Source organism: Thermobia domestica, chromosome 16 (assembly GCF_964235325.1).
Source record: "Thermobia domestica chromosome 16, izTheDome1.hap1.1, whole genome shotgun sequence".
Taxonomy (NCBI): domain Eukaryota; kingdom Metazoa; phylum Arthropoda; class Insecta; order Zygentoma; family Lepismatidae; genus Thermobia; species Thermobia domestica.
Genome location: NC_137469.1, coordinates 37,523,945 through 37,668,123, shown reverse-complemented (window position 1 = coordinate 37,668,123; position 144,179 = coordinate 37,523,945). Strand labels below are relative to the sequence as shown.

General features: G+C 37.4%; 35 non-coding genes across 35 annotated transcripts; all 35 read left to right on the top strand.

Annotated features, from left to right (window-relative positions):
• The first annotated feature begins 49,158 nt into the window (after positions 1–49,158).
• Positions 49,159–49,232, top strand: TRNAI-AAU (transfer RNA isoleucine (anticodon AAU)). Its single transcript has one exon. It is a non-coding gene; the product is annotated as a tRNA-Ile (tRNA).
• Positions 49,233–52,264: 3,032 nt separating this feature from the next.
• TRNAK-UUU (transfer RNA lysine (anticodon UUU)) lies at positions 52,265–52,337 on the top strand. Its single transcript has one exon. It is a non-coding gene; the product is annotated as a tRNA-Lys (tRNA).
• A 207-nt stretch (positions 52,338–52,544) lies between these two features.
• On the top strand, positions 52,545–52,618 carry TRNAI-AAU (transfer RNA isoleucine (anticodon AAU)). The gene has a single exon. It is a non-coding gene; the product is annotated as a tRNA-Ile (tRNA).
• Positions 52,619–55,661: 3,043 nt separating this feature from the next.
• Positions 55,662–55,734, top strand: TRNAK-UUU (transfer RNA lysine (anticodon UUU)). Its single transcript has one exon. It is a non-coding gene; the product is annotated as a tRNA-Lys (tRNA).
• Positions 55,735–55,941: 207 nt separating this feature from the next.
• On the top strand, positions 55,942–56,015 carry TRNAI-AAU (transfer RNA isoleucine (anticodon AAU)). The gene has a single exon. It is a non-coding gene; the product is annotated as a tRNA-Ile (tRNA).
• A 3,044-nt stretch (positions 56,016–59,059) lies between these two features.
• On the top strand, positions 59,060–59,132 carry TRNAK-UUU (transfer RNA lysine (anticodon UUU)). Its single transcript has one exon. It is a non-coding gene; the product is annotated as a tRNA-Lys (tRNA).
• Positions 59,133–59,339: 207 nt separating this feature from the next.
• TRNAI-AAU (transfer RNA isoleucine (anticodon AAU)) lies at positions 59,340–59,413 on the top strand. Its single transcript has one exon. It is a non-coding gene; the product is annotated as a tRNA-Ile (tRNA).
• Positions 59,414–62,456: 3,043 nt separating this feature from the next.
• Positions 62,457–62,529, top strand: TRNAK-UUU (transfer RNA lysine (anticodon UUU)). The gene has a single exon. It is a non-coding gene; the product is annotated as a tRNA-Lys (tRNA).
• A 207-nt stretch (positions 62,530–62,736) lies between these two features.
• On the top strand, positions 62,737–62,810 carry TRNAI-AAU (transfer RNA isoleucine (anticodon AAU)). Its single transcript has one exon. It is a non-coding gene; the product is annotated as a tRNA-Ile (tRNA).
• A 3,043-nt stretch (positions 62,811–65,853) lies between these two features.
• TRNAK-UUU (transfer RNA lysine (anticodon UUU)) lies at positions 65,854–65,926 on the top strand. The gene has a single exon. It is a non-coding gene; the product is annotated as a tRNA-Lys (tRNA).
• Positions 65,927–66,133: 207 nt separating this feature from the next.
• On the top strand, positions 66,134–66,207 carry TRNAI-AAU (transfer RNA isoleucine (anticodon AAU)). The gene has a single exon. It is a non-coding gene; the product is annotated as a tRNA-Ile (tRNA).
• A 4,169-nt stretch (positions 66,208–70,376) lies between these two features.
• Positions 70,377–70,449, top strand: TRNAK-UUU (transfer RNA lysine (anticodon UUU)). Its single transcript has one exon. It is a non-coding gene; the product is annotated as a tRNA-Lys (tRNA).
• A 207-nt stretch (positions 70,450–70,656) lies between these two features.
• Positions 70,657–70,730, top strand: TRNAI-AAU (transfer RNA isoleucine (anticodon AAU)). Its single transcript has one exon. It is a non-coding gene; the product is annotated as a tRNA-Ile (tRNA).
• Positions 70,731–79,171: 8,441 nt separating this feature from the next.
• TRNAK-UUU (transfer RNA lysine (anticodon UUU)) lies at positions 79,172–79,244 on the top strand. The gene has a single exon. It is a non-coding gene; the product is annotated as a tRNA-Lys (tRNA).
• Positions 79,245–79,451: 207 nt separating this feature from the next.
• TRNAI-AAU (transfer RNA isoleucine (anticodon AAU)) lies at positions 79,452–79,525 on the top strand. The gene has a single exon. It is a non-coding gene; the product is annotated as a tRNA-Ile (tRNA).
• A 3,042-nt stretch (positions 79,526–82,567) lies between these two features.
• TRNAK-UUU (transfer RNA lysine (anticodon UUU)) lies at positions 82,568–82,640 on the top strand. The gene has a single exon. It is a non-coding gene; the product is annotated as a tRNA-Lys (tRNA).
• Positions 82,641–82,847: 207 nt separating this feature from the next.
• On the top strand, positions 82,848–82,921 carry TRNAI-AAU (transfer RNA isoleucine (anticodon AAU)). Its single transcript has one exon. It is a non-coding gene; the product is annotated as a tRNA-Ile (tRNA).
• A 3,042-nt stretch (positions 82,922–85,963) lies between these two features.
• TRNAK-UUU (transfer RNA lysine (anticodon UUU)) lies at positions 85,964–86,036 on the top strand. Its single transcript has one exon. It is a non-coding gene; the product is annotated as a tRNA-Lys (tRNA).
• A 207-nt stretch (positions 86,037–86,243) lies between these two features.
• Positions 86,244–86,317, top strand: TRNAI-AAU (transfer RNA isoleucine (anticodon AAU)). Its single transcript has one exon. It is a non-coding gene; the product is annotated as a tRNA-Ile (tRNA).
• Positions 86,318–89,359: 3,042 nt separating this feature from the next.
• Positions 89,360–89,432, top strand: TRNAK-UUU (transfer RNA lysine (anticodon UUU)). Its single transcript has one exon. It is a non-coding gene; the product is annotated as a tRNA-Lys (tRNA).
• Positions 89,433–89,639: 207 nt separating this feature from the next.
• Positions 89,640–89,713, top strand: TRNAI-AAU (transfer RNA isoleucine (anticodon AAU)). The gene has a single exon. It is a non-coding gene; the product is annotated as a tRNA-Ile (tRNA).
• A 3,042-nt stretch (positions 89,714–92,755) lies between these two features.
• On the top strand, positions 92,756–92,828 carry TRNAK-UUU (transfer RNA lysine (anticodon UUU)). Its single transcript has one exon. It is a non-coding gene; the product is annotated as a tRNA-Lys (tRNA).
• A 206-nt stretch (positions 92,829–93,034) lies between these two features.
• TRNAI-AAU (transfer RNA isoleucine (anticodon AAU)) lies at positions 93,035–93,108 on the top strand. The gene has a single exon. It is a non-coding gene; the product is annotated as a tRNA-Ile (tRNA).
• Positions 93,109–106,370: 13,262 nt separating this feature from the next.
• TRNAI-AAU (transfer RNA isoleucine (anticodon AAU)) lies at positions 106,371–106,444 on the top strand. Its single transcript has one exon. It is a non-coding gene; the product is annotated as a tRNA-Ile (tRNA).
• A 3,323-nt stretch (positions 106,445–109,767) lies between these two features.
• On the top strand, positions 109,768–109,841 carry TRNAI-AAU (transfer RNA isoleucine (anticodon AAU)). Its single transcript has one exon. It is a non-coding gene; the product is annotated as a tRNA-Ile (tRNA).
• Positions 109,842–114,128: 4,287 nt separating this feature from the next.
• TRNAK-UUU (transfer RNA lysine (anticodon UUU)) lies at positions 114,129–114,201 on the top strand. The gene has a single exon. It is a non-coding gene; the product is annotated as a tRNA-Lys (tRNA).
• Positions 114,202–114,408: 207 nt separating this feature from the next.
• TRNAI-AAU (transfer RNA isoleucine (anticodon AAU)) lies at positions 114,409–114,482 on the top strand. Its single transcript has one exon. It is a non-coding gene; the product is annotated as a tRNA-Ile (tRNA).
• Positions 114,483–118,640: 4,158 nt separating this feature from the next.
• On the top strand, positions 118,641–118,713 carry TRNAK-UUU (transfer RNA lysine (anticodon UUU)). The gene has a single exon. It is a non-coding gene; the product is annotated as a tRNA-Lys (tRNA).
• Positions 118,714–118,920: 207 nt separating this feature from the next.
• On the top strand, positions 118,921–118,994 carry TRNAI-AAU (transfer RNA isoleucine (anticodon AAU)). The gene has a single exon. It is a non-coding gene; the product is annotated as a tRNA-Ile (tRNA).
• A 4,146-nt stretch (positions 118,995–123,140) lies between these two features.
• On the top strand, positions 123,141–123,213 carry TRNAK-UUU (transfer RNA lysine (anticodon UUU)). Its single transcript has one exon. It is a non-coding gene; the product is annotated as a tRNA-Lys (tRNA).
• Positions 123,214–123,420: 207 nt separating this feature from the next.
• Positions 123,421–123,494, top strand: TRNAI-AAU (transfer RNA isoleucine (anticodon AAU)). The gene has a single exon. It is a non-coding gene; the product is annotated as a tRNA-Ile (tRNA).
• Positions 123,495–127,748: 4,254 nt separating this feature from the next.
• TRNAK-UUU (transfer RNA lysine (anticodon UUU)) lies at positions 127,749–127,821 on the top strand. Its single transcript has one exon. It is a non-coding gene; the product is annotated as a tRNA-Lys (tRNA).
• Positions 127,822–128,027: 206 nt separating this feature from the next.
• TRNAI-AAU (transfer RNA isoleucine (anticodon AAU)) lies at positions 128,028–128,101 on the top strand. Its single transcript has one exon. It is a non-coding gene; the product is annotated as a tRNA-Ile (tRNA).
• A 10,264-nt stretch (positions 128,102–138,365) lies between these two features.
• TRNAK-UUU (transfer RNA lysine (anticodon UUU)) lies at positions 138,366–138,438 on the top strand. Its single transcript has one exon. It is a non-coding gene; the product is annotated as a tRNA-Lys (tRNA).
• A 206-nt stretch (positions 138,439–138,644) lies between these two features.
• TRNAI-AAU (transfer RNA isoleucine (anticodon AAU)) lies at positions 138,645–138,718 on the top strand. The gene has a single exon. It is a non-coding gene; the product is annotated as a tRNA-Ile (tRNA).
• The last annotated feature ends 5,461 nt before the right edge of the window (positions 138,719–144,179 follow it).

Sequence of the window (144,179 nt, the reverse complement as noted above, 5' to 3'; positions counted from 1 at the left end):
TTTTTCGTTTACTATTGATCAAGTGTTGAGTATAGAAATGGATATGTATCGTAAGTGTGTTTTCGTCAAACTGGTCTCTTTACAGTTATGTGAGATAATTCTTCGTGATACAAATGGTGTTGCAAAGTTTAGTGATTCCCAGAGTTCATACGATATAAAAGTGACTTGGGCTGATGTTAGTATTTTAACCGTGAAACTGCATGTCACTCCCTTGGAGTTGACACATACTGATATCCAAAATGTTCTTGAAAAATACGGCAAGATCTATAGTATACAGGACGAACTTTATTCCGCTGAACATGTCTACCCTGTTCGAACTGGCACGAAATTAATTAAAATGGAACTGAAACATGCCATCCCTTCGTTTATAAGTATTCAAAATAGTCGCTATTGTGTTACCTATCCTGGTCAACAAAAGACATGCTTGCGATGCAATTCCCTTCAACATCTTCACTCTGCGTGTCCTCTCCGTCCTCAGCCCCAGACTATTTCTGCTTCTTCGAGTTATGCTGGACGAGTATCTGTTCCCAAGCCTTCCCATTTGCTATCACCGCCGGATTTTGTTCCTAAACTTTCCACCCTCGCCCAAACTGTTCCGCAGCGAGGAGGTGAAGTCAGTTTATCCACAGTGTCTCCTTCGGTATCCGCACTAGACGGTGGTAATTATGATATGAATGTGAACGAAAACACCATACCTGTTATGAACAATATCAGTGAGTTTCCTCCCCTCTCGCCTGACAGTGCTACTGTCCACGACAAGACCACATCGTGTGATAATGATACTGACGGTCGCCAGCCTCTGAATGTATTATCTGTCAGGAAAGTAAATGTACACCTATTTTTCGAGTCTGGCATTCCTGCGCTCCATCCGTGGAGAGTATGAGAATTAAATCAATCAAATATTTACTGAGGGGCGAAAAGAAAAGTTTAATCTGAATAAGACATTGCAGAGGGGCACAAGCTCTGAATACGAATAGTGCATAGTGTAAATAAAGGACGACACCGAAGAGAAAGAATTATTATTATTATTATTATTATGATTATTTGTAGTAACAGTAGTATAATTGATGATAGAATAATTATTGTCTATGTATTGTCTAGGTAGGACTACACACAGGATTTGGCTCGTTTTGGTTCGACTTGACTCTAATCCGAGTCGAGTTGGAAGATATTTTTCGCGCCGAGTCCAAGAGTAGACCTCAAAGATGTCTGTTTCGAGTCGAGTCGAGTTTCAAAGAAAAGTCGTTCGTGCCCATCCCTACTAATGAGAGCTTAATCGGAGTTAAGCGAAATTGAAAGTCTCACTATTTATCTAAGCGACCCCGAAAACTATGAATCTAATATCGATCATTTTCTAGCAATCTTTTATATGTATCCCCCTCCCATTCACCATAGGTAACCCGACAGCACTCTTTTTGAAACTATAAGAAATGTGGTTAAAATTACTCTAGGCCAGTGGTTCTCAATCTAATTCCTATCACGATCCCCTTTTATCACACGCTCTTGCCAGCGACCTTTTTATAATTTGTTTTATAATAAGCTTGTGTGGGATTTTTAACATACCTATTTCTATAATAGTAGAATCCATTTTTTTGTTTATAGTGAACATGCCATGGAAAATCATTGCCCGGGGCGAGAGTATAGTACGATGTCACCGTATATATGAGTGACGTCGACAGACTAGCTACGAAGCGCCACCATGGTTGGCACGAAGCTCAATAACATTTTCAAAATAAACCCTACCTTTCCTTAATTTTGAGCACATTTTATTACGTTTTTCCTTCTATTTTACACATGTGCACATGCACTTTCCTAACTTGAGTAACACACTTCCTCCGAAATGTGTGGCCCCTCTTTTCGGCGCCCGGCACTGACAGTGGATACAGTAACTGTAATATCTATATTCCCAACGACGAAGGTGCTGGTTCAAGATGGATGTTAAACTCCTTCATTGAAGAGGCCATTAACGTGTCCAATCTAAGCCCACAACTTCTTGACCAAATAATAGAATGATCATGCGACAAGTCTTTGCAACTGGTTTTCTGTAACAAAGACTTGGACAAGTTCTGCCTGATGAGGAGAGAAGAATATCCTGGTCTGGTGATTGCTGCTTTAAAAGTAATAATTCCATTTGCTATATCGTACTTGTGCGAAAGTGTTTTTTTTATTTATTTATTTATTTGTGGTAAACATTAAAACAAAGATAAGAAATCGCTTATCAGTTGAAAATGGCTTGATAATATTCGTCATGAAGATTGAACCGGGCATTGCTGCACTAGTGAAATTACACCATGCTTAGGTATCTCATTAGGTTTTAATTTTAATTGTATTTCAATGTGCAGGTTTTGTTTCATGTGTATTTTTCTAGTATTTCTATATACAGTTCTCATTAGTTTTATATCATACCTCTTTGATTTAAATTCATTTTTAAACAACTCTACTAACTAACTAACTCTATGGCCTATGGAACCCGGAGGTTCAATGCCGCGTTCACAAAAGCTCTACACTGACTTCTATCCTTAGCCAATTGGATCCAGTTTCTACTTTGTATTCTTATCTCAGCGAGATCCATCTTAATATTGTCCTCCCATCTGCCCCTAGGTCTTCCTAATAGTTGTTTTCCGTTTGGTCTTCCAGTCAAGACTTTCAAAGCGTTTCTACTATCTTCCATTCTAGCTACCTGACCTGCCCACCTAAGCCTCCTAGACTTGACGACCCTAACAATGTTGGGTAACCGTATAAATTATGTAGTTCCTCGTTATGAAGTTTCCGCCAATCCCCATTCCCGTTCCTCTTGGGTCCGAATATTCGTCTAAGGATCTTGTTCTCAAATACTTTCAGTCTATGTTCTTCCCTCAGAGTAAGCGACCATGTTTCGCAACCATACAGAACAACAGGCATGATTATCGTTTTGGATATTTTAAGCTTCAAATTTCTCGACAGAATTCGCGACGACAAGAGACTTTGAACCGAATAGTAACACGAATTCTATACCCTTTGAAAATGTTCAGTAGACTTATTTTTTATTGTTCTTTACAGTGTGTATAAAAAATAAAAGTATGCCTATCAGAACAAAATTAAAAATAATATTTAAAAATAATTTCTGGTATTAGATTCTAACTATATTTATCTCTTCCGCCTATCTTCGCGATCCCCTAGGGGCCGCGACTCCCAGGTTGAGAAACCCTGCTCTAGGCATACATGAGTTATGATGGAACATACATACATACACTTTTATATGTATAAATGCAGATAAGAGAGAGTTGAGAGAGAGCGATTAAGGAATTACCGCTCTCAATCTCTTCACTTTACTTTTGCGATTCGTGAATTTCTTACGTGACAGTTTGGGGCTAGCTAGTTTTTTGTCTTGAACCACGATCCGATTTTCGATATGCTCTACCTAAATGCTGTAATGCGAATATTGAGAAGTTATCTGCGATGAAAGTAGCTGCAAATAAATATATTACATAACCCACTATTACAGTATTAGGGTTCGAATCCTGGTACGTTCCCGCGAGAGAAAACCATATATTACAGTCCTGGGTTCGATTCTCGTCTGTCCCTGTCTGTTTTCCGTATATAACAGTACTGGGTTCGATCCAGGTACGTCTCACATAGGGATTAACCATATACTAGAGTATTGAGTTCAATTCTACTCACTCCCTTTCGGGATAAACCCTTTTATTACTGTATGTGGTTCGTGTCCTACGGTCCCAAAGTGGGCTTACTCTTTTACTACGGTCTGGGGTTCGATTCTCCACCGCTCGAATGTCTTCTTTAGCATTAACTAGTGGGTTTGATCGACCATTGCAACTGACCATATAGCCGCTGGACAACAGGTTCAGAGTTCGGTCGGAACATTACGGGAAACCGGCACAAAGTCAACTCCAACTGTATTCTATAGCGCTAATGCAATTTATTAATGTATAAATTACTACGTTGCATAGGCGCTATTCACTCGTGCTGTAAAGAAAAATGAATTAAATTGTTCCTTAAAATTAACACATGTAAATTTAAATTATTATTATTATTTTGAAAGGATACTCAACTTTTGGATTTTTGCTTTTAATTCACAACACTAAAACTTTACGAACATATAATACATCACTTTATGACACTTCAAATGAATAACTGATCACTGTGATATATATATATATATATATATATATATTGATTTAATTTTAATTTGGGCCCGTTGATTATCGAAGACGCGGTTGACGCGGTCGCCACGAATTATTGGTTATGTTTCGTTACATTGCTGATTATACACCTTCACTAGTACTGTTCACTTACTTTGACACTGGAAGGGGAACTGTATTGGATATTCAGGGGTGATGTCCTGCAGGTTGCGGGTTGCTCTCATCTCATCTTCCTTGCGGTGAATTGAATTGTAAGCCGTTCTCCAGCTCCATGTCGCTGTAATGACCTTTACTTTTACTTGTAAACAAATACTTTAAAATTGGTGACCGTCTTCATTTTCACGACATTGGTTTTAGAGTTACATTTCATACTAACAAGAATTAAATGTTATTTCAACTTGTGTTTTCATTTCAGTCGCGCGCACTAAATTCAACGTGGTTGCTTCCCCGTGTGTGTAAGTCAGACTAAAGCACCTTTTCTCCCCGTCTCGTCGTGTTGCTAAGCAAAAGAATCAGTTTGCTACGCAGTTTGGTGATGTCAGAAGCTAAAAATAGCTATGACAATCCATGCATTGGAATTTTTAGAGACGACGTTTGTCCATTGTGCTGGATTTTAGTTCCTTATTTGGGAAGGAGAGGGGAATTCTGCGATTTCCGTCGCAGTCAAAACCCACATACATATATGCACATTCGTTTGTTGGCTGAGAGAAAAATTCTTGAGAGTGCTTTTATGCAAGGTTCATTCAAAAAGTTAAAAATTTCTTCTTAGAAATTGCCTGAGCTGAACCGTATGGTTACATTGGCGCTCGGCAGGACATTTGTTTTGAGGGAGAGAGAAAAACAAATAGAACCCTGCAACACTGATCACTTCACTAGTGTTACCAAATTTCATCCATTGGTCTTCAAAGGGTTAACATCACTTAACTCTTCTCGTGACGATATAACGAAAAATTTTCAAAGTCCTTTCAGAAATACGGTAACGAACACGTGGGCCATACGAAACGAATTTCGGATTACGGTTGGGCCATAATTTCAGTAAAGTTTATCAATGTCTTTCATTATATTATTATTTGTTATTTCAAAATATTTAAGTGCCATAATTTTAAACACAACAAAACATAAACAAAGTTGTTATTATTTTCTTTCAAAATATCACATTTAATAATTAAACAAATAATTACTGGCATTGTTTACCATTGAACACAAAAATATTACAAGTATATTAAGTAATCATTGTAACCTAAAATATTTATTAATGTAGTGCCTTGTACTTTAATTGTAACATGAATTAAATTTCTTACTGTTATCGAAAACATTCATTTTCAATATTTACTTTCATTGAAAACCACTTCTAATATTCTTGAAAACTAACACAATAACTGTATATCTGTTTTCATTTATTGTTATTATTATTAGTAGTAGTAGTATTTCAATTATCATCACTACTACGAATCAAATATATAAGACACACATTAATTTCAAGTATGAACACACGTAAATATTTTCAAAATATTGGTTACGATATAGAAATTATGATTTAATTCTACGACAACACTCAATATCATGATATTTACAATTATTACATTCCGGTTAGAAATTAACCAAGAATGGACTGAGCAGTGGATGGTTTGTCAAACCATTACACTTTTCAAAGTGTCTGCCCTCCGAAATTTCGAAGATACCTACCCACATTAAAATATCATTTATTTCCATCCCCGAAGCAAAGTGAAAAGATAGGATATTTGAGTAAAATTCAAAAATAATATAGAGGGGACTAATAAGAAAATTGCCTACTCCGGGCATTACATAATATGAATAACCCATAGTTGGAGGGACCTTTGCTTCAATGTCTTCAAGTATTTGGTCTAGGAATTAATTCGTGCGGGTGGACAAGAGATGGCGCAACGAACGGAGCATCCCACAGTTCCGTGTATCCACACATGTGTTGCAAACCCCTGTCATCGCGTATCGTTCGTAGTATAGGGCAGTGGATTAAAGCGTCAACAACACCAGTTTGTAGTTAAGTGAACATGGCGCAATTTGTGCCTGATAAAGTGTTTTTGCGGGGTGTTCTGCTGCATTACTTTAACATGCAGAAAAGTGCGACTGAAAGTCATCGTATTTTGGTGGAAGTGTATGGTGACCATGCTCTAGCTGAGCGAACGTGTCAGAAGTGGTTTGCACGGTTTAGAAGTGGTGATTTCGGCTTGGCAGACGAAGAGCGAGCTGGACAGCCAAAAAAATTTCAAGACGAAGAATTGACAGCATTGCTCGAGCAGGATTCGTGTCAAACGCAGGAACAACTTGCAGCAGCATTAGGCGTTGATCAAACAACAGTCACCAAACGCTTGAAAGCCATGGGAATGATTCAAAAGATGTCACATTGGGTTCCACATGAATTGAAAGACAGAGACGTTGAAAGACAAAAAAACATTTGCGAATTGCTGCTTCAACGACAGAGCAGAAAGGGGTTTCTGCATCGAATTATTACGGGTGATGAGAAGTGGATCCATTACGAGAACCCTAAACGAAAAAAGGCCTGGGTGAAACCAGGTGAACAAGGTCCATCACAACCAAAACGAGATATTCACTGTGTAAAGGTTATGCTGTGCATATGGTGGGATATGAAAGGTGTGGTGTACTATGAGCTGCTGCAACCGGGTGAAACTATGAATGGAGAACGTTATCGACGACAATTAATGCGTTTGAAGCAAGCTCTGGCCAGAACAAGACCAGGATGGGAGAACAGACATGATAAACTTATTGTTCAACATGATAACGCTCGCCCACATGTCGCAAAACCGGTCAAAACCTATTTAGAAAATGTCGGATGGGAGGTTTTACCCCACCCGCCGTATTCACCAGACGTTGCTCCTTCGGACTACTACTTGTTCGATTGCATGAACAACGATTTGATTGGACAGCGGTTTACTTCTTCAGAAGATATCGAAACATGGGTCTCTGACTGGATCGCTTCCAAGGATGAGGACTTCTTTCGCCACGGAATCCGTACATTGCCTGACAGATGGGCGAAAGTGGTGGCTAGCGATGGACAATATTTTTCTTAAGGTATTTATGTATTTTGTGTTTGTACTACAGCTTCAATGTGTGCGTACCAACCGCACGAATTAATTCCTAGACCAAATACTACTTGAACTATTTTCGTACTCAACGAAAAGATCAATGCAAAGTAAATGCAACAATGGTTGCTAACAATTGGCATGTACACCACTTACTTGATACTTATTTATAGTAAGATATCTCATTGTATATTCGTTTCATCTGAACGACGCGTCATGAAGGTGGGTACAAGTGTAAAATACTACTACAATAACTTACTACACCAAAATTCAAGTATCCTCAGCTGATTAGTAATCCCAGAGGCATACTGATTGGTTAAAACAAATAAATTGAGATAACACGTCGTAAGTATACATTACTATTAATTAACGCATGGATGTTGTTTAAAAGTTGAAATTTTTAATTCATTAATTTGAAATATGATCATTCAGGTTTATTACCGAATGGTTTCTCACCAAAATATTTAAATTTGTGATTCGAAACATTTTTATTTTGAAAAATTGCAACACTGTGATGGAATACTCACTAGAGATTTTCCACATCTTGACAATTTAAATTTATTTCCTTTTCACTATGTTTGAAAATTTTTATTGCGCAAATTCACTCTTGCACTTCGAAAAGAAACACTATATTTCTATAATTCGAAAACTAAGATTTTGTTGTGGATGCGTTTACAAGTGATTTCATATTATGTATATCTCAAATATCAAAATTTTAAAAATGGTATCTCTAATCCAACCTTTTTTTTTTTTTTGTTAAAATATCAAAGCCATTGCAAGTGTCGGTTTCATGCAGTACAAGCAGTCCGGCTTAACGAAGTTTTTGTTTATCCTACACCTACCCTAGGTTTTTTCAACACAAAAACAATTTTCGAAGATTTCATTTGCCAATAAACAAGTAGCAAGAATGGTTTCTCAAGTATGACTGCTGCATAGCACAAGAAATTGACTAACTTATCACTACTTGAGTAGCAATCACTTTTCTTTCGTGATAATTTTCGATGTGCACCAATTTCACTATATTTAGGTTGAACACTAGATTGCTTTTTTCTTTTCACTAGGTTTTTCCATTTACCTGTATGCTTAGCTTTTGTTATGACGTCACGATCAGCTGATAATACATCACTGACAACAGTTGGCGATTGACATTTAATTTTCCTATTACGTTCACTTTCAAATCGCTTGTGCGTAAAAGATTTATTCACCCGATTACCACATTCTTCCTGAAAAGGTTCGTGATATTTGATTGTAGGTGATAAGTGGTCAGCACCTGACCTATTTACTACGCCATGGATCGCTAAGTTACTAGTGTGATTCAATTTTAAACTTCGGTCACTTGTCTGAGCATTGATGCGACTGTTACATTTATTCCTCAAAGAACATTTACGAACATACTTGGAAAATTTTGAAAAACAATACAGCATACGTTTAATTCTTTTTAGTTTTCGTCTGACTTTATGTACTTTCTTTTTATTTTGCCGGTGCTTTTTGCCACATTGAACCTGTGAACTATATTTTCTTGCCCTTTGACAAACAACATTTCGTAATTTACTAAAATATTCTTGACAGGTTTTTAATTTCTTTTCCCACGTTACTGAGTTACGTTCATTACCATTAGGCCTACCTGGCATAAAGCCGTTTGTACTATGTTCTAAATACACAATTAGAGTGCAAGTAACTATGCAAAGGGTGACATAATTCATTTGTCCTATCTGTATGCTTTTAACTTTCAACTCACACCTTAAAGAACTACTCTTCTCTTGACAGATCTCTACAACCCTAACATACACAAAAAATAAACAAGTTTTGTGAAACGGAACGCATTCTAATTTACTGGTTAGCAAGGTGCCATAGAGGCAATTTTCCTCTAATAAATATGCACTACAAGGCTGCGTATATGGGCTACTCTCATTCCCCCTTTCAACGCAATTTATTACCACTCTAGTAAACCTTTCTGTAGTGACGCACGCATTGCATTCCTGAATGCCTTTTGTCCCCTTACAAAACAAACAAATGACAGCTGGAACAGCTGACCGCTCGCTCACACACGGAGCTACGCTAGACGTGATCAACTTGATGGTTGGTAGGGTTTGCAAAGAAGCAGCTGGGTTGAGCTTATTATTCTTTTTTCTTCCTACAAAACTATTCGACAGAGACAAAACAAACTCTTTGGCTTGGCCTAGTTCAACGTTAACGTGACTGACAACAGAAATGCTTTCATTTTTTACCTTTAATTCACTCTCAGATATTTCTTCAACCTGTTCAAATTCATTGTCAAGAAATTCAATATTAGCTTGATTTACTACAATAGGCGGTGACTGAGACCTAACACATGGCAAAACAGTACAACTTTCAACACATTCATTTTTCACTGTTCGTGCGTATGCTTTCTGAGCTACGGGGGCAATGTCCCACAAAATACCTTCAAACTCACGTTTAACAAATTCTAAATTACTTTCAGCAAATTTTGTTTTTAATGGTACTGTTTTTCCTTGACGATTTTCGTAATTTTGAATATTTTCTAGCTCATTAACTTTTACAAAAGGATGCGCAAAAGTTACAGTTTCAAAAGGATCAGCAAACCTAACCCGTTTCGGTGGTACAACTTGACAATTTATTTTCTGATTATCACTAGAATCCCTGTTACGACTAACATTGTGTTGCTTTGAATATCTTTTATATATTCTTTCAGCTAACCTTTCTTTTGCAGTACGTACAATGTCTGAATTTTCATAGTGAACTTTCAATTTATGTTTAATGTCTGACAAGGAAATAAATTCTGATTCAAGAACACATTCATCTTTGACCTTTCGATAAAAATCAGATTTGCGTATTTCATGCATTTTAGCAACAATTTTATCTTCAATTTCGACCCTATATTCTATGTTCCTTTCCAAAAGAGATTTTGCAATTTCCTGTTTAGCTCTTTTACGAATTTCACAAACTTCCTGTTCTACCTTTAAAGCATTTTCAACTTCTAACAATGTAAAAGGTTCTTTTCTATATCTGAACTGACTTTCTACTATTAAGTACTCTGTTTCTTTCCATATTTTTTGCATTTCATGCAAGACAGGAATTATTTCTCTATTTACAGACATGATGATTAATTTACTAATGCCAGAACAACAAAATTAAATAGCACTAATAAGGCACTACAATTTACCTTAATTGAGAAAATACAATTAGCATTGCTTTTATGTGGTTTTACCGAACGTTCCTGTGCTATCGGGCGCCATTTATTACAGTATTAGGGTTCGAATCCTGGTACGTTCCCGCGAGAGAAAACCATATATTACAGTCCTGGGTTCGATTCTCGTCTGTCCCTGTCTGTTTTCCGTATATAACAGTACTGGGTTCGATCCAGGTACGTCTCACATAGGGATTAACCATATACTAGAGTATTGAGTTCAATTCTACTCACTCCCTTTCGGGATAAACCCTTTTATTACTGTATGTGGTTCGTGTCCTACGGTCCCAAAGTGGGCTTACTCTTTTACTACGGTCTGGGGTTCGATTCTCCACCGCTCGAATGTCTTCTTTAGCATTAACTAGTGGGTTTGATCGACCATTGCAACTGACCATATAGCCGCTGGACAACAGGTTCAGAGTTCGGTCGGAACATTACGGGAAACCGGCACAAAGTCAACTCCAACTGTATTCTATAGCGCTAATGCAATTTATTAATGTATAAATTACTAAGTTGCATAGGCGCTATTCACTCGTGCTGTAAAGAAAAATGAATTAAATTGTTCCTTAAAATTAACACATGTAAATTTAAATTATTATTATTATTTTGAAAGGATACTCAACTTTTGGATTTTTGCTTTTAATTCACAACACTAAAACTTTACGAACATATAATACATCACTTTATGACACTTCAAATGAATAACTGATCACTGTGATATATATATATATATTGATTTAATTTTAATTTGGGCCCGTTGATTATCGAAGACGCGGTTGACGCGGTCGCCACGAATTATTGGTTATGTTTCGTTACATTGCTGATTATACACCTTCACTAGCACTGTTCACTTACTTTGACACTGGAAGGGGAACTGTATTGGATATTCAGGGGTGATGTCCTGCAGGTTGCGGGTTGCTCTCATCTCATCTTCCTTGCGGTGAATTGAATTGTAAGCCGTTCTCCAGCTCCATGTCGCTGTAATGACCTTTACTTTTACTTGTAAACAAATACTTTAAAATTGGTGACCGTCTTCATTTTCACGACATTGGTTTTAGAGTTACATTTCATACTAACAAGAATTAAATGTTATTTCAACTTGTGTTTTCATTTCAGTCGCGCGCACTAAATTCAACGTGGTTGCTTCCCCGTGTGTGTAAGTCAGACTAAAGCACCTTTTCTCCCCGTCTCGTCGTGTTGCTAAGCAAAAGAATCAGTTTGCTACGCAGTTTGGTGATGTCAGAAGCTAAAAATAGCTATGACAATCCATGCATTGGAATTTTTAGAGACGACGTTTGTCCATTGTGCTGGATTTTAGTTCCTTATTTGGGAAGGAGAGGGGAATTCTGCGATTTCCGTCGCAGTCAAAACCCACATACATATATGCACATTCGTTTGTTGGCTGAGAGAAAAATTCTTGAGAGTGCTTTTATGCGAGGTTCATTCAAAAAGTTAAAAATTTCTTCTTAGAAATTGCCTGAGCTGAACCGTATGGTTACACCACCCAACACAAGTACATACTGATCATGTGTAAAGAATGTTCCTCGAGGTACATTGGAATGTACATGATAGGTACGTGAATAGAGCAATCATGTGAAATACACATGTAAGGAATAAGGTTACTTCCGCCCAAAAGTACGTGCATGACACATACCGAGGAATGTATCTATTATGTGTATATCACGTACCGTGTATGTACTTGACACATTTACTTGGCATTGGCATGTGCCAGGAATGTACTAGGCATGTCAGTAATGTTCCTTAGGGCAGTGCTATGCAACTGGGGGTGCGAGTACTTAAATACTAAAACCTTAACGCTTCATTTTTACGTTCGAATTTAGAAGCTTGTACTTTTAAAAGAAGCCAAGCAACTAACTCTGAAAATATATGCCCTCCTCCGGCATCTGTGTGGCAATTTAACTATCTATTAAAATACTACAGTAACATTTACGAGCGATTTTTTTTTTTTTTTTTTTTTTAGGAGTATGGGAATAAGGTAATAAGTGAACTGGATAAACCTTTATTCATCAATTATGTGCTGCTTTGGTAAAGATGGTACTCTTACTCCCAGCCATTAGAGGGTTACGCCCTCTCTTTGGCATAGGTGTCAGTAGATATACATTGATTGTTAAACATTGTGAGATGGTCAAAGTGCAATTATATAAACATGAAGAAAAGTAAGCATATAAAACTAGGGATACTGATAAATAATAATAATAAGAAGAAGAACAATAATAACAATAAATCAAAAGTAGAATAAATATGTGCAAAAATATATATGTATACGAGGTGCTAAGATATTAAGATGATGGAAAGCAAAAATGTATCACTAAAGTAATAGAATTTAGAGCGATGATGATGAGGTATGAGATGAAGTGCAGAGACAACACAAACATAGTTGTATTAGCAAGACAGATGCAGTGTTAAATCTTCTGTCCCGGGGCGACTCGGGACTGATGAGGACAGGGGGAAGCCCTTGTTAATAATGAGGATTACGTGCTAATATGGAAAAATATGAGGAAGATGATCATTAATGAGGTAAATATCATATATTTCCCGTTCATCAGCAGTCAGATGTGCATTTCGAACAAACAGTGATACTAAGATGTTTAAAGGCGAGTGTTTATACCGAAATGTAGCATCAGTAAGAGCATCAGTCTGCAGAATGTCCAAGAATAACGGATGACCTGTTTGTATACGTGAAGTTATATACCTTAGTCGTAGTTCTTCGAGGTGTTTCGTGAGTTTTGAGAAGTCGATATACTCATATGTAAGCCATGTAGGGTAAGGAAGCTTAATACGATACGCCAGCCGAATAGCATGTCGCTCCATTATGCAGAGTTTTTCGTAATATGACGCAGAAGCATTGCTCCAAGCGGTGTGTCCAAAAGTGAGGATGGGACGGAGAAACGCCTTATAGGTATGAAGTAACACTTCAGCTTTCAGACCCCAAGTTGTGCCCGTGAGACGACGCAATAGATTTAAACGAATTTTAGCCTTAGCTGTTAACTTTTTCAGATGAGCATTCAAAGTCAGCTTTGAGTCAAAGACCACGCCTAAGTAGGTAGCAGTAGGAGAAGGGCGTACTCGGTACCCATCAACATTTACTTGCAAGAGATTTGGATTTCTGTAAACTCTGGAACGCCTGTTCGGAGGTAAGAACACGATTGCTTGCGTCTTTTCTGTATTAATAGTTAAATGCCATCTTTTGCACCACCTGATGTAATTATCGAGAGTTTGTTGTAAAAGAGTATTAAGTTGTTGGATAGTTTTACCAAGAGCGAGAAAAGCTGTGTCGTCGGCGTATTGGAAAGTAAAAACATTACGTGGAACTGCAGGGATGTCAGAAGCATAAAGGATATATAATAAAGGGCTGAGAGCCGAACCCTGAGGAACTCCAGTAAGCGGAAAGATAGGCCAAGATAGAGCATTTCCCACTGAAACATAAGCAATGCGATTTGTAAGGAAAGAATATACTATCCTCAAATAGCAAAGTGGAAACTTAAATGATTGTAATTTTTTAATTAAGCCGTAATGCCAAACTTTATCGAAAGCCTTTTCTAAATCCATAAGAATGAGGCAAGAAGGAAAGGCTTTATTATACTGGTTAGTAATTATGGTGCTGAGACGAAGTAGCTGGTCATTTATGGAGAAATTAGGCCGAAAACCTGCTTGATGGATGGGTAGTAGAGTAGTTGTCTCTAGATACTTATGAAGACGGCAGACAAGAATTTTCTCAAATATTTTACTGAATACTGATGTCAGTTGAATTGGTCTGTAAGAGGAAACAGAATGCACTGGCTTGTTTGGTTTATGGAACATGCAAATTTTTGAGACTTTCCAATCTGGAGGATAGAAACCAGTTCTGAGAATAAAATTATATATCGCCACCAATAGTAGTAGAAGTGATTGCGGGGCTTCTTTTATATGTCGATAACATATGCTATCAACCCCAGGAGCTGTGTTCTTTTTCCGCTTGAGGGCTATGTGGAGTTCATCAGTAGTAATGGGTGCGGTGAGTGGATGTTCCAGATCAATGGCATGATCGGCAGAAGGTTGTAAAGCGGGAATGCTAGAGATGTCTATCCGTTCAGAGATCTTAGAGGCAGCTGTTGGAGTAAAAACGCTCTGTAGCTGACTAGCAAATGCGTTAGCTTTCTCTTCGTCGGAGAAAAGAGGAGTGCCATCTGCAATTAGAGGATAAGTTGTTGACGTATTCTTGCCAGTTAGTTGATTAAACCTCTTCCAATAGCGAGATGGGTGTGCTTCTTCGGATAAGGTATTACAAGTCTTAATCCAACTGCGACGTTTATATGCAGCAAGATAATTGCGAACCGCTCGTTGCCATTGACGATGTTGATGTAGATAGACATCATTGCCTGTTTGATAGTATTCACGGAGATGTTGACGAGCCTTGTGTATTAGAGTGACATACATCGGTGGTAATTTTGGCTTATGGAGAGTTACTTGAACAGTTGGAATATTATGATGAGCACTGGTTCGTATTGCCTCTGTGAGAGTAGTAAGACACGAAGCCAACTCAGGCTCGGTAGCCGGTGCTGTTACACTTGAAAGAGAGTGTTCGATGTCTTGCCGAAAATGAGGCCAATTCGCTTTGTCAAATCTAGGAACACTTCGCGGGGCTATTACCGGTCGTTGCGGTTGTCCTCGAGTTAATGTTAATTTAATTGGGTGATGATCGCTTCCGATGGAATCGAGAACTTCAAGCTGGCAGTCATTAATAAGATTTATAGATGTGATGACGACATCTGGTGTAGTCTGACTGATTGGTCTAGTGTGACTCGGAAGGACATGAAGATGCAACTGTAGATTTTCAGTTAAGAACTGCTGAAAATTTGCCTTTTCGCGAGCACTACGACTATGGATATTAATATCCGCCATGATGATAATATTTCGAAAGTTATGGGCTATGTATTCAAAATATTGTAATGGTATGGGTTGGCGTGGTCGAATATAGATAGTGCTATAATTAACTATTAATGATGGAAAATATATAGAATAAAGTAAGTATTCCGGCATATCGGCAAAAACTTGTGGAGTGTATGCTCTTACTGGATATTTGGAAAAATAACCTATTGCAACTCCGCCTTGAGCACGTGCCATATGATTGGGATAATCGTGGCGCTGCAGTTGATAACCAGAAATATGGGCTAACATGTTCGGTCTTAAGGCGGTTTCGTTAAGTGCAAATACATTAATATGTTCCTCATATAATAATGTTTCGAATAGCAGCTTATGTTGTGAAAAGGATCGAATATTAACGAATAGGAAAGTAATCCCCATGATGTAAAGTAACATATGCATGGCTTTAAACAGCAGTTTCCAGCGGTCCAACGTGAAAATGAACATAATTGTTAGAGTAAGTTGCATGGAGATTGATGTGAAAAATAGATTTTGCAGCAGAGATTATGTGGTGTAAGATATGAGCTCGCTGAAATGGAAATATATTTTGTAACACCAAACTGATATAACGAAGGAGATCTTCGACGGTTAGCGGAGGTAAAATGGATTGAGTCGGTTGAGTTGTTTTATCGGCCGTTTTTAGCGGTACCGTTAGTTCTGGATGCTCAGGGGTCGGTGCTGGTTTGGCTTTACAGCGATAACTGTAAGTAGGATGAAGCCCACTGCAAGTGTTACATTTCGGTGGTCCTTGGAGATTGGGACATGCCTTGGTCTCGTGTAGCCCTGAGCAGTATCCGCATTTAGAAGGATTTGAACAGTTAGCGGTAGTATGATCGTTGTATACCTGACATTTTTCACAACGAATTGGTAACGGTCCTTGAGTTTTAGATGGTTCAACTCTGTGTATTTTCTTATAGATAGGCGCACCATATCGCAATAAATAGTCAATAGTGTCCTGTCGCTTACAAAGAACGCGGATCATGTATGTAGGGCCATTATTATTTCGAATGCGAAGACATTTATCGACTGATATCCCTTCTTGCGCTAGTTCCTCGTGTATTTCTGCATCTGTTAGTTCAGGTGAGACTCCTCTAATGACAACAGACAGAAAAGATGGTTGTCGAGGTGGTGGAGGCTGCTTTTGACGCTTATCTGTCAATTTCGTCAGTTTAGCATTTTTCCCGAAAATTTCGTAGGAAGCTTTATTCCGTATGGTGATTCCAAAATTCGGATCTTTCGATTTCAAAATGTAGCCATTCCTAGTGGAAACGATTTGAACTAGAGTGTCCCGTACCCTAGGAACGTATTTCATTATTTGCAGAAATATCATTTTGGAATTTGTGAATTTAGTGTCATAATCTGTCAGTAGAAAGTGATAAACAGGCTCGAAAGTTGAACTTGGTAAGGAATGATCTATAGAACCCGTTGTTTTATTAGTAAGCTGTGGATTGCCCTCGATATCCATTGATGTAATAGGGGACCTTGATCGAACACGTTTAGCAGATTGTGTAGATTCTGTAGAAGGATGCCTATCTCTAGATGTGCTTTCTATCGGTTGACTTCCCCAAGAAAAGTGGCGAGTCCGGCTGCGAGATCCAATAGATGAAGGTTGATCGCGGGAAGTGCTTGGATTAGTCGGAAGTGTAGGTGGTAATCCTATATGTCGTCCTAGGTGAGCTTGACCGTTTGTGTTGCCAGAGTCCGTCATCGTGATAAAGTAGCCAAGGGCCGAAGCCCAAACGAAGATGAAGAAGAAAGAAAAGATGATGAAAATGAATGAGGTTCAAAAAGCAAGTTGCCCTCCGAAAGTGAAAACTTCCGTCAGCCCTCTAAGTGTCGTATGTGTGCTGTGCTCCCAAATGCGTATTACAACACTTGATCGTAGCTGGCACATTAACTAACACAAGAGAGGTTAGGCCTCTTGATTCAGTATGTTTTTTTTTTTTTTTTTACGAGCGACCGAGCTCTAACCTATAATCTTAGCATTCAAACCTTTGATTTACGGTTATTTGTGATTTCACGTTTATAACAAAGACAAATATTTTTAAAAGAGTGTAGTTTAAATAAATTACTGAAATAAATATTTTTCACAAAGTTTATCCTTTTAAATTATTGTTCAAAGGCCTTTGCCTTTAGTAAGCCTTCTCCGAAATACATGCAAATGAATTGTGCTGCCATCTTTGGAGCTCTTTTAAAATACACATATATGTTTCTCGACAATGAGATCTCAGAAACTACACGCTCTAGAAAGATGACGTTTTCACTGATCGATTGCAAATTTCATGTAGATTGTCCAGTTCTAATTGAATATTTAAAAAACATGGGCACTATTTCTTTAGTACATTTTTACGGGTACATTGGAAGTGTTGAACTTTCAAAAAAATAAAATAAAACATCACATCCTAATCATTACACATTCCAACACCACACTGTTGTATATAGCGGTTGTATATGTCTCCGGCATTTGTTTCATAGCCAAATAATAATGGAAAAGGAAGGATAACCATTTCTCCAGTCTAAGATGAACTTTTTTGGGGAGTGTTTTTCCCAATAAGCACCATATATAACTGACAATATATTAATTTTGTATGTAATGTATTTGCTTATTACATACTGCATGCAAGAAGAAAGAAAACACTGGTCGTACATGAATTAGAAACTCCAACCGGAAGTAGGCTCAAATCTTGCAAACGGTGCGAGATATTCAGAAAAATAATCGAAAAATCCCCCTTTATGATACCCCTTGGCTATTTTTAAATCAATACGTCTTTAACTTGTGTCTGTAAAGAGACATGTACAGATGTTGTAAGGAATGATAAGGCGATATATGCTCATATGCGAATAATGCGCTGTGTAGAGAGCGCAGGTTCAGCTAGTTTCTTGCAAAAATTCTTCAATCGAAGATTTATAATCGCCACTGATTTTCAATTTTGTCGATATTATCTTCAAATTCCACAGAAGGTGAAAGAAGAAGCTAAATCAGTAAAAGATGTTTCACCGGTTTCAAGCTTATTGCCACTGAAAAGCGACATTTCCTGAAGGATGTCTATATTATCAGGCTGAATTTCTTTAAGGAGTTAGTTTATACTTAAACTTACGTCTTCCCTAAAATTTTATTTAACGTCTAGTTTTAACGTACAGGTTTTGAACTAATTCTCTGCTGTGTAACGTCACAATATAACCATCAATGCTAATTTTATGAGGACAATTCTGACAGTGGGGTTTAGAATGTTACAACCTAGAGAACGCATCAAACGTCAGAAAATTGCAAAATGACACACACAATATATTACAATGTGGCTAAACTCAGAAAGTGGCTATAGAAGTGAAAAGCATATGGCTAAAAAGCCACTATTGGCTCTTTGGAAATTATGTGACTAACGACGTTCTCAAAATGGCCAGATCTCGTCACAAAGTGGCTAAATTGGCAACCCTAGTCGCAATACGAAGCAACTTACGCACAACCATGCCATGGTACATGGGGTATGTGCCATTCACATTCCTCACATTCCAGTGAAGCATGTAAAAGTACCTTTCAAGTGTCAGAAATTCCTCGAAAGGCACGTACCTAGCGACACGTGCTATGCATATGAAATGTACATTTTTCAAGTACCAGGTACGTAAACGGTACATATGGAACTTAAATGGCACGTTCCTAGAATGTACCTGGTTGGGTGGGAACTTATTTATTGCTATTACACGATTTTTTAAATTTGTATTCAATATTCACACATAACACACCGACGTTCTGTGAATACCTCAGATGTTATATTTTAAATATAAGAATTACTTATGTCGTGAAATGATATGAATATATATATTCAACTGATATATACAACTGATGATATGAATATATATATTCAACTCATATATACAACTGATGATATGAAAATATATATACAACTTATGAATTGTAATGTAACTATTTTACATAATTTTCATGCATTGAGGAAAGTAGAATATCATAAAGGAATCTCACCTGAACGGGTATCGAACTCACGATTTAAACGCTCGGTGGTGTACCACTGAGCTAACATGACCGCTTTTCGGAAGCTGCTTCTGAAATATAACTGAGCTCATACGTAAATGCTCTTTTCCGTATGGAAATCACAATGACGAAACGAGAGTGTGAATACATAGTCTCGAAATATTGTATCATTAAGTATTTCAATCAGTTACTTTTTTCTACACTTAATACCATTTCAACATGTCTTATTATATTTAACAGAAGAAAAAACATATCTGTACATCTTTTCCCGATTACTAAGGTTGGCTTTGGAGGTTCGAACCAGCAGCTTTAGTTTACTGTTTTCCGAAGACACCCGAAGTTGGACTTCGAAAGTGTTCGTCTCAAAACAGCTATAATCATATCGCTCAATCTGTTTGGTATATGGTATATGTTTTTATACGTGTAAAGTCAGTATAACAATTCATTCTTTAAACAGCTTTCCGTATGTATTAATATTCCTTTATAAAAACTGTTTTTATTATTATTATTACGGCGCACCATTTTCAGATTTCTTTCGCGAGTCGTTGACCAAGTCGTTCGCCACCAGCGTTGCCAGACTCACAGCTCGGAATTATTCCAAAACCTGATTGAACTTATGCTAGATTCAGTCAAATTATGCTAGATTCTCATAATTACTAATTCAGGAGTTTAAAAAAAAACGAAGTTGAGATACGATAACGTAACTTAAAATACACAGAGAGCAAGAATGCATGGATAGAACTCAATATTTCACGCACCAAAATTTTAACTCAACTAAATTACTGCAGTCGTTGCCAAACTCAATGGCGTATATATCGTATAAATGAATGCAAAGTTTTTGTTTACATATTTTGAAAGAAAATTACTTCGCAGCATAAGCGGAGTTGGGAATCGTCTGCTGGGGGAGGGGGCAGATTTTTGGTCGGTCTCGGAGCTGTCATTTCAGGAATAAATATGATCATGAAGTCAGAAGTAAAGATGGTGAAGTTGTCAAAAAGTTGGGGGGAGAATGGCCCCCATAGCTCCGCCCATGCCTCGGAGTTAAAGGATTAGAAAACCCTGGGTGGAGCCACAAAAAAAAAAAACCAAAGCCGTTCCGAACTTACTTAGGAAAATAAGACTGCCTGTATCATTAAGTATTTCAATCAATGTTGCTTTTTTGAACACTTGGTAACAAGTCTTATTGTATTTAAAAGAAGAAAAACACATCTGCAAACTTTTTCCCGATTGTAAAGGCTGGCTTGGAGGTTCGAACCTGGCTTACTTTTTCCCGAAGATATCCGAAGCTGGACTTAGAAAATTTTTGCCTCAAAACACCAATAAAGAATGCGCTCAACCTTTTTGAGACAAGGTGTACCATGGAAAACGCGTATGGTACAAAATGTACCAAAGATCCCAAAGGGGTTAACGAAAGAAAGAGAATCCATTCTTGGGAACAGTCTCACTACCTGTTATCGTTTCTGCTCTATATTGATCAACGTTGAAATCGGAAGTAACTTAATTTCTATCATTTTTAGTTTTACCAGAGGGTTAAAGGAATAAATGAAACTTATTCTTGGGACGCTGAAGTGATTCCAAGAAGACATATCTCGGTATGTTACCGTTTTAGCTCTGATATATTTCGACAGACAGATGAATGATATAGTCAACCTATAAGACTTCATACTTACGAATAAGATACTTTGGGAGTAATAACTTTAATTTAATATAGTTTATTGGTGCTTTTTGTGTTATAAATAGCCAGAGGCTCACTATAGCAATAAATTGAACGGTACAAATTGAGTTTATGGAAACGAATTCGTTTCACTTGCATAACATAGAAATACACGAAAATTCTAAAAAGAAAGAAAAAGAAAAAAAGGAAAATTCGAGGGGTGTTTCATCAAAAGACTGCCCACTGCCATTGAATTGTAATTCGATAACCCACACACATCGGTGGCACCATTTGCAGTCGGTGAGTTGAATGAGGGGTCGCAGCACGTTCAGATACACCAATGGCCATCCAGCAATTATCAATAGTGCTGGTGAACGAATGGAACTCCATATCACTTTGTGAACAGCATGGAAGCACGTTGCAGAGCTTGTATTACTGTCCGTGCTGATCACACACAGTAGTACTCCCCCCCGTATGCGCGAATTGACCTTGATGACGTCATAGGTCAAAGGTCAATGACCTTGACCCGGGGTCAATGACCTAGGGGTACCTAGGACCACCCCCTCTAAATTTTGGCAGGGGTACCTTGGCCCACCCCTAAATTTTGGCAGGGGTACATAGGACCACCCCCCTTAAATTTTGGAAATTGCCAAATGTAAAAATTGGGTGTGGTAGCCTAGGACCAGGGTATGTACCTCTATCAGTATTGGGTGTCTATGTCGTTCCCTTTCATGGGTAAAAAATTGCCAAAAATTCAAATTTCGGAGGTTTTTGACCTAATTTATCCCCTTGGATGAGGTGTTATTACCTTATATAGTTATATGGGCGTATACAGGGGTCCATTACCTTTCATAACATATGGGTATATTAATGCACCCCTTGAAAAATTTGGGAGGGGTACCTTGGCCCACCCCTTCAATTTTGGAAATTGCCCAATTTAAACATTGGGTATTATAGCACAGGACCCTAATATGTATTATGATAAATTTGGGTGGTCCACCTCATTCCCTTCTAGGGGTACAAAATTGCCAAAACTATAAACGTAAGCAATACGTTGTACTACGTGTTTGGTTTTTGGTCGATTTTATCCCCTTTGATGAGGTCCTATTACCTTATATAGTTATATGGTCATGTATAGTGGTCCATTACCTATCATAAGACATAGGTACATTTGTGCACCCCTTTAAATTTTTGGGAGGGGTACCTTGGCCCACCCCTTTAATTTTGGAAATTGCCCAATTTAAACATTTGGTATTATAGTATAGAACACTAATATAGATCACTATAAATTTGGGTGGTCCACCTCGTTCCCTTTTAGGGGTACAAAATTGCCAAAATATAAACGTAAGCAATACGTTATACCACGTGTTTTGTTTCGACCTAAGTTATCCTTTTGATGAGGTGTTATTACCCTATATGGTTATATGGGGCGTATACAGGGGTCCATTACCTTTCATAAGACATGGGTATATTAATGCACCCCTTGAAAAATTTGGGAGGGGTACCTTGGCCCACCCCTTCATTTTTAGAAATTGCCCAATTTAAACATTTGGTATTATAGTATAGGACGCTAATATGGATCACTATAAATTTGGGTGGTCCACCTCGTTCCCTTTCATGGGTACGAAATTGCCAAATTTAGGTACAACCACGTGTTTGGTTTTTGATTTAATTTATTCCCTTGGATGAGGTCCTATTACCTTATATGGTTATATGGGTCATGTATAGGGGTCCATTATCTATTATAAGACATGGGTACATTGGTGCACCCCGGGAGGGGTACCTTGACCCACCCCTTAAATTTGGAAATTGCCCAATTTCAACATTTGGTATTATAGTACAGGACCTCAATATGTATCATGATAAATTTGGATGGTCCACATCGTTCCCTTTTAGGGGTACAAAAATTGCCAAAATATAAACGTTGTACCACGTGTTTGTTTTTTGGTCCATTTTATCCCCTTTGATGAGATTCTATGATTACAGGGGTTCATTTCTTATCATAAGACATGGGCACCCTTCTTAAATTTTGGCAATGGGGTCCACTGAAATTGTCCAATTGAAGCATAGTACAGGACCTCAATATGTTTCGGTGGTCGTATTACCAAATTTGTTTAGTACAACCACGTGTTCGGTTACTGACTCAATTAAGGTTATAAGGTATGGATGGGTATCCCCTTTCAATTTGGTAGGACCCTTCGGGTGTAGTACAGTCACGTGATCAATGATTTGGTTTTAATGCGCGACGAGGTCCCTGGTCAATGTTCTCTAGGAATTAGGTGGAAACTTTGCACAGGGTTCTCGTCTTATATCGCACAGTTCTTTAGGAGAATCTGATAACATTGTATATGGAATGGACAATAAAAACACATAAATAAGCATAAATTGTATTTTATTCATTTTTCTGGTTTCTTCTTTTTCTTTCTTATTGACAATGTTTGTATATTGAGCTGGGTTTCTTCATTAGACTGCCTCCTCTTCTTGATTGCGATGATTTGTTTCCATGTTTTGCAGCATAGCACCCGTTTGCAAAGCTTCGTATTGTGAATTCTGTAAAAAGAACGAGGAAAAAGATGATTAGTATAGAAATAGATGATGATAAAACAAATACACTTGCAATGATAAATATGATAAAATTACCTGGAAGGTATATTGCAACAGTCTACGATCATTAACCGTGGGTACTGTTGTGAACAAATATTGAATTTCACGCAGAGATTTTCCTTGGGCTTTACAGCACAAATAAAAATAAGCATAATAGCCACATACGGATGAACCAAGACTTTGCATTTGGCTATTATTATATTTATAGTATATACAATGAAGTTTTAAGAATGCAACATGTTGTGGTACATAAGGAGGAAGGCCATAGCTGTCAAAATATTCTCCAACACCGCGATGATCAATATAAATTGCAATCCAATGACTTCCTAGTTTTGTGGATGGATCTGTATTTACAATGATTGCCAGAGGAAGAGAAATCCGTGAGGGCAACTCATCGCTTGCAAATACCCCGGTAAAATGATTTCTGAATAATGGACTACCGTTTAAAGCACTAGCTAATTGTAATGTATTCAACATCGTGAATGGAAATGATACATAACGTATACGTACCTTGTAATTTAAAAGTCCAGGATAATGTTGCGCTGGTGGTCTATCTCTAGGAGTGAGGAAAACTCTCCATACACAATACAGTTTGCAGGTGCTGCTAATTTCTCTTGGAAATGAACTTCCAATCGGATGGCTCCATGTCGTTGTAAATTCCAATAGTGACAATCTCCAGCAGAAGAATCGGGAGTTAGGTCAAATACAAACAGTGTATATCCATTCTTGTAGTCGGCTCTTGAAATTGTATTTCCAGTATTGGTAAAATGTATGCCAGAGCCTGAGAACAATGTGTGGTACGATGAAATGTAGAGATTTTCTTCAAAGTTGGGTTGCAATGGTTTTGAAGGTACAGCTTTTCCATCCACGTACAATGTAAAGAAATTAATGTTTAGATGTTGAAATTCAAATGGATTGGTGGTAATAGTTCCACTGGATGCTTCATTCGATGTAAATCCTACAATAATACGATTTGGCAATGTTCCCATAAACAGGTTATCAATAGTTTTGGATTGTATATCCTTCGGGATGGTAAATGATTTCATTTGAACCCTTGTCAGAGGATACTTTGCCGGTGTAGATTGTAAAATTTTATTGTGTGCCAATTTGACACTAGGGCTGATGCTGACTTTTTTCACCTGCAACGATGCATCTAGAATATTGATTTTTGCACTGACACCACTTTCACCGGCCATGAGACAAAAGTTTGGCTTTGCAGGAATAAGTTTCACACGTAATTCCACTCCATGAATTAAAAATTTATCTTGATTAAAAATGTCACAATGAAGATGTCCAATCATATCGAATTTCATACTTTGTTTTGTCAGTTCATAGCGTTGTTGAAATCCTTTGTTCTCACTTGTGGTTGCGTTCATATGACCAGCCGTATCTTGAAACCACATTGCTGTTTGTAAATGTGTATTTTTAGCTCCATCACTATAATTGAGTAGTTTTTCCATGTACGAACGATATGGATGATTATGTGACGGAAATGAAATCAGTTTATTGTTCAAGTAGATTTGTACTTCACTAAACATAGCATTTAGAAAATCATTGACAGGTGCAATTGCTTTATCCGTATTGATGAAGGCGGAACCATCTGGTTTCACAATTTGTGCTTGGATGTATAATAAGGTTTGTGGTAAATCAATATATTCATCACTGCTACCACTCACTACAAATTCTATTGGTGAATTTTCAGCTATTGAACTAATTGGTTTGTAGCCTATAATACGATTGTCCAGAACACTGGTTTGCGTGGGCAACGTTGAAAAAATGTCCAATTCACTTTTTACACATTCACAGGATTGATGATGTAAGAAAGCCATCGTTGAATTAATCAAAAATATCTGGTGACGATGCCAATGATCTCTTCTTCTTCTTATGTGATAATTTACGTCTCTTTGTAGGATTGATGATGTTGTTGATCGTTGGAAGGTCAACCTCAAACTGAGAGCAGTCATCCCATTTTCGTTTATGATATCCACTTCCCAGCATAGTTTTCAACTTGTTTTTAGCTTTTTCTTGTAAATTCGATTTTGCCTCTTGCATACGTTGATGAAACGATTCTTCCAGCGGTTGATTCGAGATCACAACATCATTAATCATATTGGCACCTGATTTTAATAATTCTTTTCCCACAGTTTTAGCGCCTTGCTTCACAAGTGGTAACACTGAACGAAATAAGCCACCAAGGAAACTTCCAATGCCATGCCCTGCTTGATAGGGACTTCCCACATAGACGTTGCCGATACCGGATAACGCTTGTTTTTGGTAGTATTGCAAATACGGATCAGTCATGACGACGACGACGGAAATGTAGTTTTGTAGACACCGTTCCAAAGGTGAATGGCATCCGATGACCTGTGCTATCCCTTATATCGATTTGTATTTGCTCAAAATTCATTTTTTCCACCGGAACATAATGTGCAGGATTAAAGATTTGTACTGCATGACTTCCAAAAGTATGATTCACAGGATCCATGTTGACAATTCGTAGCAAGGGTACCATTGTATCTCCAACAATGACAGATTCAATAATGTCACAATAGACGTACATTTGTGATGGTAAGCCTAATCGTACATCCGGTGTATATTGTCCCTTTTCCATATCTTTTAAATCACTTTTCGGGTCAAATCCAAGCATTAAACTAACACTTGGTGACAATTGTACAGAAGTATGGATTTCCTTTTTGGGATGTCTTATGAGGCATATATTATTAGTTGCGTCATGAGATATAAATAAATTGGTTTCTTTATGATGTATATTAATTGCATGAATAAGATCCCGTATATTGTTATAATAGCGTACAGGGATCGTTACAACCTTCCACGGTTCCTGATCATTACTACTTGATGATTTGTAATATATTTTATTGTTTTTACTGTTAATGTTCAGCAAAGAATGTGGATAATGAATCTCTACAATTGCCACATCCCATTTCTGGCGAAACTCTACACGTCGTTGTAATTTCGTAATATATGAAGTCAATGTATTTTCTGGAAAATAATCCATGGAACTATTACTGGGAAGTGTAACGTAAAAATCTTGATCAGGTTCCATTCTTCTTCTTCTTCTTCAATGAAGTTGCAGGGATCCACGAATTGAATGAGGAAGGATATCCTTTCCACTGGACGAGATACTCCTTTCTGCGACCTCTTGTTCTTGTACGTAATATTTTATCGATGAGGAACGTCGAAGGGAGCGGTACTGGTTGTAATTCTTCTCTGTAGAAAACACCATCGATAAGTTGATGATTTAAATCCTCTAGTCGATACACTGGTGGGTTTCTTGGTACAATGGCTTTTACTCTGAATATTTCCCAAGTCCAGTTCTCGAGGTAACCCTTGTCAAAGATACGTTTTGTTTTACTTATACGAACAGTATCACCAACAGATAAATCCGTATCTTGTTTTGAACGTTGTAGCTTTTTGTCGTATAAGTTATGCCACACCTCCAGTAAATTGTCCTGAGAAACGTTTGCAGGTGCCATTTTAATACTGGAATGCCGACTTTCATTGTATGCTTTTACAAGTAAAGGCAATACTTTGATGTAATTGTATGTTTGATATTTGGTAAAGTATTTCCACATACGATGTTTCAATGTCTGATTAAATCTTTCTGCGATGCTGGCTTTAATATCTGGATCCTTTGTTGTAACATGTTGCACGTTGTGTTTTCTGAGAAACTTTTGTACTGTCTTGTTGGTAAATTCAGTTCCTTGATCACTACGTAGTACAATTGGTTTCCTCTCCTGGAAAATCATTTCAAATGCATTCACTATATCCTCGGCACTTTTTGATTTTAGTGGTACAGCCCACCCGTACCGACTAAACACATCAATCACTGTAAGAATATAGCGGTAATTGTCATTATAGTTTTGAAGTGATTGTAAATAATTTAAATCACATTCCCATTGATCATCAATATTGTTGACAAGATAAAAATCTCTACGGAAACGACGACGTACAGGACGATGTAACGTGTAGGTAGGTTGTTTGTTTAACCAAAGTTTTATTTTGGCTAGAGGTATAGATTTTCCTGTGGCTTGCCATAATTTCTTTGCAGTAGAAAACGATGCAGGATGTGCTGGATTGTAATAAATGGATTTCAACTTTTTGTTCATGGTTTGTACGTTGACCATTGTGGAATGATACGTTTTCTTTTTGGTCGGACTTCTAAAACATCATCATCTTCTTCTTCTTCTTCTTCTTCTTCTTCTCCGGAAGAAAATAATTCAGGTGCCGGTTTTGGTGGTGCAGATCCTTCAGATGCTGTTGTACTATTATGCTTGACAATATAGTTTAATCTTCGTGGATTACCAATCAATTCTTGAGGTGTGTTTGACGATGCAAGGTAGTTGCAAAACAATTCCCAGCCTTGAGGATTAGAATGTTTCCTCGGTCGAGTCACATCGCACATTAAATCTACAATATTGGATCCATGTAGTTTATTATCGTTGATGTACACTGTTCCTTTATGATCCCACGTAATTGCGTCATCTTGTTTTAAACGACGGAATAGTAGTTCGGCTTTCTTACGATACATTTGTGGTATTGCGGCTAAAATTTCTTGTTTCGTGCTATCGTCAACATTCGGGACGTCACCATAAGGTTTCATTGATGTAATTGTAAGTGGTATTGGTTCTTCTTGTTTACGTATCACATAAAGATATTTCTGTAATATTCTATTGTACTGATTCCATTTTTCTTCATCACTTGGATACGATGTATTCAATATGGATTGCATTTCACGATCGAGATTAGATTCTCGATTTTCACTCACACGGGATGATGATGCATGCATTCGTTGAACCATTTCTGGTGGGACTAAAACCATCTTCTTGCTATGTTCCATGAAGTTTATTGTTTAAACAAAATACTGGATAACACACTTCCTACAATAGGTGCAAGTAATGCAGGTAAGAATCCTCCTTGTTGTACGGCTAAATGTTTCTTCTTTTTATCCAATGATTTTGTATTGTCTACGAGATAGCGGAGCGTGTTCTTGTAACGCTTTAATCTTGACTTCTGCGCACTTGTCAGTGGAACATTGCCTTTTAAGACATTATAACAACATTCACAAATACTATGAATTAATGAAGCGTCTGCATTGGCAATAATAGCTTTACGCAATCTTGGTTTAGCTTTGTGCAGAGCACGTAGCAGATCAGCGTGTTTCACTGTAGGAGACATCGTGACAGACTAAGTCATTCTTTTCACATGCACAATAATTTAAACATGTTTTGTTGGTACGTAAACATAATGATGCAAATCGTCGGGAAAAATATTTGTACGAAATCGCATTTCATCGGGTGTATCTTGTTTAAGATCCAGCAGTAAATAACCATGTGGATTTCTTGTTGCGTCTGCATAACTTTCTTGTAGAAACAGTGGATGCTCAGGCATGATTTGATAACTCATATGCTTGATTTGTGACTTGTCACGTGGATTTTTAAACAACACCAAATACGAACAATTTAAACTCATATTTCTATTTGCTTTACTTTGATGAAATACATTTTGTGTTATAAAAATCACACTAATATTTCGATGATGTGATCCTTTTGTGAACATATCAACAATATCACTATTCACTTCTCGCATATGGTCATCAATAATAATCAAATGTGGTCCATCTTGAGGCTGAAAATCTTTCATTCGTGGAAGTCCTTCGTGAAATTCTACTGGAACTGGCATTGTTGCATACACGTCTTGCCATTCTGCATAATACCAGTATATCTTACGAAATTTTGCATTGATCATGGTTGGGAGATGTGACAGTAATCGCTTCACAAAATACGTTTTTCCACACCCACTAGGCCCTGCGAGAATACAGGTAAATGGATGTTTCCACTGTGTATCCATGATGAACACTAACACCTTGTTTCAAAAATGATGCGTATTTAAAGCGAGTACAACAATTCTTGCACTCACTGGTGTGAAAAGGTTAAAACCGTTCATCTGTTTATCGAGTAGTTGAAAACCGTTTATTTGTTAATCGAATAGTTGAAAACCGTTTATTTGTTAATCGAATAGTTAAAAACCGGATAAAGTTTAACGGTTAACCGTGAAAGCTGATCACTGTTTGATTTAAATTCTATTTGAAAATTTTTCGTTTCAAATTTGTTTTGTAATTTTTGTTTCAAAAATTTTGTTTAAATTTTTTTTGTTTCAAAATTTTTGTTTCAAATTTTGTTTAAAAATTTTTTCGTTTGAAATTTTTTTTTGTTGAAAATTTTTGTTTTGAAATTTTTGTTTTCAAAATTTTGTTTGAAATTTTTTTTCGTTTGAAAATTTTTAATTTTTTTTGTTGCAAAATTTTTTGTTTAAATTTTTTTTGTTCGAAATTTTTGTTTTGAAATTTTTCGTTTCCAATTTTTTTTGTTTAAAATTTTTTTGTTTCAAACTAAAAAACTTTTTGTTTGAAATTTAAGTTTAAAAAATGTTCGAATTTTTTGTTTAAAATTTTTTGTTTGAACATTTTTGTTTCGAAATTTTTTCGTTTCAATTTTTGTTTTCTTTTTTTTTAGTTTGAAAAGTTGAAAAAAAAAGTTTTAAATGCCAAGAATCTTTCCTAGAGAACATTGACCAGGAACCTCGTCGCGCATTAAAACCAAATCATCGATCACGTGACTGTACTACACCCGAAGGGTCCTACCAAATTGAAAGGGGATACCCATCCATACCTTATAACCTTAATTGAGTCAGTAACCGAACACGTGGTTGTACTAAACAAATTTGGTAATACGACCACCGAAACATATTGAGGTCCTGTTCTATGCTTCAATTGGACAATTTCAGTGGACCCCATTGCCAAAATTTAAGAAGGGTGCCCATGTCTTATGATAAGAAATGAACCCCTGTAATCATAGAATCTCATCAAAGGGGATAAAATGGACCAAAAAACAAACACGTGGTACAACGTTTATATTTTGGCAATTTTTGTACCCCTAAAAGGGAACGATGTGGACCATCCAAATTTATCATGATACATATTGAGGTCCTGTACTATAATACCAAATGTTGAAATTGGGCAATTTCCAAAATTTAAGGGGTGGGTCAAGGTACCCCTCCCGGGGTGCACCAATGTACCCATGTCTTATAATAGATAATGGACCCCTATACATGACCATATAACCATATAAGGTAATAGGACCTCATCCAAGGGAATAAATTAAATCAAAAACCAAACACGTGGTTGTACCTAAATTTGGCAATTTCGTACCCATGAAAGGGAACGAGGTGGACCACCCAAATTTATAGTGATCCATATTAGCGTCCTATACTATAATACCAAATGTTTAAATTGGGCAATTTCTAAAAATGAAGGGGTGGGCCAAGGTACCCCTCCCAAATTTTTCAAGGGGTGCATTAATATACCCATGTCTTATGAAAGGTAATGGACCCCTGTATACGCCCCATATAACCATATAGGGTAATAACACCTCATCAAAAGGATAACTTAGGTCGAAACAAAACACGTGGTATAACGTATTGCTTACGTTTATATTTTGACAATTTTGTACCCCTAAAAGGGAACGAGGTGGACCACCCAAATTTATAGTGATCTATATTAGTGTTCTATACTATAATACCAAATGTTTAAATTGGGCAATTTCCAAAATTAAAGGGGTGGGCCAAGGTACCCCTCCCAAAAATTTAAAGGGGTGCACAAATGTACCTATGTCTTATGATAGGTAATGGACCACTATACATGACCATATAACTATATAAGGTAATAGGACCTCATCAAAGGGGATAAAATCGACCAAAAACCAAACACGTAGTACAACGTATTGCTTACGTTTATAGTTTTGGCAATTTTGTACCCCTAGAAGGGAATGAGGTGGACCACCCAAATTTATCATAATACATATTAGGGTCCTGTGCTATAATACCCAATGTTTAAATTGGGCAATTTCCAAAATTGAAGGGGTGGGCCAAGGTACCCCTCCCAAATTTTTCAAGGGGTGCATTAATATACCCATATGTTATGAAAGGTAATGGACCCCTGTATACGCCCATATAACTATATAGGGTAAAAACACCTCATCAAAGGGGATAAATTAGGTCAAAAACCTCCGAAATTTGAATTTTTGGCAATTTTTTACCCATGAAAGGGAACGACATAGACACCCAATACTGATAGAGGTACATACCCTGGTCCTAGGCTACCACACCCAATTTTTACATTTGGCAATTTCCAAAATTTAAGGGGGGGTGGTCCTATGTACCCCTGCCAAAATTTAGGGGTGGGCCAAGGTACCCCTGCCAAAATTTAGAGGGGGTGGTCCTAGGTACCCCTAGGTCATTGACCCCGGGCCAAGGTCATTGACCTTTGACCTATGACGTCATCAAGGTCAATTCGCGCATACGGGGGGGAGTACTACTCACACCGTTTTAAAAATTATTTAACTACTGATGTCAATAGCACACCAACTGCCTTCAGTATTACTTATTGTATACGTTTGAAAGTGTCATGTTTGTTCTTGTAATCACATGTTTCTTTATTGTTATTGAGATCATATCTGGTATTATACTGCAAAGCTACATTCTCTGTATGGTTCAAAGTTTCACCAATCTATGCCACCTTCCGAGTGATAAACCATACAAAGCTCACTTTTGTCCCTAACTTTTGCACCCGACTGTACTACATACTCAGAAACGACATCGCACCGAAATTATCTATCCCGAAAACAGTGTGTCAGCCCGGATAGCTCAGTCGGTAGAGCGTTAGGCTTTTAACCCATAACGTGTTTGGTTGCTGGAGTGTGTGAACGTGTGCTGCTCGCTCTGTGCGATTGACTCACTTCCCAGTCTTGGTCGTCAAATACTTCACCTTAACGTGTGTGTTTGTTTTGCCTCGTTATATAAAGTGAAGCTTCTATTTATTGTTGTCGAAGTGCTTTTTTTAAAAAAAAAGAAAGAAAGAAAGAAAAGTTTGTTTACTTCTTGTTGAATACTGTGCTGCATTTGGAGATGTCAAATCTTAAACGAGTAAACACACTAAAATTTGATTTCGGCTCTGTTTCTCAACGGCCAATATCTCTTGTGATACATGAGTGGTTGCAGAACACTTTTTCGTTTACTATTGATCAAGTGTTGAGTATAGAAATGGATATGTATCGTAAGTGTGTTTTCGTCAAACTGGTCTCTTTACAGTTATGTGAGATAATTCTTCGTGATACAAATGGTGTTGCAAAGTTTAGTGATTCCCAGAGTTCATACGATATAAAAGTGACTTGGGCTGATGTTAGTATTTTAACCGTGAAACTGCATGTCACTCCCTTGGAGTTGACACATACTGATATCCAAAATGTTCTTGAAAAATACGGCAAGATCTATAGTATACAGGACGAACTTTATTCCGCTGAACATGTCTACCCTGTTCGAACTGGCACGAAATTAATTAAAATGGAACTGAAACATGCCATCCCTTCGTTTATAAGTATTCAAAATAGTCGCTATTGTGTTACCTATCCTGGTCAACAAAAGACATGCTTGCGATGCAATTCCCTTCAACATCTTCACTCTGCGTGTCCTCTCCGTCCTCAGCCCCAGACTATTTCTGCTTCTTCGAGTTATGCTGGACGAGTATCTGTTCCCAAGCCTTCCCATTTGCTATCACCGCCGGATTTTGTTCCTAAACTTTCCACCCTCGCCCAAACTGTTCCGCAGCGAGGAGGTGAAGTCAGTTTATCCACAGTGTCTCCTTCGGTATCCGCACTAGACGGTGGTAATTATGATATGAATGTGAACGAAAACACCATACCTGTTATGAACAATATCAGTGAGTTTCCTCCCCTCTCGCCTGACAGTGCTACTGTCCACGACAAGACCACATCGTGTGATAATGATACTGACGGTCGCCAGCCTCTGAATGTATTATCTGTCAGGAAAGTAAATGTACACCTATTTTTCGAGTCTGGCATTCCTGCGCTCCATCCGTGGAGAGTATGAGAATTAAATCAATCAAATATTTACTGAGGGGCGAAAAGAAAAGTTTAATCTGAATAAGACATTGCAGAGGGGCACAAGCTCTGAATACGAATAGTGCATAGTGTAAATAAAGGACGACACCGAAAGAGAAAGCCAGAAACAGCTCTTAAACTTAGAAAAAAGAGTAAAAATTTTCGAAGTGGGAACATAAAACACAAATACAACAAATACGCCAACAACTCAACATTCACCATGCCATTATCTTCGTGTAGTGGTTAAGGTGCTGGCTTCCAAATACAAAGGTCATCAGTTCGAATCCCCGTGAAGGATATTTTTAAAATTTTTGTTGATAATACATACAGCTCATGAGAGGGTAAAAGAGGTCGTATTTAGTTTTTCGTAGCAATTATTCTTGGTAATGTTTAGTACTGATAATACTTTTTTTGTCTTTGCGTATTGCTTTTATTCTTTTCTTCATTTTGAAAGAGAAGAATATGCGAACAAATGCCACCAAAATTTCTCTTATTTTGAATGTAAACGCCATTTGCGATCAGTGAAGAATAAAAATTGAACGTTCCGAAGTAGCTGCAAAAAGTAAAAAGAAAAACATGGAAATGGACCATACTCATGGTTACTAAAAATACAATTTCTACATGCCTTACACCTTCCGACCACATTTCTACGTTAGCAAGTAAGAGGCTTGTGTTTAGGTTAGGCTGGTCAATACGTTTTGCAAAGGGGCCCGGTTTAGCTCTGACGCACCACAGGTGCGAGAAGGGAGCAAAACACTTTTTCTCTGTGTGTGTGTGTCTATTTATCTATCAATCTGTATATATATATAACGCTATTTGTGAATGCCATAACCACCCTAATTTTCAGCGGATTGAGACGAAATTTGGCACAAACATTAATTTATGAAATATATTGATGCGTTCGATAACCAGAATAATCAGATGAAAATGTTCAAAATGGCGGCCCTTCAAACTCTTAAAAAGTTCCAAGCGAACCAAATTTCGCCCATAAATAGGTATTCAGAAAGCTTGAATAACTTTTCCTCTTTTATTGAAATATTTGTGTGCAGGGACTTATCCTCTTTTATTGAAATATTGGACCCGATTAATCGCCTAAAGAAGGCTCACGCCCTTTCGCTACGGTCGGGCTTTTTTTTTTTTTTTGCAGGAGAAGGTTATTTCCTATCGGAACAAGATGATTAGTAGTGATGAGATGGAATTACACATTGAAAGTGAAGCAACTTGCGAAACGTGGTATTTGAAAGAATAATATAATAAATGTGCTTTCCTCTAACATAGAGAACTGTAAATCATGTATTTCGAGTTTGGGAGCATGAATGGGGAGGAGTGTTATTTGATTTGCTTTTTAGTAACACTTTGCAATGCAAATAAAGGTAGGCAACATTAGTGGTAAGTAAATAATAATAATAATAATAATAATAATAATAATAATAATAATAATAATAATAATAATAATAATAATAATAAGTGTTGTTTGTGGCAAGGCAATATCTTCCTGAATTCTTCTTCAAACGTAATGATTGTAACGCCATATCTCCCTTACAAACAAAATATTAGCAATTTATATCGAGAGAACGGGAAATTGTATAGTGATGGGAGCAACGTTGGACAGTATGCACTCATAGTACTCAGAAAAATAAGCGATTTCAATGCAAAATGAACGAAGAGTCATTGTCATGGGGAGTCGTGGGGCCACGGCAGAGCCCTCTTTAGGCAAAAAGTCGATAACTTATATCGAGAGAACAGGAGGTGGTGGGATGGGACCAACGTTGAACACCGTGGACCTATAAGGCGCATCGAAAAAATTTGGGGGGCGGACGCCAGCGAGCCTTACTTCTTTCCACATAATAATATAAAATTATATTGTCGAAATACACACAAGAGTTAGCTACTAATATTTCATATTATCATTTTTATTTTTATTATTATTATTATTATTATTATTATTATTATTATTATTATTATTATTATTATTATTATTATTATTATTATCGACAGCGTCTTTTCATTACGTGAGCATGTTTGACATGAAACCAAAGAGCAGATCCATCATTCGTAGAAAGAATAAGAATAGTCAGTTACTTTAACTGTGAGCGACAGCGAAAAATACGAAATGAGTGACTACCTTAGCGAAAAGAAACAATACTTTCATTCAAATGGATAAAAAATCAAGCCGAGATAGATTCGAATTCGCATGGACGGCGTAAAAAGCCAGTGCTTTGTCCTATTTTTTTTAACTGACTCACCGAACGTGTTTCAGTAACTTACTTATTGCTAATTTTACTTGCTTCACTCGTCTAACTTGCTTTTTCTAATAACTTATAACGACAGGGACACGAACACAGGAACATCGAGAACAGTTAAAAATCACAGATTCTCTCCCGCCGGGAATCGAACCCGGGACACCATACACCAAAAGCGCACGTGCTAGCCACTAGACCACCAGGGAGGGCTTAGCTCACTTTCTGTATCGTTAGGGATTACGATCACTGTATTGCCAGCTATCACTTCTGTAGGTTGTATACTATGATCACATGTCTCTTCTTTGCTGGAAGAGTTAAACCTACATTCTATGTAATACATGAGGTATTTAGACCTACATGCTCTTCACATAATGTAATAAAAGGGTCATGCTGGGAATAAAAAAAAAAGAACATTCCTTGGACAAAACGGAAACTATTGGAATCAGAAATATTTATCTACGAGGCATGCGCAGTAGTACATTTCAGAATAGTTACTGTTTAGTTCAGTAAACGAAGAAAGGGGTATAAAAAAGCAAATATGTCGCGTCAACGAGATCGACTAGAGTTGACAGAGGCGGAAGCTGATGTGTAGTAATACAACTTGGTTAAATTGATAATTTGTTCTTTATTCTGTAGTAGATCGTATCACAACTTTACGGGAGAGCTGAGAAAGACTTACTAACGCTATCGTATAGTAAGCTTTAATAACACGATCATATAGACACAAATGGATGTAACTGTGAGTACTACAACTTGGATTTAACGAAAGCCGTTTAGATATTCAGTGGTTTGCAGGGTTGTATAAGACACAATACAATTCTTCATACCTCAGCTTCCGCCTTCCAGTAGCTAGATACATGCAATTTCTGGTTAGATACTGAAACTGCTGTCGGATTTTAATACATGACGTATTGCAGGATACAACATGCTTTGCATTACTCGTTTGTTTGTAGACAGCTACTAGCTTAGTGTTCTGAAAGGTTGTGTATAAACTAAGGATAGCCAATTCCGGAATTATTACTTTTCGGACTCCCGTAAGTAAAACCGGACAAATTCCGGAATTCGGATAATTCCGATTTTTGGAATAATTCCGGAATTCGGAAAAATCCGGAATTTAGAAATTTCTGATTTCGTTAACATTCCGCAATTCGAAAAAATCCGGATTTTTTTCGAAATCCGGAGTTTTTCTCAATTCCGGAATTTTCTAAATTCCGGATTCTTTCCGAGTTCCGAAATTCTTTTGAATTCCGGAGTTTAACTGAATTCCATAATTTTCCGAAATCCGGAAAGTGAAAGTTCCGCTTCCGAGAAATAAATTTATTTTGGTTAATATGAATCGTGGCGGAAATAAATCTTTGACCAGGTAATGGCGACTGTTTTGAAAGAAATGGAGAGTATGAGAATTGAATCTGTTATATTTGTAGTTTCGTGTGGAGAAAAAACAAACTTGTGAACCAACGGTTCAAGAACAACTCAAGTTATTAATGTAAACTTTGCCGACTTCATAAAAGAAATACGAACGACATTTTGAATCGAAGAAATATAACAAACAAGTTTGCAAGCGGAGACAAAGAAACCTAACGTAACCAGACTAAAAACGAATCGTTTACCGCGTAACGATCGCAGTTCAGTGGTCGAGGTGCTTGTGCGAATGCACGTTGTAATTTTTTTTAACTTTAAGATTTTTGATGGCGATTGATAATAATAATAGTTATTATTATCTCGTAGAAGATTAAAAGCTAGGAGCTAATTATCGCTCAGGTCATACCATTACAAGCAGAAACGTGACATTTGGAAAGAATAATTCGGTTTCTTTTAATGTTGCTCACGACAAGAGGATTTTCTCATCTTGTTTCTAAAACAAATAAAATAACATGAGAATTAACATTTTACATTCGAGACGGGTCAAGGCTAACTCAAAATTTTCGTCTCTCTTTGGAGATGAGAATCGAAACGAGATGAAAAGTATCGTAAACATTTCCCGTCTTGTCTCGATTCTCGAAATAGTGTATGTCCATTCTTTAACTAACAATTGCTCTGTAGACTGAATCTCATAGGCTATTTCGTTACATTCTATTTCAGAGCTCATTGAATTATGCTCTGTGTAGGTATTTTGTAGCAAAGCTTTTATATTTATCTCTGCATATCCTAAAAATTAGTTTACCATATGCCTTACTGTTGCGTGATATTCAGTTATATTTATTACAGTTATTTTCCTTAAAACATACAGTAGAATACTTCCTACATGAAACTTCAATGGAACGTTCTTTTTAAAAATGTTGGTAGTTGCAGAGGTGTGTCTTGAAGGTACGGAACCCTTTTCTCGAAATCTCTACTTTTAAATAAGTTTTGCCAAATTTCAGAGCAAGTTTAAAACTTTTATTATTATTATTATTATTATTATTATTATTATTATTATTATTATTATTATTATTATTATTATTATTATATCAACAATGTGTATAATCTTTAAAAGATATACGGTTTGTATCTGAATAGTATAAGCTAATTGACTGCCGATCTCGGCGTCAAGAAGTCTTCAGGAGGCAAGGACATCGGTCATGTTCTGGGTTTGAGTTCGGAAGGGGCAAGTATTCGGGCTCGAGCCAAAAGTTGTTAAAAGTTATAGGCTTCAGCCAATATCATTACATGAACATGTTTGGAACGAACCAATAATGTTTCTGTAATGATATTTCCACCAAAGTGCATGTCGTAGTTAATTTATTCGTTGATCTAGAGACAATTTAGTGCCCATTAATAAACTAAATAACATACAATGGAGTAAAAATACAGAAATAATATCGTATTATACAGTATTTTCGCCGTGCAAGTTCAATAGTATAATAATAATAATAATAATAATAATAATAATAATAATAATAATAATAATAATAATAATATAATTTTTCATCGGTCCGGCGCGGAAAGTGAGAATTAAATCAATCACACTTTTAGTCAAGGTAAGGAGAAAAGCCTAAACTGAATAAGACATTGAAGCGGGTCACAAGCTGGGAATAAGAATAGTGCATGGTCTAAATAAAGGACGGCACCGAAAGAGGAATCCAGAAACAGCAGGTAAACGGAGAAGAAAGGATAGACGGATAGGGATGAGCACGAGTCGAGCCAAAATTTGACTCGACTCGAGTTCAATTCGAGTCGAGTCAAAGGTAATTTTTTGAGTTGAGTTCCGAGCCAAGTCGCTGTTTTCGAGATCGAGTTTCGAGTTGAGTTGAGTTTGATAATGGCTCGCTCGCTCGTTCATCTCGTTTTAACTCGTTTTGAAATAATGGCCTGATTAGACTGGAAAGCGAAAGCCATGAGAAATGTAAGCAGTAACGTGGAATACTTTTAGTGTTGCTCACGACAGGGGTGGGTCTCGTCTCGTAATTTTAATGCATCTCGTGGGACAATTTTAGTGTATCTCGTCTCGTCTAGATAACGAGAAGACAAGAGTTTTTTTTTTTATTATTACGAGACAGCCTCAAATGTCGTAATTACCAATATAAGTATATACTGTAGTTCTTAAAATCAAGACTGAGACCTGCACGGCCGAATTCTTGAGCCCAAGCAGAAGACCAATTTGGGTAGTGATATCAACCGGCTCGTCTCATATCAACTGAGCGAACAGCTCGAGTGAGCTCGGTTGGAATGAGCCGTCGGCTCGGCCCAATTGAGCCGATGGATCGAGCTTTCTCGGTTGAGATGGGTCACCTACTCGGCTCATGTAAACCGGTTCGAGCCAGCTAAGTTGAAACTAGTCCATCGGCACGTTTCGACTCAGCTCAACTAAGCCGATAACTCAAATCGGCTCGGTTGGGTGAGCTGTTGGCTCGGTTCGGTTCGATAGTGAATGAGCCGTAAGCCGAGCCGCTCTAGCCGTTGAGAAGCCTAAACCCGGTCCCAGCTGTTTTGAACATGTTTGGCTGAAGCCTATAACTTTTAACAATTTTTGACTCGAGCTCGAATACTTGCCCCTTCGGAACTCAAACCCAGAACGTGACCAATGTCCTTGTCTCCTGAAGACTTCTCGACGACTGAGATCGACAGTCAATTAGCTTATACTATTCAGATACAAACCGCATATCTTTTAAAGATTATAAACGGTGTTGATATAATAATAATAATAATAATAATAATAATAATAATAATAATAATAATAATAATAATAATAATAAAAGTTTTAAACTTGCTCTGAAATTTGGGAAAACTTATTTAAAATAGAGATTTCGGGGAAAGGGTTCCGTACCTTCAAGACACACCTCTGCAACTACCAACATTTTTAACTAGAACGTTCCATTGAAGTTTCATGTAGGAAGTATTCTACTGTATGTTTTAAGGAAAATAAATGTAATAAATATAACTGAATATCACGCAACAGTAAGGCATATGATAAACTAATTTTTAGGATATGCAGAGATAAATATAAAAGCTTTGCTACAAAATACCTACACAGAGCATAATTCAATGAGCTCTGAAATAGAATGTAACGAAATAGCGTATGAGATTCAGTCTACAGAGCAATCGTTAGTTAAAGAATGGACATAAACTATTTCGAGAATCGAGACAAGACGGGAAATGTTTACGATTCTTTTCGTCTCGTCTCGATTCTCATCTCCAAAGAAAGACGAAAATTTTGAGTTAGCCTAGACCCGTCTCGAATGTAAAATGTTAATTCTCATGTTATTTTATTTATTTTAGAAACAAGATTAGAAAATCCTCTTGTCGTGAGCAACATTAAAAGAAACCGAATTATTCTTTCCAAATGTCACGTTTCTGCTTGTAATGGTATGACATGAGCGATAATTAGCTCCTTGCTTTTAATCTTCTACGAGATAATAATAATTATTATTAGTTTATTATTATTACTATTATTATTCCTGAAGATTTGATAGTTCAAGTATTGAAACATCCGAGTATTCAAATATCTGAATATAATAAAACGTATGTTATCGCTGATCAATCGCCATTAAAATTCCTAAAGTTAAAAAAAAATAGAACGTGTATTCGTACAAGCACCTCGACCACTGAACCGCGATCGCTACGCGCTAAACAATTCGTTTTTAGTCTGGTTACGTTAGGTTTCTTTGTCTCCGCTTGCAAACTTGTATGTTATATTTCTTCGATTCAAAATGTCTTTCGTATTTCTTTTATGATGTCAGCAAAGTTTACATTAATAACTTGAGTTGTTCCTAAACGGTTGGTTCACAAGTTTTCGGAAGCGGAACTTTCACTTTCCGGATTTCGGAAAATTATGGAATTCAGTTAAACTCCCTAATTCAGAAGAATTCCGGAACTCGGGAAGAATCCGGAATTTAGAAAATTCCGGAATTGAGAAAAACTCCGGATTTCGAATTTTTTCGAATTCCGGAATGTTAACGAAATCAGAAATTTCTAATTTCCGGGTTTTTCTGAATTCCGGAATTATTCCAAAATCGGAATTATCCGAATTCCGGAATTTGGCCGGTTTTACTTTCGGGAGTCCGGAACGTAATAATTCCGGAATTGGCTATCCTTAGTTTGTACACAACCTTTCAGAACACTAAGCTAGTAGCTGTCTACAAACAAACAAGTAATGCAAAGCATTTAGTATCCTGCAATACGTCATGTATTAAAATCCGACAGCAGTTTCAGTATCTAACCAGAAATTCTATGTATCTAGCTACTGGAAGGCGGAAGCTGAGGTATGAAGAATTGTATTGTGTCTTATACAACCTTGCAAATCACTGAATACCTATACGGCTTTCGTTAAATTTAAGTTGTAGTACTCACAGTTACATCCATTTGTGTCTATATGATCGTGTTACTAAAGCTTACTATATTATAGCGTCAGTAAGTCTCTGCTCTCCCGTAAAGTTGTGATACGATCTACTACAGAATAAAGAACAAATTATCAATTTAACCAAGTTGTATTACTACACATCAGCTTCCGCCTCTGTCAACTCTAGTCGATCTCGTTGACGCGACATATTTGCTTTTTTATACCCCTTTCTTCGTTTACTGAACTAAACAGTAACTATTCTGAAATATACTATTGCGCATGCCTCGTAGATAAATATTTCTGATGCCAATAGTTTCCATTTTGTCCAAGGAATGTTCGTTTTCTTATTCCAAGCTTGACCCTTTTATTATATTATATGAAGAGCATGTAGGTCTAAATACCTCATGTATTACATAGAATGTAGGTTTAACTCTTCCAGCAAAGAAGAGACATGTGATTATAGAATACAACCCACAAAAGTGATAGCTGGCAATACAGTGGTCGTAATTCCTAACTGAGCGGTGCCCTCCCTGCTGGTCTAGTGGCTAGCACGTGCGCCTTTGGTATATGGTGTCCCGGTTTCGATTCCCGCCGGGAGAGAATCTATGATTTTTAACTGTTCTTGATGTTTCTGTGTTCGTGTCCCTGTCGTTATAAGTTATTAGAAAAATCAAGTTAAACGAGTAAAGCAAGTAAAATTAGCAATAAGTAAGTTACTAAAACACGTTCGGTGAGTCAGTTAAAAAAGGTGGACAAAGCACTGGCTTTTCGCGCCGCCCATGCGAGTTCGAATTCATCTTGGCTTGATTTTTTATCCATTTGAGAGAAAGTATTGTTCCTTTTCGCTAAGGTAGTCACTTTTTTCGTATTTTTCGCTGTCGCTCACAGTTAAAGTAACTGGCTATTCTTATTCTTTCTACGAATGATGCATCTTCTCTTTGGTTTTATGTCAAACATGCTCACGTAATGAAAAGACGCTGTCGATAATAATAATAATAATAATAATAATAATAATAATAATAATAATAATAATAATAATAATAATATGAAATATTAGTAGCTAACTCGTGTGTGTATTTCGACAATATAATTTTATATTATTATGTGGAAAGAAGTAAGGCTCGCTGGCGTCCGCCCCCCAAATTTTCTCGATTTGCCTTATAGGTCCACTGTGTCCAACGTTGGTCCCATCCCACCACCTCCTGTTCTCTCGATATAAGTTATCGACTTTTTGCCTAAAGAGGGCTCTGCCGTGGCCCCACGACTCCCCATGACAATGACTCTTCGTTCATTTTGCATTGAAATCGCTTATTTTTCTGAGTACTATGATAGCATACTGTCCAACGTTGCTCCCATCACTATACAATTTCCCGTTCTCTCGATATAAATTGCTAATATTTTGTTTGTAAGGGAGATATGGCGTTACAACCATTACGTTTGAAGAAGAATTGAGAAAGATATTGCCTTGGCACAAACACCTATTATTATTATTATTATTATTATTATTATTATTATTATTATTATTATTATTATTATTATTATTTTACTTACCACTAATGTTGCCTACCTTATTTGCATTGCAATGTGTTACTAAAAAGCAAATCAAATAACAATCCTCGCCATTCACGCTCCCGAACTCGAAATACATGAGGCCCGGATTCGATTCCCGGCGGGAGCTCATGTGGTTCGGATTCCACGTTAATCAGTAGGTCCACGTCTCATATATCCTCGCTGCTGAAAAGGGACGTTAAACTCAAAATCAACTCAACTAAACTCGAAATACATGATTTACAGTTCTCTGTGTTAGAGGAAAGCACATTTATTATATTATTCTTTCAAATACCACGTTTCACAGGTTACTGCACTTTCAATGTGTAATTTCATATCATCACTAACAATCATCTTGTTTCGATACGAATATAACCCCCTCCTGCAAAAAAAAAAAGCCTGACCGTAGCGATAGGGCGTGAACCTTCTTTAGGCGATTAATCGGGTCCAATATTTCAATAAAAGAGGATAAGCCTTGCACACAAATATTTCAGTAAAAGAGGAAAAGTTAATCAAACTTTCTGAATACCTATTTATGGGCGAAATTTGGTTCCCTTGGAACTTTTTAAGAGTTTGAAGGGCCGCCATTTTGAACATTTTCATCTAATTATTGTGGAACGCATCCAGATATTTCAACAATTAATGTTTGTGTCAAGTTTCGTCTCAATCCGCTGAAAATTAGGGTGGTTATGGCATTCACAAATAGCGTTATATATATACAGATAGATAGATAAATAGACACACAGAGGGAGAGAGAAAAAGTGTTTTGCTCCCTTCTCGCACCTGTGGTGCGTCAGAGCTAAACCGGGCCCCTTTGCAAAACGTATTGACCAGCCTAACCTAAACTTGCTAACGTAGAAACCTCTTACTTGCTAACGTAGAAACGTGGTCAGGAGGTGTATGGCATGTAGAAATTGTATTTTTAGTAACCATGAGTATGGTTCATTTCCATGTTTTTCTTTTTAATTTTTGCAGCTACTTCGGAACGTTCAATTTTTATTCTTCACTGATCGCAAATGGCGTTTACATTCAAAATAAGAGAAATTTTGGTGGCATTTGTTCGGATATTCTTCTCTTTCAAAATGAAGAAAATAATAAAAGCAATACGCAAAGACAAAAAGTATTATCAGTAGTAAAAATTACCAAGAATAATTGCTACGAAAAACTAAATACGACCTCTTTTACCCTCTCATGAGCTGTATGCATTATCAACAAAAATTTTAAAAATATCCTTCACGGGGATTCGAACAGACGACCTTTGCATTTGTAAGCCAGCACCTTAACCACTACACCAAGATCATGGCATGGTGAACGTTGAGTTGTTGGTGTATTTGTTGTATTTGTGTTTTATGTTCCCACTTCGAAAATTTTTACTCTTTTTTCTAAGTTTAAGAGCTGTTTCTGGCTTTCTCTTTCGGTGTCGTCCTTTATTTACACTATGCACTATTCGTATTCAGAGCTTGTGCCCCTCTGCAATGTCTTATTCAGATTAAACTTTTCTTTTTGCCCCTCAGTAAATATTTGATTGATTTAATTCTCATACTCTCCACGGATGGAGCGCAAAAATGCCAGACTCGAAAAATAGGTGTACATTTACTTTCCTGACAGATAATACAACCAACTGAGTTCCCAGATACACTGCACCAACCTCCCACCTCAACTGTCTCCCCAATGGAAATTGCTTCCAATATGGCCGAATCTCTTCCCTCTTTCTCACCTGATGCTTCCATTACTATGATTACCGACGCAAATGTGAGCCCCATTCAACCACCCTTGGGAAATCTTAGTGTTTCACCTAAATCTTCCCCTGCTCTAAGTATTCCAGCAGATGATCAAAGGCAAGAGTACTCCTCTCAGCGAGAAAGTGTAAGATGTGCATCCAGTTCCCCTGATCGTGCTAAACGGAAACGTACGAAACGACAAGAATTGAGTAAAGTCCTGTCTCAAAGAACTGAACATCTGTGTGAAGATATCGTTTCCATACGTTCTTCTGACAATAAGTAAGTACTACAACATTGCAATAGTGGATCAAATTTTCAATTTGTGTCTGTTTTTTTTTTTTTTTTTGTCTAATCTGTACATTAATAAGACAATACCGACGATTTCTTTGTCAACATTGAGTTACATGACATTTCCATTCTCACCATTAGTGGAATTTCTAGGATAATTCAGTTAAGCATCGGGCCTGTTATCGACTCCAATATCCTGTGTCAAATATAGTGTACTTACAGAAAAACCTACATTTTTATACAGTGTTTCTCTTCATAATTTTCATGTCTGTCACGATAGCCACCATCAATATTAACAACTTGCAGACACCTATGAAACAATTTTCCTTACGTGATTTTCTTGTACAGTCGCACATAGATATCGCACTCTTACAGGAAGTTGGTTTAGAACAGCTCAATTTTGGAACAGCTTATACAGTATACAATAACTATACCGCAAACGGCACAGGTACTGCAATAGTGGTTAACAATGATGTAAACTTTACACCTGGAGAAATTCACCCAACCGGGAGAATAATAACTGGCACACTAGGAACTATACAGGTCGTAAATCTGTACTCACCGTCAGGAGCACAGCAACGTTTAGAAAGGAATGATTTTTATGCGCATGATGTTCCGTCTACTTTATCCCCAAATACAGAACATTTTTTAATAGCTGGAGACTTCAATTCCGTCATCCATCCTGAAGACCGAACTCCTGGTTTTAACTATTGTCCTACCTTACATGAATTGGTTACAGGATTTCATTTACAAGACAGTTGGTCATTGAAACGTCCAAATGAACGTGGATATACTTACATACGGAACAACTCCGCTTCGAGAATTGACCGCATCTATTTGTCTTCCGTTCTTGCAAAAAAAGATACTAGACGTAGAAGTTACACCTACCATCTTTTCTCATCATCAAGCTTATGCCATATCCTTGAAAATTCCTGACGCTAAAATTGAACGTGGTAGAGGCTATTGGCATTTCAACACTTCCTTTCTTTCTGACACCTCTTTCTGTGAAGAATTTGCAGCTAAATGGCAATATTGGGTGACATAACAACGACATTTCCGAACTCTCAGCGAATGGTGGCATCAATATTTGAAACCTCGCGTTTCTAGTTTCTCCAGATGGTATTCTTCGGAGAAAAGTCGAGATAATCGAGCCCTGTATAATTTTTTCTACAGATGTTTGTGTGACGCTCAACATTCTGCGATTTCTGATCGTACTTTCTTACCTACTGTTAATAAATTTAAAGCAAAGCTTTTAACCATGAATAGACACAAAATGAAAGGTGTACTTATTCGAAGTAAATCTCCCATATTCGATCTCGAGGAAGAACCATCACTCTATCATGTTATACAGGAATACAAGCGTGGTGCGAGTCAATTGGTAACTCGTATTCAAGATAAGGATGGGAATATCTTTTCTTCCTTCCCTGAAATCAAAAAAGCATTTTATTCCTCTTATAATAACCTCTTTGGCGAACGCGGTGATGCAAACACCGACCATCAGATCCTAAAGAACCTCTCTCCAGTGGTCGATTATGATTCCGCTAGAAACATGGAAACCCCAATTACGAAAGAGGAGGTAGAATCTGCTGTAATGAACGCACGTAGTAACAAATCTCCTGGTCTTGATGGACTTCCAGCGGAATGGTACCAACGCTTCTTCCCTTTGATAGGAGACACTTTAACAGCCTTAGTTAATGAATATTTCAGTGCTGCGCCTGTGCACAGTTATAAATCTCCAGGAGTAACAGTACTTATTCCCAAAAAAAGTTCTGCAAGTTTGGTCACTGATTATAGACCCATTACCCTAATGAATTCTGATTACAAAATTCCCGCTGCTTGAACAATAGACTCCAACCGTATTTGGTATCGTTGGCTGGACCGCATCAATTTGCAAGTGTCGGAGATAGGAAAATCTACCATCTTCTGCAAACGATTCGAGATTTCATTGTCAGTTGCCAAGATTCACCAAGCACTCCTGCGATTTTATCAATTGACTTTCATCAGGCATTCGACAGAGTCAACCATGCCTATTTATGGACTCTTCTACAAATGTTCGGCGTAGAGGAGACCTTCATACGATGGATCCGTGTATTATATGACGAAGCACAATCAAAGCTCAAAATAAATGGCTTTCTGAGTGATCCTATAAAAATCAACCGTAGTGTCCGACAAGGCTGTCCGCTGAGCATGACACTTTTCATCACTTCCCTGAGTCCCTTACTAAGTCACATTGCCGCAAATATTCAAGGGATTCCTCTTTACAACAATAGACTCAAAATTTGTAGTTATGCGGATGATGTAACGGTATTTCTACGTGACCAAGAGGATCTTCATTCTGTGGAAACATGCCTTGGAGACTATGTGAATCTATCCGGCACTCTGGTAAATCGCGCGAAGACTAAAGTACTGCCACTTGTACACAACTCTTACGACACACAATTACAAGTAGTCGACCAACTGAAAATTCTTGGGATAACTTTTACGCCTGCCCTTGCTGATACCATACTACTCAATTATAACAAGTTAGTTAATACTGTGCGACATATTCTCCAACTTCACAGATCCCGTCAGCTAAGCTTACAGTCCAGAGTATGTTTTCTCAATATCTTTGCATTTTCCAAAATATGGTTTCTAGCACAGATCCTTCCTATACTCTCTCATATTATTAAACGTTTTACCAGTGTTGGCAATTGGTTTCTTTGCCACGGTCATATCTTCCGGGTCAAATATCCATATACCTGCCTACCAACCGGACAAGGTGGCTTAGGGCTTGTACATATTGGCTGTAAAGCAATGGAATTTATTTCAGTTTCGCTGTTTTCAAAATATTCAACACAATGCAAATTGGACCAGCCATAGCATCTTAGCTGATTGTATTGAGCGTACAAGTATGACCTTGCCTCTAAATATTACTACAATCCCTCGCTGCTATTGGTATTTCAGAGAAGTGGTTGCTGATTATCTTTATATGACTGCTGAGCAACACGCATCAATAACTTCGGTGAAGTGTCATTATCTATTGCTCCTCAACAAATTGACCCTTGAGCCTCCTCGTCTGGAATTGAAACATCCGAATAGCAACTGGTCTCAGATTTGGCGAAATATTTTTGCCGCTCATCTTCCACGATATGTTCAATCGACGTGGTATACTGTTGTTAATGAGCTTCTTCCCACGAACGCTAAAAAGCATCGTCTCAAGTTCAGTGATAGTCCTCGTTGTGACAAGTGTGGTACTGAAGATGATCTTGTGCATCGATTAACTAAATGTGGGTTTGCAGCAGGAATATGGTTTAAATTTCAAACAGTAATCAGCAAAATCTGTCGTACAGTTCCTACTCTTACCACAGTTCGAATATTCATTCTACCGGACTATAAATTCTATCCAACAACCAAACATAATTCAATTACATGGCTAACAGCTAATACGATTGAATATATATTACACACCTCCAAGCCATGCTACAGGATCGACTATCAAGATTTCTTGTGTACACAATACAGACACAATCCTCCAGCTAGAAAGAAACAGCTATTTGAAAACTACCTGGACATAGCACTTTCTGAATATATATGAATTTCCAAACTCAATGACAACCACTACTACCTTTGGTGAACTGTTTTTGTGAATATTGTCTTTCGGACTTTTCCCGATATCTGTGTACGATTCCGTTCCAGTATACACTTTCTCTTTCTTTATGTTAATGTCATGTTCATAATGTAATTCATTTCATATTAATCCCATGTACTGCTGTTGTATTACTATTGTATTTCATATGTATATTACTATGTAACAAAAATAAGTAATAATAAAAAAAGGTCCAGGGTTCAAGTCCCTGTTCGGGCGATGTATACTTCCTTTTTTAATTTAAAAAATACGAATATTGATTCGTTGAATAATATAAAAACTATTTCTGCTATATACCAATGAATGATTAATCGTGTAGATGATATGGTATATAGTTGAGCTCATCAAAGCGTAAAGTAGATGTTAATTATGACCAACCAAGAAATTTTTTCTACGAAAACGAAAATAAATTTTAACTGGCAATTAGGCCGGTTAGCTCAGTTGGTTAGAGCGTCGTGCTAATAACGCGAAGGTCGTGGGTTCGATCCCCTCACTGACCATAAATTTTATAATCGAACGGTTTGATACGTTTGTCGTCAGTCTAGCTTACTTTACTGGGTGCTACGTGCAAATGGGAATATTTCGCGGCTATGCATCATACCAAAACAAACAGAAAATGTTACATTACAAGACGAAATAGTAACATTTAGAGTCCTTCTTTCACGAGAAATCGTATCCTCTCGAGACGAAAGGTGCATTTTCAAATTTGAAACAAGACAATTCTCGCAACACTAGTTTACCCATGTCTTAGATCTCTACACTGTTTTAGTATTACATGATTGATAGTATGAAACTGATAGTGAGATTGTAGGAACACAATTAAGTGCTGAACGATACGCAAGACATTACACAGTGTACTCCAGCTGTTATATCACACCGTTCGGGGACATTTTGTGACGTGACGGGGAAGCGTTCTGATCACCTTTAGATAAAATTTCGTATAACAATAATAGTAATAAATTTACAAAAATATACGAGATAAGTTTTGTTAGAATAGAGACGAGACAAGAATTGTAAATAAAATAACGAGATGAGGAAACACTTCTCGTTTCGTGGGCAATACTGAATTTCCTAGTGGCTGTGTGGATAACCTACGTGTCTTTGGCGTATGAGATGGGTTTGATTCTCGGCAGGAGCTAATGCGGTTCGGATTCCATCTTAAGGTGTAGGTCCACGTCTGTTATAGCCTTGCTTGTGAAGGGGACGCAAATCACAAATCAATTCAAATTCAATTGATGGGCAACATTGATTGAATAATTAAGAGAAAAGTAAATAAGATTTACTTACAAGACCTCAGAGACAAGGGTTCAGGTTGCGATTATTAAAAGAAGAAAAAGGAAGCACGATAGTAATTATATTTTAACCTAACGAACTAGGGTTCGATTCTTTATTCGGGCCATCGTTTATAACAAAAGTAACTATGACTGAGTGACGAAATGAATCTTTATGCCAATATGAAGTTAATGATTTTAAAGATAGTACAGAATGGGATTTAAACGGATCTAACAAATCTAGAACAGATATTATTGTTAATTTTGTGATCGAAGAAGCATTATGACACTGCAATAGACTAGAGACTTACGCGAACTCAATTCGTAGTAGATCTATTTATAACTTCTATTCGTAATACAGCAGCAAGATCAGAGATTAAACTTACTCTTGGGACGTTGAAATCATATTCAGTAGCCATCTTTTCTATTCTAGCATTTTCGTTATACGAAGACAAATATTCAAACCAGAAAATGATACTGGTTCATAGAACTTCCGGCTGCACTTGAGGAATGAAGTCGTAAATAGAATATACTTTTCAAACTTTTAATTGCCGAAAATTGCTATTCGGTATCTATCACTTTTTGCTTCATGGCGATCAACACTAAAACAGGAAATTCTTAATATCTATTACTTCCGGTTTGAATAGAGTTTTAATTCCTTGCGTTTCAGGTGTCATTTTCCTTTGTGCGTTCTGTAATACCAGGTTCTCATTTGATGTTAAACGACTGTCTAAACCGTTATATAGGGTATAGTTATTGTGTACGCACACGGAGAGCATTCAAATTATTGATAAAAGAAAATATTTACATTGTGGAACACTTGAATTGAAAAACAGAAATTTTGATGTTCTGAAGGGATTTTATGTTGCTTCAGGTTGGCAGTACTGACTGGAGATTAAAGACTTTTTACACCTTTCTTCCTGTCTTGAAGTTGCCAATTGTTTATCGTCAAAACGCATGTGTGTCGTAATTGAATGCTCCCTTAGACCAGCCATCCACTGAGACAAAACATTTCTTTGTCTGTAAGGTGCTGTCACCTAAGGAGAAATAGTTGAATTAACTCGTGCCTTGCATCCACTCAAATACCGTACTTCACCATCTGCAGGATTAATTCTATCCTTAATAAAAGATATGGTTTCATAATATGCCCATCGATGTCACTGGCATTTTGTAACGGAGTATTTCCTGACATTCACGTGGATGTCACTAGAACGCAAGGGTTTAACGAAAGAAAGAGAATCCATTCTTGGGAACAGTCTCACTATCTGCTATCGTTTCTGCTCTATATTGATCAACGTTGAAATCGGAAGTAACTTAATTTCTATCATTTTTAGTTTTACCAGAGGGTTAAAGGAATAAATGAAACTTATTCTTGGGACGCTGAAGTGATTCCAACAAGACATATCTCGGTATGTTGCCGTTTTAGCTCTGATATATTTAGACAGACAGATGAATGATATAGTCAACCTATAAGACTTCATACTTACGAATAAGATACTTTGGGAGTAATAACTTTAATTTAATATAATTTATTGGTACTTTTTGTTATAAATAGCCAGAGGCTCACTATAGCAATATATTGTACGGTACAAATTGAGTAAACATTGTTACTATTCACCGAATTTATGGAAACGAATTCGTTTTACTTGCATAACATAGGAATACACGAAAATTCTAAAAAGAAAGAAAAAGAAAAAAAAGGAAAATTCGAGGGGTGTTCCATCAAAAGACTGTCCACTGCCATTGAATTGTAATTCGATAACCCACACACATCGGTGGCACCATTTGCAGTCGGTGAGTTGAATGAGGGGTCGCAGCACGTTCATATACACCAATGGTCATCCAGCAATTATCAATAGTGCTGGTGAACGAATGGAACTCCATATCACTTTGTGAACAGCATGGAAGCACGTTGCAGAGCTTGTATTACTGTCCGTGCTGATCACACACCGTTTTAAAAATTATTTAACTACTGATGTCAGGGGCACACCAAGTGCCTTCGGTATTACTTATTGTATACGTTTAAAAGTGTCATGTTTGTTCTTGTAATCACATGTTTCTTTATTGTTATTGAGATCATACCTGGTATTATACTGCAAAGCTACATTCTCTGTATGGTTCAAAGTTTCTCCAATCTATGCCACTTTCCGAGTGATAAATCATACAAATCTCACTTTTGTCCCTAACTTTTCCAACCGACTGTACTACATACTCAGAAACGACATCGCACCGAAATTATCTATCCCGAAAAGAGTGTGTCAGCCCGGATAGCTCAGTCGGTAGAGCGTTAGGCTTTTAACCTAACGGTCCAGGGTTCAAGTCCCTGTCCGGGCGATGTATACTTCCTTTTTTTAATTTAAAAAATACGAATATTGATTCGTTGAATAATATAAAAACTATTTCTGCTATATACCAATTAATGACTAATCGTGAAGATGATATAGTATTTAGTTGAGCTCATCAAAGCGTGAAGTAGATGTTAATTATGACCAATCAAGCAACTTTTCTACGAAAACGAAAATAAATTTTAACTGGCAATCAGGCCGGTTAGCTCAGTTGGTTAGAACGTCGTGCTAATAACGCGAAGGTCATGGGTTCGATCCCCTTACTGGCCATAAATTTTATAATCGAACGGTTTGATACGTTTGTCGTGAATCTAGCTTGCTTTGCTGGATGCTACGTGCAAATGGGAATATTTCGCGGCTATGCACCATACCAAAACAAACAGAAAATGTTACATTACAAGACGAAATTGTAACATTTAGAGTCCTTCTTTCACGAGAAATCGTATCCTCTCGAGACGAAAAGTGCATTTTCAAATTTGAAACAAGACAATTCTCGCAACACTAGTTTACCCATGTTTAAGATCTCTACACTGTTTTAGTATTACATGATTGATAGTATGAAACTGATAGTGAGATTGTAGGAACACAATTAAGAGCATTTATTAGTGCTGAACGATACGCAAGACATTACACAGTGTACTCCAGCTGTTATATCACACCGTTCGGGGACATTTTGTGACGTGACGGGGAAGCGTTCTGATCACCTTTAAATAAAATTTCGTATAACAATAATAGTAATAAATTTACAAAAATATACGAGATAAGTTTTGTTAGAATAGAGACGAGACAAGAATTGTAAATAAAATAACGAGATGAGGAAACACTTCTCGTTTCGTGGGCAATACTGAATTTCCTAGTGGCTGTGTGGATAACCTACGCGTCTTTGGCGTATGAGATGGGTTTGATTCTCGGCAGGAGCTAATGCGGTTCGGATTCCATCTTAAGGTGTAGGTCCACGTCTGTTATAGCCTTGCTGGTGAAGGGGACGCAAATCACAAATCAATTCAAATTCAATTGATGGGCAACATTGATTGAATAATTAAGAGAAAAGTAAATAAGATTCACTTACAAGACCTCAGAGACAAGTGTTCAGGTTGCAATTATTAAAAGAAGAAAAAGGAAGCACGATAGTAATTATATTTTAACCTAACGAACTAGGGTTCGATTCTTTATTCGGGCCATCGTTTATAACAAAAGTAACTATGACTGAGTGACGAAATGAATCTTTATGCCAATATGAAGTTAATGATTTTAAAGATAGTACAGAATGGGATTTAAACGGATCTAACAAATCTAGAACAGATATTATTGTTAATTTTGTGATCGAAGAAGCATTATGACACTGCAATAGACTAGAGACTTACGCGAACTCAATTCGTAGTAGATCTATTTATAACTTCTATTCGTAATACAGCAGCAAGATCAGAGATTGAACTTACTCTTGGGACGTTGAAATCATATTCAGTAGCCATCTTTTCTATTCTAGCATTTTCGTTATACGAAGACAAATATTCAAACCAGAAAATGATACTGGTTCATAGAACTTCCGGCTGCACTTGAGGAATGAAGTCGTAAATAGAATATACTTTTCAAACTTTTAATTGCCGAAAATTGCTATTCGGTATCTATCACTTTTTGCTTCATGGCGATCAACACTAAAACAGGAAATTCTTAATATCTATTACTTCCGGTTTGAATAGAGTTTTAATCCCTTGCGTTTCAGGTGTCATTTTCCTTTGTGCGTTCTGTAATACCAGGTTCTCAATTGATGTTAAACGACTGTCTAAACCGTTATATAGGGTATAGTTATTGTGTACGCACACGGAGAGCATTCAAATTATTGATAAAAGAAAATATTTACATTGTGGAACACTTGAATTGAAAAACAGAAATTTTGATGTTCTGAAGGGATTTTATGTTGCTTCAGGTTGGCAGTACTGACTGGAGATTAAAGACTTTTTACACCTTTCTTCCTGTCTTGAAGTTGCCAATTGTTTATCGTCAAAACGCATGTGTGTCGTAATTGAATGCTCCCTTAGACCAGCCATCCACTGAGACAAAACATTTTTTTGTCTGTAAGGTGCTGTCACCTAAGGAGAAATAGTTGAATTAACTCGTGCCTTGCATCCACTCAAATACCGTACTTCACCATCTGCAGGATTAATTCTATCCTTAATAAAAGATATGTTTTCATGATATGCCCATCGGTGTCACTGGTATTTTGTAACGGAGTATTTCCTGACATTCACGTGGATGTCACTAGAACGCAAGAGTTTAACGAAAGAAAGAGAATCCATTCTTGGGAACAGTCTCACTATCTGTTATCGTTTCTGCTCTATATTGATCAACGTTGAAATCGGAAGTAACTTAATTTCTATCATTTTTAGTTTTACCAGAGGGTTAAAGGAATAAATGAAACTTATTCTTGGGACGCTGAAGTGATTCCAACAAGACATATCTCGGTATGTTACCGTTTTAGCTCTGATATATTTAGACAGACAGATGAATGATATAGTCAACCTATAAGACTTCATACTTACGAATAAGATACTTTGGGAGTAATAACTTTAATTTAATATAATTTATTGGTACTTTTTGTTATAAATAGCCAGAGGCTCACTATAGCAATATATTGTACGGTACAAATTGAGTAAACACTGTTACTATTCACCGAGTTTATGGAAACGAATTCGTTTTACTTGCATAACATAGGAATACACGAAAATTCTAAAAAGAAAGAAAAAGAAAAAAAGGAAAATTCGAGGGGTGTTCCATCAAAAGACTGTCCACTGCCATTGAATTGTAATTCGATAACCCACACACATCGGTGGCACCATTTGCAGTCGGTGAGTTGAATGAGGGGTCGCAGCACGTTCATATACACCAATGGCCATCCAGCAATTATCAATAGTGCTGGTGAACGAATGGAACTCCATATCACTTTGTGAACAGCATGGAAGCACGTTGCAGAGCTTGTATTACTGTCCGTGCTGATCACACACCGTTTTAAAAATTATTTAACTACTGATGTCAGGGGCACACCAAGTGCCTTCGGTATTACTTATTGTATACGTTTAAAAGTGTCATGTTTGTTCTTGTAATCACATGTTTCTTTATTGTTATTGAGATCATACCTGGTATTATACTGCAAAGCTACATTCTCTGTATGGTTCAAAGTTTCACCAATCTATCCCACTTTCCGAGTGATAAATCATACAAATCTCACTTTTGTCCCTAACTTTTCCACCCGACTGTACTACATGCTCAGAAACGACATCGCACCGAAATTATCTATCCCGAAAAAAGTGTGTCAGCCCGGATAGCTCAGTCGGTAGAGCGTTAGGCTTTTAACCTAACGGTCCAGGGTTTAAGTCCCTGTCCGGGCGATGTATACTTCCTTTTTTTAATTTAAAAAATACGAATATTGATTCGTTGAATAATATAAACACTATTTCTGCTATATACCAATTAATGATTAATCGTGAAGATGATATAGTATTTAGTTGAGCTCATCAAAGCGTAAAGTAGATGTTAATTATGACCAATCAAGCAATTTTCCTACGAAAACAAAAATAAATTTTAACTGGCAATTAGGCCGGTTAGCTCAGCTGGTTAGAGCGTCGTGTTAATAACACGAAGAGCATGGGTTCGATTCCCTTACTGGCCATAAATTTTATATTCGAACGGTTTGATACGTTTGTCGTGAGTGTAGCTTGCTTTTCTGGATGCTGCATGCAAATGGGAATATTTCGCGGCTATGCACCATACCAAAACAAACAGAAAATGTTACATTACAAGACGAAATTGTAACATTTAGAGTCCTTCTTTCACGAGAAATCGTATCCTCTCGAGACGAAAAGTGCATTTTCAAATTTGAAACCAGACAATTCTCGCAACACTAGTTTACCCATGTTTAAGATCTCTACACTGTTTTAGTATTACATGATTGATAGTATGAAACTGATAGTGAGATTGTAGGAACACAATTAAGAGCCTTTATTAGTGCTGAACGATACGCAAGACATTACACAGTGTACTCCAGCTGTTATATCACACCGTTCGGGGACATTTTGTGACGTGACGGGGAAGCGTTCTGATCACCTTTAGATAAAATTTCGTATAACAATAATAGTAATAAATTTACAAAAAATATACGAGATAAGTTTTGTTAGAATAGAGACGAGACAAGAATTGTAAATAAAATAACGAGATGAGGAAACACTTCTCGTTTCGTGGGCAATACTGAATTTCCTAGTGGCTGTGTGGATAACCTACGTGTCTTTGGCGTATGAGATGGGTTTGATTCTCGGCAGGAGCTAATGCGGTTCGGATTCCATCTTAAGGTGTAGGTCCACGTCTGTTATAGCCTTGCTGGTGAAGGGGACGCAAATCACAAATCAATTCAAATTCAATTGATGGGCAACATTGATTGAATAATTAAGAGAAAAGTAAATAAGATTTACTTACAAGACCTCAGAAACAAGGGTTCAGGTTGCGATTATTAAAAGAAGAAAAAGGAAGCACGATAGTAATTATATTTTAACCTAACGAACTAGGGTTCGATTCTTTATTCGGGCCATCGTTTATAACAAAAGTAACTATGACTGAGTGACGAAATGAATCTTTATGCCAATATGAAGTTAATGATTTTAAAGATAGTACAGAATGGGATTTAAACGGATCTAACAAATCTAGAACAGATATTATTGTTAATTTTGTGATCGAAGAAGCATTATGACACTGCAATAGACTAGAGACTTACGCGAACTCAATTCGTAGTAGATCTATTTATAACTTCTATTCGTAATACAGCAGCAAGATCAGAGATTGAACTTACTCTTGGGACGTTGAAATCATATTCAGTAGCCATCTTTTCTATTCTAGCATTTTCGTTATACGAAGACAAATATTCAAACCAGAAAATGATACTGGTTCATAGAACTTCCGGCTGCACTTGAGGAATGAAGTCGTAAATAGAATATACTTTTCAAACTTTTAATTGCCGAAAATTGCTATTCGGTATCTATCACTTTTTGCTTCATGGCGATCAACACTAAAACAGGAAATTCTTAATATCTATTACTTCCGGTTTGAATAGAGTTTTAATCCCTTGCGTTTCAGGTGTCATTTTCGTTTGTGCGTTCTGTAATACCAGGTTCTCAATTGATGTTAAACGACTGTCTAAACCGTTATATAGGGTATAGTTATTGTGTACGCACACGGAGAGCATTCAAATTATTGATAAAAGAAAATATTTACATTGTGGAACACTTGAATTGAAAAACAGAAATTTTGATGTTCTGAAGGGATTTTATGTTGCTTCAGGTTGGCAGTACTGACTGGAGATTAAAGACTTTTTACACCTTTCTTCCTGTCTTGAAGTTGCCAATTGTTTATCGTCAAAACGCATGTGTGTCGTAATTGAATGCTCCCTTAGACCAGCCATCCACTGAGACAAAACATTTCTTTGTCTGTAAGGTGCTGTCACCTAAGGAGAAATAGTTGAATTAACTCGTGCCTTGCATCCACTCAAATACCGTACTTCACCATCTGCAGGATTAATTCTATCCTTAATAAAAGATATGGTTTCATAATATGCCCATCGGTGTCACTGGTATTTTGTAACGGAGTATTTCCTGACATTCACGTGGATGTCACTAGAACGCAAGGGTTTAACGAAAGAAAGAGAATCCATTCTTGGGAACAGTCTCACTATCTGTTATCGTTTCTGCTCTATATTGATCAACGTTGAAATCGGAAGTAACTTAATTTCTATCATTTTTAGTTTTACCAGAGGGTTAAAGGAATAAATGAAACTTATTCTTGGGACGCTGAAGTGATTCCAACAAGACATATCTCGGTATGTTGCCGTTTTAGCTCTGATATATTTAGACAGACAGATGAATGATATAGTCAACCTATAAGACTTCATACTTACGAATAAGATACTTTGGGAGTAATAACTTTAATTTAATATAATTTATTGGTACTTTTTGTTATAAATAGCCAGAGGCTCACTATAGCAATATATTGTACAGTACAAATTGAGTAAACATTGTTACTATTCACCGAGTTTATGGAAACGAATTCGTTTTACTTGCATAACATAGGAATACACGAAAATTCTAAAAAGAAAGAAAAAGAAAAAAAGGAAAATTCGAGGGGTGTTCCATCAAAAGACTGTCCACTGCCATTGAATTGTAATTCGATAACCCACACACATCGGTGGCACCATTTGCAGTCGGTGAGTTGAATGAGGGGTCGCAGCACGTTCAGATACACCAATGGCCATCCAGCAATTATCAATAGTGCTGGTGAACGAATGGAACTCCATATCACTTTGTGAACAGCATGGAAGCACGTTGCAGAGCTTGTATTACTGTCCGTGCTGATCACACACCGTTTTAAAAATTATTTAACAACTGATGTCAGGGGCACACCAAGTGCCTTCGGTATTACTTATTGTATACGTTTAAAAGTGTCATGTTTGTTCTTGTAATCACATGTTTCTTTATTGTTATTGAGATCATACCTGGTATTATACTGCAAAGCTACATTCTCTGTATGGTTCAAAGTTTCACCAATCTATGCCACTTTCCGAGTGATAAATCATACAAATCTCACTTTTGTCCCTAACTTTTCCACCCGACTGTACTACATACTCAGAAACGACATCGCACCGAAATTATCTATCCCGAAAAGAGTGTGTCAGCCCGAATAGCTCATTCGGTAGAGCGTTAGGCTTTTAACCTAACGGTCCAGGGTTTAAGTCCCTGTCCGGGCGATGTATACTTCCTTTTTTTAATTTAAAAAATACGAATATTGATTCGTTGAATAATATAAAAACTATTTCTGCTATATACCAATGAATGACTAATCGTGAAGATGATATAGTATTTAGTTGAGCTCATCAAAGCGTAAAGTAGATGTTAATTATGACCAATCAAGCAATTTTCATACGAAAACAAAAATAAATTTTAACTGGCAATTAGGCCGGTTAGCTCAGCTGGTTAGAGCGTCGTGTTAATAACACGAAGAGCATGGGTTCGATTCCCTTACTGGCCATAAATTTTATATTCGAACGGTTTGATACGTTTGTCGTGAGTCTAGCTTGCTTTTCTGGATGCTACATGCAAATGGGAATATTTCGCGGCTATGCACCATACCAAAACAAACAGAAAATGTTACATTACAAGACGAAATAGTAACATTTAGAGTCCTTCTTTCACGAGAAATCGTATCCTCTCGAGACGAAAAGTGCATTTTCAAATTTGAAACAACACAATTCTCGCAACACTAGTTTACCCATGTTTAAGATCTCTACACTGTTTTAGTATTACATGATTGATAGTATGAAACTGATAGTGAGATTGTAGGAACACAATTAAGAGCATTTATTAGTGCTGAACGATACGCAAGACATTACACAGTGTACTCCAGCTGTTATATCACACCGTTCGGGGACATTTTGTGACGTGACGGGGAAGCGTTCTGATCACCTTTAGATAAAATTTCGTATAACAATAATAGTAATAAATTTACAAAAATATACGAGATAAGTTTTGTTAGAATAGAGACGAGACAAGAATTGTAAATAAAATAACGAGATGAGGAAACACTTCTCGTTTCGTGGGCAATACTGAATTTCCTAGTGGCTGTGTGGATAACCTACGCGTCTTTGGCGTATGAGATGGGTTTGATTCTCGGCAGGAGCTAATGCGGTTCGGATTCCATCTTAAGGTGTAGGTCCACGTCTGTTATAGCCTTGCTGGTGAAGGGGACGCAAATCACAAATCAATTCAAATTCAATTGATGGGCAACATTGATTGAATAATTAAGAGAAAAGTAAATAAGATTTACTTACAAGACCTCAGAGACAAGGGTTCAGGTTGCGATTATTAAAAGAAGAAAAAGGAAGCACGATAGTAATTATATTTTAACCTAACGAACTAGGGTTCGATTCTTTATTCGGGCCATCGTTTATAACAAAAGTAACTATGACTGAGTGACGAAATGAATCTTTATGCCAATATGAAGTTAATGATTTTAAAGATAGTACAGAATGGGATTTAAACGGATCTAACAAATCTAGAACAGATATTATTGTTAATTTTGTGATCGAAGAAGCATTATGACACTGCAATAGACTAGAGACTTACGCGAACTCAATTCGTAGTAGATCTATTTATAACTTCTATTCGTAATACAGCAGCAAGATCAGAGATTGAACTTACTCTTGGGACGTTGAAATCATATTCAGTAGCCATCTTTTCTATTCTAGCATTTTCGTTATACGAAGACAAATATTCAAACCAGAAAATGATACTGGTTCATAGAACTTCCGGCTGCACTTGAGGAATGAAGTCGTAAATAGAATATACTTTTCAAACTTTTAATTGCCGAAAATTGCTATTCGGTATCTATCACTTTTTGCTTCATGGCGATCAACACTAAAACAGGAAATTCTTAATATCTATTACTTCCGGTTTGAATAGAGTTTTAATCCCTTGCGTTTCAGGTGTCATTTTCGTTTGTGCGTTCTGTAATACCAGGTTCTCAATTGATGTTAAACGACTGTCTAAACCGTTATATAGGGTATAGTTATTGTGTACGCACACGGAGAGCATTCAAATTATCGATAAAAGAAAATATTTACATTGTGGAACACTTGAATTGAAAAACAGAAATTTTGATGTTCTGAAGGGATTTTATGTTGCTTCAGGTTGGCAGTACTGACTGGAGATTAAAGACTTTTTACACCTTTCTTCCTGTCTTGAAGTTGCCAATTGTTTATCGTCAAAACGCATGTGTGTCGTAATTGAATGCTCCCTTAGACCAGCCATCCACTGAGACAAAACATTTCTTTGTCTGTAAGGTGCTGTCACCTAAGGAGAAATAGTTGAATTAACTCGTGCCTTGCATCCACTCAAATACCGTACTTCACCATCTGCAGGATTAATTCTATCCTTAATAAAAGATATGGTTTCATAATATGCCCATCGGTGTCACTGGTATTTTGTAACGGAGTATTTCCTGACATTCACGTGGATGTCACTAGAACGCAAGGGTTTAACGAAAGAAAGAGAATCCATTCTTGGGAACAGTCTCACTATCTGTTATCGTTTCTGCTCTATATTGATCAACGTTGAAATCGGAAGTAACTTAATTTCTATCATTTTTAGTTTTACCAGAGGGTTAAAGGAATAAATGAAACTTATTCTTGGGACGCTGAAGTGATTCCAACAAGACATATCTCGGTATGTTGCCGTTTTAGCTCTGATATATTTAGACAGACAGATGAATGATATAGTCAACCTATAAGACTTCATACTTACGAATAAGATACTTTGGGAGTAATAACTTTAATTTAATATAATTTATTGGTACTTTTTGTTATAAATAGCCAGAGGCTCACTATAGCAATATATTGTACAGTACAAATTGAGTAAACATTGTTACTATTCACCGAGTTTATGGAAACGAATTCGTTTTACTTGCATAACATAGGAATACACGAAAATTCTAAAAAGAAAGAAAAAGAAAAAAAGGAAAATTCGAGGGGTGTTCCATCAAAAGACTGTCCACTGCCATTGAATTGTAATTCGATAACCCACACACATCGGTGGCACCATTTGCAGTCGGTGAGTTGAATGAGGGGTCGCAGCACGTTCAGATACACCAATGGCCATCCAGCAATTATCAATAGTGCTGGTGAACGAATGGAACTCCATATCACTTTGTGAACAGCATGGAAGCACGTTGCAGAGCTTGTATTACTGTCCGTGCTGATCACACACCGTTTTAAAAATTATTTAACAACTGATGTCAGGGGCACACCAAGTGCCTTCGGTATTACTGATTGTATACGTTTAAAAGTGTCATGTTTGTTCTTGTAATCACATGTTTCTTTATTGTTATTGAGATCATACCTGGTATTATACTGCAAAGCTACATTCTCTGTATGGTTCAAAGTTTCACCAATCTATGCCACTTTCCGAGTGATAAATCATACAAATCTCACTTTTGTCCCTAACTTTTCCACCCGACTGTACTACATACTCAGAAACGACATCGCACCGAAATTATCTATCCCGAAAAGAGTGTGTCAGCCCGAATAGCTCATTCGGTAGAGTGTTAGGCTTTTAACCTAACGGTCCAGGGTTTAAGTCCCTGTCCGGGCGATGTATACTTCCTTTTTTTAATTTAAAAAATACGAATATTGATTCGTTGAATAATATAAAAACTATTTCTGCTATATACCAATGAATGACTAATCGTGAAGATGATATAGTATTTAGTTGAGCTCATCAAAGCGTAAAGTAGATGTTAATTATGACCAATCAAGCAATTTTCATACGAAAACAAAAATAAATTTTAACTGGCAATTAGGCCGGTTAGCTCAGCTGGTTAGAGCGTCGTGTTAATAACACGAAGAGCATGGGTTCGATTCCCTTACTGGCCATAAATTTTATATTCGAACGGTTTGATACGTTTGTCGTGAGTCTAGCTTGCTTTTGTGGATGCTACATGCAAATGGGAATATTTCGCGGCTATGCACCATACCAAAACAAACAGAAAATGTTACATTACAAGACGAAATAGTAACATTTAGAGTCCTTCTTTCACGAGAAATCGTATCCTCTCGAGACGAAAAGTGCATTTTCAAATTTGAAACCAGACAATTCTCGCAACACTAGTTTACCCATGTTTAAGATCTCTACACTGTTTTAGTATTACATGATTGATAGTATGAAACTGATAGTGAGATTGTAGGAACACAATTAAGAGCATTTATTAGTGCTGAACGATACGCAAGACATTACACAGTGTACTCCAGCTGTTATATCACACCGTTCGGGGACATTTTGTGACGTGACGGGGAAGCGTTCTGATCACCTTTAGATAAAATTTCGTATAACAATAATAGTAATAAATTTACAAAAATATACGAGATAATTTTTTTTAGAATAGAGACGAGACAAGAATTGTAAATAAAATAACGAGATGAGGAAACACTTCTCGTTTCGTGGGCAATACTGAATTTCCTAGTGGCTGTGTGGATAACCTACGCGTCTTTGGCGTATGAGATGGGTTTGATTCTCGGCAGGAGCTAATGCGGTTCGGATTCCATCTTAAGGTGTAGGTCCACGTCTGTTATAGCCTTGCTGGTGAAGGGGACGCAAATCACAAATCAATTCAAATTCAATTGATGGGCAACATTGATTGAATAATTAAGAGAAAAGTAAATAAGATTTACTTACAAGACCTCAGAGACAAGGGTTCAGGTTGCGATTATTAAAAGAAGAAAAAGGAAGCACGATAGTAATTATATTTTAACCTAACGAACTAGGGTTCGATTCTTTATTCGGGCCATCGTTTATAACAAAAGTAACTATGACTGAGTGACGAAATGAATCTTTATGCCAATATGAAGTTAATGATTTTAAAGATAGTACAGAATGGGATTTAAACGGATCTAACAAATCTAGAACAGATATTATTGTTAATTTTGTGATCGGAGAAGCATTATGACACTGCAATAGACTAGAGACTTACGCGAACTCAATTCGTAGTAGATCTATTTATAACTTCTATTCGTAATACAGCAGCAAGATCAGAGATTGAACTTACTCTTGGGACGTTGAAATCATATTCAGTAGCCATCTTTTCTATTCTAGCATTTTCGTTATACGAAGACAAATATTCAAACCAGAAAATGATACTGGTTCATAGAACTTCCGGCTGCACTTGAGGAATGAAGTCGTAAATAGAATATACTTTTCAAACTTTTAATTGCCGAAAATTGCTATTCGGTATCTATCACTTTTTGCTTCATGGCGATCAACACTAAAACAGGAAATTCTTAATATCTATTACTTCCGGTTTGAATAGAGTTTTAATCCCTTGCGTTTCAGGTGTCATTTTCGTTTGTGCGTTCTGTAATACCAGGTTCTCAATTGATGTTAAACGACTGTCTAAACCGTTATATAGGGTATAGTTATTGTGTACGCACACGGAGAGCATTCAAATTATCGATAAAAGAAAATATTTACATTGTGGAACACTTGAATTGAAAAACAGAAATTTTGATGTTCTGAAGGGATTTTATGTTGCTTCAGGTTGGCAGTACTGACTGGAGATTAAAGACTTTTTACACCTTTCTTCCTGTCTTGAAGTTGCCAATTGTTTATCGTCAAAACGCATGTGTGTCGTAATTGAATGCTCCCTTAGACCAGCCATCCACTGAGACAAAACATTTCTTTGTCTGTAAGGTGCTGTCACCTAAGGAGAAATAGTTGAATTAACTCGTGCCTTGCATCCACTCAAATACCGTACTTCACCATCTGCAGGATTAATTCTATCCTTAATAAAAGATATGGTTTCATAATATGCCCATCGATGTCACTGGCATTTTGTAACGGAGTATTTCCTGATATTCACGTGGATGTCACTAGAACGCAAGGGTTTAACGAAAGAAAGAGAATCCATTCTTGGGAACAGTCTCACTATCTGTTATCGTTTCTGCTCTATATTGATCAACGTTGAAATCGGAAGTAACTTAATTTCTATCATTTTTAGTTTTACCAGAGGGTTAAAGGAATAAATGAAACTTATTCTTGGGACGCTGAAGTGATTCCAACAAGACATATCTCGGTATGTTACCGTTTTAGCTCTGATATATTTAGACAGACAGATGAATGATATAGTCAACCTATAAGACTTCATACTTACGAATAAGATACTTTGGGAGTAATAACTTTAATTTAATATAATTTATTGGTACTTTTTGTTATAAATAGCCAGAGGCTCACTATAGCAATATATTGTACAGTACAAATTGAGTAAACACTGTTACTATTCACCGAGTTTATGGAAACGAATTCGTTTTACTTGCATAACATAGGAATACACGAAAATTCTAAAAAGAAAGAAAAAGAAAAAAAGGAAAATTCGAGGGGTGTTCCATCAAAAGACTGTCCACTGCCATTGAATTGTAATTCGATAACCCACACACATCGGTGGCACCATTTGCAGTCGGTGAGTTGAATGAGGGGTCGCAGCACGTTCAGATACACCAATGGCCATCCAGCAATTATCAATAGTGCTGGTGAACGAATGGAACTCCATATCACTTTGTGAACAGCATGGAAGCACGTTGCAGAGCTTGTATTACTGTCCGTGCTGATCACACACCGTTTTAAAAATTATTTAACAACTGATGTCAGGGGCACACCAAGTGCCTTCGGTATTACTTATTGTATACGTTTAAAAGTGTCATGTTTGTTCTTGTAATCACATGTTTCTTTATTGTTATTGAGATCATACCTGGTATTATACTGCAAAGCTACATTCTCTGTATGGTTCAAAGTTTCACCAATCTATGCCACTTTCCGAGTGATAAATCATACAAATCTCACTTTTGTCCCTAACTTTTCCACCCGACTGTACTACATACTCAGAAACGACAGCGCACCGAAATTATCTATCCCGAAAAGAGTGTGTCAGCCCGGATAGCTCAGTCGGTAGAGCGTTAGGCTTTTAACCTAACGGTCCAGGGTTCAAGTCCCTGTCCGGGCGATGTATACTTCCTTTTTTTAATTTAAAAAATACGAATATTGATTCGTTGAATAATATAAAAACTATTTCTGCTATATACCAATTAATGACTAATCGTGAAGATGATATAGTATTTAGTTGAGCTCATCAAAGCGTGAAGTAGATGTTAATTATGACCAATCAAGCAACTTTTCTACGAAAACGAAAATAAATTTTAACTGACAATCAGGCCGGTTAGCTCAGTTGGTTAGAGCGTCGTGCTAATAACGCGAAGGTCATGGGTTCGATTCGCTTACTGGCCATAAATTTTATATTCGAACGGTTTGATACGTTTGTCGTGAATCTAGCTTGCTTTGCTGGATGCTACGTGGAAATGGGAATATTTCGCGGCTATGCACCATACCAAAACAAACAGAAAATGTTACATTACAAGACGAAATAGTAACATTTAGAGTCCTTCTTTCACGAGAAATCGTATCCTCTCGAGACGAAAAGTGCATTTTCAAATTTGAAACAAGACAATTCTCGCAACACTAGTTTACCCATGTTTAAGATCTCTACACTGTTTTAGTATTACATGATTGATAGTATGAAACTGATAGTGAGATTGTAGGAACACAATTAAGAGCATTTATTAGTGCTGAACGATACGCAAGACATTACACAGTGTACTCCAGCTGTTATATCACACCGTTCGGGGACATTTTGTGACGTGACGGGGAAGCGTTCTGATCACCTTTAGATAAAATTTCGTATAACAATAATAGTAATAAAAATACAAAAATATACGAGATAAGTTTTGTTAGAATAGAGACGAGACAAGAATTGTAAATAAAATAACGAGATGAGGAAACACTTCTCGTTTCGTGGGCAATACTGAATTTCCTAGTGGCTGTGTGGACAACCTACGCGTCTTTGGCGTATGAGACGGGTTTGATTCTCGGCAGGAGCTAATGCGGTTCGGATTGCATCTTAAGGTGTAGGTCCACGTCTGTTATAGCCTTGCTGGTGAAGGAGACGCAAATCACAAATCAATTCAAATTCAATTGATGGGCAACATTGATTGAATAATTATGAGAAAAGTAAATAAGATTTACTTACAAGACCTCAGGGACAAGTGTTCAGGTTGCGATTATTAAAAAAGAAAAAGGAAGCACGATAGTAGTTATATTTTAACCTAACGAACTAGGGTTCGATTCCTTATTCGGGCCATCGTTTATAACAAAAGTAACTATGACTGAGTGACGAAATGAATCTTTATGCCAATATGAAGTTAATGATTTTAAAGATAGTACAGAATGGGATTTAAACGGATCTAACAAATCTAGAACAGATATTATTGTTAATTTTGTGATCGAAGAAGCATTATGACACTGCAATAGTCTTGAGACTTATGCGAACTCAATTCGTAGTAAATCTATTTATAACTTCTATTCGTAATACAGCAGCAAGATCAGAGATTAAACTTACTCTTGGGACGTTGAAATCATATTCAGTAGCCATCTTTTCTATTCTAGCATTTTCGTTATACGAAGACAAATATTCAAACCAGAAAATGATACTGGTTCATAGAACTTCCGGCTGCACTTGAGGAATGAAGTCGTAAATAGAATATACTTTTCAAACTTTTAATTGCCGAAAATTGCTATTCGGTATCTATCACTTTTTGCTTCATGGCGATCAACACTAAAACAGGAAATTCTTAATATCTATCACTTCCGGTTTGAATAGAGTTTTAATCCCTTGCGTTTCAGGTGTCATTTTCTTTTGTGCGTTCTGTAATAACAGGTTCTCATTTGATGTTAAACGACTGTCTAAACCGTTATGTAGGGTATAGTTATTGTGTACGCACACGGAGAGCATTCAAATTATTGATAAAAGAAAATATTTACATTGTGGAACACTTGAATTGAAAAACAGAAATTTTGATGTTCTGAAGGGATTTTATGTTGCTTCAGGTTGGCAGTACTGACTGGAGATTAAAGACTTTTTACACCTTTCTTCCTGTCTTGAAGTTGCCAATTGTTTATCGTCAAAACGCATGTGTGTCGTAATTGAATGCTCCCTTAGACCAGCCATCCACTGAGACAAAACATTTCTTTGTCTGTAAGGTGCTGTCACCTAAGGAGAAATAGTTGAATTAACTCGTGCCTTGCATCCACTCAAATACCGTACTTCACCATCTGCAGGATTAATTCTATCCTTAATAAAAGATATGTTTTCATGATATGCCCATCGATGTCACTGGTATTTTGTAACCAGTGTGCGAATTAGATAATCTATATTGGGGGGGATAAAATTAGGCCAAAGGACATAGTCTGAAGGTTCAAATTTCAAAATGAGACAATAAATGCCTTACCCCCCATATATATATATATATATATATATATATATATATATATATATATATATATATATATATATATATATGATGTATGTATGTGTGTGTGTGTGTGTGTGTGTGTGTGTGACCTGTAATAAATGAGAGATTTATTAATTTAATAAATCTACCGACAATAACTATGCACATATATATTGTCTGACATACACACACCCCAAATGCTGAAACAAATCTTGAATTATTCGCTTATTCACCTAACAATCACCTTCATTAACATATCTGCTCACTAGAAGCGTATCCCCCAGCGTGTACGTTAACATATACTTACGAGAGAATACCTATATCTCAGATTTTGAGTACAGTTTCAAAATTTCATTTCCGTAAACTGTAAAAGCAGTGATTACTATGCTAATTATCACAAATTAAATGCAACTTTTGAGTTGCATACACACAACCTACTAGGGAATGAAGGCAATGTGCTAACAAAGAGTACACTGGAAAATGAAATAACATGTTATAACAAAAATTAAAATAAGATGATAATCGATACAAATATAGAGGATGAATAAGACATATCCGAACTTCGCCAAGTATGGTAGAAGAAGCTATTTGTTTACTTCTTTTTGGCCAACCGCTAAGAACATTTATAAATCTACATGTGGCTTTGTTATACGCAATTAGTACATTCAAATTCACAAACGATGACGAACTGAAGGGTACGAAGGTACAGTTGCAAGTAACAACCGTAGTCATAATAATATACTTCTACTAAACAACGTTGAAAATAGTGGGTAATTAGGTGGTAAGTAGAAATGACCAAAACTGAACAGTTTACATCGATCATTTCGAAATACAGCTAGAAGATTAAATTTACAAGAAATAACAAAAATCAGTGAAATTTGGAGTTACACTAAGCATAGTTTGAGGGGGAAAGCGAGCATCCCCGGTGGGGATACTTCAGCTGACTTCTTTGGGGGGGAACAAAATGTGATTGAGGGGCAAAATCCCCCTCATCCCCCCCGGTAATTCGCACCCTGTTTGTAACGGAGTATTTCCTGACATTCACGTGGATGTCACTAGAACGCAAGGGTTTAACGAAAGAAAGAGAATCCATTCTTGGGAACAGTCTCACTATCTGTTATCGTTTCTGCTCTATATTGATCAACGTTGAAATCGGAAGTAACTTAATTTCTATCATTTTTAGTTTTACCAGAGGGTTAAAGGAATAAATGAAACTTATTCTTGGGACGCTGAAGTGATTCCAACAAGACATATCTCGGTATGTTACCGTTTTAGCTCTGATATATTTAGACAGACAGATGAATGATATAGTCAACCTATAAGACTTCATACTTACGAATAAGATACTTTGGGAGTAATAACTTTAATTTAATATAATTTATTGGTACTTTTTGTTATAAATAGCCAGAGGCTCACTATAGCAATATATTGTACGGTACAAATTGAGTAAACACTGTTACTATTCACCGAGTTTATGGAAACGAATTCGTTTTACTTGCATAACATAGGAATACACGAAAATTCTAAAAAGAAAGAAAAAGAAAAAAAGGAAAATTCGAGGGGTGTTCCATCAAAAGACTGTCCACTGCCATTGAATTGTAATTCGATAACCCACACACATCGGTGGCACCATTTGCAGTCGGTGAGTTGAATGAGGGGTCGCAGCACGTTCAGATACACCAATGGCCATCCAGCAATTATCAATAGTGCTGGTGAACGAATGGAACTCCATATCACTTTGTGAACAGCATGGAAGCAAGTTGCAGAGCTTGTATTACTGTCCGTGCTGATCACACACCGTTTTAAAAATTATTTAACTACTGATGTCAGGGGCACACCAAGTGCCTTCGGTATTACTTATTGTATACGTTTAAAAGTGTCATGTTTGTTCTTGTAATCACATGTTTCTTTATTGTTATTGAGATCATACCTGGTATTATACTGCAAAGCTACATTCTCTGTATGGTTCAAAGTTTCACCAATCTATGCCACTTTCCGAGTGATAAATCATACAAATCTCACTTTTGTCCCTAACTTTTCCACCCGACTGTACTACATACTCAGAAACGACATCGCACCGAAATTATCTATCCCGAAAAGAGTGTGTCAGCCCGAATAGCTCAGTCGGTAGAGCGTTAGGCTTTTAACCTAACGGTCCAGGGTTTAAGTCCCTGTCCGGGCGATGTATACTTCCTTTTTTTAATTTAAAAAATACGAATATTGATTCGTTGAATAATATAAAAACTATTTCTGCTATATACCAATTAATGATTAATCGTGAAGATGATATAGTATTTAGTTGAGCTCATCAAAGCGTAAAGTAGATGTTAATTATGACCAATCAAGCAATTTTCCTACGAAAACAAAAATAAATTTTAACTGGCAATTAGGCCGGTTAGCTCAGCTGGTTAGAGCGTCGTGTTAATAACACGAAGAGCATGGGTTCGATTCCCTTACTGGCCATAAATTTTATATTCGAACGGTTTGATACGTTTGTCGTGAGTCTAGCTTGCTTTTCTGGATGCTACATGCAAATGGGAATATTTCGCGGCTATGCACCATACCAAAACAAACAGAAAATGTTACATTACAAGACGAAATAGTAACATTTAGAGTCCTTCTTTCACGAGAAATCGTATCCTCTCGAGACGAAAAGTGCATTTTCAAATTTGAAACAACACAATTCTCGCAACACTAGTTTACCCATGTTTAAGATCTCTACACTGTTTTAGTATTACATGATTGATAGTATGAAACTGATAGTGAGATTGTAGGAACACAATTAAGAGCATTTATTAGTGCTGAACGATACGCAAGACATTACACAGTGTACTCCAGCTGTTATATCACACCGTTCGGGGACATTTTGTGACGTGACGGGGAAGCGTTCTGATCACCTTTAGATAAAATTTCGTATAACAATAATAGTAATAAATTTACAAAAATATACGAGATAAGTTTTGTTAGAATAGAGACGACACAAGAATTGTAAATAAAATAACGAGATGAGGAAACACTTCTCGTTAGGTGGGCAATACTGAATTTCCTAGTGGCTGTGTGGATAACCTACGCGTCTTTGGCGTATGAGATGGGTTTGATTCTCGGCAGGAGCTAATGCGGTTCGGATTCCACCTTAAGGTGTAGGTCCACGTCTGTTATAGCCTTGCTGGTGAAGGGGACGCAAATCACAAATCAATTCAAATTCAATTGATGGGCAACATTGATTGAATAATTAAGAGAAAAGTAAATAAGATTTACTTACAAGACCTCAGAGACAAGGGTTCAGGTTGCGATTATTAAAAGAAGAAAAAGGAAGCACGATAGTAATTATATTTTAACCTAACGAACTAGGGTTCGATTCTTTATTCGGGCCATCGTTTATAACAAAAGTAACTATGACTGAGTGACGAAATGAATCTTTATGCCAATATGAAGTTAATGATTTTAAAGATAGTACAGAATGGGATTTAAACGGATCTAACAAATCTAGAACAGATATTATTGTTAATTTTGTGATCGAAGAAGCATTATGACACTGCAATAGACTAGAGACTTACGCGAACTCAATTCGTAGTAGATCTATTTATAACTTCTATTCGTAATACAGCAGCAAGATCAGAGATTGAACTTACTCTTGGGACGTTGAAATCATATTCAGTAGCCATCTTTTCTATTCTAGCATTTTCGTTATACGAAGACAAATATTCAAACCAGAAAATGATACTGGTTCATAGAACTTCCGGCTGCACTTGAGGAATGAAGTCGTAAATAGAATATACTTTTCAAACTTTTAATTGCCGAAAATTGCTATTCGGTATCTATCACTTTTTGCTTCATGGCGATCAACACTAAAACAGGAAATTCTTAATATCTATTACTTCCGGTTTGAATAGAGTTTTAATCCCTTGCGTTTCAGGTGTCATTTTCGTTTGTGCGTTCTGTAATACCAGGTTCTCAATTGATGTTAAACGACTGTCTAAACCGTTATATAGGGTATAGTTATTGTGTACGCACACGGAGAGCATTCAAATTATCGATAAAAGAAAATATTTACATTGTGGAACACTTGAATTGAAAAACAGAAATTTTGATGTTCTGAAGGGATTTTATGTTGCTTCAGGTTGGCAGTACTGACTGGAGATTAAAGACTTTTTACACCTTTCTTCCTGTCTTGAAGTTGCCAATTGTTTATCGTCAAAACGCATGTGTGTCGTAATTGAATGCTCCCTTAGACCAGCCATCCACTGAGACAAAACATTTCTTTGTCTGTAAGGTGCTGTCACCTAAGGAGAAATAGTTGAATTAACTCGTGCCTTGCATCCACTCAAATACCGTACTTCACCATCTGCAGGATTAATTCTATCCTTAATAAAAGATATGGTTTCATAATATGCCCATCGATGTCACTGGCATTTTGTAACGGAGTATTTCCTGATATTCTCGTGGATGTCACTAGAACGCAAGGGTTTAACGAAAGAAAGATAATCCATTCTTGGGAACAGTCTCACTATCTGTTATCGTTTCTGCTCTATATTGATCAACGTTGAAATCGGAAGTAACTTAATTTCTATCATTTTTAGTTTTACCAGAGGGTTAAAGGAATAAATGAAACTTATTCTTGGGACGCTGAAGTGATTCCAACAAGACATATCTCGGTATGTTACCGTTTTAGCTCTGATATATTTAGACAGACAGATGAATGATATAGTCAACCTATAAGACTTCACACTTACGAATAAGATACTTTGGGAGTAATAACTTTAATTTAATATAATTTATTGGTACTTTTTGTTATAAATAGCCAGAGGCTCACTATAGCAATATATTGTACAGTACAAATTGAGTAAACACTGTTACTATTCACCGAGTTTATGGAAACGAATTCGTTTTACTTGCATAACATAGGAATACACGAAAATTCTAAAAGGAAAGAAAAAGAAAAAAAGGAAAATTCGAGGGGTGTTCCATCAAAAGACTGTCCACTGCCATTGAATTGTAATTCGATAACCCACACACATCGGTGGCACCATTTGCAGTCGGTGAGTTGAATGAGGGGTCGCAGCACGTTCAGATACACCAATGGCCATCCAGCAATTATCAATAGTGCTGGTGAACGAATGGAACTCCATATCACTTTGTGAACAGCATGGAAGCACGTTGCAGAGCTTGTATTACTGTCCGTGCTGATCACACACCGTTTTAAAAATTATTTAACAACTGATGTCAGGGGCACACCAAGTGCCTTCGGTATTACTTATTGTATACGTTTAAAAGTGTCATGTTTGTTCTTGTAATCACATGTTTCTTTATTGTTATTGAGATCATACCTGGTATTATACTGCAAAGCTACATTCTCTGTATGGTTCAAAGTTTCACCAATCTATGCCACTTTCCGAGTGATAAATCATACAAATCTCACTTTTGTCCCTAACTTTTCCACCCGACTGTACTACATACTCAGAAACGACATCGCACCGAAATTATCTATCCCGAAAAGAGTGTGTCAGCCCGGCTCATTCGCGCTGTGAACGTTGTCGAGTAAACACGTTCTCTGTGCTCTCTGCTGCTACGCTTGTGTTGTGTGAAGTGAGTCAAACTTACCCATTAAGTGAAGCATTTTTTTTCTTTTTTTGTGTGTTATTTTTCACTGTAATTTTTGTGGATCTCTCGGCGACAGTTTTGGTCTTTTTTTTTTTCCTTGGTTTGTGACTGCGAATAACTTTAATATGTCTACACGTCGAGTGAATACATTGAAATTTGATTTCGGAGCGGTTAGCCAGCGGCCTACCTCTCTGACAATTCATGAATGGTTATATGATCGTTTTGCCTTTCCTGTTGAACAGGTTTTGAGTCTTGAACTGGATATTTACCGTAAGTGTGTGTTCCTCAAACTTTCGTCTCTCGCGTTATGTGAACAAGTTTTGAATGACACTAGTGGTGTAGTTCAATTTACTGATCCCTCAGGCACATATGATATACGGATTTCTTGGGCTGATACTCAGGTTGTTACTGTGCGCTTACATGTAATTCCTATGGAACTCTCCAATGACACCATTAAGGATGTAATGAGTCAGTATGGTACTATTTATAATATTCATGATGAACTATATTCAAGTGACCATGTTTACCAAATTCGAACTGGGAGGAAATTATTACGAATGGAATTAAAGAAATCGATTCCATCATTCGTACTGATTCAACAGCACCGTTACTGGGTCACTTATCCTGGACAGGAGAAAACTTGCATACGGTGTCACAGTACCCAGCATTTACATTCAAAATGTCCCCAACGTCCCAATAACGCACCTCGCAGCTCTAATAGTTATGCGGGTAAATTGGTCCCTTCTACTACTAGTTTGGATGCTGCAGTGAATTCTTTTGTTCCTCACTTCTCCAGCCTACCAGTGACGTCTCAGGATCGGGTTCCCAACCTATTGCAATCTGAGGCACCTCAGTCCCATCAGATCTCCATGGACATTAATGTTCCTCAAACAACAGATAATCTTCATGAGCACCATGCACCTCGTCTTCAGGATAGCGACTACCCCCCTCTCCCCTCTGTTGCCATCCATCCGGATGATGTTTCTTCAGTTCCGTCTGTCGCACAGCGCAGCTTATCCACATCTGTCGCTGATCGTCCACCGATAGTCTCCTCATCCTTGTCATCTTTGGTCGTCAGTGATTCTACGCATACTTGTGCTACAGCGGCGTCAACTCCCGACGTCCGATTGGCCCCTGCGATTTCTTCGGCTTTACCCACCACCGATATGGCGACCAGTGATAGTGCGTTCAGTGCACGAACTCTCCCTTCTGTGAATGTTTTGCCAATTTCTACCAGCTCTATGGCGCCGGCGGTCTCTGTGGTTTCCTGCGTGCTCGGACCTGGCAACCTAGAAAGTGTCGATGGTGAGAACGATTTGTCACCTTCCACTGTTAATACTGATCCTTCTCCTCTCGTTGTGGAACCTCCAGTTGTGGGCGCTAGTGTGAACTCTCCTACTTCTGCTTCTGGTACTGGCGAACGGTCTCGAATTAAACGTTCGAGGCGCCAAGACCTCAGTGACAAACTGTTCAAGAAAAATAAAGAAGAGGCTGAGATCCTTCCTGACATTGATATTCCAATTGTCCCTGCTGCTGTTGACTCTCAACCAGATGCTTCCTCGCAGAATCAACTCTGATGCTATCAAATTATAGGTAATCCTGGTTTCCTTTGGCACATTTCTTGATACTGATGTTTGCTTTTTTTTGTGTGTGTATTGCAGTGCTGGTGCTAAGTGCGAATTGTGACAAATGTGTTATTGTTTTCCTTTTTTTTAAATCTCTGCTCCGCCCTTGTTTTTAGTGCCTATTTGAAAGTTCTGTGATGTGAGCGTGCCTGTCATGCAAACTTCTCATTTCTATGTATGGTTCCTTCTTTTTTCAATGACATTGAAGATTGCCACTATTAATATTAATAATTTACATAGTAATACCAAGCTATTCTCGCTGCGTGACTTTTTACAACAAGCACATATTGATATAGCATTATTGCAAGAAGTTGGATTGGAAGTGTTGGACCTTGGTCCTAATTTTACTGTTTACAATAATTTTACTGTCACTGGCACTGGAACGGCAATTGTTGCTCAGCATCATGTTCAGTTTTCCCCTATATTACTACACCCAACTGGCCGTATTATCAGTGGTCGGCTCGGTAATATTCACCTTCTCAATCTGTATGCTCCTAGTGGCTCTCAGGCACGTGTGGCTCGTAACAATTTCTTTGCATCTGATGTGGCTTCCTGCATTCTCCCCAACAGTGACATGGTTCTTCTTGCTGGTGATTTTAACTGTGTTTTAAATCCTGGAGACCAGTCTCCGGGGTTTAATTATAGTCCGACCCTGCAGGAGTTAACACAAGGTCTTCATCTCCAAGATAGCTGGCTGTCTACCTCTCCACGTCACCAAACCTTTACTTATGTTAGCCGTAATAGTGCTTCTCGCATCGACCGCATGTACATGTGTCCCATGCTGATTCGCAACATATTTGACGCTGAAATTGTGCCTACCATATTTTCTGATCATTGTGCTTATATTGTTACCTTGCGTATACCTGATGTCAAGGTTGAACGCGGGCCTGGTTATTGGCATTTTAATACTTCTCTTCTTGAGGATCATGAATTTTGCGAATCTTTTATAACCAAGTGGACGCAGTGGTTAACCCAGCAGACATTTTCGGACTGTTACTGATTGGTGGTATCAATATCTCAAACCACGTGTTGCCAGCTTTTGTCGCTGGTATTGTGCTGAGCGGGAGCGTGATCACCGAACTCTTTTCCATTTCTACTATCGTTGTTTGGCTGATGCTAAAAGTGCTGTTCTACATAACCCTTCTGCCTTACCTCTCATGAAGCAGTATCAAGCTAAATTGTTGTGTCTGACCCGCCGTCGCATGGAAGGAACGAAAATCCGCAGCAAATCTACAGTTATCGACCCTCAAGAAGAACCGTCGCTCTACCATGTCTTGGCAGAATATAAACGAGGTACACGCAAATATATTGAGAACATCAAGGATGACGAAGGCAACATCCACCATACCTTTGCAGGTATTAAGCGGACTTTTTACACCTATTACTCCACCTTATATGGCACATCGAACACCGTTGACATACCATCTTCCTTCTTAGATCGCCTCCCATGTGTGCTCGATCAACGTGAAGCGCAATCACTGGAAACTCCATTCACCAAAGAAGAGGTCCAAACCGCAATTATGAGTGCTTCGTCTGGAAAATCTCCTGGAATTGATGGCCTTCCGGCTGAGTGGTACAAACGTTTCTTTCCACTTATTGGTGATACCTTAACTGCTATAGTGAACGAACATTTTGCTCCTGCTGCAAGGACCCCGTATAAAGCGGCTGGCGTGACTATCTTTTTACCGAAGCAATCACATCCTACTACCGTTTCCCATTACAGGCCAATCACCTTGCTGAACTTTGACTACAAGATTCTCGCTCGCTGCTTGAACAACCGCTTACGCCCCTATTTAGCCAAGTTAGTGGGTCCTCACCAATATGCATGTGTTGAAAACAAGAAGATCTACCATCTTTTACAGTGCATTCGTGACGTTATTGCTACCCTTGAAGACTCTTCTGCCTGTCATGCTCTCCTGTCACTTGATTTCCATCAAGCCTTTGACCGCGTCCGCCATGATTACTTGTGGCGTATACTCTCCACCTTAGGTCTCGGGGAGCAGTTCATTCGCTGGATTCGTATCTTGTACGACAATGATCAAAGTAAACTTAAAATCAATGGATTTCTCACTGAGCCTGTGCGTATCAAACGAAGTGTGCGTCAAGGGTGCCCCTTGAGTATGAGCTTGTTCGCCATTTCTCTTTGCCCTCTTCTTTATAGTATTCATGCTCGTCTCTCCGGCCTTTCCTTTCATGGTCATACCTTACGAGTCTGCAGTTATGCCGATGATGTGACAGTTTTCATCCACGATTGCAGTGATATTCGCACCCTTGATACCTGTTTGATGGAATACACCGCCTTATCTGGCGCTCAGATCAATCAGTCGAAAACTAAGCTTTTGGTTCTTGGCACACAAGCTTCTTCTGAGTATCCACCTATCACTAACGTAGTGCCTCAGTTAAAAATCTTGGGCATCACATTTTCCTCTACCATTTCTGAAACAGTCCATGTGAACTATAAGATACTCGTAAACAGCATCCGGCATATTCTCCAGTCTCATCGTTCACGCCAGCTGTGCTTATTGTCTCGGATATACTTTCTGAATACTTATGCTCTATCCAAATTGTGGTATGTGTGTCAGCTGCTTCCTATGCCCAGTGATATTGCTCAACGTATTACGAGTGTTGTTAATTGGTTTCTTTGGCATGGTCACGTCTTTAGAGTTAAGTATCCCTTCACATGCCTCTCACCAAAAGCTGGTGGTCTCAACCTTATCCACGTCGGACTAAAAGCTCGGGCTTTGTTTCTGCTCCGAGGCTTCCAGAGCCTTACAACCAGCCTTACGGGAATCAGCCATGCCCTTCTTTCTTACTGTCATGACACTGTCTCATATACATTTCCCCTTAATGTCTGCCATATTCCTGATGTTTATTGGTATTATAGTGATGTTATTTGTTCCTATGCTTATATGACTGCCAGTCTGACGGCTGCGTTGCCTAGTTCAGTGAAAGACTTGTACCAGTATTTACTTAGCCAACTTTCTCTCCCTCCTCATCGCCTCTACGAAAAGCACCCCGCACGACAATGGACGAGAGTATGGAGTAATATCTTTGCGTCTCACCTTTCTGGACCGACAATCTCGAGTTGGTACGCTGTGGTGAACAACCTTGTGGACACTCGTGCTAAACGACATCGCTTACATTTCAGTGACAGTGCCCTTTGTATCAAATGTGGTCGTGTCGATGACGTGGAACATCGATTAACAATTTGTTGTAATGCAGCTCATATTTGGGCGAAGTTTCAACGAATGATCAGTACTATTTGCCGTACAGTGCCAGCTTCTGTTACCAGTGATCTCGTCTTATTTCCTGATTTCCGTCTCTTTCCCAGCGCTAAACACAACTCAGTGCTGTGGTTAATATCGAGTACTGTTCATTATATCTTTACTCCTGAGTTACGCCGTATCACCGAATACCAGGATTACTTGTATACCAGATATAGACATTTTCCACCAACCAGACGAAAAACCCTATTTGCACATTTCCTCGATGTAGCTCTTGTTCAAGCTTATAACTAACGCCCTGACTTTGGACGTTCTACCACTATGTAATCGTGCATTCTGATCTCTGTCACTCTACTAATAGAAAACAAGGAACTGTTCTCTGATACTCATGTAATCTGACTGTACTTTATGATTTATCTGTAACTCTACTGTAATAAAGAAAATGAAAAAAAAAGCCCGGATAGCTCAGTCGGTAGAGCGTTAGGCTTTTAACCTAACGGTCCAGGGTTTAAGTCCCTGTCCGGGCGATGTATACTTCCTTTTTTTAATTTAAAAAATACGAATATTGATTCGTTGAATAATATAAAAACTATTTCTGCTATATACCAATTAATGATTAATCGTGAAGATGATATAGTATTTAGTTGAGCTCATCAAAGCGTAAAGTAGATGTTAATTATGACCAATCAAGCAATTTTCCTACGAAAACAAAAATAAATTTTAACTGGCAATTAGGCCGGTTAGCTCAGCTGGTTAGAGCGTCGTGTTAATAACACGAAGAGCATGGGTTCGATTCCCTTACTGGCCATAAATTTTATATTCGAACGGTTTGATACGTTTGTCGTGAGTCTAGCTTGCTTTTCTGGATGCTACATGCAAATGGGAATATTTCGCGGCTATGCACCATACCAAAACAAACAGAAAATGTTACATTACAAGACGAAATAGTAACATTTAGAGTCCTTCTTTCACGAGAAATCGTATCCTCTCGAGACGAAAAGTGCATTTTCAAATTTGAAACAACACAATTCTCGCAACACTAGTTTACCCATGTTTAAGATCTCTACACTGTTTTAGTATTACATGATTGATAGTATGAAACTGATAGTGAGATTGTAGGAACACAATTAAGAGCATTTATTAGTGCTGAACGATACGCAAGACATTACACAGTGTACTCCAGCTGTTATATCACACCGTTCGGGGACATTTTGTGACGTGACGGGGAAGCGTTCTGATCACCTTTAGATAAAATTTCGTATAACAATAATAGTAATAAATTTACAAAAATATACGAGATAAGTTTTGTTAGAATAGAGACGACACAAGAATTGTAAATAAAATAACGAGATGAGGAAACACTTCTCGTTTCGTGGGCAATACTGAATTTCCTAGTGGCTGTGTGGATAATCTACGCATCTTTGGCGTATGAGATGGGTTTGATTCTCGGCAGGAGCTAATGCGGTTCGGATTCCATCTTAAGGTGTAGGTCCACGTCTGTTATAGCCTTGCTGGTGAAGGGGACGCAAATCACAAATCAATTCAAATTCAATTGATGGGCAACATTGATTGAATAATTAAGAGAAAAGTAAATAAGATTCACTTACAAGACCTCAGAGACAAGGGTTCAGGTTGCGATTATTAAAAGAAGAAAAAGGAAGCACGATAGTAATTATATTTTAACCTAACGAACTAGGGTTCGATTCTTTATTCGGGCCATCGTTTATAACAAAAGTAACTATGACTGAGTGACGAAATGAATCTTTATGCCAATATGAAGTTAATGATTTTAAAGATAGTACAGAATGGGATTTAAACGGATCTAACAAATCTAGAACAGATATTATTGTTAATTTTCTGATTGAAGAAGCATTATGACACTGCAATAGACTAGAGACTTACGCGAACTCAATTCGTAGTAGATCTATTTATAACTTCTATTCGTAATACAGCAGCAAGATCAGAGATTGAACTTACTCTTGGGACGTTGAAATCATATTCAGTAGCCATTTTTCTATTCTAGCATTTTCGTTATACGAAGACAAATATTCAAACCAGAAAATGATACTGGTTCATAGAACTTCCGGCTGCACTTGAGGAATGAAGTCGTAAATAGAATATACTTTTCAAACTTTTAATTGCCGAAAATTGCTATTCGGTATCTATCACTTTTTGCTTCATGGCGATCAACACTAAAACAGGAAATTCTTAATATCTATTACTTCCGGTTTGAATAGAGTTTTAATCCCTTGCGTTTCAGGTGTCATTTTCGTTTGTGCGTTCTGTAATACCAGGTTCTCAATTGATGTTAAACGACTGTCTAAACCGTTATATAGGGTATAGTTATTGTGTACGCACACGGAGAGCATTCAAATTATTGATAAAAGAAAATATTTACATTGTGGAACACTTGAATTGAAAAACAGAAATGTTGATGTTCTGAAGGGATTTTATGTTGCTTCAGGTTGGCAGTACTGAATGGAGATTAAAGACTTTTTACACCTTTCTTCCTGTCTTGAAGTTGCCAATTGTTTATCGTCAAAACGCATGTGTGTCGTAATTGAATGCTCCCTTAGACCAGCCATCCACTGAGACAAAACATTTCTTTGTCTGTAAGGTGCTGTCACCTAAGGAGAAATAGTTGAATTAACTCGTGCCTTGCATCCACTCAAATACCGTACTTCACCATCTGCAGGATTAATTCTATCCTTAATAAAAGATATGGTTTCATAATATGCCCATCGATGTCACTGGCATTTTGTAACGGAGTATTTCCTGACATTCACGTGGATGTCACTAGAACGCAAGGGTTTAACGAAAGAAAGAGAATCCATTCTTGGGAACAGTCTCACTATCTGTTATCGTTTCTGCTCTATATTGATCAACGTTGAAATCGGAAGTAACTTAATTTCTATCATTTTTAGTTTTACCAGAGGGTTAAAGGAATAAATGAAACTTATTCTTGGGACGCTGAAGTGATTCCAACAAGACATATCTCGGTATGTTACCGTTTTAGCTCTGATATATTTAGACAGACAGATGAATGATATAGTCAACCTATAAGACTTCATACTTACGAATAAGATACTTTGGGAGTAATAACTTTAATTTAATATAATTTATTGGTACTTTTTGTTATAAATAGCCAGAGGCTCACTATAGCAATATATTGTACAGTACAAATTGAGTAAACACTGTTACTATTCACCGAGTTTATGGAAACGAATTCGTTTTACTTGCATAACATAGGAATACACGAAAATTCTAAAAAGAAAGAAAAAGAAAAAAAGGAAAATTCGAGGGGTGTTCCATCAAAAGACTGTCCACTGCCATTGAATTGTAATTCGATAACCCACACACATCGGTGGCACCATTTGCAGTCGGTGAGTTGAATGAGGGGTCGCAGCACGTTCAGATACACCAATGGCCATCCAGCAATTATCAATAGTGCTGGTGAACGAATGGAACTCCATATCACTTTGTGAACAGCATGGAAGCACGTTGCAGAGCTTGTATTACTGTCCGTGCTGATCACACACCGTTTTAAAAATTATTTAACAACTGACGTCAGGGGCACACCAAGTGCCTTCGGTATTACTTATTGTATACGTTTAAAAGTGTCATGTTTGTTCTTGTAATCACATGTTTCTTTATTGTTATTGAGATCATACCTGGTATTATACTGCAAAGCTACATTCTCTGTATGGTTCAAAGTTTCACCAATCTATGCCACTTTCCGAGTGATAAATCATACAAATCTCACTTTTGTCCCTAACTTTTCCAACCGACTGTACTACATACTCAGAAACGACATCGCACCGAAATTATCTATCCCGAAAAGAGTGTGTCAGCCCGGATAGCTCAGTCGGTAGAGCGTTAGGCTTTTAACCTAGCGGTCCAGGGTTCAAGTCCCTGTCTGGGCGATGTATACTTCCTTTTTTTAATTTAAAAAATACGAATATTGATTCGTTGAATAATATAAACACTATTTCTGCTATATACCAATTAATGACTAATCGTGAAGATGATATAGTATTTAGTTGAGCTCATCAAAGCGTGAAGTAGATGTTAATTATGACCAATCAAGCAATTTTCCTACGAAAACGAAAATAAATTTCAACTGGCAATCAAGCCGGTTAGCTCAGTTGGTTAGAGCGTCGTGCTAATAACGCGAAGGTCATGGGTTCGATCCCCTTACTGGCCATAAATTTTATAATCGAACGGTTTGATACGTTTGTCGTGAATCTAGCTTGCTTTGCTGGATGCTACGTGCAAATGGGAATATTTCGCGGCTATGCACCATACCAAAACAAACAGAAAATGTTACATTACAAGACGAAATAGTAACATTTAGAGTCCTTCTTTCACGAGAAATCGTATCCTCTCGAGACGAAAAGTGCATTTTCAAATTTGAAACAAGACAATTCTCGCAACACTAGTTTACCCATGTTTAAGATCTCTACACTGTTTTAGTATTACATGATTGATAGTATGAAACTGATAGTGAGATTGTAGGAACACAATTAAGAGCATTTATTAGTGCTGAACGATACGCAAGACATTACACAGTGTACTCCAGCTGTTATATCACACCGTTCGGGGACATTTTGTGACGTGACGGGGAAGCGTTCTGATCACCTTTAGATAAAATTTCGTATAACAATAATAGTAATAAAAATACAAAAATATACGAGATAAGTTTTGTTAGAATAGAGACGAGACAAGAATTGTAAATAAAATAACGAGATGAGGAAACACTTCTCGTTTCGTGGGCAATACTGAATTTCCTAGTGGCTGTGTGGACAACCTACGCGTCTTTGGCGTATGAGACGGGTTTGATAATCGGCAGGAGCTAATGCGGTTCGGATTGCATCTTAAGGTGTAGGTCCACGTCTGTTATAGCCTTGCTGGTGGAGGAGACGCAAATCACAAATCAATTCAAATTCAATTGATGGGCAACATTGGTTGAATAATTATGAGAAAAGTAAATAAGATTTACTTACAAGACCTCAGGGACAAGTGTTCAGGTTGCGATTATTAAAAAAGAAAAAGGAAGCACGATAGTAGTTATATTTTAACCTAACGAACTAGGGTTCGATTCCTTATTCGGGCCATCGTTTATAACAAAAGTAACTATGACTGAGTGACGAAATGAATCTTTATGCCAATATGAAGTTAATGATTTTAAAGATAGTACAGAATGGGATTTAAACGGATCTAACAAATCTAGAACAGATATTATTGTTAATTTTGTGATCGAAGAAGCATTATGACACTGCAATAGTCCTGAGACTTACGCGAACTCAATTCGTAGTAAATCAATTTATAACTTCTATTCGTAATACAGCAGCAAGATCAGAGATTAAACTTACTCTTGGGACGTTGAAATCATATTCAGTAGCCATCTTTTCTATTCTAGCATTTTCGTTATACGAAGACAAATATTCAAACCAGAAAATGATACTGGTTCATAGAACTTCCGGCTGCACTTGAGGAATGAAGTCGTAAATAGAATATACTTTTCAAACTTTTAATTGCCGAAAATTGCTATTCGGTATCTATCACTTTTTGCTTCATGGCGATCAACACTAAAACAGGAAATTCTTAATATCTATTACTTCCGGTTTGAATAGAGTTTTAATCCCTTGCGTTTCAGGTGTCATTTTCGTTTGTGCGTTCTGTAATACCAGGTTCTCAATTGATGTTAAACGACTGTCTAAACCGTTATATAGGGTATAGTTATTGTGTACGCACACGGAGAGCATTCAAATTATTGATAAAAGAAAATATTTACATTGTGGAACACTTGAATTGAAAAACAGAAATGTTGATGTTCTGAAGGGATTTTATGTTGCTTCAGGTTGGCAGTACTGAATGGAGATTAAAGACTTTTTACACCTTTCTTCCTGTCTTGAAGTTGCCAATTGTTTATCGTCAAAACGCATGTGTGTCGTAATTGAATGCTCCCTTAGACCAGCCATCCACTGAGACAAAACATTTCTTTGTCTGTAAGGTGCTGTCACCTAAGGAGAAATAGTTGAATTAACTCGTGCCTTGCATCCACTCAAATACCGTACTTCACCATCTGCAGGATTAATTCTATCCTTAATAAAAGATATGGTTTCATAATATGCCCATCGATGTCACTGGCATTTTGTAACGGAGTATTTCCTGACATTCACGTGGATGTCACTAGAACGCAAGGGTTTAACGAAAGAAAGAGAATCCATTCTTGGGAACAGTCTCACTATCTGTTATCGTTTCTGCTCTATATTGATCAACGTTGAAATCGGAAGTAACTTAATTTCTATCATTTTTAGTTTTACCAGAGGGTTAAAGGAATAAATGAAACTTATTCTTGGGACGCTGAAGTGATTCCAACAAGACATATCTCGGTATGTTACCGTTTTAGCTCTGATATATTTAGACAGACAGATGAATGATATAGTCAACCTATAAGACTTCATACTTACGAATAAGATACTTTGGGAGTAATAACTTTAATTTAATATAATTTATTGGTACTTTTTGTTATAAATAGCCAGAGGCTCACTATAGCAATATATTGTACAGTACAAATTGAGTAAACACTGTTACTATTCACCGAGTTTATTGAAACGAATTCGTTTTACTTGCATAACATAGGAATACACGAAAATTCTAAAAAGAAAGAAAAAGAAAAAAAGGAAAATTCGAGGGGTGTTCCATCAAAAGACTGTCCACTGCCATTGAATTGTAATTCGATAACCCACACACATCGGTGGCACCATTTGCAGTCGGTGAGTTGAATGAGGGGTCGCAGCACGTTCAGATACACCAATGGCCATCCAGCAATTATCAATAGTGCTGGTGAACGAATGGAACTCCATATCACTTTGTGAACAGCATGGAAGCACGTTGCAGAGCTTGTATTACTGTCCGTGCTGATCACACACCGTTTTAAAAATTATTTAACAACTGACGTCAGGGGCACACCAAGTGCCTTCGGTATTACTTATTGTATACGTTTAAAAGTGTCATGTTTGTTCTTGTAATCACATGTTTCTTTATTGTTATTGAGATCATACCTGGTATTATACTGCAAAGCTACATTCTCTGTATGGTTCAAAGTTTCACCAATCTATGCCACTTTCCGAGTGATAAATCATACAAATCTCACTTTTGTCCCTAACTTTTCCAACCGACTGTACTACATACTCAGAAACGACAGCGCACCGAAATTATCTATCCCGAAAAGAGTGTGTCAGCCCGGATAGCTCAGTCGGTAGAGCGTTAGGCTTTTAACCTAGCGGTCCAGGGTTCAAGTCCCTGTCTGGGCGATGTATACTTCCTTTTTTTAATTTAAAAAATACGAATATTGATTCGTTGAATAATATAAACACTATTTCTGCTATATACCAATTAATGACTAATCGTGAAGATGATATAGTATTTAGTTGAGCTCATCAAAGCGTGAAGTAGATGTTAATTATGACCAATCAAGCAATTTTCCTACGAAAACGAAAATAAATTTCAACTGGCAATCAAGCCGGTTAGCTCAGTTGGTTAGAGCGTCGTGCTAATAACGCGAAGGTCATGGGTTCGATCCCCTTACTGGCCATAAATTTTATAATCGAACGGTTTGATACGTTTGTCGTGAATCTAGCTTGCTTTGCTGGATGCTACGTGCAAATGGGAATATTTCGCGGCTATGCACCATACCAAAACAAACAGAAAATGTTACATTACAAGACGAAATAGTAACATTTAGAGTCCTTCTTTCACGAGAAATCGTATCCTCTCGAGACGAAAAGTGCATTTTCAAATTTGAAACAAGACAATTCTCGCAACACTAGTTTACCCATGTTTAAGATCTCTACACTGTTTTAGTATTACATGATTGATAGTATGAAACTGATAGTGAGATTGTAGGAACACAATTAAGAGCATTTATTAGTGCTGAACGATACGCAAGACATTACACAGTGTACTCCAGCTGTTATATCACACCGTTCGGGGACATTTTGTGACGTGACGGGGAAGCGTTCTGATCACCTTTAGATAAAATTTCGTATAACAATAATAGTAATAAAAATACAAAAATATACGAGATAAGTTTTGTTAGAATAGAGACGAGACAAGAATTGTAAATAAAATAACGAGATGAGGAAACACTTCTCGTTTCGTGGGCAATACTGAATTTCCTAGTGGCTGTGTGGACAACCTACGCGTCTTTGGCGTATGAGACGGGTTTGATAATCGGCAGGAGCTAATGCGGTTCGGATTGCATCTTAAGGTGTAGGTCCACGTCTGTTATAGCCTTGCTGGTGGAGGAGACGCAAATCACAAATCAATTCAAATTCAATTGATGGGCAACATTGGTTGAATAATTATGAGAAAAGTAAATAAGATTTACTTACAAGACCTCAGGGACAAGTGTTCAGGTTGCGATTATTAAAAAAGAAAAAGGAAGCACGATAGTAGTTATATTTTAACCTAACGAACTAGGGTTCGATTCCTTATTCGGGCCATCGTTTATAACAAAAGTAACTATGACTGAGTGACGAAATGAATCTTTATGCCAATATGAAGTTAATGATTTTAAAGATAGTACAGAATGGGATTTAAACGGATCTAACAAATCTAGAACAGATATTATTGTTAATTTTGTGATCGAAGAAGCATTATGACACTGCAATAGTCCTGAGACTTACGCGAACTCAATTCGTAGTAAATCAATTTATAACTTCTATTCGTAATACAGCAGCAAGATCAGAGATTAAACTTACTCTTGGGACGTTGAAATCATATTCAGTAGCCATCTTTTCTATTCTAGCATTTTCGTTATACGAAGACAAATATTCAAACCAGAAAATGATACTGGTTCATAGAACTTCCGGCTGCACTTGAGGAATGAAGTCGTAAATAGAATATACTTTTCAAACTTTTAATTGCCGAAAATTGCTATTCGGTATCTATCACTTTTTGCTTCATGGCGATCAACACTAAAACAGGAAATTCTTAATATCTATTACTTCCGGTTTGAATAGAGTTTTAATCCCTTGCGTTTCAGGTGTCATTTTCGTTTGTGCGTTCTGTAATACCAGGTTCTCAATTGATGTTAAACGACTGTCTAAACCGTTATATAGGGTATAGTTATTGTGTACGCACACGGAGAGCATTCAAATTATTGATAAAAGAAAATATTTACATTGTGGAACACTTGAATTGAAAAACAGAAATGTTGATGTTCTGAAGGGATTTTATGTTGCTTCAGGTTGGCAGTACTGAATGGAGATTAAAGACTTTTTACACCTTTCTTCCTGTCTTGAAGTTGCCAATTGTTTATCGTCAAAACGCATGTGTGTCGTAATTGAATGCTCCCTTAGACCAGCCATCCACTGAGACAAAACATTTCTTTGTCTGTAAGGTGCTGTCACCTAAGGAGAAATAGTTGAATTAACTCGTGCCTTGCATCCACTCAAATACCGTACTTCACCATCTGCAGGATTAATTCTATCCTTAATAAAAGATATGGTTTCATAATATGCCCATCGATGTCACTGGCATTTTGTAACGGAGTATTTCCTGACATTCACGTGGATGTCACTAGAACGCAAGGGTTTAACGAAAGAAAGAGAATCCATTCTTGGGAACAGTCTCACTATCTGTTATCGTTTCTGCTCTATATTGATCAACGTTGAAATCGGAAGTAACTTAATTTCTATCATTTTTAGTTTTACCAGAGGGTTAAAGGAATAAATGAAACTTATTCTTGGGACGCTGAAGTGATTCCAACAAGACATATCTCGGTATGTTACCGTTTTAGCTCTGATATATTTAGACAGACAGATGAATGATATAGTCAACCTATAAGACTTCATACTTACGAATAAGATACTTTGGGAGTAATAACTTTAATTTAATATAATTTATTGGTACTTTTTGTTATAAATAGCCAGAGGCTCACTATAGCAATATATTGTACAGTACAAATTGAGTAAACACTGTTACTATTCACCGAGTTTATTGAAACGAATTCGTTTTACTTGCATAACATAGGAATACACGAAAATTCTAAAAAGAAAGAAAAAGAAAAAAAGGAAAATTCGAGGGGTGTTCCATCAAAAGACTGTCCACTGCCATTGAATTGTAATTCGATAACCCACACACATCGGTGGCACCATTTGCAGTCGGTGAGTTGAATGAGGGGTCGCAGCACGTTCAGATACACCAATGGCCATCCAGCAATTATCAATAGTGCTGGTGAACGAATGGAACTCCATATCACTTTGTGAACAGCATGGAAGCACGTTGCAGAGCTTGTATTACTGTCCGTGCTGATCACACACCGTTTTAAAAATTATTTAACAACTGACGTCAGGGGCACACCAAGTGCCTTCGGTATTACTTATTGTATACGTTTAAAAGTGTCATGTTTGTTCTTGTAATCACATGTTTCTTTATTGTTATTGAGATCATACCTGGTATTATACTGCAAAGCTACATTCTCTGTATGGTTCAAAGTTTCACCAATCTATGCCACTTTCCGAGTGATAAATCATACAAATCTCACTTTTGTCCCTAACTTTTCCAACCGACTGTACTACATACTCAGAAACGACAGCGCACCGAAATTATCTATCCCGAAAAGAGTGTGTCAGCCCGGATAGCTCAGTCGGTAGAGCGTTAGGCTTTTAACCTAGCGGTCCAGGGTTCAAGTCCCTGTCTGGGCGATGTATACTTCCTTTTTTTAATTTAAAAAATACGAATATTGATTCGTTGAATAATATAAACACTATTTCTGCTATATACCAATTAATGACTAATCGTGAAGATGATATAGTATTTAGTTGAGCTCATCAAAGCGTGAAGTAGATGTTAATTATGACCAATCAAGCAATTTTCCTACGAAAACGAAAATAAATTTCAACTGGCAATCAAGCCGGTTAGCTCAGTTGGTTAGAGCGTCGTGCTAATAACGCGAAGGTCATGGGTTCGATCCCCTTACTGGCCATAAATTTTATAATCGAACGGTTTGATACGTTTGTCGTGAATCTAGCTTGCTTTGCTGGATGCTACGTGCAAATGGGAATATTTCGCGGCTATGCACCATACCAAAACAAACAGAAAATGTTACATTACAAGACGAAATAGTAACATTTAGAGTCCTTCTTTCACGAGAAATCGTATCCTCTCGAGACGAAAAGTGCATTTTCAAATTTGAAACAAGACAATTCTCGCAACACTAGTTTACCCATGTTTAAGATCTCTACACTGTTTTAGTATTACATGATTGATAGTATGAAACTGATAGTGAGATTGTAGGAACACAATTAAGAGCATTTATTAGTGCTGAACGATACGCAAGACATTACACAGTGTACTCCAGCTGTTATATCACACCGTTCGGGGACATTTTGTGACGTGACGGGGAAGCGTTCTGATCACCTTTAGATAAAATTTCGTATAACAATAATAGTAATAAAAATACAAAAATATACGAGATAAGTTTTGTTAGAATAGAGACGAGACAAGAATTGTAAATAAAATAACGAGATGAGGAAACACTTCTCGTTTCGTGGGCAATACTGAATTTCCTAGTGGCTGTGTGGACAACCTACGCGTCTTTGGCGTATGAGACGGGTTTGATAATCGGCAGGAGCTATTGCGGTTCGGATTGCATCTTAAGGTGTAGGTCCACGTCTGTTATAGCCTTGCTGGTGGAGGAGACGCAAATCACAAATCAATTCAAATTCAATTGATGGGCAACATTGGTTGAATAATTATGAGAAAAGTAAATAAGATTTACTTACAAGACCTCAGGGACAAGTGTTCAGGTTGCGATTATTAAAAAAGAAAAAGGAAGCACGATAGTAGTTATATTTTAACCTAACGAACTAGGGTTCGATTCCTTATTCGGGCCATCGTTTATAACAAAAGTAACTATGACTGAGTGACGAAATGAATCTTTATGCCAATATGAAGTTAATGATTTTAAAGATAGTACAGAATGGGATTTAAACGGATCTAACAAATCTAGAACAGATATTATTGTTAATTTTGTGATCGAAGAAGCATTATGACACTGCAATAGTCCTGAGACTTACGCGAACTCAATTCGTAGTAAATCAATTTATAACTTCTATTCGTAATACAGCAGCAAGATCAGAGATTAAACTTACTCTTGGGACGTTGAAATCATATTCAGTAGCCATCTTTTCTATTCTAGCATTTTCGTTATACGAAGACAAATATTCAAACCAGAAAATGATACTGGTTCATAGAACTTCCGGCTGCACTTGAGGAATGAAGTCGTAAATAGAATATACTTTTCAAACTTTTAATTGCCGAAAATTGGTATTCGGTATCTATCACTTTTTGCTTCATGGCGATCAACACTAAAACAGGAAATTCTTAATATCTATCACTTCCGGTTTGAATAGAGTTTTAATCCCTTGCGTTTCAGGTGTCATTTTCTTTTGTGCGTTCTGTAATACCAGGTTCTCATTTGATGTTAAACGACTGTCTAAACCGTTATATAGGGTATAGTTATTGTGTACGCACACGGAGAGCATTCAAATTATTGATAAAAGAAAATATTTACATTGTGGAACACTTGAATTGAAAAACAGAAATTTTGATGTTCTGAAGGGATTTTATGTTGCTTCAGGTTGGCAGTACTGACTGGAGATTAAAGACTTTTTACACCTTTCTTCCTGTCTTGAAGTTGCCAATTGTTTATCGTCAAAACGCATGTGTGTCGTAATTGAATGCTCCCTTAGACCAGCCATCCACTGAGACAAAACATTTCTTTGTCTGTAAGGTGCTGTCACCTAAGGAGAAATAGTTGAATTAACTCGTGCCTTGCATCCACTCAAATACCGTACTTCACCATCTGCAGGATTAATTCTATCCTTAATAAAAGATATGTTTTCATGATATGCCCATCGGTGTCACTGGTATTTTGTAACGGAGTATTTCCTGACATTCACGTGGATGTCACTAGAACGCAAGGGTTTAACGAAAGAAAGAGAATCCATTCTTGGGAACAGTCTCACTATCTGTTATCGTTTCTGCTCTATATTGATCAACGTTGAAATCGGAAGTAACTTAATTTCTATCATTTTTAGTTTTACCAGAGGGTTAAAGGAATAAATGAAACTTATTCTTGGGACGCTGAAGTGATTCCAACAAGACATATCTCGGTATGTTACCGTTTTAGCTCTGATATATTTAGACAGACAGATGAATGATATAGTCAACCTATAAGACTTCATACTTACGAATAAGATACTTTGGGAGTAATAACTTTAATTTAATATAATTTATTGGTACTTTTTGTTATAAATAGCCAGAGGCTCACTATAGCAATATATTGTACGGTACAAATTGAGTAAACACTGTTACTATTCACCGAGTTTATGGAAACGAATTCGTTTTACTTGCATAACATAGGAATACACGAAAATTCTAAAAAGAAAGAAAAAGAAAAAAAGGAAAATTCGAGGGGTGTTCCATCAAAAGACTGTCCACTGCCATTGAATTGTAATTCGATAACCCACACACATCGGTGGCACCATTTGCAGTCGGTGAGTTGAATGAGGGGTCGCAGCACGTTCAGATACACCAATGGCCATCCAGCAATTATCAATAGTGCTGGTGAACGAATGGAACTCCATATCACTTTGTGAACAGCATGGAAGCACGTTGCAGAGCTTGTATTACTGTCCGTGCTGATCACACACCGTTTTAAAAATTATTTAACAACTGATGTCAGGGGCACACCAAGTGCCTTCGGTATTACTTATTGTATACGTTTAAAAGTGTCATGTTTGTTCTTGTAATCACATGTTTCTTTATTGTTATTGAGATCCTACCTGGTATTATACTGCAAAGCTATATTCTCTGAATGGTTCAAAGTTTCACCAATCTATGCCACTTTCCGAGTGATAAATCATACAAATCTCACTTTTGTCCCTAACTTTTCCAACCGACTGTACTACATACTCAGAAACGACATCGCACCGAAATTATCTATCCCGAAAAGAGTGTGTCAGCCCGGATAGCTCAGTCGGTAGAGCGTTAGGCTTTTAACCTAGCGGTCCAGGGTTCAAGTCCCTGTCCGGGCGATGTATACTTCCTTTTTTAATTTAAAAAATACGAATATTGATTCGTTGAATAATATAAAAACTATTTCTGCTATATACCAATTAATGATTAATCGTGAAGATGATATAGTATTTAGTTGAGCTCATCAAAGCGTAAAGTAGATGTTAATTATGACCAATCAAGCAATTTTACTACGAAAACAAAAATAAATTTTAATTGGCAATTAGGCCGCTTAGCTCAGTTGGTTAGAGCGTCGTGCTAATAACACAAAGATCATGGGTTCGATTCCCTTACTGGCCATAAATTTTATAATCGAATGGTTTGATACGTTTGTCGTGAGTCTAGCTTGCTTTTCTGGATGCTACATGCAAATGGGAATATTTCGCGGCTATGCACCATACCAAAACAAACAGAAAATGTTACATTACAAGACGAAATAGTAACATTTAGAGTCCTTCTTTCACGAGATCTCGTATCCTTTCGAGACGATAGGTGCATTTTCAAATTTGAAACAAGACAATTCTCGTAACACTAGTTTACCCATGTCTTAGATCTCTACACTGTTTTTGTATTACAGATTGATTGTATGAAACTGATAGTGAGATTGTAGGAACACAATTAAGAGCATTTATTAGTGCTGAACGATACGCAAGACAATACAGAGTGTACTCCAGCTGTTATATCACACCGTTCGGGAACATTTTGTGACGTGACGGGGAAGCGTTCTGATCACCTTTAGATAAAATTTCGTATAACAATAATAGTAATAAATTTACAAAAATATACGAGATAAGTTTTGTTAGAATAGAGACGAGACAAGAATTGTAAATTAAATAACGAGATGAGAAAACACTTCTCGTTTCGTGGGCAATACTGGATTTCCTAGTGGCTGTGTGGATAACCTACGCGTCTTTGGCGTATGAGATGGGTTTGATTCTCGGCAGGAGCTAATGCGGTTCGGATTCCATCTTAAGGTGTAGGTCCACGTCTGTTATAGCCTTGCTGGTGAAGGGGACGCAAATCACAAATCAATTCAAATTCAATTGATGGGCAACATTGATTGAATAATTAAGAGAAAAGTAAATAAGATTTACTTACAAAACCTCAGAGACAAGGGTTCAGGTTGCGATTATTAAAAGAAGAAAAAGGAAGCACGATAGTAGTTATATTTTAACCTAACGAACTAGGGTTCGATTCCTTATTCGGGCCATCGTTTATAGCAAAAGTAACTATGACTGAGTGACGAAATGAATCTTTATGCCAATATGAAGTTAATGATTTTAAAGATAGTACAGAATGGGATTTAAACGGATCTAACAAATCTAGAACAGATATTATTGTTAATTTTGTGATCGAAGAAGCATTATGACACTGCAATAGACTTGAGACTTACGCGAACTCAATTCGTAGTAAATCTATTTATAACTTCTATTCGTAATACAGCAGCAAGATCAGAGATTAAACTTACTCTTGGGACGTTGAAATCATATTCAGTAGCCATCTTTTCTATTCTAGCATTTTCGTTATACGAAGACAAATATTCAAACCAGAAAATGATACTGGTTCATAGAACTTCCGGCTGCACTTGAGGAATGAAGTCGTAAATAGAATATACTTTTCAGACTTTTAATTGCCGAAAATTGCTATTCGGTATCTATCACTTTTTGCTTCATGGCGATCAACACTAAAACAGGAAATTCTTAATATCTATCACTTCCGGTTTGAATAGAGTTTTAATCCCTTGCGTTTCAGGTGTCATTTTCCTTTGTGCGTTCTGTAATACCAGGTTCTCAATTGATGTTAAACGACTGTCTAAACCGTTATATAGGGTATAGTTATTGTGTACGCACACGGAGAGCATTCAAATTATTGATAAAAGAAAATATTTACATTGTGGAACACTTGAATTGAAAAACAGAAATTTTGATGTTCTGAAGGGATTTTATGTTGCTTCAGGTTGGCAGTACTGACTGGAGATTAAAGACTTTTTTACACCTTTCTTCCTGTCTTGAAGTTGCCAATTGTTTATCGTCAAAACGCATGTGTGTCGTAATTGAATGCTCCCTTAGACCAGCCATCCACTGAGACAAAACATTTCTTTGTCTGTAAGGTGCTGTCACCTAAGGAGAAATAGTTGAATTAACTCGTGCCTTGCATCCACTCAAATACCGTACTTCACCATCTGCAGGATTAATTCTATCCTTAATAAAAGATATGGTTTCATAATATGCCCATCGATGTCACTGGCATTTTGTAACGGAGTATTTCCTGACATTCACGTGGATGTCACTAGAACGCAAGGGTTTAACGAAAAAAAGAGAATACATTCTTGGGAACAGTCTCACTATCTGTTATCGTTTCTGCTCTATATTGATCAACGTTGAAATCGGAAGTAACTTAATTTCTATCATTTTTAGTTTTACCAGAGGGTTAAAGGAATAAATGAAACTTATTCTTGGGACGCTGAAGTGATTCCAACAAGACATATCTCGGTATGTTACCGTTTTAGCTCTGATATATATCGACAGACAGATGAATGATATAGTCAACCTATAAGACTTCATACTTACGAATAAGATACTTTGGGAGTAATAACTTTAATTTAATATAATTTATTGGTACTTTTTGTTATAAATAGCCAGAGGCTCACTATAGCAATATATTGTACAGTACAAATTGAGTAAACATTGTTACTATTCACCGAGTTTATGGAAACGAATTCGTTTTACTTGCATAACATAGGAATACACGAAAATTCTAAAAAGAAAGAAAAAGAAAAAAAGGAAAATTCGAGGGGTGTTCCATCAAAAGACTGCCCACTGCCATTGAATTGTAATTCGATAACCCATACACATCGGTGGCACCATTTGCAGTCGGTGAGTTGAATGAGGGGTCGCAGCACGTTCAGATACACCAATGGCCATCCAGCAATTATCAATAGTGCTGGTGAACGAATGGAACTCCATATCACTTTGTGAACAGCATGGAAGCACGTTGCAGAGCTTGTATTAGTGTCCGTGCTGATCACACACCGTTTTAAAAATTATTTAACTGCTGATGTCAGGGGCACACCAAGTGCCTTCGGTACTACTTATTGTATACGTTTAAAAGTGTCATGTTTGTTCTTGTAATCACATGTTTCTTTATTGTTATTGAGATCATACCTGGTATTATACTGCAAAGCTACATTCTCTGTATGGTTCAAAGTTTCACCAATCTATGCCACCTTCCGAGTGATAAATCATACAAAGCTCATTTTTGTCCCTAACTTTTGCACCCGACTGTACTACATACTCAGAAACGACATCGCACCGAAATTATCTATCCCGAAAAGAGTGTGTCAGCCTGGATAGCTCAGTCAGTGAGTTCACCGGTAGACGTGAAGGAGTGCGGACGTTTGCTCCTGCTCGTTGTGACTACCGAATAGCCAGTTAAGTGCGGCTAGCTAAGTGTTATTTCAAGTGACTGTGATTAGTGCTATCTTGCTATAGTGAACAGCTTTGATATTTTTCGAGTATATAGTTATTGTTTGTAAAGTATTTGTTGTTTTTTGTTTGAATTGGTGAGCATCATGTTTCGTGGTTTACGTCAGAACACAGTAAAACTTGCATTCGATAAAAGTACACGACATATACGCCCAACTGCTTTGGATATCCATATTTGGCTGGATGAACAGGTACATGTGAATTTGAATCAGATTGATGGTATTCAATTAAACAGTGAGGAATATTGCGTGTTCTTGAAATTTAGTTCTCCGGAAAAATTTGAACAATTTCTCGTCAATGCACCTAGTGAACTTCTCTTTTTGCATCAAGATGGCTCGCGGAGCCTTGTTTCAGTGCAAAATGCTTCAGATACTCTTACACGTGTACGTATCACAGATCTCCCCCTTGAACTAGATGTTAGTTTTCTCAATTCTGCCCTCAGTAATTACGGAAGTGTGAAAAAGATAGAAAATGAGCAGTGCCGCTTTCCTGTGTTTAATGGCGTACGTATAGCGTATATGGAACTCAAGAAGCATATTCCTTCGAAATTACTCATCCAAGGTTATCGAACAAGCGTTATATACTTTGGGCAACCCCCAACTTGCTTCGCGTGCCACCAGGTCGATCACACGTTTAGTTCTTGTCCCCGACGCCTACAGCGCGCCAAACATTTGAGTACAGCTCCTCTGACGCTCAATATGTCCCAGTTATCTGGAAAAACTCTTCCTCAAACTCCTCGTTACTCAACCGATCAGAGCTTTCAACCTGGTAACAGTACGTTAACAACGGCCTTATCTGACTCATTACCCAGTGCCCACAGTGCTCCATCGCTACAGAACCTCAATGAGTTTCCAGTGCTGACTGTGCCTACTTCCCTGGATCGACCCACGGATACCGGGATACAGGATTCAATAACTAGTGCGCCCCCCGAAGATATAGGAGATCCGCCCATGGTGCCTGATGTCAATGACCAGTGTTCGTTAATAAGTGTGTCGGCAATGGACAAGGCTTCCAACACCAGTGCTTCGCAGATACCGCCTACTAAGGTACTTCACGACCTTCCGCCTCCTTTATCTGACTCAGTTGATGCGGAAAGCAGCAAAACTGTGAGAACGGTTTATATAAGTGAAAAAGCAGGTAAGATTGCCTTGTCAACACACAAGAAAATCAAAACAAACACAGGGAAAGGGAAGGCTGTCGTGACACGTGACTCACGTGAGCCTGTTGTTGGTGCTTCGATTACATCATCGCAACCTAGCTTCTCGACTGTCCTTGACGATTCACTACAAACAGACAGTGTAAAGAATCAACCTGAATAGTGTTGTTGTTTTCTTTTTCCTGTTTGTCAGGTCTCAGCATGCAGTTTGTTTATTTTGCAGCTCTAATAATTCTATTTACTTTCTATCCGCTGTGTATGTCTTACCCTATTGTCACTGTTCGTAAAGTGGGTACTTTAAATTTAAATGGTATAACTAGTCCTACGAAACAACGCTTGTTACATAACTTTATACGATTACATGACTTTGATATACTCAATTTGCAAGAACTCAAAATTGCCGATTTAAGTTTCATAGATCGGTATAATTGTTTTGTTAATCTTGGATATAGTGGTAGAGGTACTGCAATATTAGTGAAGAAAGGAATCCATGTGCAACACGTTACTCGTTTACCGTCTGGCAATGGGCTCAGCCTTGTATGCGATAACATTCTATATGTAAATTTGTATTGCATGTCAGGTTTTCTACACAAAACTGACCGTGAAAATTTTTTTAATGCTGATATCGTGCCTCTGTTTTCTATTCCGCATACGAGTATTATCCTTGCTGGAGATTTCAATTCCATTTTGTTTCGTGACGATTCTACTGGCTATTTTAATAAATGCTTAGCGTTAGAAAGACTGGTCCACGGATTCCGTTTAGTTGATACCTGGCGGTCCAAACGAACTGATATCATTTATACGCATGTCACTCCATCAGTGAAGTCACGCATAGACAGGATCTATACCTCCTTCGATCTCGTACCTCGTGTGTGTGACATTAATGTTCTTATGGCTCCGTTTAGTGATCATAGTGCTGTGTGTATGTTACTCAAATTTCCTCCCCCTCTCCTTGGTTTGAGCCCAACGTTCGGTCCCTCTAACTGGAAACTTAATCCACAGCTTCTGAAATCTGATGATATTAAAGAACTGTTTCGAGAGAAATGGGCTTACTGGTGTCGACAACAGAGATATTTTGGCAGTTTAAATTTGTGGTGGGTTCATTATGCTAAGCATAAAATTAAATCTTTTTTCCAATGGATGCATTCTGAATACCGTCAGAACAGCAAAAATACCATTGACTACCTTTACAAAGTGTTACATGAGTTGTGGCAACAGCCTCCCTCTGCGCACACGTATATGCATATTAATAAAATCAGAGCAAAATTAATTCGATTAGAAAACGACTCTTTACAGACTATCACTAAATCATTCGATTCCAAATTATTGTTGTCTAATGAACGAGTTACATTTTTCCACATCATGCGGCAACATAATAGAAGGAGAACTAATTTTATGGAACATCTTGTATTAGAAAATGGCCAAGTTGTTACTGCATTACCTGATATTATGTCCAGTTTAACACAGCATTATGAACAACTATTTGAATTGCATCCAGTTGCTACTCAGATATGGCCCACTTTCTTTTCCAATATATCTTGTAAATTAACAGCGGCTGACAATGCACAATTGTTAGCCCCGATTACTAAACAAGAGATTTATGATGTGTTAAATACTACAAAGCATTGTAGCAGTCCTGGCAAGGATGGACTCATTTTTCTCTTCTATAAACAGTATTGGGATGTGGTAGGAGATACTTTCACTGCTGTACTTAATGATATGTTTCAATCTGGAAATGTTATGCAAAATGATGGTATCATTATTTTAGTTCCGAAAAAAGGAGCCCAAGCTCATATTTCTAATTTTAGACCCATTACGCTGTTAAATACTGATGTCAAATTATTGTCTAAGATATATAAAGTACGCATGGAAAAAGTTATCGAGAAACTTTTAAGTGGTAAGCAGGCAGCGCTATCAAAAGAACGTAATATTTACTATGCCCTGTGTAGCCTACGAGACATCATGGGATATTTTCAAGTGCAACAGCTCCCTGCCTGTGTCACTTCTATAGATTTCAAACATGCTTTTGATTTTGTCGAGCATAACTATCTTTATGCTGTACTACAAGCATTTGGTTTTGATTCACGTTTTATTGCTAATATTAAAAATTTATATCACAATGCAAAATCCCAGCTTCACATCAATGGTTACTTTAGCTCACCCATATCTATCAAGCGAGGTATCCGCCAAGGATGTCCATTGTCAATGTTGTTATTTGGCTTAGTTCTTGAACCTTTATTGCAAAATTTGTCCTGTTTTCCAGTCTCACATTTACATGATTTTCAAAATATTGTTTGTTTTGCTTTCGCTGATGATGTCTCAATCAGTTGTACCACTGTTGCTCAGGTAAACTATGTGCACCAGTGCTTAAATAGTTATTGTAATGCTAGTGGAGCAAGTACTAATGTCAATAAAACGAAGAGTTTAACCTTTAATAATTGGGCAACGGTCAATAAAGGGTTAACTATCTGTCATTCAGAAATTGTGACGAAATTAAAAATTTTAGGTGTTAATTTTACGAGTAATCTTGATCCAGACTCTGAGACAGTCTGGACGCCAATAATCAATAAAATCAGGACAGTTGTTCTCCAAAATCGTCATCGACAGCTGAATTTAATCCAGAGAGTCTGGTATGTGAATACTTATATATGTTCTCAATTATGGTATACAGCACAGGTATGGCCACTTCCGGACATCTGTGCCAAAAAAGTGCAATCGCTCATTGGCTGGTTTATTTGGTGCGGCTTTTTCTTTCGAGTTCCACAGGTAGTAATGGTGTTACCAGTAGACAATGGTGGCCTTGCTTTAATCAATGTACGACTCAAGTGTAAAATGTTATTTTTATTACGTAGCTATAAATTGTATCATTTGGACCATAGTCATACACAACAATGGCTACAATGTTGGACGCCCACCTTACCTGCTCCAAATCCACCCAATGTTCCTTTCCTTCAACACGCACCCTTATATGTATATAAATTCGTCCTAGCCTGGAGTTATCTGTCTAAACATGATGAGATAAGAGAAATCTGTTCTCGTGATTTTTATCTGTATTTTTTAAAAATGACCTTTACTCCAACTATGATACGAGTACAGCAGAACAATAATAGTTGTAACTGGAATCGCATATGGTTTAATATTCATAGAAAGTTTCTTCCGACTTGTGTACGTAGTTTATGGTATAGTGTTGTGCATGATATTCATGCTACTAATCAACGTTTGTTCGACATTCATCGCCTACCTCATAATGCGTGTTTCCATTGTGGACACCCCGACACCATTATCCACAGATACACCTCTTGCCAGCTAGTAATGTCTGTGTGGTTAAAACTATGTGCTCTCCTTGCTATCGTATGTCGGACATCTCCCCACCATTTTACACCTGATATTATTACCTTACCTGATTACCATTGGTACCCTCCAACCCGCAATAATGCTGTTACTTGGCTAATAGGACACACCTTATACCATATTGATTCCAGTCGCAGTCACATAAGTGTCACGAATTATCATGAATTCTTAAAACGCACCAGATGGAAAACTTTTGGTATGGTACCTTTCCACAAGAATTTCGCAAACTTTTTGACTGCCTCATTTTAACATGATACGACTAGTGTAATATCTGTAAGATCATATTTGTAGTACCTCTAAATTTCTTATAATACTGTCAATATTTTACAAATTCTTGTCTACCTTGATAAGCACAAAAAAATGTAATATGATGATGTGATTTGTATTGTTCTTATAGCACTGTATATATTTCAACTTTCTACTTGTAATTACCGTCTATGTCTTATGTCTAAACGACCAATTTCTTTCAGGTATGTAAGTGACCTTGGGAAATAAAGATGTTTAAAAAAAAGTCGGTAGCGCGTTAGGCTTTTAACCTAACGGTCCAGGGTTCAAGTCCCTGTCCGGGCGATGTATACTTCCTTTTTTTAATTTAAAAAATACGAATATTGATTCGTTGAATAATATAAAAACTATTTCTGCTATATACCAATTAATGACTTATCGTGAAGATTAGAAGAAGAACCAAGCTGCGGTGCAAGGTGGATGTGTTGAGTGAGTGCTCTCTGCAAATAATTTAATTTAAAAAGTTCTACTGATTTTTCAACTCATTTGAAGATAGCGACATGAATATGAATAGCCAGAGATTGTGATAATACCATCTGTAAGTGATAGAAGTGAATAATTATCCAGTTTAGGCGTTTAGTTACAAATGTAAACAAACAACTGAGCAGAGCTGTGTCTGTTATTGCAATTGTGAAATTATCTTCAACAAGTAAGTTGAATAGTTAGACTTATATGCTAGAAGTTTAATCTAGTACATTACTGAAGTTTATTTTCCTTTACTAAATACTATTTCTGTGATTCAATCTCAGTATTAGTACTGTATATAGCATACAACATATTACTTATATGTTTTTGTTTCTCCGAATCCCTGTGTTATGGAAAATTAGTGTGCCAATTTCTAAAGCGATGACTAGCAGCAACCACTATTAAAACTTGCCGCCATTTTGGATCCCGATATAAGTATAATTAACATAGTGTGCTGTATAGTATAAATATACTGTTATATGTGGTTCAATTTGGTTATCGAGAATTAGAGTACTAGTGCCAAATTCTTTGATAAGCAGGAACCATACTGAACGGATACCAAAGCAGGAACATAAGCAGGAACGTAAACTTTGACGCCATTTTGAATCCCGATTTAAATATATTTATTACAGTAGTGCGATCACAATGTCTTCTTGTACAATTTGTAATTCAAAAGTTAGTCGCTATGATGACGCACTACAGTGTTCAAAAAAGAATTGTAATAAATTATTTCATATAGTGTGTTACAAAATATCTGTGGAGAAATATACGGACATGAAGCAGACGGGTATTATAAAGGAATGGGTATGTAGAGATTGTAGTGGTTCTAATCCGAGGGAGGTAGTAATTACAAAAACTGTACCACCGAGCGCAACTGAGTCAATGCTAATTAACAAAAGTACATCCTCAAAATTGGATGACAAATCTTTGAATCCTTCTGATATAGGAATGAAGCTTGAGGAACTCTGTGCTCAAATAGCTCAATTAACAGCTAGTGTTCAATTTATGTCTAATCAACACGATGAATTGTTGAAGAAACTTGAACTAGAGATTAAGGGTAATATTCAACGGGATAAGGATATAGCCAAGCTAAAAGCAGAAAACATAGAATTGAAAAAGCAATTAAAATTACAGGATGTAGAAATAAATGATCTTAATCAGTATGGACGTAATAAAAATATTGAAATACATGGTATACAGGAGCGTACTGGTGAAAATTTAAAGGAAGTTGTAATCGACATGGCTCAAAAATTAAGAATAAAATGTGGGGAGGAAGATATTGATGATGTTCACCGATTATCAAACGGTAAAAATAAACCAAAAGCAATAATTGTACAATTTACAACGCGCACAGTGAGAGATATGTGGTTGACTAAAAGAAATACGGGTTTAGTTAGTAATAATTTAGTATCTGGAAGTAATGATAGTAGAATATTTGTGAATGTAAATTTAACACCTAAAAATAAGCAATTATTTTGGAAAGCTAGAACAGCTGCAAGAAATACACAGCATAAATACTGTTGGGTAAATGGCAATGGACAAATTTTAATTAGGAAAAACGAAAATAGCCAGGTTATGATTATTAAAACTGAAGAAGATGTACCAGGATTTCCAAATTCTATTCCAGTGTAATCTTGAAATATGTAGGCTATAATTTAAGATGGCAGTAGTTAAAAGTACGTTTGATATATATTACCAGAATGTGAATGGGTTAAAAACTAAAATTAACGAATTTTACCTAAGCTCTACCATGTTTAATTTTGATTGTGTTGCCATTACTGAATCATGGCTAAGACATGAAATATTTAATAATGAGTTGTTTGACGATAAATATTTGGTCTACTAGAAAAGATCGTAACCTAGAGCGTAGTAATATGAAAGATGGAGGTGGTGTTCTCTTAGCTGTTCACAATAATTATATCTCTGAAAGAATAACAAAATTTGAATTGCCAGATAATGTGGATTTGTGGGTTAAAATTCAGTTATCAGACTTAACATGTATATATATTTGTGTAGTTTATTTCCCGCCACATAGTTCAGAAGAATTATATTTAAATTTTTTTCGAAATATTGAAAGATTTAATGAACTAACATTATCTCAAAATGTTTTTATTATAGGAGATTTGAATTTGGCGCTTTTAACAGATTATTTGGATGGTAACTATTTTTTAAATTTGCCTAATTTGGAGAACAATGTCTTACATAAAGTAAATTTTTTAAATTTCTCACAAATCAATAAAGTAAGAAATCTAAACAATAGAATTTTAGATGTTGTATTTACTAATGTATTACACGTTGAAGTTCTTGAATCTGATATTCATTTTGTTCAACCAGATCGTCATCACCCATGTTTGAATATTAGTATTCCGTTTCATAAAAACTGTAAGACACGAAATGAAATGGAAGACGTAGTCTACAACTTTTGTAAGTGTGATTTCTTGAAACTTTATCAATTATTGAGATGTAAGAAATGGGATTCCTTATATGAGATTAAGGATATTGATAATTGTGTCGAGTTTTTCTATTCTGAATTATATGGAGTTTTAAATGAATGTACACCTAAAAATATCAAGAGGAAACGTTCATATCCAACCTGGTTTACTCCTGAAATAATAAAAATGTTAAGGAAGAAAGAACGTTATAGAAAGAAATTTAAAAAATCAAGACTTTACTCAGATTACATGCAATTTGTTGCACTAAGGACACAAGTAAAAAATAGTATTGAAATAGCTTTTCGTGATTATAACAACGCAATAGAAGAGCAAATTGTAAAGGAACCTAGGAAATTTTGGAACTATATTAATAAGAAAAAATCTTCAAACATAAATCAATTTGTACTTGAATATAACAAAGAAAAAATTGTTGACAATAAATTGAAATGCGAAGCTTTTGCTAAGCATTTTCAATCAGTATATAGTTCTGAAATACCTAATATTAAACTATCAGATATTTTTCTGAATGATGTTTCTTCGATTGTAGATACAATGTCACTGGATAGGATCACTGAAACAGAAGTAATCGAAGCTATTGACAAAATGAAAGGTAAAAGGTCAATTAGTAATGATGGTATACCATCTTACATTTTTAAAGGTTGTAAGGAATTTATTGTTAAGCCATTGACCTACATATTTAATCTGTCTATCACTCAGTGTTATTTTCCTGCAAAATTTAAAATATCAGCAATATGTCCAGTTCCAAAAATTAATCCTGTAAAATTAATACAAGACCATAGGCCGATAAGTTTGATTTCTTCTCCAGCTAAAATATTCGAATCAGTAATCTGTAAACACCTGTTTAATCACATCTCACGATATCTCTCTGATTCCCAATATGGTTTTAGACATAATAGATCAACAGTAACAAATTTGTTGAATATAAGTCAAGCAATTAGTGAAGCTCTTACCGTAAGGTCTCAAATTGATGTAGTGTATACAGATTTTAAGCGAGCCTTTGATTTGATTAATCACGAAATACTTCTTAAAAAGATTAAAGGATTTGGTATTTCAAATGAATTAATCTGACTATTTAAGTCATATTTAAGCAACAGAATCCAATATGTAACATATAATAATTGTAAATCTAAACAATATTCTGTATATTCTGGAGTACCACAAGGATCCAATTTAGGGCCTTTGCTATTTTTAATTATGATAAACGATTTACCTGAAGAGTTCCAATATTCTTCGTGTCTAATGTTTGCTGATGATACTAAATTATACAAACCAATTTCTACAAGAGATGATTGTGAAAAATTACAGAGAGATCTGGTGAGGTTGAGTGAATGGTGTCAAAGAAACAACTTTGAACTCAATATTTCAAAATGCAATGTTGTAACATTTTCAATCACAAAGAAACCTGTTATATTTAAATATATTATAGGGAATCAAGTACTGGAGAGGAAAGAAGTTGTCAGGGATCTGGGAGTATGGTTTGATGCAAATCTAAAGTTTACATATCATATGGATATCAAAACAAATGAGGCGTTTAAAATGCTTGGATTTATTAAACGATCGTGCTGTCATTTTAAAAACATAAAAACAATATTAACTTTATATAACTCTTTTGTAAGAACAAAATTAGAGTACGCTTCTATAATTTGGGAACCATATTAGTAAAAACCAAAGCAACAAATAGAAAAGGTACAAAAGAAAATGTTAAAATATATTAGTTATAAAATAGATAATATACCAACTCGTTATGTATCTTACAATATACTTCTCAGGAGGTTTCAGCTTTTGTCACTGGAGGATAGAAGGTTTATTCAATGTGTATTGTACTTGAAAAAACTTATTGATAACCAAGAGGATAATATGTCTTTCTTAGGTAAATTACCATTCTATTGTCCTCGTCAAAACCTGAGATTCAGACAAATGTTTTATATGCCTGACAACAAAACAAATTTAGCAAAAAACTCTCCGTTGTATAGGATATGTGATAGAGGCAATAAAATACATTCTATGGGTCTGGACATATTTCAATTAAGATGCTCAATATTTAAACAAAAATGCCTCCAAATGTTACTTAATAAAGTGTAAAGATTGTTATTATATCTGGTACTTATTGACTGTACGTGAACAAAACAAGAGTAATGGTTAGTTGTTAGAATTACTTTACATGTAGCACATTCTGCACCATTATAAAATTAACAATTTGTGCTTTGTAATTGCCTTCGGGTGTTAAGTACAAATAAATTATTATTATTATTATTATTAAGATGATATAGTATTTAGTTGAGCTCATCAAAGCGTGAAGTAGATGTTAATTATGACCAATCAAGCAACTTTTCTACGAAAACGAAAGTAAATTTTAACTGGCAATCAGGCCGGTTAGCTCAGTTGGTTAGAGCGTCGTGCTAATAACGCGAAGGTCATGGGTTCGATCCCCTTACTGGCCATAAATTTTATAATCGAACGGTTTGATACGTTTGTCGTGAATCTAGCTTGCTTTGCTGGATGCTACGTGCAAATGGGAATATTTCGCGGCTATGCACCATACCAAAACAAACAGAAAATGTTACATTACAAGACGAAATAGTAACATTTAGAGTCCTTCTTTCACGAGAAATCGTATCCTCTCGAGACGAAAAGTGCATTTTCAAATTTGAAACAAGACAATTCTCGCAACACTAGTTTACCCATGTTTAAGATCTCTACACTGTTTTAGTATTACATGATTGATAGTATGAAACTGATAGTGAGATTGTAGGAACACAATTAAGAGCATTTATTAGTGCTGAACGATACGCAAGACATTACACAGTGTACTCCAGCTGTTATATCGCACCGTTCGGGGACATTTTGTGACGTGACGGGGAAGCGTTCTGATCACCTTTAGATAAAATTTCGTATAACAATAATAGTAATAAATTTACAAAAATATACGAGATCAGTTTTGTTAGAATAGAGACGAGACAAGAATTGTAAATAAAATAACGAGATGAGGAAACACTTCTCGTTTCGTGGGCAATACTGAATTTCCTAGTGGCTGTGTGGATAACCTACGCGTCTTTGGCGTATGAGATGGCTTTGATTCTCGGCAGGAGCTAATGCGGTTCGGATTCCATCTTAAGGTGTAGGTCCACGTCTGTTATAGCCTTGCTGGTGAAGGGGACGCAAATCACAAATCAATTCAAATTCAATTGATGGGCAACATTGATTGAATAATTAAGAGAAAAGTAAATAAGATTTACTTACAAGACCTCAGAGACAAGGGTTCAGGTTGCGATTATTAAAAGAAGAAAAAGGAAGCACGATAGTAATTATATTTTAACCTAACGAACTAGGGTTCGATTCTTTATTCGGGCCATCGTTTATAACAAAAGTAACTATGACTGAGTGGCGAAATGAATCTTTATGCCAATATGAAGTTAATGATTTTAAAGATAGTACAGAATGGGATTTAAACGGATCTAACAAATCTAGAACAGATATTATTGTTAATTTTGTGATCGAAGAAGCATTATGACACTGCAATAGTCTTGAGACTTACGCGAACTCAATTCGTAGTAAATCTATTTATAACTTCTATTCGTAATACAGCAGCAAGATCAGAGATTGAACTTACTCTTGGGACGTTGAAATCATATTCAGTAGCCATCTTTTCTATTCTAGCATTTTCGTTATACGAAGACAAATATTCAAACCAGAAAATGATACTGGTTCATAGAACTTCCGGCTGCACTTGAGGAATGAAGTCGTAAATAGAATATACTTTTCAAACTTTTAATTGCCGAAAATTGCTATTCGGTATCTATCACTTTTTGCTTCATGGCGATCAACACTAAAACAGGAAATTCTTAATATCTATCACTTCCGGTTTGAATAGAGTTTTAATCCCTTGCGTTTCAGGTGTCATTTTCTTTTGTGCGTTCTGTAATACCAGGTTCTCATTTGATGTTAAACGACTGTCTGAACCGTTATATAGGGTATAGTTATTGTGTACGCACACGGAGAGCATTCAAATTATTGACAAAAGAAAATATTTACATTGTGGAACTCTTGAATTGAAAAACAGAAATTTTGATGTTCTGAAGGGATTTTATGTTGTTTCAGGTTGGCAGTACTGACTGGAGATTAAAGACTTTTTACACCTTTCTTCCTGTCTTGAAGTTGCCAATTGTTTATCGTCAAAACGCATGTGTGTCGTAATTGAATGCTCCCTTAGACCAGCCATCCACTGAGACAAAACATTTCTTTGTCTGTAAGGTGCTGTCACCTAAGGAGAAATAGTTGATTTAACTCGTGCCTTGCATCCACTCAAATACCGTACTTCACCATCTGCAGGATTAATTCTATCCTTAATAAAAGATATGTTTTCATGATATGCCCATGGATGTCACTGGTATTTTGTAACGGAGTATTTCCTGACATTCACGTGGATGCCATTACAACGCAAGGGTTTAACGAAAGAAAGAGAATCCATTCATGGGAACAGTCTCACTATCTGTTATCGTTTCTGCTCTATATTGATCAACGTTGAAATCGGAAGTAACTTAATTTCTATCATTTTTAGTTTTACCAGAGGGTTAAAGGAATAAATGAAACTTATTCTTGGGACGCTGAAGTGATTCCAACAAGACATATCTCGGTATGTTACCGTTTTAGCTCTGATATATTTAGACAGACAGATGAATGATATAGTCAACCTATAAGACTTCATACTTACGAATAAGATACTTTGGGAGTAATAACTTTAATTTAATATAATTTATTGGTACTTTTTGTTATAAATAGCCAGAGGCTCACTATAGCAATATATTGTACAGTACAAATTGAGTAAACATTGTTACTATTCACCGAGTTTATGGAAACGAATTCGTTTTACTTGCATAACATAGGAATACACGAAAATTCTAAAAAGAAAGAAAAAGAAAAAAAGGAAAATTCGAGGGGTGTTCCATCAAAAGACTGCCCACTGCCATTGAATTGTAATTCGATAACCCACACACATCGGTGGCACCATTTGCAGTCGGTGAGTTGAATGAGGGGTCGCAGCACGTTCAGATACACCAATGGCCATCCAGCAATTATCAATAGAGCTGGTGAACGAATGGAACTCCATATCACTTTGTGAACAGCATGGAAGCACGTTGCAGAGCTTGTATTACTGTCCGTGCTGATCACACACCGTTTTAAAAATTATTTAACTACTGATGTCAGGGGCACACCAAGTGCCTTCGGTACTACTTATTGTATACGTTTAAAAGTGTCATGTTTGTTCTTGTAATCACATGTTTCTTTATTGTTATTGAGATCATACCTGGTATTATACTGCAAAGCTACATTCTCTGTATGGTTCAAAGTTTCACCAATCTATGCCACCTTCCGAGTGATAAATCATACAAAGCTCACTTTTGTCCCTAACTTTTGCACCCGACTGTACTACATACTCAGAAACGACATCGCACCGAAATTATCTATCCCGATAAGAGTGTGTCACCCTGGATAGGTCAGTCGGTAGAGCGTTAGGCTTTTAACCTAACGGTCCAGGGTTCAAGTCCGTGTCTGGGCGATGTATACTTCCTTTTTTTAATTTAAAAAATACGAATATTGATTCGTTGAATAATATAAAAACTATTTCTGCTATATACCAATTAATGACTAATCGTGAAGATGATATAGTATTTAGTTGAGCTCATCAAAGCGTGAAGTAGATGTTAATTATGACCAATCAAGCAACTTTTCTACGAAAACGAAAATAAATTTTAACTGGCAATCAGGCCGGTTAGCTCAGTTGGTTAGAGCGTCGTGCTAATAACGCGAAGGTCATGGGTTCGATCCCCTTACTGGCCATAAATTTTATAATCGAACGGTTTGATACGTTTGTCGTGAATCTAGCTTGCTTTGCTGGATGCTACGTGCAAATGGGAATATTTCGCGGCTATGCACCATACCAAAACAAACAGAAAATGTTACATTACAAGACGAAATAGTAACATTTAGAGTCCTTCTTTCACGAGAAATCGTATCCTCTCGAGACGAAAAGTGCATTTTCAAATTTGAAACAAGACAATTCTCGCAACACTAGTTTACCCATGTTTAAGATCTCTACACTGTTTTAGTATTACATGATTGATAGTATGAAACTGATAGTGAGATTGTAGGAACACAATTAAGAGCATTTATTAGTGCTGAACGATACACAAGACATTACACAGTGTACTCCAGCTGTTATATCACACCGTTCGGGGACATTTTGTGACGTGACGGGGAAGCGTTCTGATCACCTTTAGATAAAATTTCGTATAACAATAATAGTAATAAATTTACAAAAATATACGAGATAAGTTTTGTTAGAATAGAGACGAGACAAGAATTGTAAATAAAATAACGAGATGAGGAAACACTTCTCGTTTCGTGGGCAATACTGAATTTCCTAGTGGCTGTGTGGACAACCTACGCGTCTTTGGCGTATGAGACGGGTTTGATTCTCGGCAGGAGCTAATGCGGTTCGGATTGCACCTTAAGGTGTAGGTCCACGTCTGTTATAGCCTTGCTGGTGAAGGAGACGCAAATCACAAATCAATTCAAATTCAATTGATGGGCAACATTGGTTGAATAATTATGAGAAAAGTAAATAAGATTTACTTACAAGACCTCAGAGACAAGTGTTCAGGTTGCGATTATTAAAAAAGAAAAAGGAAGCACGATAGTAGTTATATTTTAACCTAACGAACTAGGGTTCGATTCCTTATTCGGGCCATCGTTTATAACAAAAGTAACTATGACTGAGTGACGAAATGAATCTTTATGCCAATATGAAGTTAATGATTTTAAAGATAGTACAGAATGGGATTTAAACGGATCTAACAAATCTAGAACAGATATTATTGTTAATTTTGTGATCGAAGAAGCATTATGACACTGCAATAGTCTTGAGACTTACGCGAACTCAATTCGTAGTAAATCTATTTATAACTTCTATTCGTAATACAGCAGCAAGATCAGAGATTAAACTTACTCTTGGGACGTTGAAATCATATTCAGTAGCCATCTTTTCTATTCTAGCATTTTCGTTATACGAAGACAAATATTCAAACCAGAAAATGATACTGGTTCATAGAACTTCCGGCTGCACTTGAGGAATGAAGTCGTAAATAGAATATACTTTTCAAACTTTTAATTGCCGAAAATTGCTATTCGGTATCTATCACTTTTTGCTTCATGGCGATCAACACTAAAACAGGAAATTCTTAATATCTATTACTTCCGGTTTGAATAGAGTTTTAATCCCTTGCGTTTCAGGTGTCATTTTCTTTTGTGCGTTCTGTAATACCAGGTTCTCATTTGATGTTAAACGACTGTCTAAACCGTTATATAGGGTATAGTTATTGTGTACGCACACGGAGAGCATTCAAATTATTGATAAAAGAAAATATTTACATTGTGGAACACTTGAATTGAAAAACAGAAATTTTGATGTTCTGAAGGGATTTTATGTTGCTTCAGGTTGGCAGTACTGACTGGAGATTAAAGACTTTTTACACCTTTCTTCCTGTCTTGAAGTTGCCAATTGTTTATCGTCAAAACGCATGTGTGTCGTAATTGAATGCTCCCTTAGACCAGCCATCCACTGAGACAAAACATTTCTTTGTCTGTAAGGTGCTGTCACCTAAGGAGAAATAGTTGAATTAACTCGTGCCTTGCATCCACTCAAATACCGTACTTCACCATCTGCAGGATTAATTCTATCCTTAATAAAAGATATGTTTTCATGATATGCCCATCGATGTCACTGGTATTTTGTAACGGAGTATTTCCTGACATTCACGTGATTGTCACTAGAACGCAAGGGTTTAACGAAAGAAAGAGAATCCATTCTTGGGAACAGTCTCACTATCTGTTATCGTTTCTGCTCTATATTGATCAACGTTGAAATCGGAAGTAACTTAATTTCTATCATTTTTAGTTTTACCAGAGGGTTAAAGGAATAAATGAAACTTATTCTTGGGACGCTGAAGTGATTCCAACAAGACATATCTCGGTATGTTACCGTTTTAGCTCTGATATATATCGACAGACAGATGAATGATATAGTCAACCTATAAGACTTCATACTTACGAATAAGATACTTTGGGAGTAATAACTTTAATTTTAATATAATTTATGGTATACGGACAAAATCTCGCGGCCGAAACATCGCCGCCCAAAATCTCGCCAGCCAAAACCTCGCGGGACAAAATCTCGCCGGGCCAAAACCTCGCGTGGCCAAAACCTCGCCGCCCAAAACCTCGCGGGACAAAATCTCGCCGGGCCAAAACCTCGTGTGGCCAAAACCTCGTGTGGCCAAAACCTCGCCGCCCAAAACCTCGCGGGACAAAATCTCGCGTGGCCAAAACCTCGCCGCACAAAACCTCGCGGGACAAAATCTCGCCGGGCCGAAACCTCGCCGCCCAAAATCTCGCCGGGCCAAAACCTCGCCGCGAATGAAACTTTTCTTTAAAATTTACCCAATGTGTTTCCTAATATGCAATTCCACATTACAAATAATAATAATAATAATAATAATAATAATAATAATAATAATAATAATAATAATAATAAGAAGAAGAAGAAGAAGAAGAAGAAGATACAAAACATCGTGTGCGTGGGCTTTCTCGGGTTATTCCCGTTTCCTCCCACTTTCTTTATTCGATCATTTCCTTCATCCTGGTCATCTACGTCTCCTTTAACCTATAGGACATAATCAAGGGACGTCGTAAAAACTCATATATTATTTCATACTTTCATAAATATTATTAGATTTTTGTTAAAATTTTAAGTTTTTGGATGTTCCAAAGTTCACGAAACTAACCTCGTTAGTTGTCATTACTTTCCTTATGCAGACTTTCATTCCCTATAACCAGTTTAAAAACATCCTGTCGCCCTACCTTCACATTGAAATCCTCTAATACAGAAATAGAATTTTCATATGGTATCGCGGGACTTATTCTAATACCCGTGATACTTCTTCTGAAACAGCGTCTTTTATACCGCCATCCTTATCATCTGTTGGAACATTTACATTTTGGTCAGGCGAGATATTGGGTATGGCGATATTTTGGGGCGCGAGGTTTTGTCCCGGCGAGGTTTTGGCCCGCCAGGTTTTGGGTGGCGAGGTTTTGGCCAGGCGAGGTTTTGGCCCCGCGAGATTTTGGCCCGCGACGTTTTGGGCGGCGAGGTTTTGACCAGGCGGGGTTTTGGCCCGGCGAGATTTTGTCCCGCGAGGTTTTGGGCGGCGAGGTTTTGGCCAGGCGAGGTTTCGGCCTGGCGAGATTTTGGGCCGCGAGGTTATGGGAGGCGAGGTTTTGGTCCGTGAGGTTGTCGCCGCGAGGTTCTGGCCGCGACGTTTTGTACCCAAACCATAATTTATTGGTACTTTTTGTTATAAATAGCCAGAGGCTCACTATAGCAATATATTGTACAGTACAAATTGAGTAAACATTGTTACTATTCACCGAGTTTATGGAAACGAATTCGTTTTACTTGCATAACATAGGAATACACGAAAATTCTAAAAAGAAAGAAAAAGAAAAAAAGGAAAATTCGAGGGGTGTTCCATCAAAAGACTGCCCACTGCCATTGAATTGTAATTCGATAACCCACACACATCGGTGGCACCATTTGCAGTCGGTGAGTTGAATGAGGGGTCGCAGCACGTTCAGATACACCAATGGCCATCCAGCAATTATCAATAGAGCTGGTGAACGAATGGAACTCCATATCACTTTGTGAACAGCATGGAAGCACGTTGCAGAGCTTGTATTACTGTCCGTGCTGATCACACACCGTTTTAAAAATTATTTAACTACTGATGTCAGGGGCACACCAAGTGCCTTCGGTACTACTTATTGTATACGTTTAAAAGTGTCATGTTTGTTCTTGTAATCACATGTTTCTTTATTGTTATTGAGATCATACCTGGTATTATACTGCAAAGCTACATTCTCTGTATGGTTCAAAGTTTCACCAATCTATGCCACTTTCCGAGTGATAAATCATACAAATCTCACTTTTGTCCCTAACTTTTCCACCCGACTGTACTACATACTCAGAAACGACATCGCACCGAAATTATCTATCCCGAAAAGAGTGTGTCAGCCCGAATAGCTCAGTCGGTAGAGCGTTAGGCTTTTAACCTAACGGTCCAGGGTTCAAGTCCCTGTCCGGGCGATGTATACTTCCTTTTTTTAATTTAAAAAATACGAATATTGATTCGTTGAATAATATAAAAACTATTTCTGCTATATACCAATTAATGACTAATCGTGAAGATGATATAGTATTTAGTTGAGCTCACCAAAGCGTAAAGTAGATGTTAATTATGACCAATCAAGCAATTTTTCTACGAAAACGAAAATAAATTTTAACTGGCAAACAGGCCGATTAGCTCAGTTGGTTAGAGCGTCGTGCTAATAACGCGAAGGTCATGGGTTCGATTCCCTTACTGGCCATGAATTTTATAGTCGAACGGTTTGATACGTTTGTCGTGAGTCTAGCTTGATTTACTGGATGCTACGTGCAAATGGGAATATTTCGCGGCTATACACCATACCAAAACAAACAGCAAATGTTACATTACAAGAGGAAATAGTAACAATTAGAGTCCTTCTTTCACGAGAAATCGTATCCTCTCGAGACGAAAAGTGCATTTTCAAATTTGAAACAAGACAATTCTCGCAACACTAGTTTACCCATGTTTAAGATCTCTACACTGTTTTAGTATTACATGATTGATAGTATGAAACTGATAGTGAGATTGTAGGAACACAAGAGCATTTATTAGTGCTGAACGATACACAAGACATTACACAGTGTACTCCAGCTGTTATATCACACCGTTCGGGGACATTTTGTGACGTGACGGGGAAGCGTTCTGATCACCTTTAGATAAAATTTCGTATAACAATAATAGTAATAAATTTACAAAAATATACGAGATAAGTTTTGTTAGAATAGAGACGAGACAAGAATTGTAAATAAAATAACGAGATGAGGAAACACTTCTCGTTTCGTGGGCAATACTGAATTTCCTAGTGGCTGTGTGGACAACCTACGCGTCTTTGGCGTATGAGACGGGTTTGATTCTCGGCAGGAGCTAATGCGGTTCGGATTGCACCTTAAGGTGTAGGTCCACGTCTGTTATAGCCTTGCTGGTGAAGGAGACGCAAATCACAAATCAATTCAAATTCAATTGATGGGAAACATTGGTTGAATAATTATGAGAAAAGTAAATAAGATTTACTTACAAGACCTCAGAGACAAGTGTTCAGGTTGCGATTATTTAAAAAGAAAAAGGAAGAACGATAGTAGTTATATTTTAACTAGGGTTCGATTCCTTATTCGGGCCATCGTTTATAACAAAAGTAACTATGACTGAGTGACGAAATGAATCTTTATGCCAATATGAAGTTAATGATTTTAAAGATAGTACAGAATGGGATTTAAACGGATCTAACAAATCTAGAACAGATATTATTGTTAATTTTGTGATCGAAGAAGCATTATGACACTGCAATAGACTTGAGACTTACGCGAACTCAATTCGTAGTAAATCTATTTATAACTTCTATTCGTAATACAGCAGCAAGATCAGAGATTAAACTTACTCTTGGGACGTTGAAATCATATTCAGTAGCCATCTTTTCTATTCTAGCATTTTCGTTATACGAAGACAAATATTCAAACCAGAAAATGATACTGGTTCATAGAACTTCCGGCTGCACTTGAGGAATGAAGTCGTAAATAGAATATACTTTTCAAACTTTTAATTGCCGAAAATTGCTATTCGGTATCTATCACTTTTTGCTTCATGGCGATCAACACTAAAACAGAAAATTCTTAATATCTATTACTTCCGGTTTGAATAGAGTTTTAATCCCTTGCGTTTCAGGTGTCATTTTCTTTTGTGCGTTCTGTAATACCAGGTTCTCATTTGATGTTAAACGGCTGTCTAAACCGTTATATAGGGTATAGTTATTGTGTACGCACACGGAGAGCATTCAAATTATTGATAAAAAAAATATTTACATTGTGGAACACTTGAATTGAAAAACAGAAATTTTGATATTCTGAAGGGATTTTATGTTGCTTCAGGTTGGCAGTACTGACTGGAGATTAAAGACTTTTTACACCTTTCTTCCTGTCTTGAAGTTGCCAATTGTTTATCGTCAAAACGCATGTGTGTCGTAATTGAATGCTCCCTTAGATCAGCCATCCACTGAGACAAAACATTTCTTTGTCTGTAAGGTGCTGTCACCTAAGGAGAAATAGTTGAATTAACTCGTGCCTTGCGTCCACTCAAATACCGTACTTCACCATCTGCAGGATTAATTCTATCCTTAATAAAAGATATGTTTTCATGATATGCCCATCGATGTCACTGGTATTTTGTAACGGAGTATTTCCTGACATTCACGTGGATGTCACTAGAACGCAAGGGTTTAACGAAAGAAAGAGAATACATTCTTGGGAACAGTCTCACTATCTGTTATCGTTTCTGCTCTATATTGATCAACGTTGAAATCGGAAGTAACTTAATTTCTATCATTTTTAGTTTTACCTGAGGGTTAAAGGAATAAATGAAACTTATTCTTGGGACGCTGAAGTAATTCCAACAAGACATATCTCGGTATGTTACCGTTTTAGCTCTGATATATATCGACAGACAGATGAATGATATAGTCAACCTATAAGACTTCATACTTACGAATAAGATACTTTGGGAGTAATAACTTTAATTTAATATAATTTATGGTATACGGACAAAATCTCGCGGCCGAAACATCGCCGCCCAAAATCTCGCCGGCCAAAACCTCGCGGGACAAAATCTCGCCGGGCCAAAACCTCGCGTGGCCAAAACCTCGCCGCACAAAACCTCGCGGGACAAAATCTCGCCGGGCCGAAACCTCGCCGCCCAAAATCTCGCCGGGCCAAAACCTCGCCGCGAATGAAACTTTTCTTTAAAATTTACCCAATGTGTTTCCTAATATGCAATTCCACATTACAAATAATAATAATAATAATAATAATAATAATAATAATAATAATAATAATAATAATCATAAGAAGAAGAAGAAGAAGAATATACAAAACATCGTGTGCGTGGGCTTTCTCGGGTTATTCCCGTTTCCTCCCACTTTCTTTATTCGATCATTTCCTTCATCCTGGTCATCTACGTCTCCTTTAACCTATAGGACATAATCAAGGGACGTCGTAAAAACTCATATATTATTTCATACTTTCATAAATATTATTAGATTTTTGTTAAAATTTTAAGTTTTTGGATGTTCCAAAGTTCACGAAACTAACCTCGTTAGTTGTCATTACTTTCCTTATGCAGACTTTCATTCCCTATAACCAGTTTAAAAACATCCTGTCGCCCTACCTTCACATTGAAATCCTCTAATACAGAAATAGAATTTTCATATGGTATCGCGGGACTTATTCAAATACCCGTGATACTTCTTCTGAAACAGCGTCTTTTATACCGCCATCCTTATCATCTGTTGGAACATTTACATTTTGGTCAGGCGAGATATTGGGTATGGCGATATTTTGGGGCGCGAGGTTTTGTCCCGGCGAGGTTTTGGCCCGCGAGGTTTTGGGTGGCGAGGTTTTGGCCAGGCGAGGTTTTGGCCCCGCGAGATTTTGGCCCGCGACGTTTTGGGCGGCGAGGTTTTGACCAGGCGGGGTTTTGGCCCGGCGAGATTTTGTCCCGCGAGGTTTTGGGCGGCGAGGTTTTGGCCAGGCGAGGTTTCGGCCTGGCGAGATTTTGGGCCGCGAGGTTATGGGAGGCGAGGTTTTGGCCAGGCGAGGTTTTGGTCCGTGAGGTTGTCGCCGCGAGGTTCTGGCCGCGACGTTTTGTACCCAAACCATAATTTATTGGTACTTTTTGTTATAAATAGCCAGAGGCTCACTATAGCAATATATTGTACAGTACAAATTGAGTAAACATTGTTACTATTCACCGAGTTTATGGAAACGAATTCGTTTTACTTGCATAACATAGGAATACACGAAAATTCTAAAAAGAAAGAAAAAGAAAAAAAGGAAAATTCGAGGGGTGTTCCATCAAAAGACTGCCCACTGCCATTGAATTGTAATTCGATAACCCACACACATCGGTGGCACCATTTGCAGTCGGTGAGTTGAATGAGGGGTCGCAGCACGTTCAGATACACCAATGGCCATCCAGCAATTATCAATAGAGCTGGTGAACGAATGGAACTCCATATCACTTTGTGAACAGCATGGAAGCACGTTGCAGAGCTTGTATTACTGTCCGTGCTGATCACACACCGTTTTAAAAATTATTTAACTACTGATGTCAGGGGCACACCAAGTGCCTTCGGTACTACTTATTGTATACGTATAAAAGTGTCATGTTTGTTCTTGTAATCACATGTTTCTTTATTGTTATTGAGATCATACCTGGTATTATACTGCAAAGCTACATTCTCTGTATGGTTCAAAGTTTCACCAATCTATGCCACTTTCCGAGTGATAAATCATACAAAGCTCACTTTTGTCCCTAACTTTTGCACCCGACTGTACTACATACTCAGAAACGACATCGCACCGAAATTATCTATCCCGAAAAGAGTGTGTCAGCCCGGATAGCTCAGTCGGTAGAGCGTTAGGCTTTTAACCTAACGGTCCAGGGTTCAAGACCCTGTCCGGGCGATGTATACTTCCTTTTTTTAATTTAAAAAATACGAATATTGATTCGTTGAATAATATAAAAACTATTTCTGCTATATACCAATTAATGACTAATCGTGAAGATGATATAGTATTTAGTTGAGCTCATCAAAGCGTATAGTAGATGTTAATTATGACCAATCAAGCAATTTTTCTACGAAAACGAAAATAAATTTTAACTGCCAATCAGGCCGGTTAGCTCAGTTGGTTAGAGCGTCGTGCTAATAACGCGAAGGTCATGGGTTCGATCCCCTTACTGGCCATAAATTTTATAATCGAACGGTTTGATACGTTTGTCGTGAGTCTAGCTTGCTTTACTGGATGCTACGTGCAAATGGGAATATTTCGCGGCTATGCACCATACCAAAACAAACAGCAAATGTTACATTACAAGAGGAAATAGTAACAATTAGAGTCCTTCTTTCACGAGAAATCGTATCCTCTCGAGACGAAAAGTGCATTTTCAAATTTGAAACAAGACAATTCTCGCAACACTAGTTTACCCATGTTTAAGATCTCTACACTGTTTTAGTATTACATGATTGATAGTATGAAACTGATAGTGAGATTGTAGGAACACAAGAGCATTTATTAGTGCTGAACGATACACAAGACATTACACAGTGTACTCCAGCTGTTATATCACACCGTTCGGGGACATTTTGTGACGTGACGGGGAAGCGTTCTGATCACCTTTAGATAAAATTTCGTATAACAATAATAGTAATAAATTTACAAAAATATACGAGATAAGTTTTGTTAGAATAGAGACGAGACAAGAATTGTAAATAAAATAACGAGATGAGGAAACACTTCTCGTTTCGTGGGCAATACTGAATTTCCTAGTGGCTGTGTGGACAACCTACGCGTCTTTGGCGTATGAGACGGGTTTGATTCTCGGCAGGAGCTAATGCGGTTCGGATTGCACCTTAAGGTGTAGGTCCACGTCTGTTATAGCCTTGCTGGTGAAGGAGACGCAAATCACAAATCAATTCAAATTCAATTGATGGGAAACATTGGTTGAATAATTATGAGAAAAGTAAATAAGATTTACTTACAAGACCTCAGAGACAAGTGTTCAGGTTGCGATTATTTAAAAAGAAAAAGGAAGAACGATAGTAGTTATATTTTAACTAGGGTTCGATTCCTTATTCGGGCCATCGTTTATAACAAAAGTAACTATGACTGAGTGACGAAATGAATCTTTATGCCAATATGAAGTTAATGATTTTAAAGATAGTACAGAATGGGATTTAAACGGATCTAACAAATCTAGAACAGATATTATTGTTAATTTTGTGATCGAAGAAGCATTATGACACTGCAATAGACTTGAGACTTACGCGAACTCAATTCGTAGTAAATCTATTTATAACTTCTATTCGTAATACAGCAGCAAGATCAGAGATTAAACTTACTCTTGGGACGTTGAAATCATATTCAGTAGCCATCTTTTCTATTCTAGCATTTTCGTTATACGAAGACAAATATTCAAACCAGAAAATGATACTGGTTCATAGAACTTCCGGCTGCACTTGAGGAATGAAGTCGTAAATAGAATATACTTTTCAAACTTTTAATTGCCGAAAATTGCTATTCGGTATCTATCACTTTTTGCTTCATGGCGATCAACACTAAAACAGAAAATTCTTAATATCTATTACTTCCGGTTTGAATAGAGTTTTAATCCCTTGCGTTTCAGGTGTCATTTTCTTTTGTGCGTTCTGTAATACCAGGTTCTCATTTGATGTTAAACGGCTGTCTAAACCGTTATATAGGGTATAGTTATTGTGTACGCACACGGAGAGCATTCAAATTATTGATAAAAAAAATATTTACATTGTGGAACACTTGAATTGAAAAACAGAAATTTTGATATTCTGAAGGGATTTTATGTTGCTTCAGGTTGGCAGTACTGACTGGAGATTAAAGACTTTTTACACCTTTCTTCCTGTCTTGAAGTTGCCAATTGTTTATCGTCAAAACGCATGTGTGTCGTAATTGAATGCTCCCTTAGATCAGCCATCCACTGAGACAAAACATTTCTTTGTCTGTAAGGTGCTGTCACCTAAGGAGAAATAGTTGAATTAACTCGTGCCTTGCGTCCACTCAAATACCGTACTTCACCATCTGCAGGATTAATTCTATCCTTAATAAAAGATATGTTTTCATGATATGCCCATCGATGTCACTGGTATTTTGTAACGGAGTATTTCCTGACATTCACGTGGATGTCACTAGAACGCAAGGGTTTAACGAAAGAAAGAGAATACATTCTTGGGAACAGTCTCACTATCTGTTATCGTTTCTGCTCTATATTGATCAACGTTGAAATCGGAAGTAACTTAATTTCTATCATTTTTAGTTTTACCTGAGGGTTAAAGGAATAAATGAAACTTATTCTTGGGACGCTGAAGTAATTCCAACAAGACATATCTCGGTATGTTACCGTTTTAGCTCTGATATATATCGACAGACAGATGAATGATATAGTCAACCTATAAGACTTCATACTTACGAATAAGATACTTTGGGAGTAATAACTTTAATTTAATATAATTTATGGTATACGGACAAAATCTCGCGGCCGAAACATCGCCGCCCAAAATCTCGCCGGCCAAAACCTCGCGGGACAAAATCTCGCCGGGCCAAAACCTCGCGTGGCCAAAACCTCGCCGCACAAAACCTCGCGGGACAAAATCTCGCCGGGCCGAAACCTCGCCGCCCAAAATCTCGCCGGGCCAAAACCTCGCCGCGAATGAAACTTTTCTTTAAAATTTACCCAATGTGTTTCCTAATATGCAATTCCACATTACAAATAATAATAATAATAATAATAATAATAATAATAATAATAATCATAAGAAGAAGAAGAAGAAGAATATACAAAACATCGTGTGCGTGGGCTTTCTCGGGTTATTCCCGTTTCCTCCCACTTTCTTTATTCGATCATTTCCTTCATCCTGGTCATCTACGTCTCCTTTAATCTATAGGACATAATCAAGGGACGTCGTAAAAACTCATATATTATTTCATACTTTCATAAATATTATTAGATTTTTGTTAAAATTTTAAGTTTTTGGATGTTCCAAAGTTCACGAAACTAACCTCGTTAGTTGTCATTACTTTCCTTATGCAGACTTTCATTCCCTATAACCAGTTTAAAAACATCCTGTCGCCCTACCTTCACATTGAAATCCTCTAATACAGAAATAGAATTTTCATATGGTATCGCGGGACTTATTCAAATACCCGTGATACTTCTTCTGAAACAGCGTCTTTTATACCGCCATCCTTATCATCTGTTGGAACATTTACATTTTGGTCAGGCGAGATATTGGGTATGGCGATATTTTGGGGCGCGAGGTTTTGTCCCGGCGAGGTTTTGGCCCGCGAGGTTTTGGGTGGCGAGGTTTTGGCCAGGCGAGGTTTTGGCCCCGCGAGATTTTGGCCCGCGACGTTTTGGGCGGCGAGGTTTTGACCAGGCGGGGTTTTGGCCCGGCGAGATTTTGTCCCGCGAGGTTTTGGGCGGCGAGGTTTTGGCCAGGCGAGGTTTCGGCCTGGCGAGATTTTGGGCCGCGAGGTTATGGGAGGCGAGGTTTTGGCCAGGCGAGGTTTTGGTCCGTGAGGTTGTCGCCGCGAGGTTCTGGCCGCGACGTTTTGTACCCAAACCATAATTTATTGGTACTTTTTGTTATAAATAGCCAGAGGCTCACTATAGCAATATATTGTACAGTACAAATTGAGTAAACATTGTTACTATTCACCGAGTTTATGGAAACGAATTCGTTTTACTTGCATAACATAGGAATACACGAAAATTCTAAAAAGAAAGAAAAAGAAAAAAAGGAAAATTCGAGGGGTGTTCCATCAAAAGACTGCCCACTGCCATTGAATTGTAATTCGATAACCCACACACATCGGTGGCACCATTTGCAGTCGGTGAGTTGAATGAGGGGTCGCAGCACGTTCAGATACACCAATGGCCATCCAGCAATTATCAATAGAGCTGGTGAACGAATGGAACTCCATATCACTTTGTGAACAGCATGGAAGCACGTTGCAGAGCTTGTATTACTGTCCGTGCTGATCACACACCGTTTTAAAAATTATTTAACTACTGATGTCAAAGGCACACCAAGTGCCTTCGGTACTACTTATTGTATACGTATAAAAGTGTCATGTTTGTTCTTGTAATCACATGTTTCTTTATTGTTATTGAGATCATACCTGGTATTATACTGCAAAGCTACATTCTCTGTATGGTTCAAAGTTTCACCAATCTATGCCACTTTCCGAGTGATAAATCATACAAAGCTCACTTTTGTCCCTAACTTTTGCACCCGACTGTACTACATACTCAGAAACGACATCGCACCGAAATTATCTATCCCGAAAAGAGTGTGTCAGCCCGGATAGCTCAGTCGGTAGAGCGTTAGGCTTTTAACCTAACGGTCCAGGGTTCAAGACCCTGTCCGGGCGATGTATACTTCCTTTTTTTAATTTAAAAAATACGAATATTGATTCGTTGAATAATATAAAAACTATTTCTGCTATATACCAATTAATGACTAATCGTGAAGATGATATAGTATTTAGTTGAGCTCATCAAAGCGTATAGTAGATGTTAATTATGACCAATCAAGCAATTTTTCTACGAAAACGAAAATAAATTTTAACTGCCAATCAGGCCGGTTAGCTCAGTTGGTTAGAGCGTCGTGCTAATAACGCGAAGGTCATGGGTTCGATCCCCTTACTGGCCATAAATTTTATAATCGAACGGTTTGATACCTTTGTCGTGAGTCTAGCTTGCTTTACTGGATGCTACGTGCAAATGGGAATATTTCGCGGCTATGCACCATACCAAAACAAACAGAAAATGTTACATTACAAGACGAAATAGTAACATTTAGAGTCCTTCTTTCACGAGAAATCGTATCCTCTCCAGACGAAAAGTGCATTTTCAAATTTGAAACAAGACAATTCTCGCAACACTAGTTTACCCATGTTTAAGATCTCTACACTGTTTTAGTATTACATGATTGATAGTATGAAATTGATAGTGAGATTGTAGGAACACAATTAAGAGCATTTATTAGTGCTGAACGATACACAAGACATTACACAGTGTACTCCAGCTGTTATATCACACCGTTCGGGGACATTTTGTGACGTGACGGGGAAGCGTTCTGATCACCTTTAGATAAAATTTCGTATAACAATAATAGTAATAAATTTACAAAAATATACGAGATAAGTTTTGTTAGAATAGAGACGAGACAAGAATTGTAAATAAAATAACGAGATGAGGAAACACTTCTCGTTTCGTGGGCAATACTGAATTTCCTAGTGGCTGTGTGGACAACCTACGCGTCTTTGGCGTATGAGACGGGTTTGATTCTCGGCAGGAGCTAATGCGGTTCGGATTGCACCTTAAGGTGTAGGTCCACGTCTGTTATAGCCTTGCTGGTGAAGGAGACGCAAATCACAAATCAATTCAAATTCAATTGATGGGCAACATTGGTTGAATAATTATGAGAAAAGTAAATAAGATTTACTTACAAGACCTCAGAGACAAGGGTTCAGGTTGCGATTATTAAAAAAGAAAAAGGAAGAACGATAGTAGTTATATTTTAACTAGGGTTCGATTCCTTATTCGGGCCATCGTTTATAACAAAAGTAACTATGACTGAGTGACGAAATGAATCTTTATGCCAATATGAAGTTAATGATTTTAAAGATAGTACAGAATGGGATTTAAACGGATCTAACAAATCTAGAACAGATATTATTGTTAATTTTGTGATCGAAGAAGCATTATGACACTGCAATAGACTTGAGACTTACGCGAACTCAATTCGTAGTAAATCTATTTATAACTTCTATTCGTAGTACAGCAGCAAGATCAGAGATTAAACTTACTCTTGGGACGTTGAAATCATATTCAGTAGCCATCTTTTCTATTCTAGCATTTTCGTTATACGAAGACAAATATTCAAACCAGAAAATGATACTGGTTCATAGAACTTCCGGCTGCACTTGAGGAATGAAGTCGTAAATAGAATATACTTTTCAAACTTTTAATTGCCGAAAATTGCTATTCGGTATCTATCACTTTTTGCTTCATGGCGATCAACACTAAAACAGGAAATTCTTAATATCTATTACTTCAGGTTTGAATAGAGTTTTAATCCCTTGCGTTTCAGGTGTCATTTTCTTTTGTGCGTTCTGTAATACCAGGTTCTCATTTGATGTTAAACGACTGTCTAAACCGTTATATAGGGTATAGTTATTGTGTACGCACACGGAGAGCATTCAAATTATTGATAAAAAAAATATTTACATTGTGGAACACTTGAATTGAAAAACAGAAATTTTGATGTTCTGAAGGGATTTTATGTTGCTTCAGGTTGGCAGTACTGACTGGAGATTAAAGACTTTTTACGCCTTTCTTCCTGTCTTGAAGTTGCCAATTGTTTATCGTCAAAACGCATGTGTGTCGTAATTGAATGCTCCCTTAGACCAGCCATCCACTGAGACAAAACATTTCTTTGTCTGTAAGGTGCTGTCACCTAAGGAGAAATAGTTGAATTAACTCGTGCCTTGCATCCACTCAAATACCGTACTTCACCATCTGCAGGATTAATTCTATCCTTAATAAAAGATATGTTTTCATGATATGCCCATCGATGTCACTGGCATTTTGTAACGGAGTATTTCCTGACATTCACGTGGATGTCACTAGAACGCAAGGGTTTAACGAAAGAAAGAGAATCCATTCTTGGGAACAGTCTCACTATCTGTTATCGTTTCTGCTCTATATTGATCAACGTTGAAATCGGAAGTAACTTAATTTCTATCATTTTTAGTTTTACCAGAGGGTTAAAGGAATAAATGAAACTTATTCTTGGGACGCTGAAGTGATTCCAACAAGACATATCTCGGTATGTTACCGTTTTAGCTCTGATATATATCGACAGACAGATGAATGATATAGTCAACCTATAAGACTTCATACTTACGAATAAGATACTTTGGGAGTATTAACTTTAATTTAATATAATTTATGGTATACGGACAAAATCTCGCGGCCGAAACATCGCCGCCCAAAATTTCGCCGGCCAAAACCTCGCGGGACAAAATCTCGCCGGGCCAAAACCTCGTGTGGCCAAAACCTCGCCGCCCAAAACCTCGCGGGACAAAATCTCGCCTGGCCAAAACCTCGCGGGGCCAAAACCTCGCCGCACAAAACCTCGCGGGACAAAATCTCGCCGGGCCGAAACCTCGCCGCCCAAAATCTCGCCGGGCCAAAACCTCGCCGCGAATGAAACTTTTCTTTAAAATTTACCCAATGTGTTTCCTAATATGCAATTCCACATTACAAATAATAATAATAATAATAATAATAATAATAATAATAATAATAATAATAATAATAAGAAGAAGAAGAAGAAGAAGAAGAAGAAGAAGAAGAGGAAGAAGAAGAAGAAGATACAAAACATCGTGTGCGTGGGCTTTCTCGGGTTATTCCCGTTTCCTCCCACTTTCTTTATTCGATCATTTCCTTCATCCTGGTCATCTACGTCTCCTTTAACCTATAGGACATAATCAAGGGACGTCGTAAAAACTCATATATTATTTCATACTTTCATAAATATTATTAGATTTTTGTTAAAATTTTAAGTTTTTGGATGTTCCAAAGTTCACGAAACTAACCTCGTTAGTTGTCATTACTTTCCTTATGCAGACTTTCATTCCCTATAACCAGTTTAAAAACATCCTGTCGCCCTACCTTCACATTGAAATCCTCTAATACAGAAATAGAATTTTCATATGGTATCGCGGGACTTATTCAAATACCCGTGATACTTCTTCTGAAACAGCGTCTTTTATACCGCCATCCTTATCATCTGTTGGAACATTTACATTTTGGTCAGGCGAGATATTGGGTATGGCGATATTTTGGGGCGCGAGGTTTTGTCCCGGCGAGGTTTTGGCCCGCGAGGTTTTGGGTGGCGAGGTTTTGGCCAGGCGAGGTTTTGGCCCCGCGAGATTTTGGCCCGCGACGTTTTGGGCGGCGAGGTTTTGACCAGGCGGGGTTTTGGCCCGGCGAGATTTTGTCCCGCGAGGTTTTGGGCGGCGAGGTTTTGGCCAGGCGAGGTTTCGGCCTGGCGAGATTTTGGGCCGCGAGGTTATGGGAGGCGAGGTTTTGGCCAGGCGAGGTTTTGGTCCGTGAGGTTGTCGCCGCGAGGTTCTGGCCGCGACGTTTTGTACCCAAACCATAATTTATTGGTACTTTTTGTTATAAATAGCCAGAGGCTCACTATAGCAATATATTGTACAGTACAAATTGAGTAAACATTGTTACTATTCACCGAGTTTATGGAAACGAATTCGTTTTACTTGCATAACATAGGAATACACGAAAATTCTAAAAAGAAAGAAAAAGAAAAAAAGGAAAATTCGAGGGGTGTTCCATCAAAAGACTGCCCACTGCCATTGAATTGTAATTCGATAACCCACACACATCGGTGGCACCATTTGCAGTCGGTGAGTTGAATGAGGGGTCGCAGCACGTTCAGATACACCAATGGCCATCCAGCAATTATCAATAGAGCTGGTGAACGAATGAAACTCCATATCACTTTGTGAACAGCATGGAAGCTCGTTGCAGAGCTTGTATTACTGTCCGTGCTGATCACACACCGTTTTAAAAATTATTTAACTACTGATGTCAAAGGCACACCAAGTGTCTTCGGTACCACTTATTGTATACGTTTAAAAGTGTCATGTTTGTTCTTGTAATCACATGTTTCTTTATTGTTATTGAGATTATACCTGGTATTATACTGCAAAGCTACATTCTCTGTATGGTTCAAAGTTTCACCAATCTATGCCACTTTCCGAGTGATAAATCATACAAAGCTCACTTTTGTCCCTAACTTTTGCACCCGACTGTACTACATACTCAGAAACGACATCGCACCGAAATTATCTATCCCGAAAAGAGTGTGTCAGCCCGGATAGCTCAGTGGGTAGAGCGTTAGGCTTTTAACCTAACGGTCCAGGGTTCAAGTCCCTGTCCGGGCGATGCATACTTCCTTTTTTAATTTAAAAAATACGAATATTGATTCGTTGAATAATATAAAAACTATTTCTGCTATATACCAATTAATGACTAATCGTGAAGATGATATAGTATTTAGTTGAGCTCATCAAAGCGTAAAGTAGATGTTAATTATGACCAATCAAGCAATTTTTCTACGAAAACGAAAATAAATTTTAACTGGCAATCAGGCCGGTTAGCTCAGTTGGTTAGAGCGTCGTGCTAATAACGCGAAGGTCATGGGTTCGATCCCCTTACTGGCCATAAATTTTATAATCGAACGGTTTGATACGTTTGTCGTGAGTCTAGCTTGCTTTACTGGATGCTACGTGCAAATGGGAATATTTCGCGGCTATGCACCATACCAAAACAAACAGAAAATGTTACATTACAAGACGAAATAGTAACATTTAGAGTCCTTCTTTCACGAGAAATCGTATCCTCTCGAGACGAAAAGTGCATTTTCAAATTTGAAACAAGACAATTCTCGCAACACATGTTTACCCATGTTTAAGATCTCTACACTGTTTTAGTATTACATGATTGATAGTATGAAACTGATAGTGAGATTGTAGGAACACAATTAAGAGCATTTATTAGTGCTGAACGATACGCAAGACATTACACAGTGTACTCCAGCTGTTATATCACACCGTTCGGGGACATTTTGTGACGTGACGGGGAAGCGTTCTGATCACCTTTAGATAAAATTTCGTATAACAATAATAGTAATAAATTTACAAAAATATACGAGATAAGTTTTGTTAGAATAGAGACGAGACAAGAATTGTAAATAAAATAACGAGATGAGGAAACACTTCTCGTTTCGTGGGCAATACTGAATTTCCTAGTGGCTGTGTGGACAACCTACGCGTCTTTGGCGTATGAGACGGGTTTGATTCTCGGCAGGAGCTAATGCGGTTCGGATTGCACCTTAAGGTGTAGGTCCACGTCTGTTATAGTCTTGCTGGTGAAGGAGACGCAAATCACAAATCAATTCAAATTCAATTGATGGGAAACATTGGTTGAATAATTATGAGAAAAGTAAATAAGATTTACTTACAAGACCTCAGAGACAAGTGTTCAGGTTGCGATTATTAAAAAAGAAAAAGGAAGCACGATAGTAATTATATTTTAACTAGGGTTCGATTCCTTATTCGGGCCATCGTTTTTAACAAAAGTAACTATGTCTGAGTGACGAAATGAATCTTTATGCCAATATGAAGTTAATGATTTTAAAGATAGTACAGAATGGGATTTAAACGGATCTAACAAATCTAGAACAGATATTATTGTTAATTTTGTGATCGAAGAAGCATTATGACACTGCAATAGACTTGAGACTTACGCGAACTCAATTCTGAAACTGATCGTAGTAGATCTATTTATAACTTCTATTCGTAATACAGCAGCAAGATCAGAGATTAAACTTACTCTTGGGACGTTGAAATCATATTCAGTAGCCATCTTTTCTATTCTAGCATTTTCGTTATACGAAGACAAATATTCAAACCAGAAAATGATACTGGTTCATAGAACTTCCGGCTGCACTTGAGGAATGAAGTCGTAAATAGAATATACTTTTCAAACTTTTAATTGCCGAAAATTGCTATTCGGTATCTATCACTTTTTGCTTCATGGCGATCAACACTAAAACAGGAAATTCTTAATATCTATCACTTCCGGTTTGAATAGAGTTTTAATCCCTTGCGTTTCAGGTGTCATTTTCCTTTGTGCATTCTGTAATACCAGGTTCTCATTTGATGTTAAAAGACTGTCTAAACCGTTATATAGGGTATAGTTATTGTGTACGCACACGGAGAGCATTCAAATTATTGATAAAAAAAATATTTACATTGTGGAACACTTGAATTGAAAAACAGAAATTTTGATGTTCTGAAGGGATTTTATGTTGCTTCAGGTTGGCAGTACTGACTGGAGATTAAAGACTTTTTACACCTTTCTTCCTGTCTTGAAGTTGCCAATTGTTTATCGTCAAAACGCATGTGTGTCGTAATTGAATGCTCCCTTAGACCAGCCTTCCACTGAGACAAAACATTTCTTTGTCTGTAAGGTGCTGTCACCTAAGGAGAAATAGTTGAATTAACTCGTGCCTTGCATCCACTCAAATACCGTACTTCACCATCTGCAGGATTAATTCTATCCTTAATAAAAGATATGTTTTCATGATATGCCCATCGATGTCACTGGTATTTTGTAACGGAGTATTTCCTGACATTCACGTGGATGTCACTAGAACGCAAGGGTTTAACAAAAGAAAGAGAATCCATTCTTGGGAACAGTCTCACTATCTGTTATCGTTTCTGCTCTATATTGATCAACGTTGAAATCGGAAGTAACTTAATTTCTATCATTTTTAGTTTTACCAGAGGGTTAAAGGAATAAATGAAACTTATTCTTGGGACGCTGAAGTGATTCCAACAAGACATATCTCGGTATGTTAGAGTTCGGTCTGTGCAGTCGCGGTGTGCCATCGCTCGTCTGCTGTGTGCTTGTAAGCTGTGTGCAGTTGCGAACGCTTCGTTTTTGTTCCTCGTGTTTTGCACATTTGTGTGTGGTATTGGACTGTGAACGTCTTTATTACGACCCAGTGCTATTCTTTTGGTCTTTTGATAACGGTTTTGCGACATGGTTAGTTTACGAGTGAATACTATACAAATTAATTTTCGTCCTGTCAGTAATCGTCCCACGTCGATTAAACTCCATGAGTGGATTGCTTCAACCTTCAAATTATCCCCGGACCAGGTTATCTCAATAGAAATGGACTTCAACAGGAAAATATTGTATATTAAACTCTTAAACCAGATTACTTATGAGCAAATACTACGTGATTCACAAGGTAAAGTTGTGTACAAAGATGATGACAGTGAATTTGTTCTGGACCTTGATTCTGCTAGTAATATGTCGCAATTAGTTAAACTACACGTATATCCTAGTGAACTAGATAATGCAAAAATCATCAGTGTGCTTTCTAAATACGGCGAGGTGCAACATATTGAAGACGAATACTATGATGCAGGTCACATTTATAAAACTCGTACTGGCAGGAAGTTGATACGCATGAACATTAAGCATTCCATACCTTCCTATGTGACAATCGCAGGTTTACGATTGTGGGTCACATATAATGGTCAAATCAAGACATGCAGTTTCTGTGATAGTCCTCTACATTTTTTCCAAGATTTTCCTCTACAAGATAGTCCTTTACATTTTTTGCTCTAGTACCCTTCCCCTATCCTCTCGTCCCGTACTCCGATCTTCCCCTTTGTCACGCCCTGCTCCTGTTAATCTTCCTTCCGCAACGCCCACACCAGAATTACTTAATTTCAACACCTTCCCACTTTTGACCTCGCCTCGTGACATTCCTGCTGTCAAATCGCCCGATCCTCCCGTGCACCTTCCTTGTGATTCCATGATGCATACAGCTCCGTCGACTTCTGATACTATGGATTCTGCCAACGGCACAGTGAATATTGAAGAGGCCCCTCTCAATAGTGATAACCATATTGTTGAGCCTCCACAGGAACCTGATACAGGTTTATGTTCACTTTCTGACCAACGTGTTCTCAACAGTGATGACGTTCCCTCTGTGCACCGCCCATCTGATGTGACAACTCTCACCTCTGTGTCCCCTTCTGGTGCCCCACCTAGTGTCAACGCCCCACCTACTAGTGATAGTGTTTTGCCCAGTGATGTGGTTGTTTCTACTGCTAGTAACCTTAGTGCAAGTGAAAATGTGTTTTTGTCCCAAACCCGGCGCAAGAAAAAGAAAACTGAAAGTGGCGACAGTGATTTTTCTTTGAAGTTAATAAAGTCTCAAGATAGTTATATTGTAGAGTCCGCTCGTACCCGTTCAAAATCTCGTCCTAGGAAAGGGATTGACAGTGCATCGGATCTTTCGTAATATCCCTTCTCTCTCTCATGTCCTCTTCTTTCTCCTTTCCACAATTTTTTTCTTTGGTGGATCCAAATGTATAGTTTTCGTATCGCCACTCTAAACTTAAACGGTTTAAGTTCCTTGGTTAAGCAACATGCTTTGAGTGATTTCATCCGTAAAGCAGAGATAGATATCCTATTCACACAGGAAGTGGCTTTGCCTGAATTTTCCAACCTCTTTACTCACTCCTGGTGCTCTAATTTTACTCCCCAAGGCTTAGGAACTGCAATTATATATAGAAGTGATATAGACTTTCTTGAACATCCTACTCCTCTGACTGATAGACTTACTGTGGGCCAACTACGGACTATACGGTTATGTAACAGTTATGCTCCTGCTGGGAACTCTCAAACTAGGGCACGGAACAATTTCTTCGAAACTGATCTCATGCAGGCGTTATATAATGGGTCCAACCCCTGTATCCTCGCTGGAGACTTCAATGCAGTACTTTCAGAGATAGATGCCCAGCCTCATTACCCCTTCTCACCTTCCCTCCACAAAGTGATTGAAACATATGACCTCGTCGATGTGTGGCGTTTCTATTTTCCCAGCGTTCCGGGTCATACTTTTCGGACATCGCATTCATCCTCGAGACTTGATCAAATTTACGTCAGCCGCATCTTATTACCTTACGTCAAGGACATCAAAATTGAACCTGTGATTTTTAGTGATCATTATTGTGTCGTTATGCTTATCAATTTACCTGTAACAAAATTCCTTAAAAGTAATTCATTGTGGTATTTTAATACGTCGATCCTCGCTGAAGCGGACTATCAATCTGTCATCCGTGCTGAGTGGGCATCCTTAATGGAGGAGAAACGCAGCTATAAAGGTACTTTTATGAACTTTTGGGAGAAACGTGTAAAACCTGTGTTTCGTTTTGTTAGTAAACAATACAGTATTCATCGTCATCAGGCCTTCTGTGAACAGTATGCATATTATTCTAAGCTTTTACGGGACTATGTGAAGGCGCAGGCTCAAGGAGAATCTGTTCGGCCTCAAATTCATCAAATCAAGGCTTTTCTTCTCTCTATGCATCGCCGACGTATGTACGGCCATATTGTTCGTAGCAAGATTCCTTCGACTGATTCCACAGAATCTGTTAGTACTGTCCACGTACAGCGAGAACGTAGTAGAGGTAAACAACAGCTGATTTCGCATCTTAAAGACCCCGATGGACATTTATATGAGGGACCTCACGTGACTGCATATCTTATAGAACATTTTAAACATCTCTATGCCACGCCTTCTTTGTTTGTCAGTGATGATACTCTTTTTGAACACATACCAGCTACCTTAACCGATGGTGACAGGGAGCGTCTTAACCAGCCCTTCACGGTAGACGAGGTCATGACCTCCATTAAACTTGGTAAGCGAGGCAAATCCACTGGTGTCGACTCCTTGCCCGTGGAATTCTATGTCACTTTTATTGACATCCTTGCTCCCTTTCTCACTGACCTTTCTAACGAGTATCGTGATAGTTGCATTTTAGGAACCTCCTTACGAACGGGTATCACTGTGTTGGTTCCCAAACATGCAAACGCCCATGACGTTGATGCCCTTCGACCTCTCAGCTTACTGTGTACGGACCTCAAAATTTTGACCCGTTGCCTCACTCTGCGAATGAAAACATACATTGAAGATCTCTTAAGCCCCTGTCAATATGGCCATGGACAGACTCGCCGTATGTATGAAGCGCTATCCAATCTTCGAGATTTTATAGCATATTATGAGTGTAGAACTGATCATACAGTGGCTATTCTTTCAACGGACTACTCTAAGGCTTTTGATAGAATTCAGCATCAATATTTGTTTAATGTGTTAACTCGCTTTGGTTTTGGTGACAAATTTATCTCTATGATTAAAGGTGTCTATTCTCAGAGAATCACTAAGATAAAGATTAATGGTGGCTTAAGTGTAGCGATTCCTTTTAATAACGGAATCCTTCAAGGCGATAGCATGTCCAGTATTTTATTTAGGTTATCTCTGGCTCCTTTGTTATTTTCTGTTCAATCTCTTTTACCAGGGGTCCCTGTATATAATACTAAAATTGTTGCACAAAGCTATGTCGACGACACACATTACTTCGTGAACAGCCCTGTAGAAATTCAACATATTCTGTATTTACTAACCAAGTATCAAAGAATATCTGGTGCAAAATTAAATGACAGTAAAACGAAAATTGTGTGTTTAAATGACAATTGTATTCAAGAGTATGGGGTTTATTTTGCGGTTGTCGACTCTCTTAAAATACTAGGAATTGAATGGTTTCCTAATACCACACGTACCATTACTACTAACTTTGCCCACGTTGCTGCAAAAATTTAAAATATTCTTTATTTTCATAAACATCGTCATTTTAGTTTATTAGGCAGAATGTTGTTTCTTAAACAGACTGGGTATAGCGTACTCTGGCACCTCGTCCAGATTTATCCCCTCCCCCACAATATCGCCCGCTCCTTACATAGTTCTGCGTTGTTTTTCCTTTGGCACGGCAAATTATTACGTGTTTCTTCCACTCAGTTACGTTTGCTTCCCAAGGACGGGGGCATTGGCTTTCTAGATGTAAACATTCAAGCCAAAGCTCTCTTGTTACATCGCAGCTGTCAGGTCGCGTGTTCTACTCACAGCACTGTCTCTGCAGCGGTGTTTGCAGCGTGTTTTGCCTGTATTGACCTTGAGGGACCTATCAATGCCTTCCCGTGGAGTTGGAAATATCCTCACCTGAAAGACGTCATAATAGACATGGCTTATGCACTTTTGACAAAATGTGAAATAGAATGCATGTCTGTTAAGGACTTGTATTGGTACTATTTAAACATTCATCCCGCAGTTACACCACATATAATAGTCAAGCAACCCTCTCATAACTGGTCTCGTATCTGGTGTAATGTTCATGCTAAATTTCTGAACTATACCCACAAATCTCTTTGGTATGTTATTGTTAATAACGCATATGAAACAAAAGAACGTTTGTATCACTTAAACATTGGTGCTGATAACTTGTGTAATGTTTGCCAACAACCTGACTCTCTTAGTCATAGATTCGAAACTTGCTCCTCAGTCACTAGTATTTGGCAGCAATTGTGTGTACTTTTAAGCAAAATATGCCGTCTTCCTCCTTCCTCTTTTCGTGCCACTGCTTTAATACTTTACCCAGATTTTAATTACTACCCTGTTACAAAGAATAATACTGTTATTTGGTTTGTGGCACACACTATTGTCTATTTGTTAACCACCCCCGGACCTTATCACCCTGATCTTTACCTTGCTTTCCTAAAATCCGCTGCTATCAGCATTCCTATTGTTCGTAAGCGGAAATATTTTGCTAATTTTTTAACAGTCTTAACTTAATCGTCTGGTCCTTTGTATATACTATCAATATGTATTGGGGAGTTTTTTAATGTTAAACCTTCCTGTGATCTTTATGTACTACTAAGCATGTAAATAAAAAGTTATAAAAAAAAGTTGGTTAGAGCGTCGTGCTAATAACGCGAAGGTCATGGGTTCGATCCCCTTACTGGCCATAAATTTTATAATCGAACGGTTTGATACCTTTGTCGTGAGTCTAGCTTGCTTTACTGGATGCTACGTGCAAATGGGAATATTTCGCGGCTATGCACCATACCAAAACAAACAGAAAATGTTACATTACAAGACGAAATAGTAACATTTAGAGTCCTTCTTTCACGAGAAATCGTATCCTCTCGAGACAAAAAGTGCATTTTCAAATTTGAAACAAGACAATTCTCGCAACACTAGTTTACCCATGTTTAAGATCTCTACACTGTTTTAGTATTACATGATTGATAGTATGAAACTGATAGTGAGATTGTAGGAACACAATTAAGAGCATTTATTAGTGCTGAACGATACACAAGACATTACACAGTGTACTCCAGCTGTTATATCACACCGTTCGGGGACATTTTGTGACGTGACGGGGAAGCGTTCTGATCACCTTTAGATAAAATTTCGTATAACAATAATAGTAATAAATTTACAAAAATATATGAGGTAACTTTTGTGAGAATAGAGACGAGACAAGAATTGTAAATAAAATAACGAGATGAGCAAACACTTCTCGTTTCGTGGGCAATACTGAATTTCCTAGTGGCTGTGTGGACAACCTACGCGTCTTTGGCGTATGAGACGGGTTTGATTCTCGGCAGGAGCTAATGCGGTTCGGATTGCACCTTAAGGTGTAGGTCCACGTCTGTTATAGCCTTGCTGGTGAAGGAGACGCAAATCACAAATCAATTCAAATTCAATTGATGGGAAACATTGGTTGAATAATTATGAGAAAAGTAAATAAGATTTACTTACAAGACCTCAGAGACAAGTGTTCAGGTTGCGATTATTAAAAAAGAAAAAGGAAGCACGATAGTAATTATATTTTAACTAGGGTTCGATTCCTTATTCGGGCCATCGTTTATAACAAAAGTAACTATGACTGAGTGACGAAATGAATCTTTATGCCAATATGAAGTTAATGATTTTAAAGATAGTACAGAATGGGATTTAAACGGATCTAACAAATCTAGAACAGATATTATTGTTAATTTTGTGATCGAAGAAGCATTATGACACTGCAATAGACTTGAGACTTACGCGAACTCAATTCTGAAACTGATCGTAGTAGATCTATTTATAACTTCTATTCGTAATACAGCAGCAAGATCAGAGATTAAACTTACTCTTGGGACGTTGAAATCATATTCAGTAGCCATCTTTTCTATTCTAGCATTTTCGTTATACGAAGACAAATATTCAAACCAGAAAATGATACTGGTTCATAGAACTTCCGGCTGCACTTGAGGAATGAAGTCGTAAATAGAATATACTTTTCAAACTTTTAATTGCCGAAAATTGCTATTCGGTATCTATCACTTTTTGCTTAATGGCGATCAACACTAAAACAGGAAATTCATAATATCTATCACTTCCGGTTTGAATAGAGTTTTAATCCCTTGTGTTTCAGGTGTCATTTTCCTTTGTGCATTCTGTAATACCAGGTTCTCATTTGATGTTAAACGACTGTCTAAACCGTTATATAGGGTATAGTTATTGTGTACGCACACGGAGAACATTCAAATTATTGATAAAAGAAAATACTTACATTGTGGAACACTTGAATTGAAAAACAGAAATTTTGATGTTCTGAAGGGATTTTATGTTGCTTCAGGTTGGCAGTACTGACTGGAGATTAAAGACTTTTTACACCTTTCTTCCTGTCTTGAAGTTGCCAATTGTTTATCGTCAAAACGCATGTGTGTCGTAATTGAATGCTCCCTTAGACCAGCCATCCACTGAGACAAAACATTTCTTTGTCTGTAAGGTGCTGTCACCTAAGGAGAAATAGTTGAATTAACTTGTGCCTTGCATCCACTCAAATACCGTACTTCACCATCTGCAGGATTAATTCTATCCTTAATAAAAGATATGTTTTCATGATATGCCCATCGATGTCACTGGTATTTTGTAACGGAGTATTTCCTGACATTCACGTGGATGTCACTAGAACGCAAGGGTTTAACGAAAGAAAGAGAATCCATTCTTGGGAACAGTCTCACTATCTGTTATCGTTTCTGCTCTATATTGATCAACGTTGAAATCGGAAGTAACTTAATTTCTATCATTTTTAGTTTTACCAGAGGGTTAAAGGAATAAATGAAACTTATTCTTGGGACGCTGAAGTGATTCCAACAAGACATATCTCGGTATGTTACCGTTTTAGCTCTGATATATATCGACAGATAGATGAATGATATAGTCAACCTATAAGACTTCATACTTACGAATAAGATACTTTGGGAGTAATAACTTTAATTTAATATAATTTATTGGTACTTTTTGTTCTAAATAGCCAGAGGCTCACTATAGCAATATACTGTACAGTACAAATTGAGTAAACATTGTTACTATTCACCGAGTTTATGGAAACGAATTCGTTTTACTTGCATAACATAGGAATACACGAAAATTCTAAAAAGAAAGAAAAAGAAAAAAGGAAAATTCGAGGGGTGTTCCATCAAAAGACTGCCCACTGCCATTGAATTGTAATTCGATAACCCACACACATCGGTGGCACCATTTGCAGTCGGTGAGTTGAATGAGGGGTCGCAGCACGTTCAGATACACCAATGGCCATCCAGCAATTATCAATAGAGCTGATGAAAGAATGGAACTCCATATCACTTTGTGAACAGCATGGAAGCTCCTTGCAGAGCTTGTATTACTGTCCGTGCTGATCACACACCGTTTTAAAAATTATTTAACTACTGATGTCAGGGGCACACCAAGTGTCTTCGGTACCACTTATTGTATACGTTTAAAAGTGTCATGTTTGTTCTTGTAATCACATGTTTCTTTATTGTTATTGAGATTATACCTGGTATTATACTGCAAAGCTACATTCTCTGTATGGTTCAAAGTTTCACCAATCTATGCCACTTTCCGAGTGATAAATCATACAAAGCTCACTTTTGTCCATAACTTTTGCACCCGACTGTACTATATACTCAGAAACGACATCGCACCGAAATTATCTATCCCGAAAAGAGTGTGTCAGCCCGGATAGCTCAGTCGGTAGAGCGTTAGGCTTTTAACCTAACGGTCCAGGGTTCAAGTCCCTGTCCGGGCGATGTATACTTCGTTTTTTAATTTAAAAAATACGAATATTGATTCGTTGAATAATATAAAAACTATTTCTGCTATATACCAATTAATGACTAATCGTGAAGATGATATAGTATTTAGTTGAGCTCATCAAAGCATATAATAGATGTTAATTATGACCAATCAAGCAATTTTTCTACGAAAACGAAAATAAATTTTAACTGGCAATCAGGCCGGTTAGCTCAGTTGGTTAGAGCGTCGTGCTAATAACGCGAAGGTCATGGGTTCGATCCCCTTACTGGCCATAAATTTTATAATCGAACGGTTTGATACCTTTGTCGTGAGTCTAGCTTGCTTTACTGGATGCTACGTGCAAATGGGAATATTTCGCGGCTATGCACCATACCAAAACAAACAGAAAATGTTACATTACAAGACGAAATAGTAACATTTAGAGTCCTTCTTTCACGAGAAATCGTATCCTCTCGAGACGAAAAGTGCATTTTCAAATTTGAAACAAGACAATTCTCGCAACACTAGTTTACCCATGTTTAAGATCTCTACACTGTTTTAGTATTACATGATTGATAGTATGAAACTGATAGTGAGATTGTAGGAACACAATTAAGAGCATTTATTAGTGCTGAACGATACGCAAGACATTACACAGTGTACTCCAGCTGTTATATCACACCGTTCGGGGACATTTTGTGACGTGACGGGGAAGCGTTCTGATCACCTTTAGATAAAATTTCGTATAACAATAATAGTAATAAATTTACAAAAATATACGAGATAAGTTTTGTTAGAATAGAGACGAGACAAGAATTGTAAATAAAATAACGAGATGAGGAAACACTTCTCGTTTCGTGGGCAATACTGAATTTCCTAGTGGCTGTGTGGACAACCTACGCGTCTTTGGCGTATGAGACGGGTTTGATTCTCGGCAGGAGCTAATGCGGTTCGGATTGCACCTTAAGGTGTAGGTCCACGTCTGTTATAGCCTTGCTGGTGAAGGAGACGCAAATCACAAATCAATTCAAATTCAATTGATGGGAAACATTGGTTGAATAATTATGAGAAAAGTAAATAAGAATTACTTACAAGACCTCAGAGGCAAGTGTTCAGGTTTCGATTATTAAAAAAGAAAAAGGAAGCACGATAGTAGTTATATTTTAACCTAACGAACTAGGGTTCGATTCCCTATTCGGGCCATCGTTTATAACAAAAGTAACTATGACTGAGTGACGAAATGAATCTTTATGCCAATATGAAGTTAATGATTTTAAAGATAGTACAGAATGGGATTTAAACGGATCTAACAAATCTAGAACAGATATTATTGTTAATTTTGTGATCGAAGAAGCATTATGACACTGGAATAGACTTGAGACTTACGCGAACTCAATTCTGAAACTGATCGTAGTAGATCTATTTATAACTTCTATTCGTAATACAGCAGCAAGATCAGAGATTAAACTTACTCTTGGGACGTTGAAATCATATTCAGTAGCCATCTTTTCTATTCTAGCATTTTCGTTATACGAAGACAAATATTCAAACCAGAAAATGATACTGGTTCATAGAACTTCCGGCTGCACTTGAGGAATGAAGTCGTAAATAGAATATACTTTTCAAACTTTTAATTGCCGAAAATTGCTATTCGGTATCTATCACTTTTTGCTTCATGGCGATCAACACTAAAACAGGAAATTCTTAATATCTATCACTTCCGGTTTGAATAGAGTTTTAATCCCTTGCGTTTCAGGTGTCATTTTCCTTTGTGCATTCTGTAATACCAGGTTCTCATTTGATGTTAAACGACTGTCTAAACCGTTATATAGGGTATAGTTATTGTGTACGCACACGGAGAGCATTCAAATTATTGATAAAAGAAAATATTTACATTGTGGAACACTTGAATTGAAAAACAGAAATTTTGATGTTCTGAAGGGATTTTATGTTGCTTCAGGTTGGCAGTACTGACTGGAGATTAAAGACTTTTTACACCTTTCTTCCTGTCTTGAAGTTGCCAATTGTTTATCGTCAAAACGCATGTGTGTCGTAATTGAATGCTCCCTTAGACCAGCCATCCACTGAGACAAAACATTTCTTTGTCTGTAAGGTGCTGTCACCTAAGGAGAAATAGTTGAATTAACTCGTGCCTTGCATCCACTCAAATACCGTACTTCACCATCTGCAGGATTAATTCTATCCTTAATAAAAGATATGTTTTCATGATATGCCCATCGATGTCACTGGTATTTTGTAACGGAGTATTTCCTGACATTCACGTGGATGTCACTAGAACGCAAGGGTTTAACGAAAGAAAGAGAATCCATTCTTGGGAACAGTCTCACTATCTGTTATCGTTTCTGCTCTATATTGATCAACGTTGAAATCGGAAGTAACTTAATTTCTATCATTTTTAGTTTTACCAGAGGGTTAAAGGAATAAATGAAACTTATTCTTGGGACGCTGAAGTGATTCCAACAAGACATATCTCGGTATGTTAGAGTTCGGTCTGTGCAGTCGCGGTGTGCCATCGCTCGTCTGCTGTGTGCTTGTAAGCTGTGTGCAGTTGCGAACGCTTCGTTTTTGTTCCTCGTGTTTTGCACATTTGTGTGTGGTATTGGACTGTGAACGTCTTTATTACGACCCAGTGCTATTCTTTTGGTCTTTTGATAACGGTTTTGCGACATGGTTAGTTTACGAGTGAATACTATACAAATTAATTTTCGTCCTGTCAGTAATCGTCCCACGTCGATTAAACTCCATGAGTGGATTGCTTCAACCTTCAAATTATCCCCGGACCAGGTTATCTCAATAGAAATGGACTTCAACAGGAAAATATTGTATATTAAACTCTTAAACCAGATTACTTATGAGCAAATACTACGTGATTCACAAGGTAAAGTTGTGTACAAAGATGATGACAGTGAATTTGTTCTGGACCTTGATTCTGCTAGTAATATGTCGCAATTAGTTAAACTACACGTATATCCTAGTGAACTAGATAATGCAAAAATCATCAGTGTGCTTTCTAAATACGGCGAGGTGCAACATATTGAAGACGAATACTATGATGCAGGTCACATTTATAAAACTCGTACTGGCAGGAAGTTGATACGCATGAACATTAAGCATTCCATACCTTCCTATGTGACAATCGCAGGTTTACGATTGTGGGTCACATATAATGGTCAAATCAAGACATGCAGTTTCTGTGATAGTCCTCTACATTTTTTTCCAAGATTTTCCTCTACAAGATAGTCCTCTACATTTTTTGCTCTAGTACCCTTCCCCTATCCTCTCGTCCCGTACTCCGATCTTCCCCTTTGTCACGCCCTGCTCCTGTTAATCTTCCTTCCGCAACGCCCACACCAGAATTACTTAATTTCAACACCTTCCCACTTTTGACCTCGCCTCGTGACATTCCTGCTGTCAAATCGCCCGATCCTCCCGTGCACCTTCCTTGTGATTCCATGATGCATACAGCTCCGTCGACTTCTGATACTATGGATTCTGCCAACGGCACAGTGAATATTGAAGAGGCCCCTCTCAATAGTGATAACCATATTGTTGAGCCTCCACAGGAACCTGATACAGGTTTATGTTCACTTTCTGACCAACGTGTTCTCAACAGTGATGACGTTCCCTCTGTGCACCGCCCATCTGATGTGACAACTCTCACCTCTGTGTCCCCTTCTGGTGCCCCACCTAGTGTCAACGCCCCACCTACTAGTGATAGTGTTTTGCCCAGTGATGTGGTTGTTTCTACTGCTAGTAACCTTAGTGCAAGTGAAAATGTGTTTTTGTCCCAAACCCGGCGCAAGAAAAAGAAAACTGAAAGTGGCGACAGTGATTTTTCTTTGAAGTTAATAAAGTCTCAAGATAGTTATATTGTAGAGTCCGCTCGTACCCGTTCAAAATCTCGTCCTAGGAAAGGGATTGACAGTGCATCGGATCTTTCGTAATATCCCTTCTCTCTCTCATGTCCTCTTCTTTCTCCTTTCCACAATTTTTTTCTTTGGTGGATCCAAATGTATAGTTTTCGTATCGCCACTCTAAACTTAAACGGTTTAAGTTCCTTGGTTAAGCAACATGCTTTGAGTGATTTCATCCGTAAAGCAGAGATAGATATCCTATTCACACAGGAAGTGGCTTTGCCTGAATTTTCCAACCTCTTTACTCACTCCTGGTGCTCTAATTTTACTCCCCAAGGCTTAGGAACTGCAATTATATATAGAAGTGATATAGACTTTCTTGAACATCCTACTCCTCTGACTGATAGACTTACTGTGGGCCAACTACGGACTATACGGTTATGTAACAGTTATGCTCCTGCTGGGAACTCTCAAACTAGGGCACGGAACAATTTCTTCGAAACTGATCTCATGCAGGCGTTATATAATGGGTCCAACCCCTGTATCCTCGCTGGAGACTTCAATGCAGTACTTTCAGAGATAGATGCCCAGCCTCATTACCCCTTCTCACCTTCCCTCCACAAAGTGATTGAAACATATGACCTCGTCGATGTGTGGCGTTTCTATTTTCCCAGCGTTCCGGGTCATACTTTTTGGACATCGCATTCATCCTCGAGACTTGATCAAATTTACGTCAGCCGCATCTTATTACCTTACGTCAAGGACATCAAAATTGAACCTGTGATTTTTAGTGATCATTATTGTGTCGTTATGCTTATCAATTTACCTGTAACAAAATTCCTTAAAAGTAATTCATTGTGGTATTTTAATACGTCGATCCTCGCTGAAGCGGACTATCAATCTGTCATCCGTGCTGAGTGGGCATCCTTAATGGAGGAGAAACGCAGCTATAAAGGTACTTTTATGAACTTTTGGGAGAAACGTGTAAAACCTGTGTTTCGTTTTGTTAGTAAACAATACAGTATTCATCGTCATCAGGCCTTCTGTGAACAGTATGCATATTATTCTAAGCTTTTACGGGACTATGTGAAGGCGCAGGCTCAAGGAGAATCTGTTCGGCCTCAAATTCATCAAATCAAGGCTTTTCTTCTCTCTATGCATCGCCGACGTATGTACGGCCATATTGTTCGTAGCAAGATTCCTTCGACTGATTCCACAGAATCTGTTAGTACTGTCCACGTACAGCGAGAACGTAGTAGAGGTAAACAACAGCTGATTTCGCATCTTAAAGACCCCGATGGACATTTATATGAGGGACCTCACGTGACTGCATATCTTATAGAACATTTTAAACATCTCTATGCCACGCCTTCTTTGTTTGTCAGTGATGATACTCTTTTTGAACACATACCAGCTACCTTAACCGATGGTGACAGGGAGCGTCTTAACCAGCCCTTCACGGTAGACGAGGTCATGACCTCCATTAAACTTGGTAAGCGAGGCAAATCCACTGGTGTCGACTCCTTGCCCGTGGAATTCTATGTCACTTTTATTGACATCCTTGCTCCCTTTCTCACTGACCTTTTTAACGAGTATCGTGATAGTTGCATTTTAGGAACCTCCTTACGAACGGGTATCACTGTGTTGGTTCCCAAACATGCAAACGCCCATGACGTTGATGCCCTTCGACCTCTCAGCTTACTGTGTACGGACCTCAAAATTTTGACCCGTTGCCTCACTCTGCGAATGAAAACATACATTGAAGATCTCTTAAGCCCCTGTCAATATGGCCATGGACAGACTCGCCGTATGTATGAAGCGCTATCCAATCTTCGAGATTTTATAGCATATTATGAGTGTAGAACTGATCATACAGTGG